The sequence below is a fragment of the Megalobrama amblycephala genome, linkage group LG16, assembly GCF_018812025.1.
Source record: "Megalobrama amblycephala isolate DHTTF-2021 linkage group LG16, ASM1881202v1, whole genome shotgun sequence".
Taxonomy (NCBI): Eukaryota; Metazoa; Chordata; class Actinopteri; order Cypriniformes; family Xenocyprididae; genus Megalobrama; species Megalobrama amblycephala.
Window position 1 is genome coordinate 31872378 of NC_063059.1, and position 144179 is coordinate 32016556.

The 144179-nt window shown below is 36.4% G+C and overlaps 5 protein-coding genes, 1 long non-coding RNA gene and 2 pseudogenes across 11 annotated transcripts; 3 read left to right on the top strand and 5 right to left on the bottom strand.

Annotated features, from left to right (window-relative positions):
• Positions 1–2773: 2773 nt before the first annotated feature.
• Positions 2774–9687, bottom strand: LOC125248396 (annotated as a pseudogene).
• Positions 9688–28247: 18560 nt separating this feature from the next.
• Positions 28248–42879, bottom strand: LOC125248418 (annotated as a pseudogene).
• A 4097-nt stretch (positions 42880–46976) lies between these two features.
• LOC125248422 lies at positions 46977–50055 on the bottom strand. 3 transcript variants are annotated; one of them, XR_007180299.1, is made up of 6 exons: positions 49662–50055; positions 49474–49529; positions 49129–49200; positions 48596–48685; positions 47782–47896; positions 46977–47691 (listed from the first exon to the last, which is right to left on the bottom strand). It is a non-coding gene; the product is annotated as an uncharacterized LOC125248422 (long non-coding RNA). The 3 variants fall into 3 exon arrangements; XR_007180298.1 differs by having other exon boundaries at positions 49474–49562; XR_007180297.1 differs by having other exon boundaries at positions 49474–50055.
• Positions 50056–56191: 6136 nt separating this feature from the next.
• Positions 56192–65833, bottom strand: LOC125248277 (calcium-activated chloride channel regulator 4-like). Its single transcript, XM_048159998.1, has 14 exons — positions 65274–65833; positions 64900–65037; positions 64663–64804; positions 64472–64577; positions 64218–64386; positions 63182–63415; positions 62854–63069; positions 62566–62746; positions 62358–62464; positions 62047–62262; positions 60316–60580; positions 60133–60216; positions 57493–57771; positions 56192–57352 (listed from the first exon to the last, which is right to left on the bottom strand). The coding sequence occupies exons 1-14, from the start codon at positions 65418–65420 to the stop codon at positions 56967–56969; spliced, it is 2670 nt and encodes an 889-aa protein (XP_048015955.1). The 5' UTR covers positions 65421–65833; the 3' UTR covers positions 56192–56966.
• A 3161-nt stretch (positions 65834–68994) lies between these two features.
• Positions 68995–75245, top strand: si:ch211-116o3.5 (uncharacterized protein LOC325902 homolog). Of its 4 annotated transcripts, XM_048161413.1 has the most exons (5): positions 68995–69370; positions 69448–69554; positions 71248–71698; positions 73874–74140; positions 74220–75245. In XM_048161413.1, the coding sequence occupies exons 3-5, from the start codon at positions 71287–71289 to the stop codon at positions 74687–74689; spliced, it is 1149 nt and encodes a 382-aa protein (XP_048017370.1). In that variant the 5' UTR covers positions 68995–69370; positions 69448–69554; positions 71248–71286; the 3' UTR covers positions 74690–75245. The 4 variants fall into 4 exon arrangements, with proteins under 4 accessions (XP_048017370.1, XP_048017369.1, XP_048017367.1 ...); XM_048161412.1 differs by having other exon boundaries at positions 68995–69554; XM_048161410.1 differs by lacking the exons at positions 68995–69370; positions 69448–69554 and adding an exon at positions 70009–70248.
• Positions 75246–77070: 1825 nt separating this feature from the next.
• Positions 77071–83147, top strand: trappc6bl (trafficking protein particle complex subunit 6B, like). Its single transcript, XM_048161716.1, has 7 exons — positions 77071–77228; positions 78224–78315; positions 79719–79786; positions 79911–80028; positions 81974–82057; positions 82148–82241; positions 82347–83147. Exons 1-7 carry the CDS (start codon positions 77225–77227, stop codon positions 82376–82378), a joined length of 492 nt encoding a protein of 163 aa, XP_048017673.1. The 5' UTR covers positions 77071–77224; the 3' UTR covers positions 82379–83147.
• A 24356-nt stretch (positions 83148–107503) lies between these two features.
• Positions 107504–110803, top strand: zgc:114130 (uncharacterized protein LOC570332 homolog). The gene is made up of 2 exons (XM_048161665.1): positions 107504–107738; positions 108658–110803. The coding sequence occupies exons 1-2, from the start codon at positions 107685–107687 to the stop codon at positions 109795–109797; spliced, it is 1194 nt and encodes a 397-aa protein (XP_048017622.1). The 5' UTR covers positions 107504–107684; the 3' UTR covers positions 109798–110803.
• A 21541-nt stretch (positions 110804–132344) lies between these two features.
• zgc:162730 (uncharacterized protein LOC564559 homolog) lies at positions 132345–134484 on the bottom strand. Its single transcript, XM_048160967.1, is given in 3 exon segments — positions 132345–133990; positions 133993–134218; positions 134325–134484. Coding segments are annotated over 3 exon segments (957 nt in total). The 5' UTR covers positions 134358–134484; the 3' UTR covers positions 132345–133292.
• Positions 134485–144179: the final 9695 nt, after the last annotated feature.

A 144179-nucleotide genomic window follows, 5' to 3' on the forward strand; every position in this document is an offset into this window, starting at 1 on the left:
CTTAAAAATAGTGATTTTCTCCTTTTGTTATTCTGCTTGTTATCATCAGATGTCTTCAATAATGGTCAATCATCACTCAATTAAACACTTATTTATCTCATTAATGCTTCAGTGGGTGAAATAAATATATGGCAGGACTTTTACTCTCTGACCCCTGGACTTCCCACCTCTGCTTATTATTAACCAGTTTGATTTTATTTCTGTAATAAATCATCAAAACTTCTTATTGAGAATTAACAGATGTTTAGATGTTAATGTTTTAATGAAAGTTTAGTTTGAAGTCACCATGATGGTGAAAAGCATTTCCTTTAGTTGGGCTCTTGACTCTATTTATTAACATTGAATTTATCTCTGGCTGCTCCAGCTTTGTGTTTGTAAAGCACATTTGTTATAGCCAGAGAAACTGTGATGTAAGCCAAAGGTTGTCAATTTAGGATTACAATGCGTTGGGAAGCACAGTAATGGTTTTGTTTGATAATACTCTCATTGTGAAATGGCCAGATTCATTGGTGACAACCAGTATTAACTAGTCATGTAGATGTTCATATTATTTCTTTACAGTAAATCTGTTACTGCTTGAGATCCAGTGCTTCCTGTTGCAGTGCATGATGGGAGCCACCAATTAAAACTCATCCATGGCTCCCATCATGCATTGCTGCATGAATAAATTATGCAGCTGAATTGTCCTGATAGATTGTTCATGTTTGCTTTTATTTTTCTGTTGTTTTGTTGTGACAGTAGCTTGTTTTGTGATGTTCAGAGTTGATCTGTTTGTCAGTATTTTGTATTTATTTATCGTCACTGTTCTTGAGAATCATATGCTGATTCTTGATGTCTGTGTGTGTTAAAACACAGAAGCTTCAGTTCATAATGTATTATTCTTAAAAAAAAAAAAAGTTAATACTGCTGTTGGATCTCAAGCTGTAAAATCACAGGACTACAACCATTAATACTAAAGCTACACATCAAGCACACAATCAGAGATTTAGACTCTAAAAGACATCAGGCCATGGCATGAGAATAATATCGTCATCATCATCAAATTATGATGTGACAAGATCATATTTTCTCTGACCATAACAAATGTGCTTTACAAACACAAAGTTGGAGCAATCAGAGAAAAAATAATAATAAAAGGTAAAGAGTCAAGAGCCCAACTAAAGCAAATGCTGACCTCTTTCATGGTGACTTGAAATGAATTAAAACATTAATTAACACCCTTTTTCTCTCTTTCCTTCAATGATTCTGCTTATTAACATCAGGTGTCACCACTAATTGTCAATCATCACTCAATCATCAATCAATTATCTCATTAACTTTAACACTCTAGAAAAGAGCTCTAAAAAATACTCCCTGGCGTTGGCGAGCAAAGTTGAAGCACCCCTAACGTTACATCATTCGCTCAAACTGTTTTGTGTTCAATTTAGTTGCAGGCCTTTGTTAAAAATTGGGTTTACATGGTCTCAATAAGAAATCCAAACTGGTGAAATAAATTAGAAAATCGCAGCATCCAACGTATATATATAATATATTCTAATGTTGTTCATCAACAAAGCTAACTGCACACGTTAGCCTATAAGTAGTTTTGTCTCATCAGCAGTCAATATTTAATGTCTTTCAAACTGCAAATGCTCTAAAAATACTATCTTGAGAGCAAATGCGAATAAAATGGTAATAAACTGCAGCATTCAACCATATTATCATTACATTCACTATGGTTTTACCGTAGTTCAGCTTCGTCTCTCCACTGTAGGCTAATGGGCGCTCCATCGCGATTTTCTGCCTCTCCTGAAACAATAAATTTAAAGTTAACAACACATTCCTGTTTCGGCAAAAATATTGGAATCAAACACTTTTATATCCCACTAAATGTGCTGATAACACGTAGTTAGTTAATTAAGTCGATACAATAATTATCTGACGTTAAGAATTCTGTTTAAAATATGAATCACTAAAATGCATTAAATGTAATACATCTGATTTTAATATTTATGGATGTAAATTTAAGTGAACTTACCAAAAGTTGTAGAATAATGCCTTTTATCTTCAACGGTTCATGCTCCAGTCCACTAGTTTTCAAATGTATTCAGCCTGTGCAGTCCCATAATGCCACATCACAGTAATTTGATGTAAAAACGTATGAGCTACAGCGAAAACACCTCTTAACTGTAAATTAATTTACAGTTGATCTGGAAAAATACCGTTAACAACTGTAATACTCTTTTTGACCCATAATGCATTGCAAAATACAGTAATAACTTGATGTAAAATGGTAAAACAGCAAGTTTCTGTAGAATTTTGCTGTAAAAACTACAGCAATTTGTTACAGTGTAGTCTTTAATCTCGTCTATCTATTACACTTAAAGTTACACACTACAAGTTGAGGATATTATAGTCATAGATAAGCTGTATTCTTTGTATGTCTCTAAACAACACTTTCAATAAATAAACACAGTTGAAAAGTAATTATTTTAAGTGAAAGGGTGGGTGATTCAGGCAATTTATATTCTGCCCACACCAGTACTTTGTGTTTTAGGTGTCTGCCTTTTAGGTTTGATCCAGAAAGCAGACATTGTGCTGTTTGTCTTAATAATTTGTAACAATAATTTCCCCTCATTCACTAAAATACCAAAACCTTGATTCAGTTTAATTTTTTGAAAACAATTCAAAGAATTGATTAATTAAAAATGTACTTTAAATCATCATAATGAAAGTTTAATACATGTCTTACTGTACAGAAATATTTTTATTCTTTTGTATTTAAAGTCGCTCACATTTCAGAGGAAGATAAATCGATTGAGAATCTGTTACAAATGAGAATTCTACATGAGATGGCAATACATGTACTTGAAAAAAATATTCAGAAAGTAAGAAATTCTGTTTGGTAGAGATGACTGTTTTAACAAATATTCTAAAGTTGTTGAATGTACATAGTTATCTTCAAATTAGACAAAAGGATTGATTTATTTGTTTGCATCAGATTGTTAATTCCAGTTGTTTCTTTAACCAAGGCGTTTTCTGCGTCTCACTGACCATGTGATTACAGCAACAACAAAGCATATGACCATAGTTACAACACACAAAGAAATGACTAGAACTGTCAAATTCAAGCCTGGGTTTGATATTCCGTGGAGGTTTGGATCAGGGAGGATCTTTGAAGCTTGAGCGATGTTAGAGGTTTCAGATTTCGCATTTTGTTTGTCCTCAGACTGAACTGCAAAAAATATTTTGGTGCCATTTTGGATTGTGAAACTGAGATTGAATGAATGCTGTTCAACTGATCCAGCCTCCAGCGGTGAGACGGCAGCTGCGTTGACTACATGACCATTGCTGAAGCTTTCACGAAGCATTTGAAGGTCATAGCTCCACCTGATCTCATAGGCTTTAGCTTAAAGGAAAAGAAACATGACATGCAAGACAATAAAAATGACATTATTTCATGATCTAAATTTGAAACTACTTTTATGTTGTCAGTGAAGATGAAAAACTTTGTATTTTAAATTCTGGAATAGTAACTGTATGCTTTACCTGTCCCTTGGTCGAGGTCTTCACCAGGAGCCGTCCAGCTGAGAAGCACAGAGTCCTCCTGGATCTCAGCACTCAGATCTGTGATTTTGTTAGGAGGGAAATTTGGTGGGGTTGTTCCTGTAAAATCCACCTCAAAACTCTCACCGATGGCTGTCCTGGTAAAGCTTCCAACCTCAAGTGGTTCCTCAGAAACTGGAGGCTTTGGAGGGTTCAGCTCCACCACACCTGAAATTAGAAGAACCACCTTGATTCTGTCTGAAGGTTTTCTCCAAGCAGCGGTGTAGCTAAATATAGTTCCAGTTTGTGCATGCATACATTGACTTTGTGCAGGTTACATAGATATAAGTGTCTTTATGAGGGAGTAACTGAATCATTATCTCAAACAATTCATTCAAAACAATCATTCATTCATTCAGTCACAAGCTGCATTCCAATTATCAGGGTCCCTACACAGTGTTCACATCTCTCTATTCACTGAGCAGGACCAAGATCACTTCACTTGACTGAATAAGACGTTTGGGTTACACTTTATTTTACAGTACATGTACTTACGTGTACTTACAGTGTATTTACTGTTATTATTATTATTATTATTATTATTATTATGTGTTTTGTACACTTTATACCTGCGAACAGCTGCATACAAACCAGACATTGTACTAATTAAATGCAATAAGAGCCTCAACTCCTTTTTAGTTTTATTTTATACAAACTTTAAAGGCAGGGTAGGTAAAAAATGTATAAAAAACTTTTTTTCAAAATTTGTTTAAACTTTATTTATATATCAATACATAATTAAAATGTAAGTACTCTGAAAAAGAAAGTATAAAAATCGAGTGTCTGTAGACCTCTCACGACTGTTTTAAAGACAGCTCATTATTTCCATTCACTCCACGCCCCCAAAACACATGAACGCGCGACTCCGACCACTGAGCTGGAAGACGCATTATTTACCTGAGACGAGCGGAGAGGAAGGAGCACAGTGCATGTAGTGACATCATGTCAGAATCACATGTAATAAAAATAACTTTATAATTATGAAGATAAACAAACAAGATGTATTTTAGTACTCACTATCAAGCTAGCATATTGATATTGGTAAAGTTTAAAATATATATTTTTTGATTCGCTAACGAGCTAGTTATCTATAAGGCAAAGCTAAAAACAGGTTGCATGATACACGTTTTTCCATTACCATCATTTACACTGTGATGAAGATGAATTTCGTGTAAGATTCATAACATATACGTTGTTCTGCATGTAAGAGTTTCCATGATGAAAGCATTGTTGACTCTGATGAGGACTACACTCCAGAGACAAGTACCGCATTGCAGACACAAAATAATAACACACACACATACAACAAAGTGTGTACGACACACACAGATACAAGATAAAGACATCAGTAAACATAGGTAGAGAATATAAAAACAAAACAAAGGCGAAAAAAAACGTGCAGGTAAACTTACAGGTGAATATGGTAAAAGAGTTAGACAGAGGGTAAATATAGTTCTAAGAAAAGTTCCTAGATGCGGAGTAACGTTAGGCCTACTATCTGTTAAACATGTATTTAGTTATCTAAAGCAAAATTATGCACAATTCAACACTATAGCTATCATCTTGAGCTAGGCCTATAGATTATTTATCGTCTCTACTACGGCTCGCTAAGTAATGTTATGTTAGCTATATTACGCAGCTACATGTGCTAATGACACATGCTTCATGAACAAATAAACAAAAAAATATGTATGATCAAAATACAAAAAGAAAGATTTACCTGTCCAGCAGAAATAAAGCCATCAAGGAGTCACTTTTCAGCCCCTTGAGTTCCCTCAGTTCTTGCCATCGCTGGAAAGCCACGCCGATATTAACTTGCGTTTTATTTCTTTGTTTATCCAAAGACTTTTTGTTCATTGCCTTTTCTTGTACTGTTACTGTCTTCCTTTTTTTGCCTGGTTTGCCTTCACTAACTGCATAGGCCGGTACTGTGAATTTTGCTTGCTGTTTCTCTGCCATTGTTTTGGTATTCCTAGGATCCGTGCCTCTTGAATTCCTCAAATCAAACGTGCGCGCGAAAGTGGGCAGGTCATGTGTGGCAAAAGGGTGGTTGCCATGGTTGCGAGAGAGTGACAGTCGCCTAAGCCAATCCTATGTTTCGTCCCGGATGGAAATAATAAGCTGTGTTTAATACAGATTAAACGGTCTAGAGTCACTCGATTTTTATACTCTTTTTATCAGAGTACTTACATTTTAATTATGCATTGATATATATAGGAAGTTTAAACAAATTTGGAAGAAAGTTGTTTGTTAATTTTTTACCTACACTGCCTTTAAAGTGCTGGAGTGATGCACAATAAATGGTGGGCACAATTCTGCTTTGGCTTTGTTTATAATGATTGCTTCTGGCAAAAATAGAATGTAACTAGCAATATTGTGTCTAAAACTCAAGTTACTGAATGTTAACTTATTGAACTGCTGTAAAACAACAATATCACACTCACAATTGTGCTGTTGGTCTGAATGCAAGTTTTTCTTTTCAGATGTGATCAAGTTTAAATGCATTTTCAAACAAAGAGAAGAGTTTACCGTTTACCACGTATCCAGGTACGTATGGGGCGCCACCCCTTTTTCGGACAGTAATTCTGGCTTGTCCATCTTGATTCTTCACTCTTACTTTCAAGCTGATTCTCCCTTTTTCAAGCTTTGTGAAATATCTGGAATAGATGCCATCATCTTTGAAAGCATCAGCTCCTGAAAAAGATGGATCCCTGAGATATATCATTTGGAAATCTACATTATTTATTTATATTTTAAGTTAAGTGCACACTTGGAACAAGAATTATGGGTAATTTACCTGCTCCATTGTCCAGGAGTTGTATTTTTTGTAGGGACCCAGATTGGGACTCCAGCGTAGCCCACACTTCAGTCTTTATTACAGGCCTGTAATTCTGACTGACCTCAGCAAACACTATCAAGGGTTTAGTGCCGTCACTGAACTGCTGGTTCATGCGGGTTTTGACTATGATAGGAGGAACATCAGCACTTGCCGCGTGACTCGTTACTGTTATAGTCAGAGACTGACTTATTGTAGTTCGGATACTGTACTTCCAGTCCCCAGGCTAGCAAAAATATGTAAGCAGAAAAATAAAAGTTTGCTGTAAGTGTAGCTGAATCATCAGTGATAACCTCTAAGATAAGTCTTAGTCTGAAGATACTGTCGAACACATTTTCATAAAAATGTATCTAAATCTCTGGGCCCAGATGCCTTTTATTGTGTTATAATAGTTTATGTTTAGCTTAGATGTTTATGGACTGAACTATAAAATGAATAACTGGTTCATAAAAGTTGTCATACCTCTGCAGTGCCTGGAACATTCAAGGTGAGTGTATTCAGAGATTTATCATGACTCATTTCTGCCTGACTGTAGATTGAGCCACTTGGTGACTGTATGGAAATGATAGGATCACTTTGTTGATAGATTATTACAAAGCTGGTTTTGTTACCAACAGTCTGATCCACGGATACTGTCCCATTGAACCAGTCTGATTTTGTTGCTCCAACACTTTCTAGCTAAAGAATGAAAAAGAAAAAGAAAAAGAAAAATTAAAATACTCAGTATCGATGAAAGTAATAATTGTATCATGCTGAGCGATCACTTGCCAAACCTGAACTGGGTCTTTTGTGTAATCTCCAGTTGATAATGTCAGTGAACCAAACGCATCCATTAACTGGTTGGAGGTGAACTCATCATTGGATGAGAGGAAAATCCCCCCTATTTTCATCATGAAACAGTTTTGCAATACATAAACTGGCGCTAATGCAATATGATTTACTCAGATATAGATACTCATTTTTTTTTTTTTTACTTACCAGTTTCTTTCGCCATTTCCTCCAGTAATTTATCTGCTTTGTCACCTAAAGCTAGTGTGTGTATAATGGCACCACTGTTTATTGCCTTCTGACTACATGCATTAATGTTGTCTGTCGCCTCACCATCTGTCAGAAAAATGATTTCATCTCCTAATGCATTCCCATTGTCTTTTGAAAGTTCCTGATGGTTAGAAAATAGAGAGCACTTACCTAGATTAAACTACATACACTTCACATATTACAAACATAAAATTAACAATTAAAATATCACCTGTAAGCCTAGATCGAGGCCTTTACACACGTATGTCCATCCATTTGCTACTTTTGGCAAAAAATCGATGAGTTTCTCTCGTGTGGATTCACTGTCAATAGTAGTCAAGCGGCTCAGAAGCGTAGCATCAGTACTGAAGCTTACAATTCCAACACTGGCTTGATCCTCAATGATGTTCCGCAGTAAATGTGTGGCAGCCTGCTGCTGTCGAAGGATTCTGGAGCCCTAGAAAATGGAACTCATTTAAGAACATTGATATTTAGTCTGTAAAGGCTAAAATTATGCAGGTAATCTTGTTTCAAATTAAGTTAAGGATTTTTAATATTTGCATACTGTTGCCATGCTTGTTGAGACATCAAGGATGAGACAAATAACCCGTTGCTCTCGTTGCACAACTTTAAAAATTGGCGCTGGTGGAGAGGACGACATTGGTTTTAGAGAAGGAAGTGTGTCTTTATCCACAGAATCCTCAAATATTACGTTCCACGTCGGCTTGTTGCCACATTTTTCATTTTGCAGGTTTGGGGCTTCATAATTGTGTTCGTGTGCTTGACAAAATGTGATCGCCTAAAAAAACAAAATTTCGTTTTAATGTCTCGTTTTAATTAACCAAGGAGTAAAAAAAAGAAAAGAAAAAAAAAAAAAAAAGAACTTGATTATCTTTAAGTCCATCATATCAATGAATTTCAACTTTATATCTCAAGTAATTTCTGACAAACTTAATAATTAATATTAGCTTCTTATAATTCATACTTTATATTTTGCAAATATAACTTGTCAAGCAGATGTTGCAAATTGAAATTGATGTAGATAATAATTGTGGAAACATGCAAAATCTGCACTTACAGATTCCAGGCTTGGCCTGAACATTATGGAGCTCTCTGTGTATTGATTTTTGTTTGGATAAAACGTGCAAGCCTTCAGTAGGTAGTAAAGTTGTGTGGATCAATGCGGCACAGTTGAAGAGATTCCATCAGCAGAAGGATGATAAAGCAGTCCATCAATGAAATTGCTACACCTAAAAATAAGCAAGAAATCAAAAGTGATTTTAATTTCCAAGGACACTTTAATAATATTCTTTCTTTTTATTAACAGTTTATGACCTTGTAGCTGCAATACGGCCATTAGAATGGTAGAAAGGTTTTGTTTCACTGTATTCATCATACACGCCCCATCTCAGATGAGCCCATTCATGAACCAAGACCTTTCCTGCAAACAAACATTTTTGGTAATTAAACAAACAGATTACTGCATTAACCTGGATAAATGTTGAAGGATAACAGATGACATTCACCTCTTGGTCCGTATTGCTGAATGACAGAGTCGTTTAGGAGATAGTTTGGGGTTAAATGAATGTATTGAGCCTCAGATCCACATTCATCATACTGGTGAGCGTATGGCTCATCTGATTGAGCTTTATCGATTCTTATTTTGGCCTGTGTTTGACAGAGATTGGGTCAGCAACATCATATGTGAATGAAATGACTGGAAATTAATATTTTAAACATACAATGCCATAATGCTCTGTACCTTTTCATAGGACTCTGTGCTTGCTCTGTCAAATTCCTTACCACTCCAGTTGGGTGGAACGAGTATCGTAGCTTCTTTGAAATAGACCCTTTTCTCCAATGCTTGATGAAGATAAATCGACCCTTCAGTGAACATGTCCTGTCAGAAGGAAAGTGAAAAGATAAAAAGAGAAAACTCAGTGTATTTATACAAAATTAATTATTAATTTGTTCATTCAGATACTATCAACAATATATATATATTTCTGTTATACAAATATATACAAAATTAATTGGATTAAAAACATGTTGGAACACATAACATATTTCAAAAACATTTAATGCACATAAAGTTTGTTAAATAGACAAAAAGAAAGAAAGAAAGAAAGAAAGAAAGAAAGAAAGATAGAAAGTATATTCACCTTGATTTTATCAATAAGCGTGTTATCCTGTTTTACATTTGAACTGATTGCAATGGTAATGTCAACATAACCATTTCCATCTAGTTTGCAGAGGTGGGTAATCCAGGGGTCAGAAAGTAAAAGTCCTGCCATATTTTTATTCCACCACTGAAGCATTAATGAGCTAAATAAGTGTTTAATTGAGTGATGATTGACCATTATTGAAGACACCTGATGATAACAAGCAGAATCACCAAAGGAGAAAATCACAATTTTTAAGTTACCATCGTCGAGGTCAGGGTTTGTTTTAGTTGAGCTCTTGACCCTTGACTTTTTAATATTAAATTTTGTTTGGGCAGTTTTAACTGCATTAAAACCAACCTGACAAGCAAAGTTTAAAGATGATCAGGTGGTGTTGACTATGTTTTCACATGATCATTATATGATCTGAATCACTGAACTCATTTAGAGCCCAATCTCTGAGTTAGATTTACATTATTGATTACAGCAGCACTGTGATTCTACAGAAGATCAGCTTTATCAATAAAATATGAAGGATTTCTAAAAAGTTGTTCTGATCAAAAGAAAAAAGTCATTCTTTTAGGCACACATAGACATCAAGAATCAGCCTGTGAATCTCAACGACGGTGACAAGCAACATATTCTGATCAACAGATCAACTGAACATTAGAAAACAAGCTACTAAAAAGTCACATAAAAACAGAAAAAAAATAAAATAGTGAGAATAAAGAAAATTACTAAGACAATTCAGCTCATAATTTATTCATGCAGCAATGCATGATGGGAGCCGTGGATGAATTTTGATTGGTGGCTCCCAGAATGCATTGCAACATTCTTTTTCACAGTCACTACTGTTGAGATTCACAGACTGATTCTTGTGTCTAAGTGAGGGCCATTTTTGCTTTAGAACAACTTTTGATAAAACCTTTGGATTGTTGTGAAAAACTGGATCTTGTGCTGTAGAATCACAGTGCTGCTGTAATCAATAATGCAAATCTAACTCAGAGATTAGGCTCTAAATGAGTTCAGTGATTCAGATCAAATAATGATTATGTTAAAACATCACCAACACCACCTGATCATCTTTTAACTTTGCTTGTTTGGTTGGTTTTAATGCAGCTAAAACTATCCAAACAAAATCTTATATTAAAATATCAAGGGTCAAGAGCTCAACTAAAACAAACCCTGACCTCGATGATGGTAACTTAAAAATAGTGATTTTCACCTTTGGTGATTCTGCTTGTTATCATCAGGTGTCTTCAATAATGCTCAATCATCACTCAATTAATCACTTATTTATCTCATTAATGCTTCAGTGGGTGGAATAAAAATATGGCAGGACTTTTACTTTCTGACCCCTGGACTTTCCACCTCTGCTAGTTTGATTCCAGTGGAGGACGACAGCAACATCCATAATAAGACAAACACTGTTCTTGAGTCCATAGCTGTAGAGTTCTGATGAACAGCAACTCCCGAAACCCAGTTTTGAACCATATAGTAAAAATTTAACTTTAAGGGCCTGATTACAGCTAGAATGTCATTTGAATGATAGAATGTCACATTTCATTTACTGGAATGGACTAAATTATATCAATATAACTGGACTGGGTCATACCAATAAAAAACACATTATTACAGTGTCATGGGGCAAAATGTTGGAGACAGCAATCTACAGCAAGCTGTTTAATTCACTTTTCCTTGACTTATTGCACAGGAAAGCACCTACAGTGCTGCTACTCTCACATGGACCTCAAAAGTAAGCCTCAAAATACAGTAAAAAACAAAACAATATTGTGAAATATTATTATAATTTAAAATAACTATTTTCTATTCTTGTGATGGTAAAGCTGTTTTTATTAAATAAATAAATAAATAACAGCACATGAATCTAGCAATTTGTCACTTCTATAATTCAAAGTGACATCAAAAACCACAAATCCTCTTTACATTAAACGATTAGTCCACTTTTAAATAAAATGTTCCTGATAATTTACTCACCCCCTTGTCATCCAAGATGTTCATGTCTTTCTTTCTTCAGTCGAAAAGAAATTGAAAGTTTTTGATGAAAACATTCCAGGATTTTTCTCCTTATAGTGGACTTCAATGGCCTCCAAATGGTTGAAGGTCAAAATTACAGTTTCAGTGCAGCTTCAAAGGGCTTTAAACGATACCAGACGAGGAATAAGGGTCTTATCTAGCGAAACGATCGGTCATTTTCGAAAAAAATACAACTGTATATGCTTTATAAACACAAATTAAGGGCTTGCACATGCTTCCGCTTTCCGTATTCTCCAAAACGCTTATGCTGTATGTCCTGTGCTTTCCCTATTCTACTTACCGAATGAATGTGGCACCAGTTTAGTTTTTTTCCGTAAGTAGGATAGGGAAGGCGTAGTACATACGGCGTAAGCATTTTGAGGAATACGGAAAGCTGAAGCACGTGCAAGCCATTAATTTGTGTTTATAAAGCATATACAGTTGTATTTTTTTCGAAAATGACCAATCGTTTCACTAGATAAGACCCTTATTCCTCATCTGGTATCGTTTGAAGCCCTTTGAAGCTGCACTGAAACTGTAATTTTGACCTTCAACCATCTGGAGGCCATTGAAGTCCACTATAAGGAGAATAATCCTGGAATGTTTTCATCAAAAACCTTCATTTGTTTTCGACTGACGAAAGAAAGACATGAACATCTTGGATGACATGGGGGTGAGTAAATTATCAGGAAATTTTTATTTAAAAGTGGACTAATCCTTTAATAAATGTTTGTTTCAATCAGCTGCTGGGTCCTTATTTAGTAGAACAAAATAACTCCACATGATGTTTCTTTATCGCTGTCATTCACTCTCATAAGCTGTTTATTTACTTTTTATTGGCTGGTTTATTGGCTGTTTATTTATCAAGTGTATTGACTGCATGCTGTCTGTCACTGCCCTGTAAAAAAAAAAAAGAAAAAGATTTATCATAACTGTGTTGAACAGCACATTCCAGGACAAAGGTTTGCATTTTAACGATCTAAGTGCATGGTCTAAAGCACATGGCGCAAGTGCACTTAGGTGTGTGTCCGAATCCACTTTTGCAAGTTTAACGACGGGAAAACTGGTCAGTGTGCCCAGTGCATGGTCTAAAAGGGTTGTTCCCTATTCTCTTAATGAGTAAATAGGTGTGTTTTGGGTGTAACGTGCAATAAACCAATTAGAGTCTCATCTCCCTTTCCCTTTAAAAGCCAGTTTCTCTTGTGCCATGCCAGAAACGCTATTTACATGGCGGGATTTGCAAGTGGAAAAATTGAACACTTCTCTAACGAGGAGATTGATCCCCAGCCAGCAGAGCCATGTGGGGCCCAAATGGGTTTGACCTGGGCTATCTAACTGGGACCCAGCCAGTTTTGCACCCAGTTTCCATGTAGGCCCCACATGGATTTGCCCAGATGAAATGAACACTGCTTAGTGTGCACACTACAGGCTGTTTAATGTAACACTTAATCAGTGTTGGAGGTAATGAGATAATTAAGTGATTGAATAATGATTTTGTATTAGTGAAGAACACCCACAAGCATAATCACTGAAGGAAAGAGAAACACAAGAACTACTTTCAGCCACAGCCTTGGATGAAATCAACTGAAGATAAAATACATTACATCTCTCAAGATCTGATTAAACAACTCCACAAACAACATTAGCTTCACTTATTACTAACCAGACTGACTTTATTTCTGTCAGACATCTACAGAAGTTCGTATTAAGAATTAAGAAGAGGCTTAGATGTTGATTACTTATTTGAAAGTAATAGTTTGATTTGATGTTACCATTGTGGCGATCAGTGTGTGCTTTAGTCAGGCTCTTGAATTTTTAACGTTAGTTTTTCTCTTGACAGCTGTGTCTGTTTGTTATGGCGAGAACAGCAAGAGAAAATATAATCAGATGCTGTAAGCTGATTGATGATAAGAATATAATCATCATATATTGGCTTAACTCGTTGATATTATGTGTAAGGTTTATACGGGTAGTGTGTTATTAATTCTGTTTTATTGTTGTGATTCTACAGCAAGGAGAATAATAGAAGTTTAATCAGAACATCAAATGATTTATAACACACCATTTACATATTTTGGGCTCCTGTGAGTTTTACTCGCACACAGACATCAAGAATCAGCATATGAATCTCAACAATGGTGACATGCTTCATGGTGCAATGCATTCTGAGTGCATCATACGAAACTTATCCATGGCTCCCAATGGATCACTGAAATTCACCGAAACAACTCGACTCCAGGCAGAGAAACATGGATTTGCAGTTATCAATTTGTGTCAAATTGTTAGATTTTGAGGTAAAATCATACTGTATATATTGTTAGGCCTATATATTGTGTTGACAACAGTGGTGTAGTCTTAAAAAAAATAAGTGGTGTACCCCCCCCCCCCCCCCCCAAAAAAAAAACAAACAAACAAAAAAACAACGTAAACATGACAGTAAATGTGTTTTATGTTGTTGTTGTTCGCTAGTAACATGTATCATTAAAAACAACTAAATACAGTGCATTCTAAAATTGGTTGACATTTTTCATGCTTTACAGTTTGACTATTATTTAAACATGATGCTTTGGAATTATATTTACTGTGTAAAGTGATATATCTGAAATTAAAGTTTTATTTTATTCAAAAGGGTGTTAAAGAAAGCCAATTATTCAAATCTAATTTATTAACATCAGTGATGGGAATAACAGCGTTATAAATAAACGTTACACCAGTTACTTTTTTCAGTAACGAGTAATTAAACGAATTACTTTTTCTCCCGTTACAACGCCGTTACCGTTACTGGCAAAATAAATAAAAAAAACGTTACTATAATTGAGTTCACTGAAGCGGTTTTCATCCGAGTAAGCTCTCATAGGACCTGCAAAGATTTTTCTCTGATGTGTGCTGCGGTTAGTCATACACAAATATAATTTTAAACTCATAATAATGTACGATGCTGTGTGTGTGTGTGTGTGTGTGTGTGTGTGTGTGTGTGTGTGTGTGTGTGTGTCAGAGCATGCGAGCTGAAAGCGAGCTCAAGCCGGAATACCCTTTGTGACATGCTGGATCGAAAATATGTGAAATAAGTTTTTCTAGTCGACTAGTAGTTGTTCATTTAAGCCATTAGTTGACTAATCACATTTATATTAATTTAATTTTTTAAATACTGGAGAGAATAAACTAATAATGAGCGTTTATGTAATATAGGCTATGCACTCAAGCGCACGAATAACGCTTGCCATAAAGAACTGGCAAAAGTAATGATTATGAATATGACAAAAAACAGCAAGGAGACATTTTAATTGTTTAGTAATGATTGACATTGCTGACTCTCATCTCCTCATACTAGACGCGCCTATAGAGAGAATGCACATTTCAGAGGCTTTCTATTAAACAAAACTTAATGAAGAGGTCAAAATCATGTCTGACCCACTCCATATTTTTATTCCACCCACTGAAGCATTAAAGGGGTGATGAACTGAGAAATCAAACTTTTGACACATAAGAGGTCATCCTACTATAAGAATATAAGTTTAAGAGCTGAAAACTTTCTTGTTAGTCCAACAAAAGCTTTAATTGACACCAGACCCAGAAAACGACAGGATTTACAAAGTGGGGATCTATGACGTCAAAGGGCAGCAAGCACCGCCTCTGCAGAAGAAGATCAACACCTACTTCATCATCTGCCTGTTTAGCCCCGCCCACCATTTCACGCATGACATGCAATAGAATAGGGCTGCGTTCCAGTTCGGTTTTTAAATGCCCTTCCCTCGCTAACTTCACTCGGTCTCGTTGACTCGGATGTACGTTATTGCTTACGTTGCACGAGTGTCCACTTCTGGCGGAACCTTTGTATGGGCTGAACTGGAACGTCCTAAGCCCTTGATCACTTGAAATCCGCAATGGAGCTGATTTATTATTTATTTTTTCCCCTTACAAAATTTTGTAATAGCCTACAGCATTCTATATGTATATATGTGTTTTTTAAATGTTTAAAAAGTAATTAATATATCATAGAGTTGTTTGTGGTGGGGTAAATTAAACGCGATATGCGGTGACGTCACAATCGTGTTGCATTGTGGGTTATGGAGCTACCTGAAGTGTACATATGAAGTAGACTCGCTCCCTCGGTCAAAATCGAGGGAGCGAGGGTCTGTCCATATAAACTTCCCTCGTCCACTTCACGAAGTGGAACGCACTTCAAAATGGCGGCAAGTGTTTAGGGAAGTTCGCGAGTGCGTGTCTAAAACCGAACTGGAACGCAGCCTAGGTAGCCTAAGCAAAGAGCTTAGAACCCAAGAGGCGACACTTTGATACTTTTTGGGTAATAACCACCAGAGTTGGGTATAACGCGTTACAACTGTAGTCTAATTACTTTTCCTGATAACGCAGTAGTGTAACGCATTACATTTTAAATTTATGTAATTTGATTACAGTTACTGATGTCAATAAAATTACGTTACTTGCGTTACAAGAAAAAAAAAATAGGTAAAGTGCATTTCTAAAGAAATCACGTTTGGCGCGGATGCGTCATTATGAATCACCGGAGAACGCGTGGAGGAGAATACCCGCTCCCAAGACGAGCGCGGTCCAACCTCCTAAACAAGCTAGACTGGATTTTTAGGCGATTTGTTCAGGATCGGAAGAGAAGGTAACTTCTGAACAATACTGTTTTCAAATGTTATTATAAATGTTTTCAGCATTTTTTTCCTGTCTTTAATGCAGTTACATACAAACATAAACACAGTTAAGATACCACACACATACATGCTACACACAGCAAGGAATGTTTAAGCTGTGTCCGAAACCGCTCACTCGTTCTCCGATTCACTAATCCCTATATAGTGTATGTCATCTGAGTGCACTATATCTGCAAAGAGTGAACGAAATGAAGTGAGTAAATTCGGAGGCTGATGTAAGTTAGACTATAACTGTGCGTCGGAGAGCTGGAGCTGTCACAGAAACTGCTCAACACGTGATAAAACTATAGGCCTACTTTTATCCTACATGTTATTTTATAAAATAATATTAATAATAATCTTGATGACTTTATTTTGTAATCATACATACCTGCCAGCTTTGTAGTTTAATCGATTGAATGGTTTGTCATGCTTATATGTGTTCATAATCATTAAATACTATTAAAAAAAACGGCAAACAAAAATAAACATTAACAAGTGTACAATATTTCATATATTTATACATTATAGGGTGAAAATACTAACTGGACCATAGAATCCTTCACATCTTCACAATTTCACTGCCAAATCAGAAGCGCAATAGAACAGTTTTTAAAATTAAGTCATCAGTAAATTGTATGGCTCCTACACTGTAAAAAATCCTAATTTTATGGAAAATAACTGATTTTTTTTTACGGTCATTTTCTTTTATTTTAAATTATACTTAAAACTCTGCAAAATTACAAACAATGTAAATTAACAACTTGGCTGTTATTTTATGTGTTATGACATTAATGAAAAATTACATTAATTCACATATTTTTTTTACAGAAAATTTACTGTATTTTTATAAAGTATTTTTTTTCTGTTTTCTTAAATTACAAACAAATGTAAAATTACAAAAATAATCAGTAATTAAACAGTAACAAAACAGTTAAATGGTAAAACAGTCAAATGAATGGCAGTCAGAAAACCCTGTAGAATTAAAGTAAAATATCCTATTTAAATAAACCGAAAAACGCTTACAAGTATTTCCTGAATTATTACGATTAAATACCTTCACTTTAAAAAGCGTAAATAAAATGGTCAATCAACAAAGCTGTTTTGTGATGTTGTGAGTTGATTTTGTTGAGATTCATACACTGATTCTTGATGTCTGTGTGAGCCTGCATGACCTTGACAATGATTTATAGTATTACAGCACTGCAGAAGTTTTGGCTTTTTAAATTACAACTGATATTAAACAATTTAGAGACTAGAATCACATTATAATGACAATCATCACTTAAAAAGTGACCAACATCATCTGATCTAAAAAATTTTCTTTTTCTCATTTGTTATAACAAATGTGTATCAGAAACACACAATTAAACCAGTCTGAGAAACACTAATGTTAAAGTGTCAAGGGTCAAGAAGAGCTCAACTAAAGCAAGCACTGACCACCAGAACGGTGACTTCAAATTTTATTATTTTATTCAATAAAACATCAACATCTAAACATCTGTTAATTCTCAATAATAACTTTAATATGAAATAAAGTGTGGATTGTAATAAGTGAAGATGCTGAGATCTTGAGAGATCTGTTAGTGTTTCATGTTCTGTTGGGATTTAGAGGGTTTCTATTGTGTGTTTTGTGGGTCACCATCGTGCTGGAGAGTAGAGCCTGTGCTTCAGTCCAGGATGAGCCGAAAAACATCAATGTTGTGCTCCATGTTGCTTTATTTCAGAGACAGTAACATATAGCTGCTTTCATTCATGTGTGTTCTTTCTGGTTAAATACAAGAGATTTACATTTCACAGTGAGTGTGTTTTGTTAGTAACAATTCAGGATGTGTATAAAACAACAGTGTTTTTTTTTTTTTTTGTAAAATTTTAAATTGCAATGTTTTACTTTTTTTTACAGGCTTAGCTGTTGCTGAAAGTCATTTGACTCTTTATTTATTTAATTATTTATTTTTTAAGATTATGTTTTGCAGTGAAGGTGTTTTATTGTAAAATCCAGGTAATACCTGTAAAATAACAGTGTTTTTCTGTAGAAATTTTTTGTTAAAATTTTTTACACTTTATTTAAATTAGAATATGTTACTATAAGGTTCTTGTTTGGCAGCGTAGCCGACAGTCACTGACCATTTGTTTACTTTTTTTTTTTTTTTTTTTTTTTTTTTTTTTACAGTGTATAATGTAATAATGTAGCCTACTTTCTTTTTTTTTCTTTTTTTTTAACAAAGCAGCTGATATTGCCAGAAACTAGTGGACTGACGACTCGCTTTCACCGCACAATGGCGGAAACGCAGGGCTGCTGCTGGGCGCCGGTGTTTCAATGGAAATTTCTATTGAGTGTCGCTTCTTGTTAGTGTATGTTATTTGGCCTAAGTAACAAAGGCCTACGTGGGGCTAAACCAGATCGAGCTACCAAGCAATAAACATGCCGTTGAGGATTACAAAATATTGTGCAGGACCTGGACTCAGCAGTAACGCAACAACATGTCAGTAACACTGTTAATTCTAATGCCTGATCTGATATTAATGATTCATGTACAGTCAGATGATCTTTGTCTGTGTGCCAGTAAATCAAACCCGTGACTAAACGTCAACTTGCCTTGTTTCTCTTAGTAGGATGAAAATAATCTGTTAATTATCGGTGATTATATTATATAAAGAAAGCGATCAAAGAAAGCTCCCTTTGCAATCGTTGGAGCAGCGCGAGCTGGAGCTGTCAATCAAACAGCGCGAGTTTATCAGTGACTGACGCGCAAAACTCCCATTTTATTCAGCGAATCTCTTAGTTATATGGTGTTTGTACTGTTAATTGAAGATGAAAGCATTTGTTAGTGTGCAGAAATTGAGTTGCAATGACGAGATCACTGCTTTCATTCACTCAACATGTCTGTAATCGGCTACAGTGTTCATTTCTGCAATTTTTCATGCCACAATCTAAATATAACGCTTCTCATATGCTATTTCATATGCAAAGATGTTAGCCAATCACAGCAGTGGGCGTTTCCACTGAAGTCTCACAGCAGACAGGCACTGGAGCCGGTGTTATGAAATATTCGGTGTCTGAGATTTTCGGTGACACTGGGAGGAGCTTAAATGAATATTCACGAGTTTCCTGTTTTGAGTTAAAGCGCCACTGAAAATGTTAGCACGCTCTTCTATGGAAGGCCGTTTCAGCATAAAAACGTTCCAGCGTTACTCGTCGTAATTATATTTTTACTAGTAACAATTAAATTAAAGAGCTCTATAATTTAATTTGTACTAGTAACAATTACAATTACAGAGCTCTATAATTCAATTTTTACTAGTAACAATTATAATTGTAGAGCTCTCTAATTCGGTTTTTACTAGTAACAATAACAATTATAGAGCTCTACAATTAAATTTTTACTAGTAACAATTACAATTACAGAGCTCTATAATTCAATTTTTACTAGTAACAATTATGATTATAGAGCTCTCTAATTCAATTGTTACTAGTAACAATTCCAATTAGAGAGCTCTACAATTCATTTATTACTAGTCATATGTCTCCATTGACTTCCATTCATTTTTAATTATAGAGCTCTGTAATTCAATTGTTACTAGTAACAACTGGGATTATAGAGCTCTCTAATTGAATTCTTACTAGTAACAATTACAATTATAGAGCTCTCTAATTCAATTTTTACTAGTAACAATTACAATTATAGAGCTCTGTAATTCAATTGTTACTAGTAACAATTACAATTATAGAGCTCTCTAATTGAATTCTTACTAGTAACAATTGAATTACAGAGCTCTTCAATTGATTTATTACTAGTAAAAATACACATTAATATGGAAGGCCGTTTCAGCATAAAAACGTTCCAGCGTTACTCGTCATAATTATATTTTTACTAGTAACAATTAAATTAAAGAGCTCTATAATTTAATTTATACTAGTAACAATTACAATTACAGAGCTCTATAATTCAATTTTTACTAGTAACAATTATAATTGTAGAGCTCTCTAATTCGGTTTTTACTAGTCACAATAACAATTATAGAGCTCTACAATTAAATTTTTACTAGTAACAATTACAATTACAGAGCTCTATAATTCAATTTTTACTAGTAACAATTATGATTATAGAGCTCTCTAATTCAATTGTTACTAGTAACAATTCCAATTAGAGAGCTCTACAATTCATTTATTACTAGTCATATGTCTCCATTGACTTCCATTCATTTTTAATTATAGAGCTCTGTAATTCAATTGTTACTAGTAACAATTGGGATTATAGAGCTCTCTAATTGAATTCTTACTAGTAACAATTACAATTATAGAGCTCTCTAATTCAATTTTTACTAGTAACAATTACAATTATAGAGCTCTCTAATTGAATTCTTACTAGTAACAATTACAATTATAGAGCTCTCTAATTTAATTCTTACTAGTAACAATTACAATTATAGAGCTCTCTAATTGAATTCTTACTAGTAACAATTACAATTATAGAGCTCTCTAACTATGGAAGGCCGTTTCAGCATAAAAACGTTCCAGCGTTACTCGTCATAATTATATTTTTACTAGTAACAATTAAATTAAAGAGCTCTATAATTTAATTTATACTAGTAACAATTACAATTACAGAGCTCTATAATTCAATTTTTACTAGTAACAATTATAATTGTAGAGCTCTCTAATTCGGTTTTTACTAGTCACAATAACAATTATAGAGCTCTACAATTAAATTTTTACTAGTAACAATTACAATTACAGAGCTCTATAATTCAATTTTTACTAGTAACAATTATGATTATAGAGCTCTCTAATTCAATTGTTACTAGTAACAATTCCAATTAGAGAGCTCTACAATTCATTTATTACTAGTCATATGTCTCCATTGACTTCCATTCATTTTTAATTATAGAGCTCTGTAATTCAATTGTTACTAGTAACAGTTGGGATTATAGAGCTCTCTAATTGAATTCTTACTAGTAACAATTACAATTATAGAGCTCTCTAATTCAATTTTTACTAGTAACAATTACAATTATAGAGCTCTCTAATTGAATTCTTACTAGTAACAATTACAATTATAGAGCTCTCTAATTTAATTCTTACTAGTAACAATTACAATTATAGAGCTCTCTAATTGAATTCTTACTAGTAACAATTACAATTATAGAGCTCTCTAACTGAATTCTTACTAGTAACAATTGAATTACAGAGCTCTTCAATTGATTTATTACTAGTAAAAATACACATTAAAGATATGTGTAATTGCAGAGCTCTATAATTCAATTACAGAGCTCTCTAATTCAATTGTTACTAGTAACAATTGAATTAGAGAGCTCTCTAATCGTAATTGTTACTAGTAACAATTGAATTACAGAGCTCTCTAATCATAATTGTTACTAGTAACAATTGAATTAGAGAGCTCTGTAATTCAATTAGAGAGCTCTATAATCAAATTGTTACTAGTAAGAATTCAGTTGTAGAGCTCTCTAATTGCAATTCTTACTAGTAATAATTAAATTATAGAGCTCTCTAATTCAATTGTTACTAGTAACAATTGAATTAGAGAGCTCTATAATTGAATTACAGAGCTCTCTAATTGAATTGTTACTAGTAAGAATTAAGTTACAGAGCTCTATAATTCAGTTCTTACTAGTAACAATTAGAATTAGAGAGCTCTGTAATTGCAATCTTACTAGTACAAATTGAATTACAGAGCTCTACAATAGCAATTCTTACTAGTAACAATTGCATTACAGAGCTCTGTATTCGGCGACATATCATTATGCTAATCGTGCCTTATGCATATTCAACTGGGGTCAGTGGCGTAACTTTGTTTTACAAAGTGGGTGGGACAAGAATGTGTATGGGTGGAGGGGGGGGGGGTAATGTTGTATTATTATTACAATAATAATGATATGATATTAAAATTATAAATGTGTTCAAATATGATAGTTTTCCTACATCTACTATAATACAATGTCGTTAGTCTCGAGAGTATGTACATTAGTTAATAAATACGACGATCCGCCTTTGATAATTGAATGTCCTGATGGACTAGTGGCAGTTTCTCCGATGAGGATGCAAGAGGTTCCCGGTTCTAATCCAACGAAGTGATTTTTTTTTTTTTCTCATTAAAACCAAAGATTTTCATCAGTGATTGTATATCAAGAGCAGTGACACGTTTATATGTATTTTGTTTTTTGTGATTTCAACGTATGGAATAGAGAGTCTCCGCAAAAGCGATAGATTGAAGTGCTAATCCGTGTGCACGAGCGCTGTGAACCCTGTTGCACGCGCCTCTGATAACAACGAGCACTCAACAACAACATAATTTCAAAAACAACATACCCCAGCGCCAAATCGCCTATTATTAACACAATTTGATAATCAATTCAATAGAGGTGTTTATTTTGTATTAGATATCCGCGATAATCATTCTATTATTGCATAACAATACTAAACACTGTAAATATTTAAAATGAATTTATACTCCTTAATATCAAGTTTGTCAAAACACTTTGGGTGGCTTAGGGCATTTCACCCTATATTATGTCCAGTGATATGGAGTGTTCTTGGCTCTTAGCTTTACCAATATACAAAGGTGAATGAATATAACGACTAAATATAGGCTTTCATCTCAGGCATCATCTTAATTTTGCTTTAATGTGAACATGATTAATATGTTACCTAAGTCTGTAAAATATTTCAGGATACTTTAGAACCACGCTACAGGACTTTTATTTTGAAACGCACTTTTGTAGGCGGGAAATCTGCAATCTGTTTTGCATCTCATGAATAGGAGTTTTTACTAGTAATAATACAATTATAGAGCTCTGTAATTAGAATTGTTACTAGTAAGAATTGAATTAAAGAGCTCTCTAATTCAGTTTTTACTAGTAACAATTACAATTAGAGAGCTCTATAATTCAGTTTTTACTAGTAACAATTGAATTAGAGAGCTCTCTAGTGGAATTGTAGAGCTCTGCAATTGGATTATTACTATAGTAACAACTGAATTACAGAGCTCTGCAATTGAATTCTTACTAGTAATAAATGAATTGTAGAGCTCTCTAATTGGAATTGTTACTAGTAAAAACTGAATTATAGAGCTCTACAATTCATTTATTACTAGTAAGAATACAATTGCAGAGCTCTGCGTTTATTTCACAACGAGACTATAAGTGTCTATTTATAGCTGTTAGTCGTGATGATGGTCTACTAGATCTCACTTTTCAGCTATAAAAAGTTATGTTTTGTAGCTCTTGTACCCGATTACTCTGGTATGAACACTTGGTTGTTTATGGCAAGTGAATAACATGAATATCATTTTATTAGGACGTTTTTTTGTGAGTAATTTGGTAGTATAGTTTTCTTTTTCATTGTTTTTAATGGGGAGTATCTAAACAATGAGAGGTAAATGTTTGACACTTAAACAGGGGTTTGTGCTCTTTAAAACAAAGTATATTTGTAATTGTAAATTATAGTTTTTCTGCTCTGTTTCATTGAAAAAAAAAAAAATCTTTATAGAATTATCAGTATTCTACATCCACGTTCTAAGGGTTAACTAGCTTTTATATCATGGAGCACATTGTCCATCTAGAAATCCTACTCTTACTACGTGTATTTTTAATAACTCTACCAATTAATTGTAATACTCTGGTGGGTGGTGTCCGACCGATTGTGGTGGGCCGGTCTGAGCAAAAATGCCAGGGCCATTTTTTTGTCCCAGTCCAGCCCTGCCCCCATGTCATCCAAGATGTTCATGTCTTCCTTTCTTCAGTCGAAAAGAAATGAAAATGAAAACATTCCAGGATTTTTCTCCATATAGTGGACTTCAATGGAGCCCAAATGGTTGAAGGTCAAAATGAGTTTCATTGCAGCTTCAGAGTATTCTACGCGATCCCAGGCGAGAAATAAGGGTTGAAGTACTGGAAGTTAACACATTAATTTACATTTTTAGTTAATAAAATATGTTATTAAGGAATTAATACATCATGACACATTTAATTAATAGCAATTCATGTATTACTTAATCTATTAGTCATATAGACTCTTTATTAGTTGCTGATGCAGTAATCATTAATTAATGGTTTAGTTCTTCATGAGTCATACATTAACTCATGATTATCTGTGCATTAGTTAAACACAAATTAATGCGTATTAGTGCACCCTTATTGTAAAGTGTTACCGAATTTATTGTGTTTTATCTGTGCGCTCTGAGGCACAAATAATTATATACACAAATTATTATATACAGTGGCTTCTACTGCAGCAACTTCCAATTTTCTTAGTGATATTTATCACCAGTTTATCAGGAAGTGACGATTTTGTTCTCTTCGGCTCACTGGATGGATACGCTGCTTTATTTGCAATTATAAAATGGTTAGTTCCTGTCCTTGATTCTGATTGGTCAATAGTAGTGTTTTATTCATGAAATAACACGGCTATGACCGCTTCACCCAACGGCTCTGTGTATCACTACACAACACCCTTAGCAACCACTCTTAAATGGTTCATCACTTCCATTGTCAGAGCGCGTTCAGACCTCACTAACCGGATGTGGGCACTCGGACATAGTGTGTTCACCATCACAGTTTAAACATTTGTTTTTTACATAAAAACTCAACAACGGATTTAAAAACAATTGTAAAATTAACTTTTTGCCTACTATTACAACTATTAGTCTGTAATCATGTCTATCTATTACACTTAAAGTTACACACTACAAGTTGAGGATATTATAGTGATAGATATGCTGTATTCTTTCTATGTCTCTAAACAACACTTTCAATAAATAAACCACAGTTGAAAAGTAATTATTTTAAGTAAAAGGGTGCGTGATTCAGGCAATTTATATTCTGCTCACACCAATACTTTGTGTTTTTGGTGTCTGCCTTTTACGTTTGATCCAGAAAGCAGACATTGTGCTGTTTGTCTTAATAATTTGTTTAATAATTTCCCCTCATCACTAAAATACCAAAACATTGATTCAGTTTCCAGTGAATAATCATTCTCAAGAATTTGAGAAAACTGAACCTCTTAGGCATGTCAAAAAACCGCTCCCTCCAATGACAGTTCTCTTCAATGACCTGAAACTTATGTTTCCAGACTCAAATTATGTATTTAATCTTTTCCAGCAGAATGTAAGACATAACCTCTTTTATTCAGCTGCTAGGTGTTGATGGTTCTGCCTTTTTCCACTGAAATAATATTTCACAATTTCACACATCATTATGACAAAAGTACCCCTCTCAACAATTATCAACAATTGTGGTCAATAAAACAAAAAAACATGTGAATTATAATATAACAATGTGTACAAAGCAGTAACGAATTGCTCAAAAGTCGGAAGAATCCTCCTTATTTTTCCGTATCTGCCGTCAGACAGTCTGAAACATCATTAGGCTTTTGTTCACATGTAAACATTCATCAACTCACACATCAGATATGGTAAATGGAAGTTCAAGCATGTTTGTGCGACTTTCGAGAACTAATGAGGATTATTCTTGTGTGTTGCGCACAGGGTTGGGCAAAAATACATCAAAAAGTATTTTAAAGGTGCTCTAAGTGATGTCACGCGTTTTTAGGCCAAAACATTTTTTGTCATATACAGCAAACATCTCCTCACTATCCGCTAGCTGCCTGTCCCCTGAACAAACTGTAAAAAAACACGGTCTCTATAGTCGCCACAAGCTCCGAAAACGGCAATAAAAACAAACTGGTGCAGCCTAGACCACAAAACATAATAAATACGCTCCAGCCAATAACCGACAAGAATGATTTTAAATGCGCGTTCATGACTGTTTCAGGAAGCACAGAGGGGAGGGGGAGGAGGAGGAGGAGGGAGGGTCTAGCTAGCCTCAGTTTTGTTTGACAACACTTCAAACGTCAACAGGAAGTTACATCCACCCAGGATCACTTAGAGCACCTTTAAAATAAAATACCAAATACCTTAATTTTAAGTGTATCAAAATAAACTACAGAATACAGCAGCCACACCATGTATCAAAATAAACTACTGTATTTTTGTATTTTAAAAATACTAAAAAATACTTTTTCAAGGGAGCATGAAATTTCTTCGCAAACCATCCATCAACTGGCCTATGTGATCGACCCCTTCACCACTACTATCTAATATGATAAAACAGTGCTGCTTTACGCCACATACGCTTGACTGGAAGAAGCAGAAGCAGTGACTGTGGCATAATAAAAGTCCCGCTGCTCTCGAGGTGTATGTCGCGCTCGTGTCTCATTAGCAATCACTCCAGCGTCCTCGTTCAGCTCTCACAGCACTCGCCATGCTGTGCTTCATATTACAGTAACGTTAATAATCTCATCCATGAACATGATTTCTGCCCGAGTCCTGTCCTGATTCTTTTCCACCAGCTGTTGAGGTGAAGACGACAGCTCCCATGATTCCGTGAAATCAAGGTGGAGCGAACTACGCCTTTGTTTTGAATAAGCGACTTCTAGGACAAAAATGTACATATTGTGCCTTTAACAGATCAAATATTAACATATCCCTGTGATCTCCCAGATGAAGGTTAGTTTTAAAGTAACCAACAGTTTACTAATTTAGTTACTTGGTGTTTGGTAATGAAGGGCCTACTTTGCATCAGCAACACTGACTCAATGACAAACAAGTCATTCATAAGAAGACAACTGACGGCACCTGTATTCATAGCAACTTTTTAAATAACTAATTAATCATTTGATTGTTAATCATAAATATAGGGGGCTGCTGCTCGGTATAATAGTTTTCAAGAACATTATGTAAATTGGTATACTATTTAGCCTAGGCTACTAAAATGAACACCAAAACTTAACATGAACTGTTAAAAATTATAATTTATGCAAAAAATTGATGGAAAGCTGGCAGCCTGCATGTTTCTTGACCACCTTCTTCGATATGGATCAATTTTCTGTTCTGACCGCAACAAGTCTCTGCAAACTATAGAGTAGGCACCAATCAGAGGCCGCAATTTTATGATGTCATCATGTAGACGTCTTACAAAGTATTTTACAGTATTTTAAAAATACAAAAATACAAAACACTAAAATACGTTGATACAAAATACGAAGCCATTTTCATCAAATACAAATTACAAAATACTATTTTGTATTTGAAATACGTATTTGAAATACATGTATCATAAATACTGCCCATCCCTGGTTGCGCAGCACGTTTGAGCTTCTACAAGAACCAAAGATGTTTGTTCTTGCAGGTCAAGCAGGTTCAGTTAAACTTGTGTTTTTGTTCGCTGACCAGTGTTTATAGGCTATGTGCATAAAAGCCTAAATTAAATCTGTTCATCATATAAAGCAATCGAGTCTCTTCAGAAAATTTGGAGTAAACCACCCAATTTATATGGATTACTTTTACAATCTCTTTATGAATTTTTCGAAGCGTCAGAGTGGTAGTTGTGTGGACTGTTAATGGAGGAACAGAAACCTCTCACATTTCATTAAAAATATCTTCATTTGTGTTCTGAAGATGAACAAAAGTCTTGGTTTGGAACAACAATAGAGTGAGTAAATGATGACAGATTTTGGGGGGGGGGGATTAACCCTTTAACGCATCGATTGTACTTTTGAGTTTTCTTTTTCCAGGAACATACACGTCACAATATTCCTCATTTAAATAATTCCTGCCCAGGGCTTATGCAAAAAAAAAAAAAAAAAAAAAAGAACATGGTTGAGTTGCATTAGGGGCCATTTACGTTAACTTTTTGTATGTTTTGGCCACTCATTTACACGACAACGCCATTTTGGGGGCCTGGCATACATAATATAGCATTTTTAGTCCTTTTTACAGATCCATGTGAATGGAGATCATTTTGACAACATTGTCAGCTGTTCAAAAAAAAAACCATCAGAGTGTTACTGACAGACTGGGAAGAAAGGTGCTGCAACAATGTCAAATAATGTGACAAATAAGGTATTTTTTTTTAGCATTCAAGCATGACAACTTAGTCTAGTCGAGCCCAAAAACAAATTCAAGACTTTGAAAAATGACATAATAGGTCCCCACTTAAAATTCAAAGAACTGATTAATTAAAAATGTGCTTTAAATCATCATAATGAAAGTTTAATACATGTCTTACTGTACAGAAATATTTTTATTCTTTTGTATTTAAAGTCGCTCACATTTCAGAGGAAGATAATTCGATTGAGAATCTATTACAAATGAGAATTCTACATGAGATAGCAATACATGTACTTGAAAAAATATTCAGAAAGTAAGAAATTCTGTTTGGTAGAGATGACTGTTTTAAGAAATATTCTAAAGTCGTTAATGTACATAGTTATGTTCAAATTAGACAAAAGAATTGATTTATTTGTTTGCATCAGATTGTTAATTCCAGTTGTTTCTTTAACCAAGGCGTTGTCTGCGTCTCACTGACCATGTGATTACAGCAACAACAAAGCATATGACCATAGCTACAACACATAAAGAAATGACTAGAACTGTCAAATTCAAGCCTGGGTTTGATATTCCATGGAGGTTTGGATCAGGGAGAATCTTTGAAGCTTGAGCGATGTTAGAGGTTTCAGATTTCGCATTTTGTTCATCTTCAGACTGAACTGCAAAAAATATTGTGGTGCCATTTTGGACTGTGAAACTGAGATTGAATGAATGCTGTTCAACTGATCCAGCCTCCAGCGGTGAGACGGCAGCTGCGTTGACTACATGACCATTGCTGAAGCTTTCACGAAGCATTTGAAGGTCATAGCTCCACCTGATCTCATAGGATTTAGCTTAAAGGAAAAGAAACATGCCATGCAAGACAATAAAATTTACATTATTTCATGATCTAAATTTAAAACTACTTCTATGTTGTCAGTGAAGATTAAAAGCTTTGTATTTTAAATTCTGGTATAGTAATTTTATGCTTTACCTGTCCCTTGGTCGAGGTCCTCACCAGGAGCCGTCCAGCTGAGAAGCACAGAGTCCTCCTGGATCTCAGCACTCAGATCTGTAATTTTGTTAGGAGGGAAATTTGGTGGGGTTGTTCCTGTAAAAGCCACCTCAAAACTCTCACCGATGGCTGTCCTGGTAAAGCTTCCAACCTCGAGTGGTTCCTCAGAAACTGGAGGCTTTGGAGGGTTCAGCTCCACCACACCTGAAATTAGAGGAACCACCTGAATCTGCTTGATTCTGTCTGAAGGTTTTCTCCAAGCAGCAGTGTAGCTAATTACAGTTCCAGTTTGTGCATGAATTCATTGACTTTCTGCAGGTTACATAGATACAAGTGTCTTTGTGAGGGAGTAAGTGAACCATTATCTCAAGCAATTCATTCAAAACAATCATTCATTCAGTCACAAGCTGCATTCCAATTATCAGGGTCCCTACACAGTCTCTCTATTCACTGAGCAGGATACCAAGATCACTTCACTTGACTAAAAAGAAGTTTGGGTTGCACTTTATTTTACAGTACATGAAATTACGTGTACTTACAGTGTATTTACTTAAGACAATACTGGTAAGGTGACTACAGGGGTTAAAGTTAGGTTTAGGGTTAGTACCTAGTTATTACCCAGCTATTGCAATTACTGTAATAAGTAAATTGTATGTACATGGGGAACAGGACTGTAAAACAAAGTGCTACCAGAGTTTGAGGTGGTCTAATAATGCTTCTAAAATAATTATAATATAAATTACCATATGTTATTTGGTGTAATATATATCCCTCTACCGCACGCATTATGATAAATCTATAGAAAAACATATTTGACTCTTTTTCTTTTCTTAGAATGCCTTAACTTGAAGTGCTGTAAAAAAAAAGAAAAGAAAAGAAAAATTCGAAAAAAATATTATTTGAAGGTACTTTATGATATGTTGCCATATGGCAACAACGTACAATAGTGAAAATAACTTAGAATAAGTCTAAGTGTATATAGTTAATATTTTTCCACAGAAATGTTGTTTGTATTGAATCAATTGGTGCTATTATAAGCTTTAGCAGTAAATATAAACAACACCTTATACTTATTTTCCAACATTTTGTGCTTTTATTTATTCCATTCTCTTTTGCTGAATAATGCTTTATATTCTTTGAATTTTGTTACGTTTTTCGTGAATATTATTTAAATTGCAAATGTATGTCGAATTCGGATTTGATCAACATGCCGCTTCAGGATTTGTCCACTTCCAACAGCCACTGTATAAGAAACTGAGGAATTCACAATGACAGCAGGTATCCACTTGGGACCATGACTGTAATTGCACACTAACACGTCATCTTCAGTTGTGAAAACTCTCAACTTCGCATTTTTGTCATGACACTCTTGTTGTTTTTGCTGTACTTTGGCTTTAATGTCTGGCAAGAGAAGATCGAAAGTAGATCTCAGCTTCCTTGCTATAAGCATCTCAGCAGGCAACACCCCTGTTGTAGCATGTAGGGTGATTCGATAGTTAAACAAGAATCGTGATAACCTAGTTTCCAAAGTGTCCCCCTTCACCTTCCTCAGGCCTTCTTTGAATGTTTAGACAGCTCGCTCTGCTAATCCATTTGAAGAAGGGTGGAATGGTGCAGATCTCACATGACAAATCCCATTGTTTTTCATGAATTTTTCAAATTCTGTGCTTGTGAAACAGGAGCCATTGTCAGAAACCAAGATCTGGGGTAATCCAAAAACACTGAAACTTTGACGAAGTTTCTCAATGGTAGCTTGCGATGTTGACGAGTTCATAGGGTAAATGTCCATCCACTTAGAATGTGCATCTACAATCACCAAAAACATCTTTTCCAAGAAAGGGCCTGCATAATATACATGAATACGGGACCAAGGGATCTCGGGCCATTCCCAGGGATGCAGTGGCGCTATCGGAGGCATTTTAGTGTGCTTCATACATTCTTCACAAAATTGGGACTCCTTCTCAACTTCCTTATCCATCCCTGGCCACCAAAAATAGGAACGAGCCAATCCTTTCATCTTGGCCATCCCTGCATGTGATTGGTGTAACAGTTTAAAAAGAATTGACCGACCCTGATTGTGCACAATTACTCTCGCTCCCCAGAGGACACAGCCATCACGCACACTCAATTCCAGTTTCCTCTTATGGTAGTGGTTGAATTGCGGCTCAACTTCATTTGGTCATCCCCTCAGTACATAATTGCGAACTTGAGAAAGTAACACATCCTTGTTTGTACAGTTTTTGAGTTGCGTGGAACTGATTGGTTTGAACTCCAGCATGTCCAACATCAAAACTTGACTTGACTTACTTCCGGAAGCGGTAGTCTGCTTAAGGCATCGGCATTTGCATGGTTGTCTTTGGATTTATACACCATCGTGTATTCACAGGCACTCATCAGCAGAGCCCATCTCTGAACCCGAGGGGAACCCATCTGAGGAATGGGTTTCTTTTCAGCAAAAAGGAAAAACAGGGGTTTATGGTCTGTGCAAATAGTAAATTTGTGACCATATAGATATTTATGATAATAAAATGATTGCCAAAGCTTCCTTATCCAACTGAGAATATCGTCGCTCTGTTGGCGTCAGAGTGCGGGATGCAAAACCTATGGGTTTCACAGTGTTATCTTCCATTCGATAGGAAAGCACAGCTTCCTCACCATAAGAAGAAGCATCACATGAAAGAATCAGGTCTTTTTCTGAAGAATAGTGTACCAACACATCTGTGGACTGTAGGAGTTCCTTTGATTTTTTGAAAGCTTTGGTTTGTGACTCATCCCAGGTCCATTTAGTATCTTTTCTTAACAGTATGTGGAGGGGAGCTAGGATACTGGACAAATTTGGTAGGAACTTGTTGTAGTAATTCAACAATCCTAAGTAGGCTTTCAATTCAGTGACATTAGTTGGACACAGAGCTTCAGTCAAGGCTTACACCTTGTCTTTTAGTGGGTGTAACCCCTGAGCATCTACTAGATGACCTAAATAACGCACTTCTTTTTGAAGAAATTCACATTTGTCCCTTTTTAAGCGCAATCCAGCATCTTGAAGCCGAGTGAGCACGGCATCCAGGGTTTGCAAGTGCTCTTCATCAGTTACTCCAGTAACCAGTATGTCATCAAGATAGACTGCAACATGAGTTAATCCTTGCAGCAACCCTTCTATGGTTCTTTGAAATATTAGGGGTGCTGAAGCCACTCCAAATGGAAGACGATTGTAGGTGAACATCCCCTTGTGGGTGTTAATGGTAAGATATTGCTTGGAATTTTCGTCCATTACAATCTGCAGGTAGGCATGACTCATATCCAGCTTTGAAAATGACGAGCCCCCAGACAAAGTTGTGAAGAGGTCTTCCACACGTGGAATGGGATATTGTTCCAAAGGCGATGCCTGATTTATAGTGATCTTATAATCTCCACATAATCTAATGGAACCATCAGGCTTGAGTATGGGTACGACCGGCGCTGCCCATTCTGAGAACACAGGAGTGATGATGTATTCATTCAGCAGTCTGTTAAATTCCGCATCAACCTTAGAACCCATAGCAAAAGGTACAGACCTGGGACGACAGAATTGTGGCACCAGCCCTGGTTTAACATGTATCGTAGCTGTCATCCCCTTGAGTGTTCCTAATTCCTCTTTAAAAACTTCCTCATGATGCTGAAGTATTTCTTGCAATTTCCTATAAGTATCCTTATGTCCCGTTATTGTCACATTTCGGATTTCTCCCCAACACAGCGTTATCTGTTCCAGCCAGCCTCTGCCCAGTAAATTAGGTCCTTCTCCCTCAACCACGATGAGAGGAAGCTTTTTTCTCTGTTGGTGATATATGACATCCACGTAAGCGGCTCCTATCACCTTAATAAGCTCACCTGTATATGTTTCCAGCTTTATCTGTACAGGTTTCAATTCCGGGCTCAATGGTTCTTTCCATGTGGCTTTGAAGCAGGCTTCGTTCATGACTGTCAGGCCACAACCTGTGTCCAATTCAAAATTCACATTTTGTCCATTTACATTCAGTTCAACTGTATACGGTTTCACTTTTTGTAACTCTGAACAGTCCATACTGCCAAGCTTGTATGTGAGGCAACACAAAGCAAAAATATCCAGGAAGCCATTTTCAGCATCATTTACAGGTGCTGGTCATATAATTAGAATATCATCAAAAAGTTGATTTATTTCACTAATTCCATTCAAAAAGTGAAACTTGTATATTATATTCATTCATTACACACAGACTGATATATTTCAAATGTTTATTTCTTTTAATTTTGATGTTTATAACTGACAACTAGGGAAAATCCCAAATTCAGTATCTCAGAAAATTAGAATATTACTTAAAACCAATATACAAAGAATGGATTTTTAGAAATCTTGGCCAACTGAAAAGTATGAGCATGTACAGCACTCAGTACTTAGTTTGGGCTCCTTTTGCCTGAATTACTGCAGCAATGCGGCGTGGCATGGAGTCGATCAGTCTGTGGCACTGCTCAGGTGTTATGAGAGCCCAGGTTGCTCTGAAGGCCACTATGCCTTCAGCTCTTCTGCATTGTTGGGTCTGGCATATCGCATCTTCCTCTTCACAATACCCCATAGATTTTCTATGGGGTTAAGGTGAGGCGAGTTTGCTAGCCAATTAAGAACAGGGATACCATGGTCCTTAAACCAGGTACTGGTAGCTTTGGCACTATGTGCAGGTGTCAAGTCCTGTTGGAAAATGAAATCTGCATCTCCATAAAGTTGGTCAGCAGCAGGAAGCATGAAGTGCTCTAAAACTTCCTGGTATATGGCTGCATTGACCTTGGACCTCAGAAAACACAGTGGACCAACACCAGCAGATGACATGGCACCCCAAACCATCACTGACTGTGGAAACTTTACACTGGACCTCAAGCAACGTGGATTGTGTGCCTCTCCTCTCTTCCTCCAGACTCTGGGACCCTGATTTCCAAAGGAAATGCAAAATTTACTTTCATCAGAGAACACAACTTTGGACCACTCAGCAGCAGTCCAGTCCTTTTTGTCTTTAGACACTTCTGACGTTGTCTGTTGTTCAAGAGTGGCTTGACACAAGGAATGCGACAGCTGAAACCCATTTCTTGCATACGTCTGTGCGTAGTGGTTCTTGAAGCACTGACTCCAGCTGCAGTCCACTCTTTGTGAATCTCCCCCACATTTTTGAATGGGTTTTGTTTCACAATCCTCTCCAGGGTGCGGTTATCCCTATTGCTTGTACACTTTTTTCTACCACATCTTTTCCTTCCCTTCGCCTCTCTATTAATGTGCTTGGACACAGAGCTCTGTGAGCAGCCAGCCTCTTTTGCAATGACCTTTTGTGTCTTGCCCTTCTTGTGCAAGGTGTCAATGGTCGTCTTTTGGACAACTGTCAAGTCAGCAGTCTTCCCCATGATTGTGTAGCCTACAGAACTAGACTGAGAGACCATTTAAAGGCCTTTGCAGGTGTGTTGAGTTAATTAGCTGATTAGAGTGTGGCACCAGGTGTCTTCAATATTGAACCTTTTCACAATATTCTAATTTTCTGAGATACTGAATTTTGGATTTTCCTTAGTTTTCAGTTATAATCATCAAAATTAAAAGAAATAAACATTTGAAATATATCAGTCTGTGTGTAATGAATGAATATAATATACAAGTTTCACTTTTTGAATGGAATTAGTGAAATAAATCAACTTTTTGATGATATTCTAATTATGTGACCAGGACCTGTACTTCCACCTTATTTGACTTGTGCCGTGAAGCTGCTTTGGCAGCATCTCCATTTGGATGAGACTTCCGATCTTTTATTCTGGCATTACGGCTAGGGCTGGGCGATATGTCGCATGCGATTGTCACGCGCATTTCGTCAGTAAAGCCGGTTCCCTGATTACCGCTAAATCACCATCACCTGCTTTCAAATGGAGCGGCATTTAATAAACAGAACCGTAGTTCACTGATAAGCTACGCAATATCGCGTTCATTATCGAAGGCGATTCATCTGCGATAATGAACGCGATATTGCGTAGCTTATCAGTGAACTACGGCTCTGTTTATTAAATGCCGCTCCATTTGAAAGCAGGTGATGGTGATTTAGCGGTAATCAGGGAACCGGCTTTACTGACGAAATGCGCGTGACAATTGCATGCGATATATCGCCCAGCCCTAATTACGGCAAGCTCGAGCAATGTGTCCTATTTTTCCCACAATTATGACACTTCTCACTTTTGTATCTGCATGTAGAAGCTGTATGATTTGTGCCTTTACAACGATAACACTGCCCACTGTTTGGATGGTAATCTTTCTTACTATGCACTGATGTAGGGGAACTTTTCACTTTGGACACCCAGCAGAGGAGGGCTTTTGCAAATCTTGAATATTTTTATTTGCAGCTTCAACAGACAGAGCAATTTTTAATGCGTCGTCAAATTTGCTTCTGCCAGCAGACATCTTTGAATTCTGTCGTCATTTATGCCGCACACAATCCGATCTCTCAACATCTCCTCTAGCGTAGCTCCATAATTGCAATTTTGTGCCAATCTTAGCAGCTCTGCAACATATTCGGTTACAGACTCTTCTGGCTTACGAGTGCGTGAGTCAAATTTGTACCTTTGTACAATTTCGCTTGGTTGTGGGTTAAAGTGATTCTTTAAAATCAACACAACTTGCTCATATGTTTTGTTTTTCGGTTTTTCAGGACTTATGAGATTGCGCAACAAGCTGTACGTTGGAGCACCAACGACGCTAATCAAAATGGCTCTCTGTCTGTCCCCATCATCTATTCCATTTGTCTCAAAAACTGCTTGAGAATCTCACAATATTCCTCCCAAGTTTGACTCTTTGCATCAAAAGCTGACAAAGTTCCAATGGTTGCAATTTGGTTGCAATCTTTTCCCCTCACCTCAAGTTTAGAAAAACATCCGCCGAAACTTTCACTTTAAATCACGTCTGTCATCCACGACTGTCCAGTCATCCATATCCATTGATCCTCGTCGCCAAAAATATGTGGTGTCGTGCCAATTAAACACTAAGACAAGAATTCCCGAGAAACTGAACTCTTTAATCTCCATGAGAAGCGACAGAAAAATGTACAACGTTAGCACTCCCTCGGAAAAGTTACCTAATATACATATACATAAACACAGTCCCCTCTTGTGGCCATGATGTGCACTGCACTCCAACATTAACTATTGCAACTATTGCAGTAAGGATACCACAAATTTCATAAAAACTTTTTCGAGTGGTGAATATGTCATCATAACATACCTGAGATGATGTTACCAATTTTTTTGTGAATGTGACATGGGCAGGTCCTTGTTTGTTACTGACGTTTTAGTTTGCTTTCAGCAACTACCGATAAGAGCCGGCAGTTTGTCAGAAATCGCACCACAGAAAAAAATTGCATGTCATGTGACTTAACCAAAGCACATCACTGGCTAAACTAAGGTCTAATCTTACCAACAACAACAACAACAAAAAACGAGAATGTTCTCAAAGAGACAGTGGCAAGGAAATGAACACAAAGTGTATGTTGCCATATAGCAACACTTTGCGTTAGAGGGATATAATACATCCATGTATAAATGTCTGTTGTAATGTTTAATAAGAATAGATGAATATATATATATATATATATACATATATATATATATATATATTTTTTTTTTTTTTTTTTTTTTCTTGGATATGTCTTTTATCTAATTTGATCATAATCAAGATAGTTGCATTGTAAATTATGTGTCTTGTACACTTTATACCTGCGAACAGCTGCATACAAACCAGACATTGGACTAATTAAACACAATAAGATCCTCAACTCCTTTTTAGTTTTATTTTATACAAACTTTAAAGTGCTGGAGTGATGCACAATAAATGGTGGGCACAATTCTGCTTTGGCTTTGTTTAGAATTATTGCTGCTGGCAAAAATAGAATGTAACTGGCAATATTGTGTCTAAAACTCAAGTTACTCAATATTAACTTATTAAACTGCTGTAAAACAACAATATCACACTCACAATTGTGCTGTTGGTCTGAATGCAAGTTTTTCTTTTCAGATGTGATCAAGTTTAATGCATTTTCAAAAAAAGAGAAGAGTTTACCGTTTACCACATATCCAGGTACGTATGGGGCACCACCCCTTTTTTGGACAGTAAATCTGGCTTGTCCATCTTGATTCTTCACTCTTACTTTCAAGCTGATTCTCCCTTTTACAAGCTTTGTGAAATATCTGGAATAGATGCCATCATCTTTGAAAGCATCAGCTCCTGAAAAAGATGGATCCGTAAGTTATATCATTTGGAAATTTGGAAACACACTTGGAACAAGAATTATGGATAATTTACCTGCTCCATTGTCCAGAAGTTGTAATTCTTTTGGGGACCCAGATTGGGACTCCAGCGTAGCCCACACTTCAGCCTTTATTACAGGCCTGTAATTCTGACTGACCTCAGCAAACACTATCAAGGGTTTAGTGCCGTCACTGAACTGCTGGTTCATGCGGGTTTTGACTATGATAGGAGGAACATCAGCACTCACCGCGTAACTCGTTACTGTTATAGTCAGAGCCTGACTTATTGTAGTTCGGATACTGTACTTCCAGTCCCCAGGCTAGCAAAAATATGCAAGCAGAAAAATAAAGGTTTGCTGTAAGTGTAGCTGAATCATCAGTGATAACCTCTAAGATAAGTCTTAGTCTGAAGATACTGTCGAACACATTTTCATAAAAATGTATCTGAAACTCTGGGCCCAGATGCCTTTTATTGTGTTATAATAGTTTATGTTTAGCTTAGATGTTTATGGACTGAACTTTAAAATTAATAACTGGTTCATAAAAGTTGTCATACTTCTGCAGTGCCTGGAACATTCAAGGTGAGTGTATTCAGAGATTCATCATGACTCATTTCTGCCTGACTGTAGATTAAGCCACTTGGTGACTGTATGGAAATGATCGGATCACTTTGTTGATAGATTATTACAAAGCTGGTTTTGTTACCAACAGTCTGATCCACTGATACTGTTCCATTGAACCAATCTGGTGTTGTTTTTCCAAGACTTTCTAGCTAAAGAATGAAAAAAAAAAAAAAAAAAAAAATTAAAATACTCATTATCGATGAAAGTAATAATTGTATCGTGCTGAGTGATCACTTGCCAAACCTGAACTGGGTCTTTTGTGTAATCTCCAGTGGATAATGTCAGTGAACCAAACGCATCCATTAACTGGTTGGAGGTGAATGCATCATTGGATGAGAGGAAAACCCCCCCTATTTTCACCATGAAACAATTTTGCAATACATAAACTGGCGCTAATGCAATATGATTTACTCAGATATAGATACTCATTTACTTTTTATACTTACCAGTTTCTTTTGCCATTTCCTCCAGTAATTTATCTGCATTGGGACCTAAAGCTAGTGTGTGTATAATGGCACCACTGTTTATTGCATTCTGACTACATGCATTAATGTCGTCTGTCGCCTCACCATCTGTCAGAAAAATGATTTCATCTCCTAATGCATTGTCTTTTGAAAGTTCCTGATGGTTAGAAAATAGAGAGCATTTAGATTAAACTACATATACGCCTCATATATTACAAACTGTCACACTAGCACAGAGACAAGAAAGTAAGATCCATGTGCAGCTTTAATTGGGCAATCCAAGAACATAATCCAGTAACAGGCAAGGGTCAGAGTCCACAGAACAGTCCACAATAAACAAAGAAAACAGAAACAAAAACCAGTGACCATAAACGTGAAACCTCGAAAACAAAAGCAGACACAAACTCAGTATAAATAGACAGACACTAATAACAATACAAAACAGCTGGGTGCAATGAAGTGCTAATGAGTCTGGGAAGTGGGTTATGGGCAATGTAGTCCAAGGGGTGATGAGGAACAGTCCGGGTTGGAGTGCCCTCTAGTGGCAGACAAGGGCACTCCCAGTAATGATCATGACACAAACATAAAATTAACAATTAAAATATCACCTGTAAGCCTAGATTGAGGCCTTTACACATGTTTGTTGATCCACTTGCTGTACTTGGCAACAAATTGATGAGTTTCTCTCGTGTGGATTCACTGTCAATAGTAGTCAAGGGGCTCAGAGTAGAAGCATCAGAACTGAATCTTACAATTCCAACAGTGGCTTGATCCTCAATGATGTTCCGCAGTAAATGTGTGGCAGCCTGCTGTAGTCGGAGGATTCTGGAGTCCTAGAAAATGGAACTCATTTAAGAGCATTGATATTCAGTGTGTAAAGGCTAAAATTATGCAGCCACACTTGTTTCAAATGAAGTTATGGATTTTTAATATTTGCATACTCTTGACATGCTTCCTGAGACATCAAGGATGAGACAAATAACCCGTTGCTTTCGTTGCACAACTTTGAAAGTTGGCGCTGGTGGAGAGGATGACATTGGTTTTAGAGAAGGAAGTGTGTCTTTATCCACAGAATCCTCAAATATTACGTTCCACGTCGGCTTGTTGCCACATTTTTCATTTTGCAGGTTTGGGGCTTCATAATTGTGTTCGTTTGCTTGACAAAATGTGATTGCCTAAAAAACAAAATTTGTCACTAAACAAAAGTATGTCCCCAAACACTCAGTTTCACTCAGCGTATCAGTTTAAGATGTATCATTTAAAAAAAAAACAACAAAAAAAAACTTGATTATCTTTAAGTCCTCATATCACTGAATTTCAACTTTATATTTCAAGTAATTTCTGACAAACTTAAAAATTAATATTAGCTTATTATAATTCAAACTTTATATTTTGCAAATGTAACTTGTCAAGTAGATGTTGCAAATTGAAATTGATGTAGATAATAATTGTGGAAACATGCAAAATCGGCACTTACAGAATCCAGGCTTGGCATGTACATTATGGAGCTGTCTTGATTTGTGTTTGGAAAATACGTGCAGCCTTTGGTAGGTAGTAAAGTTTGTGGATCAATGTTGCACAGTTGAAGAGATTTATCAGCATTAACATGATAAAGCAGTCCATCAATGAAATAGCTACACCTAAAAATAAGCAAGAAATCAATAGTGATTGTAATTTCCAAGGACACTTTAATAATATTTTTTCTTTTTATTTACAGTTTATGACCTTGTAGCTGCAATGCGGCCATTAGAATGGTAGAATGGTTTTGTGTCACTGTATTCATCATACACGCCCCATCTCAGATGAGCCCATTCATGAACCAAGACCTTTCCTGCAAACAAACATTTTTGGTAGGGGTGTGACGAGATCTCGTGGCACGAGATCTCGCGAGACTAAACCGTGACGAGATTTCTCGTCGAGGCGAAAAGTAGTCTCGTGATGTTGCCATGACAGAGTGTTAGGATGATTAGGAAAGAATATGCCACCGCTACGTTTACATTTTGCCTCCACTGTCGTTTTGCTTTGTATTTAAATAAAAAAAAAACATTTAATTCAGTTGGATAACGGTCGCCGCCGCTCCATATTTACAGAGTACGCGCGACCGTTTAAAAGTGAAAGTAAACGCGCGTGCGCATTCAAACGTGATTTCAATACCCCGCATTTTGAAAGCGGCTCACTGATGAATACAGATATCTCTCAATATGAAAGCTATTTTGGGCTGGGCAGTGTAGTTGTAACCATCTCTCAGCTCTGTATCAAAGAAAAATTTGGTCTTATTTGATCTTTGAATATTGAGAGAGTGCGATTATGGTTGCACTTATTGTAAAGTGTTACCATAAAAATGAATAACAGTTTTCTCTTCTTATTATTTACTAGTACAAACAATAAGGTTTCATTTGTTAACATTAGTTAAATGCACTGTGAACTATCATGAACTAACAATGAATGACTGTTTTTATTAACTAACAAAGATTAATAAATACTGTAGCAAATATATTGCTTGTTGTTAGTTGATGTTGGTTAATACATTAATGTTAATAAATGAGACCTTATTGTAAAGTGTTACCATTTTTATTTATACTGTTTTTATTTCTGTGATCAGATTGTGGAGAGGAGTTCAGTTAGGAGGTCAAAAGCTGTAGAAGCTCATAACTCATGTACAGTAAGATCTGAAGAGAAGCCAGTCAGTTGAGTTAGTGGCAAAACCTTTTACATTACTTGAGTATTGTTGTCTTTTACTGCATATGATAATTCAGTCTCAGAAAGTAGAACTGAAATGACATTCATTACAAAATGATTAGTTAAAACATTTCAAATACACCTGCAGAATATTTTTTCTAGTCATGTATTTCGCCATCTTGTCTCGTCTCGTGAACTCAATCTCGAGTCTCGTCTCGTCTCGTGAGATACTGGTCTCGTCACACCCCTAATTTTTGGTAATTAAACAAACAGATTACTGCATTAACCTGGATAAATGTTGAAGGATAACAGATGACATTCACCTCTTGGTCCGTAAAGCTGAATGACAGAGTCGTTTAGGAGATAGTTTGGGGTTAAATGAATGTATTGAGCCTCAGATCCACATTCAGCATACTGGTGAGCGTATGGCTCATCTGATTGAGCTTTATCGATTCTTATTTTGGCCTGTGTTTGACAGAGATTGGGTCAGCAACATCATATGTGAATGAAATGACTGGAAATTAATATTTTAAAAGATATAATGCCATAATGCTCTGTACCTTTTCATAGGACTCTGTGCTTGCTCTGTCAAATTCCTTACCACTCCAGTTGGGTGGAACGAGTATCGTAGCTTCTTTGAAATAGACCTTTTTTTTCCAATGCTTGATGAAGATAAATTGACCCTTCAGTGAACATGTCCTGTCAGAAGGAAAGTGAAAAGATAAAAAGAGAAAACTCAGTGTATTTATACAAAATTAATTATTAATTTGTTAATTCACAGATACTATCAACAATTATATATATATATATATATATATATATATATATTTCTGTTATACAAATATATACAAAATTAATTGGATTGAAAACATATTGGAACACATAACATCTTTGAAAAACATTTAATGCACATAAAGTTTGTTAAATAGACCAAAAAAAAAGAAAGAAAGAAAGAAAGAAAGCATATTCACCTTGATTTTATCAATAAGCGTGTTATCCTCTTTTACATTTGAACTGATTGCAATGGTAACATCAACATAACCATTTCCATTTAGTTTGATTCCAGTGGAGGACGACAGCAACATCCATAATAAGACAAACACTGTTCTTGAGTCCATAGCTGTAGAGTTCTGATGAACAGCAACTCACGAAACCCAGTTTTGAACCATATAGTAAAAATTTAACTTTAAGGGCCTGATTACATTTCATTTACTGGAATGGACTAAATTATATCAATATAACTGGACTGGGTCCATACCAATAAAAAACACATTATTACAGTGTCATGGGGCAAAATGTTGGAGACAGCAATCAACAGCAAGCTGTTTAATTCACTTTCCTTGACTGTTATTGCACAGGAAAGCACCTACAGTGCTGCTACTCTCACGCAAACCTCAAAATAAGCTTCAAAATACAGTAAAAAACAAAACAATATTGTGAAATATTATTATAATTTAAAATAACTGTTTTATATTGTTGCAATGGTAAAGCTGTTTTTTTTAAATAAATAAATAACAGCACATGAATCTATATAGTTGTTACTTCTATAAGTGACATCCCTTTACATTAAAGGATTACTCCACTTTTAAATAAACTTTTCCTGATAATTTACTCACCCCCTTGTCATCCAAGATGCTCATGTCTTTCTTTCTGTAGTTGAAAAGAAATGAAGGTTTTTAATGAAAACATTCCAGGATTATTCTCCTTATAGTGGACTTCAATGGCCTCCAAACAGTTGAAGGTCAAAATTACAGTTTCAGTGCAGCTTCAAAGGGCTTCAAACGATACCAGACGAGGAATAAGGGTCTTATCTAGCGAAACGATCGGTCATTTTTGAAAAAAAATGCATATGCTTTATAAACACAAATTAAGGGCTTGCACATGCTTCCGCTTTCCGTATTCTCCAAAACGCTTATGCTGTATGTACTATGCTTTCCCTATTCTACTCATGGAACAAACACGGTGCCAGTTTAGTTTTTTTCCGTAAGTTGAATAGGGAAGGTGTAGTACATACGGCGTAAGTGTTTTGAGGAATACGGAAAGCTGAAGCACGTGCAAGCCCTTAATTTGTGTTTATAAAGCATATACAGTTGTATTTTTTTTCGAAAATGACTGATTGTTTCGGCCCAAACTGTACAACACCATGAGATAAAGATGCTAGGACAACAGCCAGACACCACTTATAGAGGGCAATAAGAAGACCTCTGGTACCAAGCCTGGGAAGGACAGGACTTTTCATTAGTCCCCGTGCAGTTTCTGTCCTTGCCCCATCTAACTGCAAAGGTCTTGGTCTGTGACTTCCATAAAAAGTCCTCAGGACCTCTACTATGTAGCCACTTTGGTGGTGGTTTGGAAAGTGAGAAATGCATTGGTAAACTTTAAAGGCACTTTAAAGACTCCCAACTTTGCACTTTATACAAACATGTTCCACGGGGGAAAGAAGGGTGGGCCACACTGTGTGTGTCCCCTCTGATGCCAGCAGCCAATCACAGCACTGGAATGGAGAAGCGAAAATTGCAATCTCCTCCTCATTGGAAAGGGATAAAGGTACCCTTTCAACAGGACAGTCCTGGCCCAGGGTGAGACTATAACAGATACAAGCACATTCTGAGCCTGTGGTCCATTTAAAAAAAAACAAAAAAACGACTATGTTCTGAGCCTCCATTCTGTGAGGAAAGAGACATTAACAAACACTACGTTCAGAGACTTTGTTCAGCGAGACAGTAACAGATGCAGCATGTTCCAAGTCTCCATGCCAGAGAGACAAAAGCGGATTGACCAAGTCTGTAGCCCAGAGAGGCAGAAGACAAACAGACATTTGCAACAAGGTTAAGTTCAGGAGAGCAAACCTTCACTTCAAGGCACCCTCGTCTGTATGTCCCAGATTGTTAAGGAGCTTCTGCGCCTACACCAGGGCCTTATCTGTATGTTTCAGATTTTAGGACCTTTTGGTGCTCCAGGAGTTCAGCATCCCACAGAGCTTCATGTTCAAGTGTGTTCAAATAGATTCTGGCTCCTTTCCCTCAAAAAATCAAAAGTATTTCAGTTTTTTACAATATCACTTCAATACATTGTTTACTATAATTTAACAATTTTGCCTTATCAATATACAAAAAGATACATATATACCAATAACAACAACAGAATAATAACAATTACATAGAATATTTAATATATGATTCTAAAATTATTCTAGGAAAATTCCTATTCTAGGAATAATGTCCATTAATATATTTTCTGAATAAAAACTTCTATTAATATTACTTAAACATAGACATTCTATTAAAATAAGTTTTACACTCCAGAAATCCTTACATAAAGCGGTTTCTTTTCCCCTTTCAATAAATATGAATGAGTGAGTCTTGAGTGACCAATTCAACATCTCGTATATACAACCTTGTCATATTTATTTTCAAAATAATAACAATAATTAAATCCTTGAGTTAGTACTGGATTCACCTCTTATAGTTTGTTATATATGCATTAATTCCATTCCGTTTGCCATTTATTGTAAATGTGCAGATTCAATATAAGTTTAAAGCACCTGTGTGGTGGTGTTTTAAAATGAGGAGGCAACGTCCTTATTTATGTCCCTGTTACACAATTTTCCTGGTTAAGTTAACATTTCATAAAAAGACAGACCAAATACAATTCTATTTTGTATTTTTACACTAGTATGTAATGTTCTATTTATTAAAACCAAGTACAAATTTCTTCAAGTTTGTGTTGTTACACATTTTTACATTTATTCCAAAATAATAACTAAAGGCAGTAACAATTTAAACTATATATAATTTATAAACTAATATTCAGCTTTTCTTTTTAATAGTCAATTTATTTTCAGCAGTCATCAAGCTTGAACAAACTGGTCACTCACTCACAGACACAAAGATATACCTTTAATTTTACCACGCTGATTGCTCACCGTCACGATCTGGGTCTTTTGTTTTGTCTTGTTACAGGACTTTTATGTTGAAATGCATTCCAAGTTTCCTTTGTGTCTGTATTCCTTTCCTGTTTGGTTTCCATTTCTATCCTTGCATCCCAATAGAGTGCCCCAGGGATGATGCGTTTTTGTAGGCAAAATCCGGAAGCGAGTTAGCATTTTAGGACTTCCGGTTCCAACGCCGTCAAGTCTATGGGTTTTTTGAATGGGTTTTTGCTAAATCGCCTGAAATAAGGTCTGTGGTAAACAAAGCCTCTAAATACTTTCACGTTTTGATCTATGACATAAAACACACCAGTTATAACCCACTTGTGATTTTTTAAACTTTTACTGTGTCTTAAATTCGGCGGTTGCTAACAAATTGCTAAAAGGGACTACTTCCTTTGGCGGGGACTTTAGACGTCATCATGACAAACAGGACATTTGGACAGCATTTCTCATGAAAAAGTGGATAAGTATTCATACACAGCGCAGATCATAATCAGTGAGCATGTTTTTAAATAGAGTTGTTTTCTAAATAAAGTTTGAGGACGCTTGCTGGTGACGACGTTGATCCGCGACCATGGTGTGCTGTAGTCCGTTTATAGCCTACTGTTAGCCTTTTATATCTGACGACTTTATTTAGGCTTCAAAATCTATAAATGTTGTGTTAACTTGTAAAGATTATCTTGATAGACAAAACGTGTAAGTGTCATAACCCTTTGTTAAACACAGAGCTTATTTTCTGTGATTTTCCAAAAGTCTATGGGAAAAATGAATAGGCTTTCAGTCGAGGGAACCCATGCGCTGCTAACTTCCGGGTTGGCCTACAAAAACGCGTCATACCTGGGGCACTCTATGTGTAATAGAGGGTATGCATCGACGTCACTTTCCCGCCGAAAAAGCGCTCCCTCAGCTGGACTGAGTGGCAAAAGAACCTGCTGCGTAACTGGATTAATAGGAGAAACGGCGAAAACGCGAGTAAAACTAACGAATTACCCTAAAGGTTGGACTCGAAAGTGTTTCTTACAACTTGTCAAATAAACCTAATCCATGGATATTGACATGCAGCCAGGAGTTGTGTTTCCTGACATTTATATGTGCCTGATTTGACGCCGGGGAAATACATAAAGCAAATCTGGCTGTGAATATTTTATATAACTACAATATCGGTAGGTTTAAATCTGTTTAATCACTTATATCAATGTTATATCATCATATTGTCCAGCCCTAAAACATATATAGTTTTATAGTATAGTTTTTGACAGTGTTGTTTATTTAAAAACACCCAATTATGCATAATATACACTCTCAGAAATAAAGGTACAGAAAAGACCAAAAAAAGGTACAAATGCTCGTCGCTGGGGCAGTACCCCCAAGGGGAACAAACTTGTACCATATTAATGGGTACAAAGAAGTACCCCTACAGTTTGTGCCTTTTAGGTACAAATATGTACCTTTGAGGGTACAAATGGCTCATCGCTGGGGTGGTACTCCCGAGGTACAGCAATGGTACCCTTTTATATTGTACCTTTTGAGAGACAATTTGGTACCTTAGCAATACATTTGTACCTTAATCCACTGGTACAAAAATGTACCCCATTAGATGGTACCAATTTGTTCTCGTTAGGGTACCACCCCAGCGACGATGCCATTGTACCTATAAAGTGGCAAAAATGTCCTTGATAAATAGAAAAGAATGAGAGCAAAAGAAAACAATGTTTTGTTTTCCCACAATCAATGATTTAAAAGAAGTTAAACTGTACAAATTAAAATACTGGAAAGAGAATAACGACCGCACACCACAATCTTCGTTTGCAATAAACTTTAATAAACAAAGTTTTTCACATTTAAACAACTTTAATAGAGAATCACTTTATGAATGCATTACTTAATGCAGTGTAAGAACATAACATAACATAAGATAACATAACGCTTTATATTGACTAAAAGCTACTGTGAGTGTTCATTGTATGCTTAAAGGATTAGTTCACCCCAAAAAGAAAATTTCCTAATAATTTACTCACCCAATGCCATCCAAGATATCCATGTCTTTCTTTCCTCAGTGGGAGAGAAATTTTGTTTTTTGAGGAAAACATTTCTGGATTTTTCTTCTAACAATGGAGTTCATTGGTTACCATCGTTTTTAAGTCCAAATCAATGCAGTTTCAAAAGTCTTTGAAGTGTTTAAACGGGCTGTACGCGATCACAGCTGAAGAAGAGGTTGTTTTCTAGCGAAACAATGTCAGTTTTAAAAAGAAGAGAATGTGGTGTTTCAATATTAGATGCTCCAGTCTTAGAAAGAAAAGACCAAACTAATCTGTGGTGGACAGGACAAGTTTCACACCTAGAATATATTGTCCACAGCACATCAGGCCCTCATCCACAGGAATGGTTAGTCTGTCAATCCTCATAATGATGTACTGTCATGTTGTGCTCTTCAAACTTCCAATGTAGATCGGCTGTGGTCTGGTCTTTGATGCGGTCTCAAAACTGCTGCAGAGGGATGCAATAGTGGCTCCACGCTAAGAGATAAGGGAAAAAATAAATACATTTTAGGAGTTTATAATGCATCAAGACATCATTACAAAAATAACAGTCCATGTAAAACTTACCGGTACAAAATTAAATTGAAAGAAATTAAATTTCAGATTTAACATTGCATCGACTTCCAGGCAACGGTGGCAGAAGATATGCAAGAACAACCATCATTGTGTAGCACTTTTTAATCTGAAAATTAATGAAAACAGATTAGAGATGCAACAAATGTTTAAGTGTAGGATTAAGAGTAGGGCTGCACGATTAATCGCATGCGATTGTCACGCGCATTTCGTCAGTAAAGCCGGTTCCCTGATTACCGCTAAATCGCCATCACCTGCTTTCAAATGGAGCGGCATTTAATAGACAGAGCCGTCTATTAAATGCCGCTTCATTTGAAAGCAGGTGATGGCGATTTAGCGGTAACCAGGGAACCGGTTTTACTGACGAAATGCGCATGACAATCGCATGCAATTAATCGTGCAGCCCTAATTAAGAGCAGCCTATGGGCCTAGGGTTGTTGTGATAACCACAATATTACAATACTGACAAGCCAGCCACAGAGGATGGCAACCATTAAGTTTATTTTATTTATTTTTTTAAGACTAAACTGTCCACATTTTACACTCAATGCATGTGTTTTTAAGGTTAAATAAGTTAGTAAGAGTGAAGAGGTTTTTTTTTTTTTCATTAAGACTTGAATGTGTACCAATACCATTATTATGTATTTACAGCAGCTCCATAGATTTGCACTAAAGAAACCTAAACAGTCAGAGATCAACATGTGCAATTACCTGCATCTGTCCTCCTTCACGTCAAGTCATATTAATGAATATTTGTTATGATAAATTAAACAAGAGATGTGCGTGTAAGTAAAGACTTCACACTTACATAGTATCTGCTTGGTCTTCCATCCCCTCTAAAAGAGAAAATTACTCCTTTCCAGGGTAGAATCAGCTTTCAACTCCTCAGTCTTTCCATCTGTTATTTATCCAAAAGAGGAAACATTTTCAAAATATATCAGTATCAGCAAATATATCAACTTTTGCATTGTCTATTAAAATATCTTAAAGGGATATTACACCAAAAAATGAAAATGTTATTGTTACTCCCCCTCATGTTCCAAACCTGCATGAGTTTCTTTCTTCTGCTGAACATAAAATATATTTTTAAAGAATGCTGGTAACCAGACAGTTGACGGTAGCCTGTGACTTACATAGTTGGGAAAAAATATATAAAAATACTATAAGTCAATGGATAGCATCAAGTGTCCTGTTACCAACATTCTTCAGAACGTCTTCTTGTGTGTTCAACAGAAGAAACTCACACAGGTTTGTAACAGTATGAGGGTGAGTAGAATTATTTTTTTATAACTTTATGTAAAAGAAGAAAATAAGTAAAGACTGAAATGCAATGAGACCTACACACACAGCATATCTGAGCAGCATTAGTACTCAAGCCATTGTGGGAGTCCCCTTAGATGTTCATCTTCACTGCTGATTAAATCAAATAACAAAAAATTTAAGAACAAAGTATTGATCTCAACAAAATACATTCATTTCTAATATCTATCAAACAGTCAGATGATGTTGTAAGCTGCATGTTAATAAGTTATATCATGAGAAATTTAGAGGCCAGCTGACAACAACCAAGGCATAAGATAGATTGACAGACAGAACATAGATTGCAAATTATATTGCCTAAAAAAGTAATCTAAAATATCCTCACATTAAAAATACATTTACTATACAAAAAACAAAATACGTTACCTGGATTTGACGGCACTCTCCAGCATTTGTGGTAGGGCTCCTGTGCTCCTTCATCTCTGTCAACATCAAATCAAATTCTTGACAACGTCCTTGAAGAAAATTCATACCGTAGAAAGTAATGCGATGAGAACAGACAACATTTCACTCGGTCAACCGCAAAACACATCACAGGAGCACTGTGAACGTACCTGATGCAGCAAAGCAAACGCTCCACGTTAAATCCTTCACTTATAATGCACTCTTTTAGTTGTTTATAATGATCTGGTGTGCTGGGCAGCTTGTCGTGCGCTCTGCCTGGCTAACACTTCACTAACGCTACACTGCTCGACGCACGTCGCCACTCTCCAACTAATTAACAACATATTTGTTAGCTAACTATTTCTATGATCGTTTTTTTCAGCACTACGCATTTTAACAAGTATTATCTACCGTAACTTACGGAACGGTCCAAAGCATCGCGATTCCCCTCAAACCAGGCCGGAGTGAAAAGAGCGCGATCCGCCGCAGTTTGAAAAGACGAGAGGCGTGACGTGATTGGCCGACAAAAAACAGCCGTTAACATTTCGTGTAATAAATTGAAATATATATATATATATATATATATATATATATATATATATATATATATATATATATATAATGTATATTTATTTTTATAAATGATTATTCATTATTTATAGAGCTTTTTATGTGCTACCATATGAAATATATGTATTGTTTTTATTTTCATAAACACAAACTGCCCGCCCAGGAGATAACACATTTATTGTGTCAATCTGTCCAAGGCATACCACATTTACAAATTATGACAAAGGCTCTATCAGTCTTAGAAAAGGCACGCATAAGTAGCTGCTACCCCAGAGGATTGTGTACCCTGTAACTTGAAAAGTACTTCTTAGTACCCCACAGGAAGTGTACCCTTTGACTTGAATAAGGTACTTTTTTGTACCCTACAGGATGTGTACCCAAAAGGTACTTAAGTACCCCATGGGAACACGATAGGACCTTTAATGGTACATTTGTGAATGTTGTACCTTAACTATTACTTTATATGACAATGTACCTTTTCAAAGGGTACATATATGTACCTTTCACCATGCATATTTCATTGTGTACCCCTTTTCTTTGGAAAGGTACTTTTTGGTACTCAGCTGGATACATGTTTGTTCCTTTGCTGGCACATTTGTGAAATTTGTACCTTAAAGTACTTAATTGTACCCTCACTGTACCTTTATTTCTGAGAGTGTAAGATGGAAAATATTTAATTGATGAGTCGTCACATAATATATAACAATACAATATATAAGGTATGATTTTACCTCAAAATCCAACAATTCGATTTCAGTGATCCATTTGCTTCTTTTTCTGTTGCTTTCTCTAGTTTTTAAATATATACCTCAGGGTTTGTGTCAAATCTATTTGTACAGTCAGCCGCAAAGCTCTTTCCCGTTTTGAATGTGTTTTGTGTGTTTTTTGCAACATTCACGCTGAAAACCAATGCTGCTGCTCTTTTGCCACTCAGCGCGCGTAACCGCAGTCCTAACGGTCGACGGTGACGTCACGTGCATACCCTCTATACTCCCTGCGTTCCATTCGGAAGGGTTCATCCCTATGCCCTAATCCCTTCAAAGGGTTTACCCTCCGGAGTGAGAGCTTCGAAGGGATGAAGGGTGTAGGGTCAAAAAGGAGACAACCAAGGAGGATAGATTGTGCAAGCTGCGCCCTTTGTTTAACGTCAGTTTATATATTTATTTATTTTTGGTTTATCGCATTTTGTCTATGAACTTAAAACATTTGAATGGATTGATAAAGGGAGCTGTAAAGTATTTTTGTTGAAGTACAATGTCGTTTTGACCATAATAATGTGGCAAATCTAACTCGTATAAATATTACAGTAGTAGAAAAATACTATACATACATTTATAGGTAAATTCGAACTCCTAATCTCCTGTACCCATTCTGTGACGTCAAACAACTTCCATGTGCACAGGATCATGGGGGCCCGAAGTGTCCATCAGTTGTACCCTTCGAAATCCTTCATGCCGAAGGGCCCTTTGAAGTGGCCAGTTTTGAGCACTTCGGTTTGGAACGACCCTTCATTAAGGCGGCCATGATTGTTTTCACTCCGAAGTGCCCTTCGAAGGGTGATCTATCCCGTTTGGAACGCCCCATCTGTGTTGTCATATTAGCAAAGAATATACACTAACAAGAAGCGACACTTAATAGAACGTTCCATTGCAAAACCGGCACCCAGCAGCCGCCCTGCGTTCCCGGCAAGTCGGCAGTCCATTAGTTTCTATGGCAATATCAGCTGCTTTGTTAAAAAAAAAAAAAAAGTACATTAAAGCTGAAATACAACCTGAATGATGACAACACAGAATAAAATACTATCACTAGTGATCATCAAATCCATTTAACAGTTTATTTTACACACTTTGTGTTTAAGTCTTCCCCTTTTTTCACAAAACCTTTGCTCTCTAGAAACCCAATCAGTTTGGGTTAAAATTCTTTGAAGGTATAGTATTAGCATTATAAACACTGAATTACTACCAACATGGAATTAAATTAAGGACATACATCAGAAAAATTGGGAATGTTGGGCAATATATAAATATAACAGCTTGATTTAGCAGTGTTGTCTAATGTCCGTTAAAGCAAAAGTGTTCAAGAGGAATTATGCAATAATGGACACAGCAATGCATTATGTATTTTAAGATCATTACGTTTGTAGCGTGATTCATTACAATGTACAATATAGCCCATTTCAATTCAGACCTAGATATTATTACTATTACTCCACTAGGTCTGAAATATATTGTTCATTGCAAATATGATGATCTTAAATGTATTAATTAATAATTTACTATTAATAAATGTGTAAAGCTTGGGCGTACGAGACACCCCCGCAGCCCCTGTGGTGCGTGGGGGACCCCACCCTATGATGGGCCCCGTCGCAGATTTACTTATTTACTATGTGCCTTTGCTTTTTTTGTTTTAGAGCTGAACTCAATTGACTAAAGATGAAAATAAAACATCCAAGTGAAGCCTAAAAATGCAAGCAGAAGATCATAGAAAATAGTGCTAAATTACCACAAAAGGGGGGAATTATTTTCAACAAATCAACATCTAAACCTCTGGTAATTCTCAATAACAACTTCTGTAGATATATGTCAGAAATAAAGTCAGTCTGGTTAGTAATAAGTGAAGCTGGTAATGCTGTTTGTGGAGTTGTTTAATCAGAAAACTTGTTTAATTTATCTTCAGTTGATTTCATCGAAGGCTGTGGCTAAAGTCGTAGTTCTTGTTGTTTCTCTGTCCTTCAGTGATTCTGCTCGTTATCACCTAATTATCTCAGTAACTCCAGCATCTTTCTGTGTTACATTTAACAGCCTGTAGTGTGCACACTGAGCAGTGTTCATTTCATCTGGGCTAAAATGTGGGGCTTCCATAGAAATTGTGGACAAAACTGGCTGGGCCCCAGTTAGACAGCCCAGGTGACACCCAATTTCTATAATGTTGATTTTCTTTTTATTATTATTATTATTATTATTGATAGCCTAGCCTATATGTATTTTCAAGATCAATCTTACAGTCTGTTTTTTTTTTTTCTGTTGATGCGTGAACAAAACTTCACTAAAATTTGTAGCGCACCCATCCAATAATAACAATGAACTCTGCTTTAATATGAAACAAAGTCTTTTTCAAGTTTTAAATTCTGTTGAAAACAATTTAAAAAGATAATTGCAACTTTTAATCTCACAATTCTGACTTCTTTTCTCAGAATTGAGAGATATAAAGTCCAATTCTGAGGGTGAAAATACTGACTTTTTTCTCAGAATTGCAAGTTTATATCTCACAATAACTTTATGCATTCATTTGCAACTTTATTTCATGCAATTCTGAGGGGGGAAAAGTCAGAATTGAGAGATAAATTTGCAGTTACCTTTTTTATTGTTCAGTGACAGAAAACAATTGCTTCCATATAGCGCCTCAGGCTCAGCTCAGACATAGCACGGATCAAGCGTGAACTAATCATCTCTTCCTCTTTAGTCTTTACTACTATTACAGCAGCAAGTAAACATGAATGAACAGCAGAAAGAATGTTGAAAGATACAGAACAATTTCCCGAAATGTATCGTGTATCAAACTATTGCGTAATCGATCAATCAGTGTTTCAACCGTGGAAAGATGATGATAAAATAGCTTGAGAACAATTTCACATAATGACACATTTACCTCAGAAAAGCCATTCAATGACCATAAACTGGATAGTTAGCTAGAAATAACCCTAAAATAGCATTTATTATACAGCACTGTATATTCATTATATTTTGACTTAACCTGTTGTTGTCTTCATGAATGTACCCAGCCAGCACAGCTGTGGGGCCCAGATGGGTGTCACCTGGGCTGTCTAACTGGGGCCCAGCCAGTTTTGTCCACAGTTTCCATGAAGGCCCCACATGGGTTAGCCCAGATGAAATGAACACTGCTCAGTGTGCACACTACAGGCTGTTAAATGTAACACAGAAACATTCTGGAGTTAATGAGATAATTAGATGATAACGAGCAGAATCACTGAAGGACAGAGGAACAACAAGAACTACAACTTCAGCCACTGCTTTAGATGAAATCAACTGAAGAAATTTGTGCTGGACGTGGACGGGTTGTGACGAAAATTACGTCATGCGGACGTAACAGGATAAGTGTCAGAATCCATGGATTCGGTCTTAAAGGAGGACATGTGTTCAGTATCCATGGATTCGGTCTTAATGGGTCCGTAGCGTGTATTTGTCATTAATGTTAATAAAACAACAAAATATGTTAAATATGTTATAATGGTAAATAAACATACTGGGCCCTATAATACACCCGGCGCAATGCGACGCAAGGTGCAGCGCAAGTGTGTTTGCTAGTTTGCGTCCGGCGCCGTTCACGTTTTCCCGTTCAGCGCCACGTCCTTAAATTAGTAAATGCATTTGCGCCAGTTAGTGCGCCCATGGGTGTGCTGGTCTAAAAAAGAGGTGTGTTCAGGTGCATTGCCGGCGCATTGCTATTTTAAGGAGCTGAAAATAGACTGCGCCATAGACCAACTCAAACCTGGTCTAAAGTCTAAAGTCAATGGCGCAATATTTTTTTGTTAGAGCGCGTTGGTAGAAGAGGTGGCGCCCACAGTGCTTGTTGACTTTGCTTATTACACACAGGGATGCGCATCACACAAACATGCCAAATATTAAAAACAAAAGGATTACAGTGTAAAAGAATATTATTGTGTAGGCTACATAAATATAAAAACGTAATGATGAAGTCATTGCGTGTATTAGAATTAGGCTACCTATTTTCAATTCAGCCTATTACTACTTATAATGATGAACGAAATTGGCTAATTAGGCAAGGCAAGGCAATTTTATTTGTATAGCACATTTCATACACAGTGGTAATTCAAAGTGCTTTACATAAAAAAGAATAATAAAAATAGAACATAAGGAATAGAAATAACAGTATGCATTAAAAGTCAGAATAACAAGAGGATACATAAAAGATATAAAATACATTAAAAATGAAATAAAAACAGGAAAAGGAATTAAAAGAATAAAAAGATAATACGTATAAAATAAAGTGCAAACAGTTCGGACATAGCACAGTGCTCAATCAGCAAATGCATAAAAAGATGTGTTTTGAGTCTGGATTTGAATGTGGCTACTGTTGGAGCACACCTGATCTCTTCTGGAAGCTGGTTCCAGCTGCGGCTGGCGCAACAGCTAAAAGCAGACTCTCCTTGCTTTGAGTGAACCCTTGGTATTTCTAAATGACTTGATCCTGATGATCTGAGTGATCTGTTAGGTTTATATTCTATGAGCATATCTGCAATGTATTGAGGTCCTAGACCATTGAGTGATTTATAAACAAGTAACAGTACTTTAAAATCAATTCTAAATGCAACTGGAAGCCAGTGCAAGGACCTGAGGACTGGTGTGATGTGTTCATGTTTTCGGGTTCTGCTCAGAATCCTGGCAGCAGCGTTCTGTACGAGCTGCAGCTGTCTTATGGTCTTTTTGGGAAGACCAGTGAGGAGCCCATTACAATAATCCACCCGGCTGGTGATGAAAGCTTGAACAAGTTTCTCTAAGTCTTGAATTAATTGAACAATCGTGCCAATACACACACATATATATTAACTGACTCATCGCGCGGAGTTATTTGAAAGACTGCATCCAATGCAGACGACTGAAAGATTGACTGGCCACTTAACAGGTAATTTCAGCAAAACATCTGATGCCAGAAGGCGAGGACACAATCACTGCTAATTCATCCCACGCCTTCTTCACCTCGGGAAGCTTTGGTGGATTCCTGATTGTCCCATAGATGATCTGCTCGCGCGCTTTAACTTCGCGCACGAGCAGATCGGTTTCTTCGCTTGAAAAGCGTTCAGCTTTTCCGCCAACAAATTCCGCCATGTAAATAGCAATCCGCCATGGCGCGAGCGCATCTCGCTCTTAAAGGGAATGGGAGATGACACTCTGATTGGTTTATTGAACGTTACGCTCATTACTCATTAAGAGAATAGGGACAACCCATTTCAAAATGTGCCCCGGCGCACGGACCGTTTTTCCGTCGTTAAAATAGCAAAAGTGGATTTGGACACGCCCTGAGTGCACCTGCGCCGTGCGCTTTACACTTTGCGTTTAGATCGTTAAAATAGGGCCCAGTGTATCTGAAAAACAAGTTTATTTAATTTGTATCTCTATAGTATTTGTTGTATTGTTTGTTATTTGTTTGTAAATTTCTTTTTATATTACAACAATTATATATATTGGTAATTATGCCCTTTGAAGGTATTGGACACTCTGAAATTTTTGTTCTTGAAGTTTGTGACAAGCACACAGAAATTATTACTTTTTTCATTAGAGTAATAATAAAGATGCTCTCCTACATTCATTAGTCTCACTGTGTTGTGCTTGGAAAACTACAACAATCACCAAAAAAAAAAAAAAAAAAGAGAGAGAGAAATTAATAAATGTATAGGCATCGGTATCGGCGAGTACTAGAAAAAAAGTATCTGTACTCGTATTCGGTCCTTAAAAAATGGTATTGGTGCATCCCTGGTCCAGCCCAAAAACAAATTCAAGACTTTAATAAAAATAGCATAATAGGTCCACATTTAAAATTCAAAGAATTGATTAATTACAAATGTGCTTTAAATCATCATAATGAAAGTTTAATACATGTCTTACTTACAGAAATATTTTTATTCTTTTGTATTTAAAGTCGCTCACATTTCAGAGGAAGATAAATCGATTGAGAATCTATTACAAATGAGAATTCTACATGAGATGGCAATACATGTACTTGAAAAAATATTCAGAAAGTAAGAAATTCTGTTTGGTAGAGATGACTGTTTTAAGAAAAGTTGTTGGATATACATAGTTATGTTCAAATTAGACAAAAGAATTGATTTATTTGTTTGCATCAGATTGTTAATTCCAGTTGTTTCTTTAACCAAGGCGTTTTCTGCGTCTCACTGACCATGTGATTACAGCAACAACAAAGCATATGACCATAGTTACAACACACAAAGAAATTACAAGAACTGTCAAATTCAAGCCTGGGTTTGATATTCCGTGAAGGTTTGGATCAGGGAGGATCTTTGAAGCTTGAGCGATGTTAGAGGTTTCAGATTTCCCATTTTGTTCATCCTCAGACTGAACTGCAAAAAATATTGTGGTGCCATTTTGGACTGTGAAACTGAGATTGAATGAATGCTGTTCAACTGATCCAGCCTCCAGCGGTGAGACGGCAGCTGTGTTGACTACATGACCATTGCTGAAGCTTTCTCGAAGCATTTGAAGGTCATAGCTCCACCTGATCTCATAGGATTTAGCTTAAAGGAAAAGAAACATGTCATGCAAGACAATTAAATTTACATAATTTCATGATCTAAATTTAAAACTACTTCTATGTTGTCAGTGAAGATGAAAAACTTTGTATTTTAAATTCTGGTATAGTAATTTTATGCTTTACCTGTCCCTTGGTCGAGGTCCTCACCAGGAGCCGTCCAGCTGAGAAGCACAGAGTCCTCCTGGATCTCAGCACTCAGATCTGTGATTTTGTTAGGAGGGAAATTTGGTGGGGTTGTAAAATCCACCTCAAAACTCTCACCGATGGCTGTCCTGGTAAAGCTTCCAACCTCGAGTGGTTCCTCAGAAACTGGAGGCTTTGGAGGGTTCAGCTCCACCACACCTGAAATTAGAGGAACCACCTGAATCTGCTTGATTCTGTCTGAAGGTTTTCTCCAAGCAGCTGTGTAGCTAAATATATTTCCAGTTTGTGCATGAATTCATTGACTTTCTGCAGGTTACATAGATAGAAGTGTCTTTATGAGGGAGTAACTGAATCATTATCTCACAATCATTTATTCAGTCAAAAGCTGCATTCCAATTATCAGGGTCCCTACACAGTGTTCATCTCTCTATTCACTGGGCAGCATACCTTTTAAAGATCAGATTACTTGACTAAATAAGAATTTTGTGTTGCACTTTATTTTACATTATGTTTACTTACAGTGTATTTACTTGAGACAATACTGGTAAGGTGACTACAGGGGTTAAAGTTAGGTTTAGGGTTAGTACCTAGTTATTACCCAGCTATTGCAATTACTGTAATAAGTACATTGTATGTACATGGGGAACAGGACTGTTACCTTTTATTTTAATAAACATCAAAAATCTAAAAGGTTTGCATTATACCTGACACCTAGATGAACAATTTACAGTTGGTTTTGTGACTAAGTCATTCTCTTTAAATGCTATTGAAGGTAGAAACGTGAATACAGAATGTTGTAACTTGAGACAGTCCCTAAATTTGCGAATATCATAATCAAACGTTCAGCGTCAAATCAACTTAATGCCAGTATCTGCTTTCTTGGAGCCTATATAGTCTAACCTACATCACAAATGAGGTGCGAGTTTGGTCTTTTATATCACTGTACGAGTCCATTAAGCTGTGTTAAGAGTTTATATGTCCTGATGGCAGCTATGACGGATGAGGGAAGCATAGGCGCCGATCCCGTGGGTGCTCGGGGGCTGGAGCACCCACGGAAATGGTCGAGCACCCACGGAAATATACGAGATATTCTCCATTGATTTTAACCAATAGAAAATCAATTGGAGCTTTCAGACACTATCCAAACCCTTTTTTATAGTTTAATAAGACCGTTTATATGGGAATATTTTAATGGCAAAAGTCGAGAGCGCATCCAAGTGATGCGCGAGCACAAATGGCTCTTCTCTCGATCAGATACATGAGCGCGCTCAAACACTCCTTGCATCAGATATCAGCGAGAGCATGACTCGCGACAACGCTCGTGAAAAGAATGTGCTTTTTGGGTCGAAATTGTCATATTGCTGCACAGATATGATGCAAATAAAACATCAAGTTGACGTTGATTTGAGTTAAATAAGAAGCGAACTAGCGCTGAAACGTGTTGTTTTTGAAATCATGCGTGGCTCGCTCGTGTAAGTTAGTCTTCTGACATACGCGTCAATCTATCGCTTGACTCTTCTTTCCAGGGAAATCATTAACAAAATGCACACAGACATGTCCCTGCTCTTGATATACAAACGTTAATTAACTTCTTTGAACTTTATGAGAGAAAAAAAAAAACGATATGAGGGTAGATTCGAACCACTGATAATTAGAGCACGGCTGGACCTCTGACTGTATTAACAACATTCCTACCACTACACTATTAGGGAACACGAAAAGTAAGTGCGGATTTATCTGTAATATAATATGAATACTTTACTGGGCACTGGGCACCCACCGGCAGAAACATAAATTGGCGCCTATGGAGGGAAGCCCTAGTATTACAACACAGCGCTGCGATATAAAGTTAAGGAAACTAAACAACAGAGAGAAATATATGTCTATCTCAGATTTAACGTTTGATCTATACACCAGCATCGGGCAATAACGTTATCTTGTTCACTGGAGAGAAAGCTGTAGCTATACTGGGAAAGTAAGCGTAAATACACTGAATTAAACATAAATGCAGCTTTTGTGTCTTTATCAGCTTTTCTGCATTTATACTGGCCCTGATAATCATCACACATTCACTTACCGCTTGCTCTAATTCTGTAAATCCGTTTTTATGAATGAATGATGACTTACTAGCGTTGCTTTGGTCTTCCTAAACAGCCGCTAGCGGCACCTGCTGGTGAAGAAGACTAACAGCAGATAGAGATGATGCATCGGCACTCTACTGCTCTTCCTGCAGTTCCCGGATGTGAAATGTTGAATTTTCTGCCGAATTTGAGCCACTGAATTTGTGGAAGCGAATTTGTAAAGTGAAATAAAATGGACTGAAAATTGCTAGTCGAATTTTATAGGTTGTATTTTTAAACAGAATGAATATTTTGGAAGTGAAATCTAAAAGGTGAATATGAATTATTGAATTTTTAATAATGAAAATGTGTGTGAAATATTTTTCATTGAAATATTCACAGCCTAAATATACGACCATGTTGAATTTCAGCCCATAAAAATGCAAGCCTTAAAAATACAGTGCATCTAAATGCAAGTACAGCTAATGTAATGCATATTTTTTTCAAATAGTGCAATTCAACAAGCTTTTTATTTCAAAAACATTTGGCATTATTTTACTTCCATATTTCAAGCTGATTCTCCCTTTTTCAAACTTTGTGAAATATCTGGAATAGACACCATCATCTTTGAAAGCATCAGCTCCTGAAAAGATGTATCTCTGAGTTATATCATTTGGAAATTTACATTATTTATTTATATTTTAAGTTTGCACACTTGGAACAAGAATTATGGGTCATTTACCTGCTCCATTGTCCAGGAGTTGTAATTCTTGTGCGGACCCAGATTGGGACTCCAGCGTAGCCCACACTTCAGCCTTTATTACAGGCCTGTAATTCTGACTGACCTCAGCAAACACTATCAAGGGTTTAGTGCCGTCACTGAACTGCTGGTTCATGCGGGTTTTGACTATGATAGGGGGAACATCAGCACTCACCGCGTAACTCGTTACTGTTATAGTCAGAGCCTGAAGTGTTGTAGTTTGTATATTGTACTTCCAGTCCCCAGGCTAGAAAAAACATGCAAGCAGAAAAATAGAGGATTGCTATAAGTGTAGCTGAATCATCAGTGATAACCACTACACAGTAAAATCCCCAGTTAAATCAACTCTGCTCAGAGTACATTTAGTCCCTCTCTAAATAGTGCTAAAATAACACTGAAGCAGAGTTAAAGTTTATGAGATAATTAAGCAGTTAATTAAGTGATGATTGAACAGTAATGATGAACACCTAGTGTTAACAAGCAGAATCACTGAAGAAAACACAAGAACTACAACTGACTTCAGCCAAAACCATTTAATTTAAAACAACTGAAGGTAAAATACATTAAAACTCTCAACATTTGATTAAAAGATCTGATTTACCTATTACAAACCAGATTGACTTTATTTCTGTCACACGTCTAAAGATTTTCTTATTGAGAATTAACAGAGGTTTAGATGTTGGTGTTTTATTGGTCAAAATTATGCCACCATCATGGTGGTGAGGGTTTGTTTTAGTTGGGCTCTTGACCCTTTTATGTTTTTAAAATAATTTGTGTTTCAGAAATTGCAATAGTGTTTCACAGCAAACACTTGTGCATTGCTGAATCAAAAGACTAAAGGAGCAACTAAATGGTTTTAAAATTACTCAATATATCTGTTTGGTGCAGCACTTTCTTCCCATGCTGTAGTTTTACAGGGTTGGTAAAGCAAAACCAAAAAGTACAAATGACAAAACATATGATCAGTTGCTTTGACTGCAATTAGGCCATCTTACAATAACTATATCAGCATATAAAAACACAGATTTCACTGCTTTACAATAATATATGCATTATTGCAGAGAAAAATCTAACATAGAAAGTCAAGGGTCAAGAGCCCAGCTTAAGCAAATGCTGATATCCATGATGGTGGTGTCTTTTTTATTTTCTTTTTTCTTGACCAATAAACCTGGTCTATTTACCTCTGTTAATTCTCAATTCTGCAGATGTTTGAAAATAAAGTAAATGTGGTTAGTAATAAGTGAACTAGTAATGCTGATTGTGGAGTTGTTTAATTAGATCTTCAGAGATTTTAATGATTTTTATCTTCAGTTGATTTCATCTAAGGCTGTGACTGAAGTCAGTTGTAGTCCTTGTGTTTCTCTTTTCTTCAGTGATTCTGCTTGTTAACAGCAGGTGTTCATCATTAATGTTCAATCATCACTTAATGAATTGCTTAATTATCTCATTAACTCATGAACTCTGCTTCAGTGTTATTATAACACTATTTAGGAAGGGACCAAATGTACTCTGAGCAGAGTTGATTTAACTCTGTGGATTTTGCTGTGTAAGATAAGTCTTAGTCTGAAGATACTGTTGAACACATTTTCATAAATACTCTTATCTAAAACTCTTAGGCCAGATGCCTTTTATTTTGTTTTAATAGTTTGTTTAGTTTAGATGTTTATGGACTGAACTATAAAATGAATAACTGGTTCATAAAAGTTGTCATACCTCTGCAGTTCCTGGAACATTCAAGGTGAGTGTTTTCAGCAATATATCATGATTCATTTCTGTCTGATTGTAGATTGAGCCACTTGGTGACTGTATGAAAATGATAGGAACACTTTGTTGATAGATTATTACAAAGCTGGTTTTGTTACCAACAGTCTGATCCACGGATACTGTCCCATTGAACCACTCTGATGTTTTTACTCCAACACTTTCTAGCTAAAGAATGATTAAAAAAAGAAACATTAAAATACTCAATATCGATGACACTCTCAAAGTAATAATTGTATACAATGAGTGATCACTTGCCAAACCTGAACTGGGTCTTTTGTGTAATCTCCATTTGATAATGTAAGTGAAGCAAATGCATCCATTAACTGGTTGGAGGTGATCTGATCATTTGGTGTGAAGTAAATCCCCCCTATTTTCACCATGAAACAATTGTGCATTACATACTAAACTGGCACTAATGTAATATATGATTTACTCAGATATAGATACTTATTATTTATTTTTACTTACCAGTTTGTGTCGCCATATCCCTCAGTGCGTTAGCTGCATTGGGACCTAAAGCTATTGTGTGTATAATGGCGCCAGTCTTTATTGCATCACGACTACAACTGTCAATGTCGTCTGTCGCCTCACCATCTGTCAGAAAAATGATTTCATCTCCTAATTCAACCCCATTGTCTGTTCTAAGTACCTGGTGGTTAGAAAAAAGAGATCATTTGCCTAGATATTGCCTAGTGTATATAAACTATATATACACTTCACATATTACAAACATAAAATTAACAATTAAAATATCACCTGTAAGCCTAGATTAAGGCCTTTACACATGTTTGTTGATCCACTTGCTGTACTTGGCAACAATTTGATGAGTTTCTCTCGTGTGGATTCACTGTCAATAGTAGTCAAGGGGCTCAGAAGCGTAGCATCAGTACTGAATCTTACAATTCCAACAGTGGCTTGATCCTCAATGATGTTCCGCAGTAAATGTGTGGCAGCCTGCTGTAGTCGAGGATTCTGGAGTCCTAGAAAATGGAACTCATTTAAGAGCACTGATATTCAGTCTGTAAAGGCTAAAATTATGCATGTAATCTTGTTTCACATTAAGGTTTTTTTAATGTTTGCATACTGTTGTCATGCTTCCTGAGACATCAAGAATGAGACAAACAACCCGTTGCTTTCTTTGCACAACTTTGAAAGTTGGTGCTGGTGGAGAGGACGACATTGGTTTTAGAGAAGGAAGTGTGTCTTTATCCACAGAATCCTCAAATATTACGTTCCACGTTGGCTTGTTGCCACATCTTTCATTTTGCAGGTTTGGGGCTTCATAATTGTGTTCGTGTGCTTGACAAAATGTGATCACCTGAAAAGCAAAATTTGTCACTAAACAAAAGTATGTCCCCAAACACAGCATATCAGTTTAAGATGTCTTGTTTTAATTAACCAGGGAGTAAAAAAAAAAAGAACTTGATTATCTTTGAGTCCTCATATCACTGAATTTCAACTTTATTTCTCAAGTAATTCCTGACAAACTTAAAAATTAATATTAGCTTCTTATAATTCAAACTTTATATTTTGCAAATGTAACTTGTCAAGCAGATGTTGCAAATTGAAATTGATGTAGATAATAATTGTGGGATGTAACGTCCAAATGATTTGGCAAACAGAAGAAGAAAGGGAAAAAAAAACATGTACTGTATGCTGCAAGTTTAATTAGTTTTTGCTGGAATGTGTGGAAACATGCAGTAGCGTGTTTACCCACCACGCAAAGCATGCAATTGCGTGGGGCCCTGCGGGCTTGGGGGGGCCCCTGCGATTTCTCCAGTATATCTAGTATATTCTCCAGTATATACGGTATATCTAAAATAACTGATACTGAATCGAATTGCAAGCTTGTGAATCAAGATGCATAACTATGATGACAGACTGGCAGGAAATTATGCAAAACAGAAAACCAAACAGGTGATATTGTGACATACTGATAAGCCTCATCTTTTCATTATTGTTAATAATAGTTGCAACCTGCATGCTTAAATGTGCATTGAAAATTGCCAGCTGTAGCTGATAAACCTGATAAACTATCATGGGGCCCCCTCCTGGAAGATTTGCTTAGGGCCCCAAATAACCTAAACACACCACTGGAAACATGCAAAATCTGCACTTACAGAATCCAGGCTTGGCATGAACATTATGGAGCTGTCTGTGTATTGATTTTTGTTTGGAAAATACGTGCACCCCTTAGTAGGCAGAAAAGTTTGTTGATCAATGTTGCACAGTTGAAGAGATCCATCAGCAGAAGGATGATACAGCAGTCCATCAATGAAATTGCTACACCTAAAAATAAGCAAGAAATCAACAATGATTGTAATTTCCAAGGACACTTTAATAACATTCTTTCTTTTTATTCACAGTTTATGACCTTGTAGCTGCAATGCGGCCATTAGAATGGTAGAAAGGTTTTGTTTCACTGTATTCATCATACACGCCCCATCTCAGATGAGCCCATTCATGAACCAAGACTTTTCCTGCAAACAAAGATTTTTGGTAATTAAACAAACAGATTACTGCATTAACCTGGATAAATGTTGAAGGATAACAGATGACATTCACCTCTTGGTCCGTAAAGCTGAATGACAGAGTCGTTTAGGAGATAGTTTGGGGTGAAATGAATGAACTGAGCCTCATTTCCACATTCATCATACTGATGAGCGTATGGCTCATCTGATTGAGCTTTATCGATTCTTATTCTGGCCTGTGTTTGACAGAGATTGGGTCAGCAACATCATATGTGAATGAAATGACTGGAAATTAATATTTTAAAAGATATAATGCCATAATGCTCTGTACCTTTTCATAGGACTCTGTGCTTGCTCTGTCAAATTCCTTACCACTCCAGTTGGGTGGAACGAGTATCGTAGCTTCTTTGAAATAGACCTTTTTTCCCAATGCTTGATGAAGATAATTTGACCCTTCAGTGAACATGTCCTGTCAGAAGGAAAGTGAAAAGATAAAAAGAGAAAACTCAGTGTATTTATACAAAATGAATTATTAATTTGTTAATTCACAGATACAGTCAACAATTATATACTGTATTTCTAAGATTAAAAAAATATTAGAACACAAAATCTTCTATAACATCTTTAACAAAAGCCCTAAAACCATTAATGCACATAAAGTTTGTTAAATAGAGGAAAAAAAAGAAAAAAAGAAAGCATATTCACCTTGATTTTATCAATGAGTGTGTTATCCTGTGGTACTTTCGATCCGATTGCAATGGTAATGTCAACATAACCATTTCCATCTAGTTTGATTCCAGTGGAGGACGACAGCAACATCCATAATAAGACAAACACTGTTCTCGAGTCCATAGCTGTAGAGTTCTGATGAACAGCAACTCCCGAAACCCAGTTTTGAGACGTATATAGTAAAAAATTAACTTTAAGGGCCTGCTTACAGATGGAATGTCATTTACTGGAATGTACTAAATTATATCAATATAACTGGACTGAGTCATATCACTAAAAGTACATATTAAATTAACACATTATTACAGTGCCATAGGGCAAAATGTTGGAGCGATCAACAGCAAGCTGTTTAATTCACTTGACTGTTATTGCACAGGAAAGCACCTACAGTGCTGCTACTCTCACATGGACCTCAAAATAAGGCTCAAAAACACAGTAAAAAATAAAACAGTAATATTGTGAAATATTATTATAATTTAAAATAACTGTTTTCTATTTGAATATATTTTAAAATGTAATTTTCTGCAATGGTAAAGCTGATTTCTTTTTTAAAGCGTAATTCAGTGAGATTTGCGAAGCTCCCCTACAGGTTCCTTCAGTGAATCACACTGATGTAAATACTCCAAGCGCAGCTCTGGACTACAACGGCTACAACGCTCACCAGCGCAGTAGTTTTGCAAATACAGTACAAGAAATCTCAATGGAGGTGGGTAATTTTCGAAATTGTCTTATAAAGTCATAATATATACATTGTTTTTGAATTACCGTAAAGCATTTTGTCACTCTCGCGTGAACATGAGGCGAGATTGTGTCGGGTCGGCGCAGCTCAACTTGCAAGTGCTGTATTCTGGCGTAGACGTGCCAGAGGGGGTTAGTGCACGCCACAAACACACCACTACAAGTCAATTAACCATCGTAAGGACTTCAACTATTTATGAAGGTAAAAAAGTTACTTAGTTCTGCTTTAATAAATAAATAACAGAACATGAATATAGCAATTTGCCACTTTTATAATTCAAAGTGACATCAAAAACCACAAATCCCTTTACATTAATAAATGTTTGTCACAATCAGATGCTGGGTCATTATTAAGTAGAACGAAATAACTCCACATGATGTTCCTCTATCTCTGTCATTCACTCTCATAAGATGTTTAAATGAGTGCATTGACTGAGTGCTGTCTGTCACTCCACTGTAAAAAAATATTTTCATGATTTATCATAACTGTGGTGAACAGCACATTCCAGGACAAATGTTTGTTTTTCATTAGATCTTGATGGATTAAGACCTATTTTAACGATCTAAGCACATGATCTAAAGCGCATGGTGCAAGTGCATTTAGGGTATGTCCGAGTCCACTTTCACAGTTTAACGACGGGAAAAATGGTCGGCACACCCAGTGCATGGTCTAAAAGGTTTGTCCCTAGTCTCTTAACAAGTAATGGGTGTGTTTTGGGTGTAACATGTAAAAAAACAATCAGAGTCTCATCTCCCATTCCCTTTAAAAGCCAGTTGTGCTCGTGCCTGTCGCAGACCCGCCAGGCTCATCCATCAGCCAATCACAGTGCACTCCCTCACCAGAGTTCTAGCCACACACACCTGATCCTCATCATCACTCAGTCACCACCAGATACTTTAGCACAGCACTCACCTCAGTTCACTGTCTGGTCTCGTTGATACAAGGACTACTATCCCGATGCTCCAGTTCATTGAGAATACTTACCCATTCCATTCCAGCGTGCTTCCCAGTCTTTGTGCAAAGTATTTGTGTGTGTGTCTCCCCACTGTCTCCGTGAGTTCACCCCACCACTTCGCCTCCAGTTATCCACGAGTCATCCACCTGCAAGAGAAAGGACAGTATTACCACTTCTATTTCACCATCTCAAATACCCATTTAACTTACATTAAACAATTAACATTACTTACCTGCACATCTGTTATTCCTTGCTGTTTGAAAATAAACTCAGTTATATCTACAAACCTGTTGTCTCCTACCCTTCTGTCCGTGAAAGCGCCATGCCGGATTCACTATTTATATGCCGGAATTTGCAAGCGAATGCTTCTCTAGTGAGGAGACGTACGAGCAGACCATCTACGGGTCAAGCCGGATTCCACCAAAGCAGTTTTATCTTTATGCACACAATAATAATCTTTTACATTATGATTTTATTTTTAATATTTGGCATGTGTGTGCTGCTGCGTGTCCCTGTGTGTGTGTAATAAGCAAAGTGTACGCGCACCTGTAGATGCATATTACTAACACGCTCTTTAAATAACAAAACAAATGTTGCACCATTGACTTTAGACCAGGTTTTTGTTAGTCAATGTTTTGTTAGTCTATTTCAGTTGCCTCAAAATAGCAACGCGCCAACAATGCACCTGAACACACCTTGTTTTCAGACCAACATGCCGGCTATGTTGTAAGTAAGTTAAAGTAAATATGCTAGAAAAATGTTACTCATTCAATATGTGCACGGAAAAGGAACATAATTGTCTAAAATGTCATTTATCTGACACAGAGACGCACATCTTTGAAGCGAACATACATCAAGAAACACCACCCATTCACTGCGTCTTCATGTCAGTTTTTCTTTTCGAATTTGTTATTCATGTTGAAAACTTGGAGCTGTATTTTTAAGAAGTAAATTCAGAACAAAAAAATACACTGTTTGAAAATACAAATGTAGAAAATTATGCCATCATTTAAATTGTTAAATATCAAATGTCCAAGATTCAAGTTTAAAAAATTAAAATTCAAATCTATAAAAAAATAGCACTCAATATTCAATTATGTTAAATGACACTTGTCAATAATTCGAATTTACACTATTCAAATTCAGATCATTTTATTATATTTCTAGCTCTATGTTTATACACCACTGAAAACACAGTTATGTATATTATAATGCATTTCTGTCAATAGATCCTCCGAAATTGTACACATTGCATGAATTCATTTACAGATTAGGGAGCTAATCACAATTTTTTAGAAGGGCTGAGTAGAAATTTAGTGGGGCTGAAGCCCTCTTAAAAAGGGCCCCTCGTGCAAAGCTTATATACTCAAAAGTTTAGCTCACCCAAAAATGAAAATTTACTCACCATTTATGTTGAGTAAATGATTAGATCATCTTTGAAACACAAATAAAGATATGTTTAAAGATATGTCCACGCACATCATGAACAACATGAGTAAACGATGACAGAATTTAAAGATATAGGTGAACTAACCGTTTATGTGTGTATGATAGTATGCGTGTATGATAGTAACAGCTGGTGTAATTCTCCCACTGACTGTCATTGGAGAATGAATGTTTTGCAAATTGTACCTATTTTGATCTCTTTTAATATTCAACCTCTATTAAAATGTGAAGACTTTATTTACAATTCTTAAAGCACTATGAGAACATCAACACTGCTCCGATACACAAGGAGGCAGTAACGAGGTCACAGTATAATGTTATTCATCCACAAGCGGGAGCAGCAAAAATCGCACTGCAAAGCAAAGCAAAAGCTTACTGTTTCTATTAATGTAGTTTTCTTCCAGCAGGGGGCGCTTGACGGCCCAGAAAGCAGAATCGATCATTAAACCACATCCAAATCTCAGGGTTTGTTTTGTCTTACGGTGGACATCTAAATGAATAATCACGAAATTATATTCAGTACACAGATTCCTATATGACAGACAAAACAGAAATCCGCCATAATAATATGTGCACGAGTATTAAAAAAGTCCTTATTAAATCATCACAATCGACCGTCATTGGTTCATCCTATTCAGCGCTGTGAAAAGTAACACTTATCACGTGACAACGCCGGTTACATGACTAATGTAAATAACATGCTGGACAATAATTAACATTAGAAAAACGACTTGTAATTTTTAAATGCAGTTGAGTTGAAAATACACAGTGAATAGTAATAATAATTGTACACATATCGTATCTAATTAATTGGAAACATCATTCGGAGCGCTCATCTCTGCCTATGGCAGATTTGATGTTTCAGGCTAATGGCCGCTCTAGCCGCTCGCTCTATTTCTGTGAGAAACCAAGAGGGGAAAGGCACAGTATGAAGTAAACAGATGTTCTCAGTGTCTTGATATCATTCAAAATATTTCACAATCAACAACCATCTAAATGTTTTTACGCAGCCTGTCATTTCGCCAGTTTACCGCGTTTCGGTCGATGCGGAGGCGTTTTCGATGAATCCCTGCTGCATTACAGTATGTGCAGGAGGCCTAACGTTACAACTTAACAGGTCTGTGGAGAATGGCAATGCTTTATGCTGTTGAGGTTTATTATTAATTTCATGTGTTTAAATAATGACTAGACCTATTAATGTATAACGTACACTAATAATGAATTGCATTGGGGTCCAAATACCCGAGACCACTAGTCAGAATGAATTATTTGATTAGTGTTATGTTATTTTATCTCATTTTTTTTTAATAGTGAATGTTATGATTGACACAACAATTTTAATGATCAATTTTCAATATTTAAACGAATTTAATAATGTCTTAAAATCACCATGAAATAAAAATGGACAATGATTATTTGTTTATGGAATATTGCAGTGTTTATTATAATTGATTTATTTGTTGACATCATAGTTTTTTTTTGTTAATTCATGTGCCCTCCGTAATCTTTAATTCACCCCAAAATGAAAATTCTGTCATTACTTACTCACCCTCATGTCGTTCCAAACCCGTAAGACTTTCGTTCATCTTCGGAACACAAATTTTTTGATCTGTAACTCCATTGACAGGCTATGCAACTACCACTTTCAGGCCCCAGAAAGGTAGTAAAGACATCTTTAAAGTAATCCATGTGACTCCAGTGGTTTAACTTAAATTTTATGAAGCAATGCGCAACGAAACATAATTTTCCACTTTATTTACAAAATATTAATCTCCATCACGCGTTCATGTAACAACGTCAACGACATGAGGGTGAGTAAATTAAAGAATTTACATTTTTGGGTGAACTGTCCCTTTAATGTGCAATTCTGATGACATGTGCACCAGCATGAGGGCGGGGCAATAATAATCCCTCCCCTCCAGCAACCTGATTGTAGCAATTTTTTAAATGACAACAATCCAATCAATTTTCAATGGATAAAATGAACTCCCACTCTACTTTTTTTTTTCTTTTTTTTTCTTTTTTTTGTAGTCATTTCACTCAGATCAATAAAAACAAAAAACTCTATTTATTTATTTATTTTTACAAAAGCCTTTACGAGGTCAGTGTCAAAAATTTGACATAGTAAGGTTTCACAAGGTTTCTAGACAAGTTTTTTTTTTTAAATTGAGCTTGTTTAAAATTTGAAGTACCACATTTTCAGAACACCACGTCATGTGCGAGATGTCGCAAACACAAACACTTCCATCTAGCAATTTTTCCACCGGAAAAAAAAAACAAAAACAGCGCAGTGGAATGGCTCCTTATAGTGCAGAATCTGATTTTACATCATAGAGTCCTTGTTTTATATTTTGAAAATTCTAAATTAGATTTTGTATCCTAGATTTTAATTGTGGTCTCAGACCTGACAATATGAAAAAGTACTTACATTAAAGTCAGCATGAAGTGGAAGTTGCGATAATCTTTTCTTCCCTGTTGTGATGTATATCCAAGTGAAACGACTTCTCGAACTAATAAAACAAACAAAAAAATGTCGGGCTGGACTTGATTTTGTCCATAGGGAATTGATTGGATGGTTGTGGTTTGCTATTGGTGGATCTCATGTGAGTGACAGGTTGTCCCGCCCTTGCGCCAGTAAACATGTCATCAGAGAAGAGATGTAAGAGGGAGGGGAAGCTATTTTGATTAAAGATTATGAGGGCATATACATTTTTTTTTAAAATAATGATGTGCAAGGATAAATCATTTATAAGAAATACTGCAATATTCCATAAATAACAAGAGTTCTTTAATCTACCCTCTTTCCGAAGTGGGTTACATGTTTAGGGGCCTCAAACTGGGTGGAGACCATGAACCTGAACGAGAAGAAGCCCAACAAGTGGTGGACAGAACCGGACACGTTTGCCATGCTGGCCCTCATAGAGCAGATGGGTCTGGTCCACGAGCTGGACAAGAAGCGTCAGCGCAACGAATCCCTCTTCCGACGCCTCCGTCTGAGTCTGGCAAAGCGGGGCATCCACTTCACCGTCACCCAGATCCGTAACCGCTGGAAGAGCCTCAAACACAAGTACCGTAAGATCAAACTGGCCAGCTACCGAAGTCCAGCTGCACGTCTCTCTGCCATCGAGTCTTTCCGCTACTTCCATATGCTGGATCACATGTTGGTGCGCAGACCAAAGACGGGAAGCAGGGAGGACGACCTCACAGATGGTCACGCCCTTCTTGGACGGTCACTCGCAGACCTGGATGACCACACAGACAGTACTGATGCCCATTGCCTTTTTGCATGACTTGCAGTTTATTTGTTTATATGCAAATTAATAGTTAATCCAAAAATGAAGATTTGGTCATTTACTCACCTTCATGTCGTTCCAGACCCGTGTGTTTTGTGGAACACTGTATTTAATGTTAGAATGGGATGCTCTTCTCCTTACAATGGATGTGAGGACGGATGCCGTCAGGCTCAATGAAAACATCACAAAAGTGCCCCATATGATTTGTGCACTATATTCCAAAGTCATATTAATTTGTGTGAGGTGCAAGTTGTTATTCACTGATAATCTTCACCTCCACCACAGCTCTCAAATCCTATTCACATTCACATATATTTAAAAATGGTGCAATAAGACTTGTTGCACCAGGTTTGACATTAATGGTATCATATTAGCATATTTCCCAGTTTACATTTAATGCAAGTAAAAGAGCCTGTATGTGGAACACAAAAAGAGTTTCACTGAAGAAAGAAAGTCACATGGGTTTTTGTGTGTAAATGATGACAGAATTTTCATTTTTGGGTAAACTTATACATTTTTACATTAGAAATTGTGAAGACCCTGTTGTATTTTCTTACTTTATAAGAAAATACGGTCATATTGTCTTACTTTATTTATAGTTTTTATGAATGGCAGCATGTCACACAACCTCTCCAGGTTGGCAACTGTAAAATTTGGCCAGCCTTAACATGCATCTTTTGACTCCAAAAAAAGAAAAGAGATATGAGAACTGTTTTCTGCCCCCAATTATAAGTTGATAGGCTTCATCAATATTGGTGATTTTGCACAATTATTTGGTTAGTTATATTTTATTGTTTGCACTTCATTTTTTCCTGATGTCCATGACCTGCCAATTGAGAATCACGGTCTTATACAATATATTAAAGGGATAGTTCACCCAAAAAAAAAACAATTCTGTTATCATTCATTCATGCTTGTGTCATTACAAATCCATATAATTTTCTTTCTTACGTGGAACATAAAAGAAGATATTTTGAGAAATGTCTTTGTGTCCATATACCCTTAGAATATCTTCTTTTGTGTTCTGAAGATGAACAAAAGTCATACAGGTTTGGAACAACATGAGGGTGAGTAAATTATGACAATTTTAATTTTTGGGTGAACTAACCCTTTAATTTGATCACATTCTTGGTATTATTGACTTGTTTCAGGGCATTAGTTAGACAAGTGTTTTCCAACCCTGTTTCTGGAGGCACAACAATGGTATGTTTACACATCAACAATGTACTAAAAACTGAAATGTTTTGTCTTTGCGTTTTCCGCATACAGACGGCAATGTTGTCAAAATGATCCCTGTTCATACGGATCTGCGAAAATGACTAAAAACGCTGTATTATTCATGCCAGGCCAGTAGTTGGTGATGTCACTTTATAAAGAAACTCCAGTTCTGCAGAGTTCAGCTCCAACCCTGATAAAAACTCACCTGCCTGTAGCTTTCTAGTAACCCTTCAGAACTTGATTAGCTTGTTCAGGTGTGTTTGATTAGGGTTAAAGCAAAACTCTGCAGGACTGTGGCTCTTCAGGACCGACATTCGCCACACCTGCTATAGACTTAACACACAATACGCACGCGTATGACGTCACCGTTTTCACAAATTTGCAATTTTGCAATTTACACGGAGACAATAACAATAGTTTTCAAAAACGTGCACTTTGAAAGTTTGCGTTTTCAGGCCCCCAAAAAACTGTTGTTGTGTAAATGGACAACCAAAATGCATTAAAAGTTTGAGTTGAAAATGCTGTTGTGTAAACATCCCCCTGACACTACAAATTTTCGAACTAACGTGTTCTTAATCAAACACACCTGATTCAACTCAGCTCATTAGTAGAGACTCCAAAACCAGAAATAGATGTGTCAGATAAGGAAGACATCCAAAATATGCACTGTTGTTGTGCCACCAGGAACAGGGTTGGGAAACTTTGAGTTATAGTTTTCTTTTCTACACAGACTTTGATACAGGTTTTATACGCCAACCAAAAATGATAATTCTGGCATTATTTACTTTCCTTCATGTTGTTCCAAACCTGTATTCATTTTTGGGTGGAGTATCGCTTTAAATGTCTTCAGGGTCTCTCTAGAGTTGCTTCTTATAATTGTATAATACAAGTCTGTTTATACAAGTCTATTGATCTCCTCTTCCAGGTCCTTGGCCTGAAGGCATAATCCCGAAATGTGAGCCTGAGAGCATGTCTTCTACACTTGAACCCGATGTTGACGAGAGTCTGAATCCTGATGACGTGGCCGGTTCTGAGCCTCCAAGCTGGGCTGTAGGACCAGATGAAGTTATGACCCTGGGCTTGTCAGGAGAATACCTCTATGCAGTGAAGACCGAACCACCATCCCTGTGCACTCCCAACAGTACAGAAAGTACAAGAGACGCCGCCGACTGCAGCCACGACGATTTCCCAGGTGACCTATTGGTTCAATTCTGTTTGGTACAACAAACTAAATGACCTCACGAGTCACAGTTCTTCTTGTTTTATCCTAGCAGGAACTTCAGAGGAGACCAGCAGCCTCATCCTCCAGCAGCTGACCATCCTGAACCACCGGCTTGGAGAACAGCTGGCCGAGCAGAGAGCCTTCCACTGCAGCATGCTGGGAATGATGGATCGCCAGATCCAGGTCCTGGAGCAGCTCTCCAATTTCACCAGGAACCACCAACAGTTTGAATCTCCGAAGACGGACTCTACAGTTAGTCTGAACGTGCATGAAGCTCAAACGCAGACTCTTGAGCCATGTCCCATGTTCCTCATGCCCAAAATGGAACCAACAGCTACTCCTTGGAAGGTCTCTCTCGTGGAAGTACACAAAAAGTCACTTTCTGAATCGGGCAGTGACACTGAGACTTCTCAAACCACGGAGGGGTGCAAAGAAAGCACTTCTAGTCCACCTTCTTTAGAGATTTCATCCTCAACCAAGAACGTTGTTGTGCAGAATGGATTGTGGAAGCACGATTGAGTGATGTTCATTTATTGGGACATTATGCATTCACTAGGAACAACACCAACACCACCATAAATATTTTGTCCTGTACATGTTTCAGGAGGTTGCTTGTCTGATGCAATATCTGAAACATCAACACGTGCATATTTTTTTTTTTTTTTTTCAGTTTCATAGGAAAGTTTTCAGTGCTCTGATGTTTTAATCAGTAACACTTTGGAGAAATAGAACAATAGCCTTATTGCTATTATTTATTTACTTTGGTTTGTTTGCGAACTAACAGTTGATGTGAATCTTAGATGGTAAGTAATCGCAGTTCGGACCAAGGTAGCTTTATGTCTGTAATCATCTAACATTATCTGAGGAAAAAAAGGTAAGCTTAAAGATGTGTAAAAGTATGAATTTCTTCCAGTAATGTTTGGGACACACTTTAAGACTGATTTTAACAAAAGAGTGTGTGTTGTCATGAATTTCATCATCTAATGTCAACTCATATGTGGTTTAGTATGACCTTATAAGTCTGTTCATTTCAATAACTGCTTGCCTCTTATTATAAAGTAATATTTCACTGAAATGTGTCATATTTTTCACATGCAAAATGGATCAGGTTTGGGTTAGTTGTGATGGCACTGATTCCAGCAATCAGATCTTTCTCACTAGTGTATGCACAAGGTACTGAGAAATCATATTTATGTCTAGCTAAAAACATACTAGAGTGGAAATAATAATAATAATAAAAAAATCCACATTTAATTGTAATGAAGTAAAGCAACTTATTTTACGTAGCTTTTGAAATTGACTTGAAATTGAAAAAGACAACAGATGTTTTGTAATTAAATTGTAAAGCAACCTAATAATAAATTTATATAAAATTTATTATATAATTATTTTTCATTTTATTTAAAAAATAGATTTTATCTAAAATATCATTGTAAAGTATCCTTTTTAATCAGAATCTGCACAACTTTCTGAGATTTTCACATTCTCTCTCTCTCTGTATATATACACCGATCAGGCATAACATTATGACCACCTTCCTAAAATTGTGTTGGTCCCTCTTATTGCTGTCAAAACAGCCCTGACCCGTCGAGGCATGGACTCTACTAGACCCCTGAAGGTGTGCTGTAGTATCTGCACCAAGATGTTAGCAGCAGATCCTTTAAGTCCTATAAGTTGCGAGGTGGGGCCTACATGGATCGGACTTGTTTGTTCAGCACATCCCACAGATGCTCGATTGGATTGAGATCTGGGGAATTTGCAGGACAAGTCAACACCTCAAACTTGTGTCATATTTCCTGAACCATTTTTGCTTTGTAGCAGGGCACATTATCCTGCTGAAAGAGGCCACAGCCAGCAGGGAATACCGTTTCCATGAAAGGGTGTACATGGTCTGCAACAATACTTAGGTAGGTGGTACGTGTCAAAGTAACATCCACATGAATGGCAGGACCCAAGCTTTCCCAGCAGAACATTGCCCAAAGCATCACACTGTCTCCGCTGGTTTGCCTTCTTCCCATAGTGTATCCTGATGCCACGTGTTCCCCAGGTAAGCGACACACACGCACCTGGCCATCCACGAGATGTAAAAGAAAGCATGATTCATCAGACCAGACCACCTTCTTCCATTGCTCTGTGGTCCAGTTCTGATGCTCACATACCCACTGTTGGCACTTTCGACATTGGACAGGGGTCATCATGGGCATCCTGACTGGTCTGCAGCTATGCAGCCCCATACGCAACAAACTGTGATGCACTGTGTATTCTGACACCTTTCTATCAGAACCAGCATTAACTTCTCGAGCAATTTGAGCTACAGTAGCTCGTCTGTTGGATCGGACCACACGGGCCAGCTTTCGCTCCCCACGTGCATCATTGAGCCTTGGCCGCCCATGACCCTGTCGCCGGTTCACCACTCTTCCTTCCTTGGACCACTTTTGATAGATACTGAACACTGCAGACCGGGAACACCCCACAAGAGCTGCAGTTTTGGAGATGCTCTGACCCAGTCGTCTAGCCATCACAATTTGGCTCTTGTCAGACTCACTCAAATCCTTACACTTGCCCATTTTTCCTGCTTCTAACACATCAACCTTGAGAACAAAATGTTCACTTGCTGCCTAATATATCCCACCCACTAACAGGTGCCGTGATGAAGAGATTCACATCTGTCAGTGGTCATAATGCTATGCCTGAGCGGTGTATGCACGTTATAGTGTTCAAAAGTTACTGTTCAGTACGATGTTTTATTGTTTTTGAAAGAAGTCTCTTGTGCTCACCAAGGCTGCATATATTTAATGAAAAATACTTGGAAACAGTAATACTGATATATTATTATTATTACTACAATGAATTATATTATGAGGGACAATAAATTAACTTGTTTAAATGAGCGCAGATATCAGATTCAGTTGTGGGTATTTTCTCCATAGCAGCAGGTGGCAGTAATGGTTGTGTAAGAATCAGCGACACTACACTGAAGAAACAAAGACGGATTTTGTGCATCTGGGTGTTTTTCATAAATGTATTTTTATTTCATGACTGAAGATACGTGCAATGAGTAAGTAATTTAAAACGTGTGTTTATAATAATGCCACATCATATTTAACGTCAACAGACAGAGCACGTTAACAGAGTTAATAGCTGGAGGTGCAGTAACATTAGATGCCTTCACTTATGTACACTTGTATGTATGCTTATGATTTTTAGGTTCACGTATCAAATAAATATATTTAAAAAATCCCAATTGCAAGAAGACTCTTAACAGCAAGCTTGCAGTGATCTGTATTGACACTAATTCACATAAACACACTGAAGACACAATATAGTTGCTGCTTCTGTACGGTTTAATGTATAACATTAAAGATCTGAAACGTTATTCACATGAGAAAATTCATTACTGTATAGTGTTCATAGTGTAATTCATTGTTTATATTGTACATTACGGCTGGATTTTCAATATTTTAGATGCCACTCATCCTTGTCACACCCTAAAATTAAAATGCAGCTATATACATATAAATACATACATACATACACACATATATATATATATATATATATATATATATATATGGTTCAGTTTATATGGTTAAAAATCAATATAATAAAAAATGAAGTATACATGTTACAAATATTTTTATACTAGTTTGGTTTTCTACTCACAACAGTACTGTCCTGTTACTGTGTATATGTATTATTGGTTTATTTAATCTATCTATTTATTTAGTTTAATCTTTTATTAGTTTTTAAATATTTTACACTTTTTTTTTTCTCTAAACTTGTCCACTGAATTAAACATCAACACGTGAGGCATTATCCAGCTTGTCAAAGCTGTCAAAAATTATCCAAGTTGTCAAAAACTCTTTCTCAGATTGTGTACTTCTATGCCAGCTGTTTTTAAAGCATATCTAGTCCTTTGAAAAATATTCTCAGGTGGAAAAAAGAAGTGGTAGAGACATTTCTGGCTTTAATGTGTTAAACCCAGAAATGGCCATTTGTCCGTAGGAGTGTTTCCAGATGTTTGAGGAACTTTCCGTGGATGTTCTCTTTCAGATATGGCAGATGACGCTCTGTTTGAATTCCTCCACATGGAGATTGTTGCTCACGTGTACAAGGAGCAGGCGACCCGGGAGGACATTGATAAGGTACCATTGTGCAGTCTACAAAATGTCCATACTGCACATATCAGATTTTTTTCCCTTTGCTTTAAAGGGTTATTTCACCCAAAAATGAAAATTCTGTCATTAATTACTCACCCTCATGTCGTTCCACACTTGTAAGACCTTCGTTCATCTTCGGAACACAAATTAAGATATTTTTGATAAAATCCAATGGCTCAGTGAGGCCTGCATTGACAGCAATGGTACTTCCTCTCTCAAGATCCATAAAGGTACTAAAACATATTTAAATCAGTTCATGTAAGTACAGTGGTTCAAATTTAATATTATAAAGCAACGAGAATACTTTTTTTGTGCCGAAAAAAACCCAAAATAATGATTTTTTTAACAATATCTATTTCAAAACACTGCTTCATGAAGCTTCGGAGCTTTACGAATCTAATCAGTGATTCGGATAACGTATCAAACCACCAAACTGCTGAAATCACGTGACTTTGTAACTCCGAATCACTGTCTCGATTCGTAAAGCTCCGAAGCTTCCTGAAGCAGTGTTTTGAAATAGATATTGTCATTGTTTTATAATATTAAAGTTGAACCACTGTACTCGCATGAACTGATTTAAATATGTTTTTAGTACCTTTATGGGTCTTGAGAGAGGAAGTACCATTGCTGTCAATGGAGGCCTAACTGAGCCATCAGATTTCATCAAAATATCTTAATTTGTGTTCCGAAGATGAACGAAGTGTGGAAGTCTTACGGGTGTAGAACGACATGAGGGTGAGTAATTAATGATTTTATTTTCATTTTTGGGTGCCCCTTTTCAGTGCTGCACTTGTTGTGTTCTGTCTTCCGGTTTGTATTTCCACAGCATGAAGGTAAAATCTTACGGATTTATGAATAAACATTTGTTATGACATCAATGCTCATTATAACTTTTATGGTAACACTTTTCAATAAGGTACGTTAGTTAACTACATTACTTAACATGAACTAATAATGAACTGCACTTATACAGCATTTATTAATCTTTGTTCATCTTAATTTCAACATTTACTAATACATTATTAAAATCTTGTTAACATTAGTTAATGCACTGTGAACTAACATAAACAAACAATGAACAACTGTATTTTCATTTACTAACATTAACGAAGATTAGTAAATACAGAAACAAATGTATTGCTCATGGTTAGTTAATGCACTAACTATTGTTTAACTAATGAACCTTATTGTAAAGTGTTACCACTTTCGTTAATTACTCTTAAACAGTGATGCCATGGAAATATACAGATCTACCACAAAAACGGAAGTTCAAACACAACATTCTAAAGACGGTTGTGCGCTTGTTTCTCTGGCACATAAGGTCTATAGCATTTTGTATTATTTATATTCTTTTGTATTCGTATCATGCTCTGATTTGCTTTCTTAAGGAGAGAGTGACGTGTGTATCTACTCTAGAGGGAATGGGCTTCAGAGTTGGACAAGGACTGATTGAAAGGTATTCTGATGTACAGATTCAAAACGTTATGCATGTTGTTTTTATATGCACTACATTGTATTATTATTATTATTAGGTTGTAAACCTTATGATGGCTTGATTTTGCATATGTTTTTTTGAGAAGGCTTACAAAAGACTGCCCCACTTTCAAGGATGACCTGGACATAATGAAGTTCCTCTGTAAAGACTTCTGGAGCACTATCTTCAAAAAACAAATCGACAACTTGAGGACTAACCATCAGGTCTGAAAGTTCAAGTGTTTTTTTTGTTATATTACCTTTCATTAGCTGTTTGTGAATGTAAAAGGTCTGCAAAGTTTCAAAGTTCACAACAAATAAAGACATTGTCTCCTAAAAGAACTGACGCTAAACTGGTTTTGTAACAGATTTGCTTAATCCCAGCCTTTGGTCTTCATTGGCTGCACGTGCACAACATCTATTTTAACTCTTAAATGCATGACTGTTTCGCCAATCATTCTTACATATTCGGGTCTTTATCGACCCGGATCTATATCTAACACGGAAGGATCTCTACCTGTCGTGATAATATAAAATTCCTCTGATATTAGAGTAACAATTACAGAAGAATAAAATAAATTGTATTTTGTTACCTTTTGGAGCTTGAAAGGGCTCCGTTTGAGCAGATGTTTTATGCCATCATCACTGTCCTCGTCAGAGCTCATTTCCCAGTAAATTCAGCAAATAATGGGCTAGTTTTATGTTTGAGGTCACGGATATGAGCCCATTCGCGATCTCAAACATATTCTTAGAACTATATAATTTTCAACATCTTCAAAATCAATATTTCGATCGCTAACAGCTTCACCAGATCCATCCAGTGACAGTTACAGTCATATTTATATAGTAAATCGCTGAGCCATTTCATGTTTCTCTTATTATTTCGTTTTCTGTCTAAATGAGTCGTCACTTCAGCATTGTGTATCAGACATTGCCATCTTGTGGAATAAAGGTGAACTGCACTTATTCCGTCATCTAAGATTCAATTATTGTTGTGCAGAAAAAATATATGTACACTCATACACACCTCGGGTCGTTTGCGACCCTATACAATTTTTACAAAAAATGAATACAAAAATAGGCATTCTTTTACAATTTTATTATTTTTTTCTTGTTTTATTCTTTATAATGAATTGATTGAGGAATACCAAGAAGGTTGATGTCTAACTTTAAAAAATGAATGAGGAGGAGGGTAGTGAATGACGTCCCGGGTCACTAAAGACCCGAGGTGTGCATTTAAGGGTTAATTCATCCTCAAACACTGAGGTTGTAGCTGAGGCTTGGAAGAGTTTGGTTCGTGTTGTTGACATGTTGAGAAGATGCCATTTTCTGTACTGCGAAAGCAAATCCACTTTGCATGCACTTCTAAAGGATGAGGACTCAGGCTCAAATTAATACAGTAAAGGCAGGAACACACCAAGCGGATGCCAACGAACTAGTGGCGATGAAAGCAGACTGCGGGGTTGGCTCACGTCGGCAGCGTCTGGGTCCAAAGTTGCCCTGACACACCAAACCGACGCTCGACGACCAAGTAGCACGTCAGTTCTGTGCCTGCGTAAGAAGTAATGCCTTTCCGTACCAGCAGGTGGCAGTAGTTGAACAGCCAATCTGAATGATCAGATGGCCTGACGGACCGACAAGCTCCGACGCCGATTTAACATGTCGAATCGGCCGAAAAAAAGCCAACGAGGACCAACTTAATCTGCCGACGAACAAAAACTGCCCAACGGCCGACCGTCGGCTTGGTGTGTTCCGGGCTTAAAACCGACGCCATCGTTACTGTTTGCATCACTATGTATCCAAGTGCTGAGAAAGAGCTGAAATCCAGATACGGAAATGGAAGTTTCATTTCCGACATGCACTGTAAGACCGATCACAACAGACTGGGCCATCTGACCAATCGGAGCAGAGAAAGCTCTCAGAAAGGAGGGGTTTATAGAGAGACAACCCTTTATCGAACCATTCTGACTCTGTGAAAAAAGAAGTGATGTTGCAATGTATATTTTGAGAAAATTAAAGTGTTTTTTGACCTTGAATAGCTGTAAACGTGTTTTAGGTTAACATTAAAAACAAAATTAGGAACCTTTAAAATAATTCAAATATGGGCCGTTTAATATGTGGCAACACATTTAAGCATTATTGTAATTCCTTTTCTCTGGCTTTGTTCTAGGGCACATATGTCTTACAGGATAATAAATTTGCACTACTTACTCAACTCTCCAGTGGAAAGCAATACCTTGAGGAAGCCCCAAAAGTGAGAGTGATATTAGGCCCATCATATTCTGACATTATTTTGCATGAGAAATGAAATGTTAACAGATCTATATACGTGTCCTCTCTGCAGTACTTGGCCTTTTCCTGTGGGCTGATTCGGGGCGCCCTCTCCAACCTGGGCTTGGAGAGTGTAGTGACTGCAGAGGTTTCTTTAATGCCATCATGTAAGTTTATGCTAACCTTATAATCAACCTGATATATTTCTCACCCTGATTTTGACTGTTATTGAGACTGTACATGTCTTCACTGCCTTTTTCTGTTCTTTATAGGTAAATTTCAAGTTGTAATTCAGAAACTCTAGGATGGACTAAATGAGCAATGAACAGCAATGTTTCTTCAGTTAACTTTGTCAATGTGAATTAGATGGACCTAGATTCTAAATGTTTACATTTACAACATTATTTTTGATATAATGCTGTTTGCGGTTTCAAGTTATATTTCAGCGAGAGAGTTCCCACACATTTCTATGCATATTTTTCTCAGTTAAATACAAAGGGTTGACCTGTTTGGAAATATTCTGAATGTCATATTTTACCTCAACACTTCTTATTATAAACTAAATTACTGAAACGGATAATCATGGAAACATATTTTCATAAATGTGACATTTTGTATCTTCTGAATTGTTTATTATGCATTATCAGATTTGGGTCACTTAACATATTTTGGCCATTTTACTTTGTTTGGATAAGACCTTAAAAAAAAAAAAGTTAAAATGTTAGATGTATATTTGTTTTTCTACCATTTTATTGTAAATGTAAATTATTTCTTCATATTTGGGACAGTTAATTTGTTTGAGAAAATTGTATACATTATCTAAAGCTATTATTTAGTAATGACACATCTGATTAATTATTTGAAGAAAAACAGCTCTTTTTTTGTTTAGAAATATGTTTATAGTTTGGGAATGTTACTGTTATATCTCACTGGTGAAGTTTTTAAAAAAGAAAAAAATAGATACTTGATTTCACCAGAAGAGGGCAATCTTTGTCAGTCAGATGAATGCCATCTACTGTAGAGTGAAAACTCAAAAATATTTTATCATAAATGTTTCATTTGAATGATCTAGGTACAAGCTTCTTGCACATAAGTTAGTCAGAGAACTCTTTACAGCCGGTACTTCAGTTAACTGAAGCTTTGTTTTACTAGTCGGTACAGTTTTTCTGTGTACCATGCTTGTTTATTTACTGCACAATTCTGAATTTATAACCATTCAAATAAATTAAGGATTAAAAAAAAGTGTTTGCTTTTAAGTGTTTGAATCTGAAATGCTCAAAATGCAATATAACAATAAACATAAGTACATTTCTCTATAATATCTGATATGTATTTTGTTTCTTAGTACTATCCACCAATGTGGCATTTAAATAAAAATAAATGTTTTTTTTTTTTTCAGCCATTTGATTACTTCTATTACTACTATCACAGAAACTGTAGGAAACATACTAAAACATATTAGAAAACATTTCAAATGATCTTAGCTTAGATTAAAATGATTTTTAAAGGATTAGTCCACTTTTAAATACACTTTTCCTGATAAATTTACTCACCCCCATGTCGTCCTAGATGTTCATGTCTTTCTTTCGTCAGTCGAAAAGAAATTAAGGTTTTTGAGGAAAACATTCCAGGATTTTTCTCCTTACAGTGGATTTCAATGGCTACCAACAGATTGAAGGTCAAAATTACAGTTTCAGTGCAGCTTCAAGGGCTTTAAACGATACCAGATGAGTAATAAGGGTCTTATCTAGCGAATCGATCGGTCATTTTCGAAAAAAATACAACCGTTTATGCTTTATAAACAAAATATCGCCTTGAACGTACTTTCCGCTTCCGCATTCTTCATAACGCTTATGCTGCGTTCACACCGAACGCGTCTGGGGCGTCTGATTTACATGTTAAGTCAATGTAAACGCGCGTCTAGGTGTCCTGCGGCGCGAATCAAGCGTCTAGCGCGGCGCGAATCGGCCGTTGACGCGCGAATGGCGCGGCGCGAATTGAGCGTCACGCGGCTGACGCGCGAATTGAGCGTCTGACGCCCAAACGCCCGAGTTGAAAAATCTGAACTTTGGCGTAAATTCGCGGCGCGTTAACCAATCAGGGACTCTGCTTTGGTAGTAACGTGTTTATGTTGTGATCGGTGGAGACCAGAACAAAGATGTCGCTGTGTGTGGCCACTTTGAGCTCTATGATGTGTCATTATATTTTTATCGAGACAGGAATAAAAAGGACATTGCCTGGAAGAGAATAAGCGAAGAAACCGGACAATCTGGTTAGATGTAAAACTTTTTGCATGATTTTAGCCGTTGATACTAGCCCACCTTCTAGCTAGCAAAAGTCGGCCGGCATACGAGTTAAATTGCCGCTACAGGTTTCCAATGCGAGATTATGTGTTTATAAGGATCTGTGCAGAAAGAGATGAAAGCCCCTCCCATGACGCGAATTCGCGTCTGAACACACTTTGTTTAGACGCGCGAATTGAGCGAATTTTACGCGCGTCTGAAGCGTCTGACTTCAAAATGTTCAAGCGTCCAACTAGACGCGTCTGGCGCGAATTTGACGCCCCAGACGCGTTCGGTGTGAACGCAGCATTACGCTGAATGTTCTACGCCTTCCCTATTCTAACGAACGCGTCGCCAGTTTCGTTTTTTTCCATAACTTGAATAGGAAGGCGTAGGACATTCAGCGTAAGCGTTATGAAGAATGCGGAAGCGGAAAGTACGTTCAAGACGATATTTTGTTTATAAAGCATAAACGGTTGTATTTTTTTTCGAAAATGACCTATCGATTCGCTAGATAAGACCCTTATTACTCATCTGGTATCGTTTAAAGCCCTTGAAGCTGCACTGAAACTGTAATTTTGACCTTCAACTTGTTGGTAGCCATTGAAATCCACTGTAAGGAGAAAAATCCTGGAATGTTTTCATCAAAAACCTTCATTTCTTTTCGACTGACGAAAGAAAGACATGAACATCTTGGATGACATGGGGATGAGTAAATTTATCAGGAAAAGTGTATTTAAAAGTGGACTAATCCTTTAAATATCCTGAACAATTGTTTTGATATTTGAGAGAAAAAAGTTTCTACAGATGTAGGAAATCAAAGAATAAAAGCATAAAAACAAAGAATCTAGATGACACACGTTGCAGAATCATCGAAGAAAAACATGCCAGTCACAGACTTTGTTACGTTAATTATTATGTTGCATAATTATTGCATATGTCAATATCTCAGCAACACAAAACACAACTAATGCTCTTTTTCGGTTTATGAATGCCAGACTGTTATTTTGTAGCTTGTTTGCATTTTTCCCTCTCTTCCTATCAGACCTAGTGTGTAAGGTCATGCGCTCTTCTCCTCTCGATTATATGTCCCAAAAGCCTTCTTCTGCTGTTATAAGAAACAAACAAAAAGTGCTGTGCTTAAATGGAAGGCCCACATAAAGAAGTTTAGGAAGGCTTCCCCAGTGAGAGCCCATTCATGAGCCCTCTTTTGTGGAGCGGTTTTCCTTTGCTGCCAGTGGAGGTAAATAAACGCCCTCAGCCTGAGCGCCAGCTGTCTCACTTCTCCTGCCATGTCATGAAAGGGTTAGTGGAAGGGCTGAGACAAGGGAGTCTGCAGCAGAGTCCAACTAAGGCCAACTTCAAACACAACTTCTGTCCCACAGCACATTCAAGCAAACATCCAAACACATACGCATCTCTTCACTTTCACCCTTTACTTTTGGCCCAACAGACAGTTTGTTTGTCTTTTAGGATGGAGTTACTCTCTGCATCTCTAATATGTCAGCACGTTTTACTTATTCATTCCCTCCTTCTAATTAAATGTTTTACTAAATTGTGACCATGTTGCAACTTGCATTAATTTATTCCCTTGTTTACACGACAACAATGTACTTCAAACGGACAAGTTTTTCATTTGCTTTTTCCGCGTACAGATAGTACATTGTCAAAATGATCCTCGTTCACATGAATCCACGAAAATGTCTAAAACGTTGTATTATGCTGTCAGGCCAGTAGTTGGCGATGTCACTATGTAAAGAAACACTACGCGCCTAAAGACTTAACACGTAATACGCATGTACATGACGTCACTATTTTTACCAATTTGCGTTTTTGTAGTTTACACAGAGACAAAACTTGCACTTTGAAACCAGTTTTCAAAAGTTTGAATTTTCAGGCACCCAAAATGCTGTTGTCGTGTAAATTAACGGCCAAAACGTATAAAGTTTTACATGAAAATGGTGTCGTTTAAACGTCCCCTAAGTCAAAACGAAGGAAAGGGCCGTTTACAGGCACGTATTCTTTCTTTACAAAGTGACATCGCCAACTACTGGCCTGGCATGCATAATACAGCGTTTTAGTCTTTTCGCGGATCTGTGTGAACGTGGATCATTTTGATAATGTTGTCATCTGTACAAGTAAAAATGTTTCCATTTTTAGTACATTGTTGTCGTGTAAACGTACGCTTAGTTTAACGTGGCCATGAATTACTCAAACGAGGGAACGAATTAACAAACCGTGGGAGCAATTTCTTAATTTGTGGCCAGGGTTTAGCTAAATGAGTTAACGAATTCATAAGTCATGGTCACAATATATTTTATTTGTCTGTATGTCACATGCGGGGCTCCAGAACTTCATAAAATATTACCGAATTTGGCTGCGCAAATAATTTAACTTACATTCTTCATTCTTTTTCAGTTGTGGGTGATGGCGAATCTTAATTGTAAGATAAAAAGTAAAAAACTGTCAAAAAATATATGGGTCATTAAACTATTAAAGGACTAGTTAACTTTCAAATGAAAATTACCCCAAGCTTTATGCACCCTCAAGCCATCAGGTGACTTTCTTCTTTCTGATGAACACAGTCTGAGTTATATTAATAAATATCCTGATGCATCCCAGCTTTATAATGTAAGTTGAATACAGAAGGCGGTCTGGCGGAAGCTAGATATTTTACTTGATAACTTAAATATGGATATTTTTTTTACACAAATGCATGCATGTTTATGATGGATGGATGCATTTTCTTCAGCTCATACTCGTTGGTTTCGCTCACTGCCATTATAAAGCTTGGATGCGTCAGGATATTTATTAATATTTCTCCGATTGTGTTCATCAGAAAGAAGAAATTCATATACACCTAGGATGGCTTGAGGGCGAGTAAAGCTTGGGCTAATTTTCATTTGAAAGTGAACTAATCCTTTAAAACCATTCCTGTTCAAGCTGAAATAAAATATAAATATAAATATTAGTTGAAAAGCTTAAATTTAACAAAAATTAGAAATGTTACCTTTGCAATAAACTGAAACAAGTTTAAGTTGAAGCACTGAAATTATTAACTGGAAATAAATAAAAATAAAATAGCAATCTAAAAAAAACTAATAAAATGAACTGAACTATAATGTACGGAAGAGGATTAGGGCCAAGCAATAATAAAAAATTAAAACCATCTCGAGATGAAAGTTGTTAAATTTCGAGAAAAAAATCGTTAAATTTCGAGAAAAAAGTCAAGATAAAATGTTGAGAATAAAGTCATTAAATTACGAGAAAAAAGTCATTAAATTACGAGAACAAATTCATAATTTAATGACTTTTTTCTCATAATTTTAATGACTTTATTCTCATAATTTAATGAGTTTATTCTCAAAATTTTATCTCGACTTTTTTCTCGAAATTTAACGAGTTTATTCTCAACATTTTATCTTGACTTTTTTCTCAAAATTTAACGAGTTTTTTTCTCGTAATTTAACAAGTTTATTCTCAACATTTTATATAACTTTTTTCTCGAAATTTAACGACATTTTTCTCATAATTTAACGAATTTGTTCTCGTAATTTAACGACTTTTTCTCGTAATTCACTGACTTTATTCTCAACATTTTATCTCGACTTTTTTCTCAAAATTTAACGAGTTTATTCTCAACATTTTATCTCGACTTTTTTCTCGAAATTTAACGACATTTTTCTCATAATTTAACGAATTTGTTCTTGTAATTTAACGACTTTTTCTCGTAATTTAATGACTTTATTCTCAACATTTTAGCTCTACTTTTTTCTCAAAATTGAACAAGTTTTTTCTCGTAATTTAACGAGTTTATTCTCAACATTTTATCTCGACTTTTTTCTCAAAATTTAACGACGTTTAATCTCGAGATGGTTTTATGGTGGTCCTCTGGAGATGGTCCTCTTCCGTAAAAATGAACATGAAAACTAAAAAAAATAAATAAATAAAAGCTAATTCAAAATATTAATAAAACTAAAGTAACACTAATTTCACTCCTAATTTTAAAGCACAAATGATAAAAATATAAATTAAAAGATACAGGAAATTATTTTTGCATAAAGAAAATGTTTGCTTTAAGACCATTAACATGCTTTTGCATTGTTTTACATTATTTAATTCAAATAAGTAAATACATTTTAATTTATTCATACAAATAAATAAAGCATATATAATGCAGGCCAAAACATTGTTTATATCTGACTTGGTCATATATTTTAGGGTTGTTTGTATTGTCATTCCCTCATGGAAAGCAGATCCCCCTGTTAGCAATGAACCCATCTGTCAGATGCATGTGATACTGCTTTGAAATGCCTCCTCAAAAAGCTGTTCTGCATTTCTTTGGCTAACTTGCATTAATATCTCACAGAGGAGCATATAAATGATAAACTAGATTGGGACAATACAACCCACCCACTTTTCTCTGCCTCCTGTGTGTGTGTGTGTGTGTGTGTATATCCCTCCCTCTGCTCCTCAAGTGCTGCTGGGGGATTAATGGAACTATGGGAACTCGAGCCACTGAGACGAGCTGCAGCTGGTCCGTGAATGCATCGAGAGGAACACAAAATCCCACCATAACACTCCACTGGTTTAAGTGTATGACTTACTGTGATGCCTTAACAAGCCTGCTCATTAAACCTTATTACATGTACTGTGGTGGAATTGTGAAACTGATAGTAAGATCAGCGGTATTGTCAATCTGAAAACAGTGTGATCTTTAAGTTGTTGTTTTTTTCAGTGTGGTGATATAGTTTAAGATTTATTCAGTTCAAAAGCCATATTTTACTAGAGCATCTTTATATAAAGTCATGAAGTCAGACCATCAGAGCTCTGTTTTACATCTTGATTGACAGGAAAAATGGGTAACAACCTTTCCCCTTTTGTCTTCTACATAATTGCCGAGATGTTCAGCAGGACAAATCCCAGACGTGGACCAGGGGTTGAGGGGTGGGTGGGGGAAAAATGCTTTTAAAAGTGGCAAACAATAACTTTTAATTTGCCACTCTTATTTCAAAAGAGAACTGCTGCCTGCAGTCTCTTTGTAAAAGAGAGAGAAAGTGGGACACAATGCCAGGATATCTGTGGAGTCTTTCTTTTTACTATGCTGAAAGGATTATGCTTTTAAAAAGAAAGAGAAAAAACTAAAGACCTGTACCTAATCACTTCCCCTGGTAATTCCTCTGCTTGATTAAATGAGGGGGAGTCGAGCGTAGCGTAGAGGGATATCAAGAGGATTTGAGGCCTGCTCTGGGGCCTGAAAAGGCGCTTCTACCTGAAGTCTGTGCAAGTTCATTATGTACTTTGTGGGGATGGACATCTAATTTTTACTGCATTGGTTCAAGATTTGGATTTATGAATACATTTAATCTGCATGCATGCAATATAATGGATGTCAGAATTATTTTGATGCAAATCAGAACAATGCAACAGGTTTATAGTCTGCTCGATATGTACTGTTTTATGCAATGGTGGCCATCATTCAGCAGGCAAAGCATTGAAAATACATTTTCCAAACTTGTACATTTGTTCCTTGTTTAATTATTTTCGTCAGATCACATTAAATATGATGTCGACCCTGATTAAGGTCCATTGGTCCATGCAAATATATCTTAAATTTAAAGCATTAGTACGTTTTATTTTCTTTTTTTAATTATAAACCTAACAAACTTTATTGAGATTTATACTTAAAAATATAATATACATAAAAACAATTTAATATAAACTACTGTTGAAAAGTGTGGGGTCAGTAAGATTATTATTATTGTTTATCTTATTATTTATTTATTTATTTTATATTAAATTAATACTTTTTTTACAGCAGGTATGCATTAAATTGATCAAAATTGATGATAGTCACTTTTTTATAATATTATTATAGTCACATATGTATAATGTTACAAAAGATTTCTAAATAAATGCTGTTCTTTTAAAATTTATTTATCAAATAATCATATTTCACAGTTTCCACAAAAAATAAAATGAAGCAGTACAACTGTTTACAACACCGATGATAATAAAACGTTCAGAATAATTTCTGAAAGATCACGTGACACTGAAGACGGGAGTTAATGATGCTGAAAATTCAGCTTTTCATATCAAAAATATTACATTTTTAAATGTACTCAAATAGAAAACAGTTATTTTAAAGTGTAATAATATTTCACAATAGTGCTGCTTTAACTATTTTTGATCAAATGAATGCAGCCTTTTTAAACTTAAGAGACTTCTTTCAAAAACATTAAAACTGCTTACTGACCCCAAAATTTTCAGACACCCTTTATGTGTTAGGCTACATAAATTTTCTTTTCTCTCAAGAAACCTGTTTTATTCCATTAAAATTGCTGGATTGCCTTTGAAAAATTATACATCGTTCATGGAATGATTTTTTTTTTTTTTTAATATTTTATTTTATTATTTTATTACGTTTTTAAAAGGGGCAATATGTTTGAATTTTCATGTATTAATCACTTTTTGCATTGCCAACATGTGAACAGCTTTAACGAAACTTAAGTAACGAGACCCCGACTTCTTACATTGTCTATGAAAGCCTGTAGACTGATTTTTATGTGAAGGAATGGGGCCGGTGTGGTGACAAATCAGGTCCTTCGTGAAATCGGGTCTCTGTTAGGACCCCAGTCCATTTTTCACCACTGTAATTTTTGTTGTTTATTTTGTTATTGAGAGGAAAGTGCGCAGCACATATTCATTTTCATCTAAATGTCGCTCTCAGCAGCGTGGATGGCGTCAGGATATTCACTGCAAAGGTATTTCCAACTTTTTACTTCTAAATGAAAAACGAAAGAGAAGTTAAATAAATAAGTAGCTGGCTGCAGTTCACTTAACGGCCACTGGTGTCACTAATAAAAAGGGTTTCTGAAATCCAAATCCATTTGACCCTCATATCAGAAGTAGCTTGAGGGCTTTACATTAGAGAATTTGTCACCACATCCAGTGTAGACAACATCACTGATAATTAGGGGTCCTATTTGCTTCTGTCGCATCGGGCCACTCATGTCAGGTTCACATGGCCAAATAAAAAAATAAAAAAAAAAACTTAAAAAACTGGGTGTTTTTGATTGTTGAGAGAACATTCAGAAATAACATTTTCACATTTTTAAGGGCTAGTTCGCCCAAAAATGAAAATTATTTCATGATTTACTCACCCTCAAGCCATCCTAAGTATATATGACTGTCTTCTTTCAGACGAACACAATCAGAGATATATTTAAAAATATCCTTAGTCCTCCAAGGTTTATAATGGTTGTGAATGGCTGTCCAAATTCTGAAGACAAAAAAAAAAAAAATGCATCCATCCATCCATAAAAAAATAATTTTATTTAAAACTTTAAGTAAAATAATGAGCTTCCAGCGCGACAGCCATATGCTTTTCACATATGTCCAAAAAGCATTAACTTCTGTGACATATTACACACGTTCTACACTACGCCATGACATACTACGCTTTGTTCGTCGTGCCGGAAGCTCATTATTTTACTTTATAAGGTTTTAAGTAAGGATACTTGTCTTACACAAATGCATCGCTTCGCTTCAGAAGACCTTTATTAACCACCTGGAGTCGTATGGATTCATTTTTTTTTATGGATGGATGCATTTTTTTTTTTTTTTTTTTTCAGAATTTGGGCCCCCATTCACAACCTTGGAGGACTAAGGATATTTTTAAATATATCTCCGATTGTGTTCGTCTGAAAGAAGATACACCTATATGGTTTGAGGGTGTGTAAATCATGGGATAATTTTCATTTTTGGGTGAACTATCCCTTTAATGGGAATGTTGGTAAAACATTCTTAAAACATATTTTTGTTAGCTGGGAAGGCCTCTTTTGCTATTTTAAAGTACTTTTTATATAGACAACTTACACTTCATTGCATATGCGAAATGAGAAAATGAGTTAAATGGATATCATTTTGCTTAGACTACATAATTTAATCATGTTAATTAGAAGGTTTAAAGTATTTTCAGTGATGCACAGTATAGAAAATAGAAGCACACGACTCTCAGACTAAAGGGAAGCTATACTCTTGCGTATCCTTCACTGTTTACCTAATGTAATGCTGTGTCAGTGGAAATCCCTTCATTGGCAGTCACTCAACCTTCTCAGCTGATTCACTCTATGTCACAATGCTGGGGTCCGGTAGGATCCCTCAAGAAAAAAAGGGAAAAAAAGAAAAAAGAATGTCTCCTTTGTCCATCTTCACCCCACCTCTTCTGCCCCGTCATCCCATTTGGCTTCTCCATGGTGATTCAACATTTGTGCATTTGTGCAGTGATGGACGGTCTGATAGACGGTCCTTTTGCCTTGCTGGCTCTGACATGAACAGTCCGCATTGCGCTGAACCTTTTGTCCAGGGTCTCGCTGCGTTCCTCCGGTTCTAATTGAATCAACAGGATTGCTGTTATGAAGAGCATCGAGGCAAGGGGGTCTCTCGGAGGGCAAAGGACAGGTCAGGACCTCTGATCCCAGCGTAGAACCTGCTGGGCATGGCCAACTAGTGTCAAATCTTGGGCACTGGGATGAATTAGCACTGTGTTTGTAATGAGTCCCAGCTGGAGCTTTGGGAAGGAGACTTCTTATTTTGTCTTTTATAGGAAACCCTTCTTACAAGCTGTATACTCGCACATGACAGCTGTTGTTATGAAGAACTTCACTTTAATCTGACGCTTTAAAGTGAAGAAGAAAGTAACTTGTGACAACAACATGCAAGTCCAGCACTGCAAGTGTGTTGATCCTCTAAGAGGATCAAGCTGTATGATTAAGAATTTTATGCTCTGTTGCCAATATGACAGTTCATAAGAATAGAGATGGGAATCATAAAGAAATTGTGGTTTCAGTTCTGATTCCTTGTCATTTTGGTTCCATTAACTACTCTTTTAGAACTTTTAAAGAATAGATGTCTAGAGGAGGAAAAAATACATATAAATGGTGCTGACAAGTCAATTAATTGCATTTAATCGCATCTAACATAAAAGTTTGTGTGTGATATATATATATATATATATATATATAGTTGTTAAGACTTAGTTAGATTTGTTACCTAAATTCAAACTCAATGAATAAAATAAGCTTAAAATCTTTTTAGTTTACTCTAATGATTGACTAAGCCAACACTAAAATTGAATTTAACTCAATGAATATGAGTTTACAGTACTCATACTTACTGGTTTTAAAAATTAAATGGTTTACGGCAATCGGCAAACCTCAAATGGTTTGAGTTACCAAAACTTATCGGGTTTTACAGTGTGAGTGTATATATATATATATAGTCCATATAAATATATATAAAGTCCATAAACAAACCCAGAATTGTTTTATATGTATTGCTGTCAAATCGATTAATTGCGATTAATCGGATTGAACATAAAAGTTTGTTAACCATATGTGTGATTAATCACGATTAATCACATCTAGCATAAATGTTTGTATAGATGTTAGTTGTTAGATGTGATTAATCGATTTGACAGCAATACATATAAAACAATTCTGAGTGTTTTTACATATATTTTTTTTTGATTCACTAAAAAGAGCCAACTAATAAGAGGCTTTCATTCTATAATCAGACTACATTGACTGTACTTTTTTGATTGACTAAAAATAACGCAATTATAAGAATCATTCTTTTTGAGAATCAGACTAAACTGGTCACACTTTAACATGTTTTAGCGTGTTTTAATTCTATTTTAACTGTATACAAAACATAATTGGTGATTTAAATTATTAACATGATAAAATTAATCAAAATAAAATTTCACAGTTTCCAATTTAGCAAAGCCATTTATGAGAAGTAATGGAAAACTTAAGGTTTTAGTTGGAGATGCCTGTGGAATATGAGCCTTATTGTCTCCACAAGTATCAATCCTGAAGCTCCTATGTCCTACTTCTATAGGAGGGGCAAAGAAATTTCAGACCTTCGTCGAGAGTGTTGACGCCCTCCCTCAGTCGCCCCTCAGGAGTTGCAAATCAGACCGATATCTTGATTATTTGTCAAGTCCCTTCAAGAGGGAATAAACAACAGGCCTGGAGGACAGGCCTGGATAATGTAGGCCTGGTTTGGATTCAGGGGTCATTTAAATGCCGTCATGCAGGAGCAGTGGGGGTGGGGATGGGTCAGATTTTTTTTTTTAAAGTTGTTCCAGAGCAAATGTTCAAAACTAAAATGCTTCTAGAAACAAAAACACAGTGGACAATGATAAAGATCACAATGTGACATGATACTAACAATGCTTGAAAATTGTTTATATTTAATTTCTTCAAAGCGAAGGGTAAAAGATTTGCTCTCAGTCAGAGTACTGAATTTAATTATGAGCATAAAATTTTATGTTAAGCAGCAGAGTATAGTTCCAAAAGTGATGTCTGGTCTAGGAAAATGTTCAGCCTTTATTCAAATTATTAATTTTTTTTTTAAAGATTTTGTAAGCATATTACACAGTTGTGCTTGGATTCAGTTGTTTTATTTTTGATAAAGTAATAAAACATGACAAATTGTACAGTAATTAATTTTTGGCCAGGCTGTCACAAAGAAACAACAAATGAACACATGCAAAAACAAGAGAGAACCAACTAAATATTAATAACTTATTATATTGTAGTCAATGTATGCTTTTTCCTGTGGCTTTTGTTTTTCAATGCATTTTTTTGCATAGTAAAATAAAACTTGCTGCTGTAGTATACCCCTTTTTTGCTAAATAGTTTTATCAGATAAATTCCAAGTTTAGTGTTTTGTTCTTTCCACATTTAAAATATTTAAAAATACAAACTATTTTTTTTCTCATATTTTGATGTTTTAATCAAATCACTTCTGAAATCTGAAGTCACTTTTGGCCACTATTGTACAATACATACAGTCCAGACTACATTAAACAGGGGTTCACTTGCAGTGAAGATAAACAGGGTTTGTGACGACTACAACAAAAAACCATCCAAATTAATTTAGAAAACACTGTTCATACCTATTCAGCCTATTGTTCATTTGTTGGGCCTATAACAGTGTTTGATTTTGGTTGACATTTGTACAAAAAACAACTTGGGTATTGTATTGATGCCAAATGAAAATACTGAAGCAAAACCAAAAAGCAAAACTTTGTATAACTTTTAGATGAAAGCTATAGCAAGTTATTGCATGTGTAACCCCTCCAGTTCTACTCGCACCGTTCCCAGCAGGATTCGAACCGGCATTTGAGGAGGGCACGCTAAAAAGGACACAGCTTCTAGGTTCAGTTGCCACTAAACCTCACTCCCATCCGGGTCACGGCACCAATGTAACCCCTCTGGTTCAACTCGGACCACTCCAAGTGGGATTTGAACCAGTGTTTCCAGCACGTGAGACGGGCACGCTAACAAGGATGCTAAAAACTGCAGCCTGTAGCATCAGTCGCTAGTGCGCCTCTTGAGGCCCTGGGAGTGAGATTTACCCGCACAGCTTTTACTAGTTGGCCTCCATTACAATCACCCCCCTAAACCTCACTCCCATCTGGGTCATGGCACCAACGTAACCCCTCTGGTTCTACTCACACCGCTCCAAGTGGGATTTTAACCAGTGTTTCCGGCATGGGAGGTGGGCACACTAACAAGGACACTAAAGACCGCAGCCTCTAGCGTCAGTCTCCAGTGCGCCTCTTGAGGCCAGGGGAGTGAGGTTTACCCGCACAGCTCTTACTACCTGGCTTCTGTTACAATCACTCCCATACGGGTCACTACACCAATGTAACCCCTCCAGTTCTACTCACACCACTCTGAGCGGGATTCGAACTGACATTTCCGATATGGGAGGCAGGTGCACTAACAGGGACACTAAAGACCACAGCCTGTAGCATCATTCGCCAGTGCACCATTTTGAAGACAGGGGAGTGAAATTTACTCGCACAGCTCTTACTAGCTGGCCTCCATTTCCAAAACCTCACTCCCATCCAGGTCACGGCACCAATGTAACCACTCTGGTTCTACTTGCAGCACTCTAAGTGGGATTTGAACCAGCATTTCTGGCATGGGAGGCGGGCACGCTAACAAGGACGCTAAAGACGGGAGTGAGGTTTACTCGCAGAACTCTTACTAGCTGGCCTCCGTTACACATGCACCTGACCATAGAAGTACATTACACTTCTTTGAAAGAAAAAACATCTTTATGATGGTCTTGGCGGAAAAAGCCTTATTAATACACAGCACAGTGAACAAGTTCACCTTTTTTGATGAGTAGTATTGATGAACGCATTCACAACAGTGTCTCTGGCTCTCTTGAGGCTTGACCTGTGGGAGGCTCAGTAGTTAAAGCCTGTCCTTTCTGAGCAAGAGAGATCTCTTCTGGAAGAGTGCAATGTTCTCTTTGTTCCCCGTGTGGAAAAACACAATGTAGGTGCTCAGGCATGCACTGGGAGGCAGATCTCCAGGGCTGCCCTGAATCTCATTAGAGGACTTTCCAAAGTTTATTATGATTGGACGGCCTTGTGAAAAGAAAGCAAGGGCCCTAAGAGTGCAGGGTAAGCCCGAGGGTGTGTGTCTGTATGTGTGTGTGTGTGTGTGTGTGTGTGTGTAGGGGGACAGAATTAGTCCCATTCCCATACAGGAAGCAGATGTTATGCTGTGGCCAAGTAACTCTGGGAAATCCACTGAGACAGGTCTTAAATGTCGTAACTCTTCATTAACTCAATGCACCGTAAATGGGATTCTGTACACAGGGCCAATCTAGTTTCTCTTTCTCGTTCCAAATAAATTCATATAAGTGCACTTTTCCGTGCTTTTGAGTAGCCTTTAAATAGGCGGTCATAAAGGCGACCAGCAGGGGGAGGCTTTGAAAACAAGTCTCCTCATTGCGTAGCGAGATTGGGCCCTCGGCAGGGAGCGAGCCAGAGCTCTGGGCACAATACACAGCCTGAAGAGACTTCCTGTGGGGTGAGGGATGAAAAATAAGAAACTAACTTGAGAGATAAAGATGAAAAGCTAGCTTGTCTTAACTGTTTGCCAATGAGGAACTGCTTCTTTGTCCCACATGGGTTTTAGGTCATGGATTAACATCAACAAAAATTTGAGAGCAAGAAAGTGGTGATCATTTTTAAAAAAAAAAACTAATTATTATTTAAAAAATCATAACATATACTGTAATACAAACTTATTGTTCTATTGAGAACACTGCTAGATTCAGCATTACATCAAAATGAACCATATACCTGATAACCTGATATTTGGCCTCTGTAATCATAATTTGTGTGAAAAGGCATAAAAGTTGTTGGTGTTTTACATCTATCAGTGTTCATTTCAGCTGGAAACTGCAGTGAATTTCTTACATTTAGACATATAGCCAATGTTCTTACCCAGAATAATATTCAGTGACGCATACTTTCCTTCCTTCAATAAACACTGCAAGGTTTTTCATTCCTTAAGAATAGTTTTGCTTTGACAACAGTGATTATTCAATGGCTGTATTATGTATGCAACTCTGATCAGATAAATATAGATAAAATGCAGCAACTCATTTATAAGGGTATGACAGTTAAGAGTGGCTGCTATTATTTAACAACATCCTTGCTACCGTGATCACTGAATGTGTATGTTTGGTAAAGGTTTGCCTTTCTCTTAGGTTCACTTGTTTTCTTTAGCGTAACTGGACACCTTTTCCCTCCAGGACTGTTTTTCAGTAAACTAGCCGCTATCTGCTCCACAGATGCTCTCACTGTGATTATCACACTTTTTCACACAAACACGCATGTATTATGTAACTCTTCAACATATGGAAAGTATGGATATATTTGATGCTCACACATATGTTTGACACAATGTTTCTGATACAAAAGTGATTCTATTAATACATACATACATACACACACATACATACACACACTCTCTCTCTCTCTCACACAAACACACACACACATGCACACACACGACAGACGAGTGTGGATAGTTTACCTTGTAGATTGTCTTAAGTGCAGATTGTTTTGGCTTGTCTGCATCACCTGTTCTGGTTTTGTGTCAGGATGATGGAATGGTTCCACACTAAAAGGATAAACACGTTTAAACCTCAAGCTGAAGTGTGTACTTTTATGTGCCTCTAGTGGCACCAAATGGAACTGCAAATTTAATCATTGTTTTCAAACAGGTTTCCTGAACACTGCTCCTCTATTGGTTGGAAAAACAGGATAGCCCTGACCCAAACATCACACCATTGGTTTTTCAAGTAATAAAACTTGTTTTTTATGGTTTTAGGTTTTACTTAACAATAATAACCATGTTCAAAACCTGTACTTTCAGCTCATAATGAGTTAAATTCAGTCTGTTCCTCACATAAAACTATCATATGGGGCCCTATAATACACCCGGCGCAATGTGACGCAAGGCGCAGCGCAAGTGTGTTTGCTAGTTTGCGTCCAGCGCCGTCCGCGTTTTCCCGTTCAGCGCCACGTCCTTTAATTAGTAAATGCATTTGCGCCAGTTAGTGCGCCCATGGGCGTGCTGGTCTAAAAAAGAGGTGTGTTCAGGCGCATTGTCGGCGCATTGCTATTTTAAGGAGCTGAAAATAGACTGCGCCATAGACCAACTCAAACCTGGTCTAAAGTCTAAAGTCAATGGCGCAATATTTTTTTGTTAGAGCGCGTTGGTAGAAACTGCACAGTGCGCGTTGACTTTGCTTATTACACACAGGGATGCGCATCACACAAACATGCCAAATATTAAAAACAAAAGGATTACAGTGTAAAAGAATATTATTGTGTAGGCTACATAAATATAAAAATGTAACTTCGTTTAACTTCTAACTAAATGTTTAACTTCCCGCACGAGCAGATCGGTTTCTTCGCTTGAAAAGCGTTCAGCTTTTCCGCCAACAAATTCCGCCATGTAAATAGCAATCCGCCATGGCGCGAGCGCATCTCGCTCTTAAAGGGAATGGGAGATGACACTCTGATTGGTTTATTGAACGTTATGCCCATTACTCATTAAGAGAATAGGGACAACCCATTTCAAAAATGCGCCCCGGCGCACGGACCGTTTTTCCGTCGTTAAAATAGCAAAAGTGGATTTGGACACGCCCTGAGTGCACCTGCGCCGTGCGCTTTACAGTTTGCGTTTAGATCGTTAAAATAGGGCCCTAGGTTTCAAAAGACGGAATATAGTATGTAAATAAATTTTAAGGGCCATTTTAATGGTGACTTTTTGGAGTTTTATGTTATAAATCACTTTCCGCTTTCTGTATATGAAAGAGCAACTTGGACATTCTTCAAAATATCTCCTTTTGAGTTCAAAAAAGAAAAAAATATGCAGGTTTCTAACAACATGGGGTGAGTAAATGGCGACAGATTTTCTATTTTCAGGTAAATTATTTTTTAATTTGGACTGGTCAAGCTTTTTGCACAAATACTTACTTTGTATTGTCATTTGAACATGCAATTATGCTGTATGCATATGCACAATTATGTCATATGTTAAAGAGATATATTTCCCCCCCCATTTTTCAGTAAAATGCTTAAAATATAGTTAACATTGAAGATCTGCGATAAATATGTTTAAGGAGGTCAGAGTTAAAAACTAATAAAAAATTACAAAAAAACACACAAAATTACTAAAACTTCAACTAAAATTAAATTGAAAACATGCAGAAAATAAAATCTGACTCAAAATATTAACAAAAACTAAAATATTAAATAATTGATACTAAAATAACTGGTTTCGAGTTAACACAAAGGTAAGTTTATGACAGAATTTAAATGAAATATTATTAAAAGCTAGCTGAGTGTCTTTTTCAAGAAAGTCCATCATAAGTCACATTGATTTTCAGTAAAAATATGCAAAAATGGTACCTTTAGGGGTTGTCACTGGAGCAGTACCCTTAAAGGGACAACATTTTATCTTATACCCATAAAAGGTGCATATCAGAGTAGTAATTTGAACCCTTAAGGCTGTACTGCTGAAGGTAAAACTTTTTTTGAGAGAGAGTAGTTGCACTGGAGTGTGTAGTTTCATCCTCTGGTGCTTTTAAGTGACAGGGACATCTCAGATGGATGTCTGTCTGCTTTCACTCCAAAACCCCCATGGTGACCTCACACCGAGGGGTAATGCAGAGGGGTGTGTGCTTCAGCACCTGCAAATGAAATTAAAACAGATTAATAGTGCGCAGGACAAACAGCACACAAGCCCTCCGCAGGCAACATGCTAATGTGGAGCCGGTGTGAAGGATAATGGGATGTTTTAGACTGAAATGACAGATCTCCTGCTAATGCACGGTCCTTAACATTAATCTAAAGTTATTTATTTTGTATGGGAATGCAATTTTGAGGCATCAGAATGCTCGCAGTGGAGTTTAAACTTACAAATCAATAGAAGTCATAAAAGACATGGATCATATGTTCAGGCCTTTCATTTTAATCTACACATGAGTGTAGAAGAGCATTGAACGCTCTTTTGTCACTCATGCCCGTGTGTGTTTCCCATGCGTTCTCACCGCATTTGCATGAGAACAGCCCTGAGAGGCGGGTGTGAAATATTCTTTTCATGCTCTGCTAAAGGATGGAGATCCCTGTCAAGGCGAAGCTTGTTGTGGCTTTGGTTTGTTTCGAGACCGCTGGATTCCATGAGCTGAGGTTTTATGTCATGTAATGGTTTCCCATTTGCAAGGTTGGGCCTCTGCAGCTGCAGAGCCCATTACAAGTTGATTGACATCATTCTTGGGACGTTTACAGGTCATTTGCAATGGCATGTGGTGCATGGTAATGGATTGAGGTCATATGAAAGCACACTTGTTGAGATTCTGGACTTTGTTTGGGGAGATTTTGAAATGAAAGGTCATTTTTTTTAGTCGCATTGTTTTCGTGAAGTTATGCATGTGTCTACATAAAAAAAAGAACTTTTAAAAATCTAGTTTAAAACACACATCAAGTACTCCTTGTGTTCATGTTGGTTTCAAATGATTTTGAATTTTTAATATTTTCAAGAAAAGTTTTAGATTATTATCATGTAGTGTAACCATGAAGTAAAAAGTATTAACATATTTTAGTTACACTTTGAATACATATGTGTAAAAACATTTTTGAAGGGAAAGACTTTATTTATTATTTATTTTTACAAATAAAATGAATTATAAATTTCTAGGTATAAGTATCAGATTACAATCTGAAATGTACATTCATGAGAGTCTGCATGGTATAATTTCTAGTTTTATGTTTTATTTTCCTGTGTGTCAGTTACACCACAGGACTTTTTTTAAGGACAAATGTTTTTTGAATATTAACAATATTAAAAAAAGACAGAAAATTAAAATAACAAATACTATTACAATTTTCACAGAAGAGATGTATATGCTATATGTTTGTACACTCTAAAAAGTGCTAAATATGGACAAACCCAACCACTGGGTTAAAAATTTTATTTAAAAATGTAACCTAACGGTTGTGTTTGTCCATTTTTGACCCAAATTTGGGTTAAAACAACCCAGCTTTTTTAAAGTGTATCAATCGCATATTAATTTATCTTTACATTTATATAGTTTACCCAACGCTATATCTCCCGACCAATTCTTATATATTACAAGGTTGCTAATTCGTCCGAATTCATACGATCTCACTCTTACAAATTCGTACAATTTGTCTAAACCCCAGTAGGTTTAGGGCCGGGGTTAGGGTTAAGTCATTCATACGAATTAGGCAACTCGTAAAATATGTACGATTTTGCAAAAATCGAACGATTTGTACGAATTAGCCACCTCAGAAGATTGGGTTGAGTTTACTTTAACAGTAAACATTCTCAGAACTTTGGCTAATTTTCTGACGAGGTTCTCTCAAATTTATGAATAAACATTCTTCCAGTAACGTTAATAGAATGTTCGTTCAAAAACGTCTATATGTGTTTTGTTCTGAAATGTTTTAGTTGATTAGAAAGTTCAGAGAACATTCAAAAGTAGCTTTTCCCAATGTTTGCAGATTAATAAAATGGAATGTCTCCTTAACGTTTGTGTAATCAAGAACGTTTTTAAACATGGAGGTTTCAAACATTCAGAGAACATTCAGAGATAACTGCTGCATCCGAAATCGAAATACTTCTCTACTATATAGGTTTTTTTAAAACAGTATGCAGTATATTTCGTATCGTGTGATATATAAAACAATATATCACACGATACGAAAAATAACATTGAACTTGAACGTGATTATCGCTTAAACGCGATTCTTAGTGCAATTATGAAATCACAAAGGCTGCGATTGTTTTTTTTTTTTTTTATGCGCAGCTTGTCAATGAAGTATGGCTCCAAATGCTAATCCATCTGAAAGCACTGCGAGTTTGAGTCGCTTATAATGTACATTTGAAAAAGCAACGTAAAGCTCTGACAAGCTGCGCATTAAATAATCGCAGCCTTTGCCATATCGCGTGCGATTTTATCACGATAAATCGTGCAAAACAGTGTAGTATGTCCGAATTCATAGTATTCGAAAAATAGTAGGCAAAAAGTACCCAGATTCCGGCGAGATTCCAAAGCGCGCATACGATGGACACTTTAAGGCTCCGGTGTACTTCAAACGAAATCGAAGAACGAACTGATGTGAGGTCATTTTGAACAAAATCAGGCCAAAAAGAAGTTTGTTTTGTGTTCTTTTTGGAAGTTCGAATCGGCTTGCCAAAGCAACCTTTCAGGAAAAGGTAACGTAATAGGAGGTGTGCGCTGAGGCTCCGCCTTCACTCACGTGGAGCGCGTCTCTGACTCATTTGATCTGTAGAGTTTGTTGAGGTAAGATCTCCGCGGGTGAAAACATGAACACACTGGATAGCCGCTTTACAGTACAAAATGAATTTGTGCTTGTAAAAAAAATGAGGCACTAACACTGTTTTTCATGTTTGATACTGTAAAGCTTCTTGATTTTAAGCAATCTATTGAATAAAGTGCTGTATGACATGACGTGACTGGAATGCTACTTTGCAGAGCTCGTGCTAACATTCCCATGCTGTTATGATCAGACGTTTTTCTTATGCTTTCTATAATAAATGCTTGCAGTTTTCTCATTTTTGTTGTGTTTATTTTGTTACTGAGAAGAAAGTGCACGGCACATATTTACATATTCATATAAAAATCGATCGCAGCAGTGTGGGCGGCGTCAGATGTTCGTTTACAGTATATCGCTGGTCACGCATTTTGAACCTAGTTTTACCCCTAAACGAAGAACGAAAAAGAACTTCGTTTGAAGTATACCGGGGCCTTTACTATCCCATGAGGCCACAGGAGAGGATTTGTGAATGGAGTTGAAGGGACGTAACTGACGCTGGTAGGTCATGTGACAGTAACAACATGGCGGATGTAGTACGTCCTAATTCATTCATACTACACGCATTTGTACTATATAGAACGTACTTTTTCAATGGTCGTGAAGTAAATTCAAATTCAAATGTAGTACCTACTCAACAGTACGTGGCTAAAGTTTTTCGAAAACATTCTTCGAACATATTTTTGTTTGCTGGTAATTGTTCATGCACATTCCTGAACACAGTGGCTCTGTGGTTTGTTGAATAATTTCCTGGTCATCTGGGATGAGTGCCGCAAAAGGTGGGGGGTGTCTATTCGGGTGATGTTCCTTTTCGCCCCCTGACACTGTTGTGATTAAAGATTAGACCAAAGAGGGTCTTCAGCCATCTCTCCCCTTTGCCTAAACAATCACCCCCTCCCAGCCCCCACCTCCCCCTTTTACCACTCCTCCATTCCCCTGGGGGTGGGGGGAGGCTTTTTAGCCCAGGAACTTTTTACTCATTATGTTCTAAAGTCTTTTGCTCAATCAGTGGAGCAGGAGGGAAACACCCCACACCCACCCAAAAGCCTTCTCTTCCCTAACCACACACCCTGCCCTCACTCCCCTGCCTGCATCAAACACTGAAGTCCCTTAATGCTTCTTCCAAGTACCCAAAACAAATTGACCAGATGTCTGTTTATCACACTCTAATGAGCTGAAGACAACAGGTTTAGTGTTGTAGTTCACAAGGTATTTAGTTTTCAATCATTTGTGCCTTGCTAATGAACTTCTGAAGTTTGACTTTTCCTATTCTCTACAAGTCTCTACACAACTCCCACCGAACCATTACAGCACTGCCTGTCTAAAGCACTTGTTGTTTTGCCTTATTAGGACGATAATGGGGTCCCCGGTTCCTTGACCTCCTCATTAAAGTATGTTTCTAATTATAAGCTGTAGGAGCTTTAACAATAGGTATTAGACAGAGTAACTGTTTTGTTCAGTTGTGAGGTAAAGTTACAGCCACATGGATAGAAATTAGACTTAAGTCAGCTAGCTCACAAGAGCCCTTGTATCTCAACAAGCCCTTCATGGGATGACATATTGGTTTGTTGGAATCTCCTCCCTGGCCATTTTGGTCTTTTCTGCTTTTCATTAACAAAAGCGGAAATCTTATTAGTGAGGTTCTACATGTTAAGAGAATGAAATGACAGTCACTAACAAGCTATCTCAAAATCTAGAGAGGGTATTATTCAGAAATCATTCTAATATGCTGATTTGGTTCTCAAAAAACATTTCTTATTAGTATCAGTGTTGAAAACAATAGCATAATATTTGTGTGAACCATGATACACAATTAAATATACTCTTAAAAGCGATGCCATAGAAGAACCATTTTTCGTTCCCCAAAGAACATTATAGTGAACAGTTATTAAAAGAACCATTTTTTTTTTTCTTAGTATGAAAACATTTTAATAATCTAAAGAACTTTTTTCCACTATAAAGAAACTTTTGTGCAATGGAAAGGTTCTTCAATGCCAATAAAGAACCTTTATTAAAGTTTAACTTTCTATGCACTTCTTTTAAATAGAACTGATGGCTATTTAGCGTTGGTAACATTGATGAAGACCCTGAAATACAGACCTCCATAATCATGTCCTAAAAATAGGCTACTATAAATTGTAGGCTCAAGTCGCTATTTGGATTTATAATAAGAACTACAGAGAATCTACCTTAGTTGTTAAAAACATTCAGGTCTTCATGTAGCACACTGAGCCAGACACGTCTCCTCTCACAGTGGGATCAGCTGATCAGAATGTCTGTGGTCACCAGGAAAAGGGATATAAAATTACTTTAATGTCAACCTCTTCACCAGTGGGTGACACTTTCAACACCTTCTCTAGGTTGTATCAAAGCACCTCAGAGGGTCGTCGTCTCCAGTTCTGACAGCAACAGGGTGGCGTGATCGAACCTTGAGATGTTTTAACGCAGTCACATGAGTCACAATAGACTTAAACATTGTTTTCTTAAACTAATTGGGTATAGCTTGTAAAATAGAGTGATACTCAATGCATAGTTAAAATAAAGAGAATAGTGTATAAACTACCAGGCAAAAGTTTGGAATAATTAAGATTTTGTAATGTTTTTGAAATAAGTCTCTTATGCTGATTTGTATATATATATATATATATATATATATATATATATATATATATATATATATATATATATATATATATATATATATATATATATATATATATATATATATATATATATACAGTACAGTCCAAAGTTTGGAACCACTAAGATTTTTACTGTTTTTAAAAGAAGTTTCGTCTGCTCACCAAGGCTACATTTATTTAATTAAAAATACAGTAAAAACAGTAATATTGTGAAATATTATTACAATTTAAAATAACTGTTTTCTATTTGAATATATTTCACAAAGTAATTTATTCCTGTGATGGCAAAGCTGAATTTTCAGCATCATTACTCCAGTCTTCAGTGTCACATGATCCTTCAGAAATCATTCTAATATGCCGATCTGCTGCTCAAGAAACATTTAATGTGTACAATTGTACAAAATATTTGTGTACAATATTTTTTTTCAGGAATGTTTGATGAATAGAAAGTTCAAAAGAACAGTGTTTATCTGAAATCTAATCTTTTGTAACATTATAAATGTCTTTACTGCCACTTTTGATTGATTTAATGCATCCTTGCTGAATAAAAGCATTATTTCTTTAATTTCTTTTCAAAAAATAAAAATAAAAATTCTTACTGACCCCAAACTTTTGAACGGTAGTGTATAATGCTACAGAAGCTTTGTATTTCAGATAAATGCTGTTCTTTTGAACTTTCTATTCATCAAGGAATCTAAATAAATCATTGAAAATAATCAGCAAATCAGCATATTAGAATGATTTCTGAAGGATCATGTGACACTGAAGACTGGAGTAACGATGCTGAAAATTCAGCTTTGCATCACAGGAATAAATTGCTTTGTCAAATATATTTAAATAGTACACAGTTATTTTAAATTGTAATAATATTTCACAATATTACTGTTTTTTACTGTATTTTCAATTAAATAAATGTAGCCTTGGTGAGCAGACGAAACTTCTTTTAAAAACATTAAAAATCTTAGGGTTCCAAACTTTTGGACTGTACTGTATATATACACACACACACACACACATGTATTAGATATTATCAATGTTGAAAACAGTATGTATATACAGTCAAACTAAAAATTATTCAGACATTTTTCATATTTTTGATATATTTTTACTAGTGGGTGCAGGACACTATAGTTAATTTATGCAAGTGAGGATAGCAAAATAAAGTAAACAGTGACATATTATACACAAAAATTCTTCATACAGTGGACTACCAGTACAATATATATATATATATATATATATATATATATATATATATATATATATATATACTAATAATTCTAAGAAATGTTTTTTGAGTGCAAAATCATCAATAGTCATTTATTCCTGTGATGGTAACGCTATATTTCAAATGATCAGTGTCACATGATCCTTCAGAAATCATTCTAATATTCAGCTTTACCATCATAGCAACTAAAATAGAACAGCATTTAGGCTATTTCACAATATTACTGTTTACTGTATATAAAGACAGCCTTTGGGAGCATTAGAGACGTATTCAACGACATTAAAAAACTGTAATTATTCCAAATGTAAATATAATGGTGGCAAATATATTTCATGGTGCATGAGTTTACACAAGAGGAGTTTTTGACAATATGCCCCAATAGCTGCTTTACACGTTACTACTAACAACAGCTACTATATAAGAATGATGGCATTGGAATCTGATGATAAAGTTCACTATTCCAATTTATAAACTACAGAAAACAAGCATTATATGTTTCTAATATGTCATAAACAAACACAAACAACTCATCCGCGCGCTTTGTACAGTTCAGTGTTGGAGTGGGCGGAGCGAAGAAACGCGGAGGTGTGGTCGCCGTACAGCAGCCTTAAAAACACGTGCTGAGCTGGAAGCGTGAAGTTCATGAAAACTACGAGGGAGTTGTGTGGGATCACGGAGGAATCGCAAATAAAGTCTTCGTCAGGACTATGCCATCCTACGCGCTCAATCAGTTTATTGACCTGGATGATGTCCTGTGCAAGGTATATTTAGCGTTTATGAGTTACTAATAACAGTGTGACTGATCACGTAAGTTAGCTAGCAGGCTTGAATCATGTTTATAGTGCGGGTTTTTTAATGCATTTGAATGCATTTTGCAGGAAACGTATAAAGCCTAATGCAAAAGTTTTCTTTAAGGTTCAAGATAACAGATCGAATCAAATAAGTTGCTAGCAACTTCTCTATCAGAGAGGGAACGTGGGCCACGAGTGAGCGCCTTTTTATTGTAATCAGACAATATAGTCATGTTGTTTGGTTTTGCATGTATGAAGTTTGACCATGACGACATGAAAGCGAAATGCTTGTGGAATTGTTGAAATTTAGTGCGCAAATATTTAAACTTTGTTTTTTTTTAAACGTAAACAACTTGATTGGCCGGAGTTGGAGGAAAAAAAAACCCAACTTGCCGCTGAAAAGCTTTTTTTTCCTTGTTTCGCGTTTATCTGAACTTTAATTTAAATGCATGTGTGAATATAACGCAAACTGCGATTTTTAAAGTCTAAAAGCATAGCTTTTTCTTGCTGCAATTATTGAAACCGTGCATACGAATCGTTCTATTGAGTCGACTCAGTAGAACCTGTTGATTAAAACTGAATATTAGTTGCAACAGCTGAACTGGTGCGCATGGGAAAAAACAAACACATATTATTAATTTAAGACAAAAAATGTGCGTATGTTTGTTGGAGTGTTTGAAAGCACTCGACGCTACTAACGTTAATCGTTTTTGAACCGGATCTTTTGAAGGAACAAAAACGAATCGGACTCCTTATCACTTCCCATGTTTCCATTTAGTTAATGCATGTGCATTAAAAAGTCTTGCTGTTTTAAATTTAAAAAAAAAAAAACTACCAGAATTTGTCATCTGCTCCAAGATATGTAACCCTCTTGTTGTTCTCTTTGCAGCACCTTTTAAATCTTGATCTCCGAGAGCCGATGAAGACCTCCTCACAGGCAGCTGCTGTTGGATATAGGAAGCCTGACAGTCCCTGCACACTTTCCTCCACTGGTTCAGGACTTTCTATTGACAGCATTGAGAGTGGAACCATGAACACAAGCTACTGGGGCACCCAGAAAGTATCATCTCAGTCAAAGTGGGGCAAGATGCCCTTTTGGTCGGAGCGCTCCGTTAGCATGGTGGAGGGCAACACTGGAAGTCTGGGTTGGTCTTCATCCGAACCCGGCCATTTAAAGCAATCTTCAGTCACGTCAGGTGCCGTTTCCCTCTCCAACTCTACATCTTCGATCTCAGCCACCTCATCACGCTACAAGACAGAGTTGTGCCGCACGTTCGCCGAAAGAGGCGTGTGCAAGTATGGCGGCAAGTGTCAGTTCGCACACGGCCCTGAAGAGCTACGAGACCTTAACCGTCACCCGAAATATAAGACCGAACCCTGCCGCACTTTCCACTCAATTGGCTTCTGCCCCTACGGTATCCGCTGCCATTTCGTTCACAACGCCGAAGACGATCACGCACAATCCCGACCCCAGACCTCCAACCCGGCTGTCCAACGGCCTCCCCTGCTCAAGCAGAGCTTCAGCTTTGCTGGGTTTCCCACAACTCCCCAACATCTAGAAGCCCCTCTAGCGCCTTCCTCATTCCTGCGAGCACCTTCCGCTTCGACTCCGTCAACCGCGTTCTCTGACCTTCTCTCCTTGGCCTTCCCCGACGTAGACCCCAACACCCTTCTGGACCAGGCTCGAGAGTTGCACCCTCAGTTCCTTCCCTCTCCTGACTCGGGGTACTCTCACTCGGGACTGACGCCCACATTGTCGCCCACCCAGCTCGCTTCCCCACAGCCTGAAGCCTGCTTGCGACAGAGTCCTACCGGTGGCGCTTCTCTAGGCCCGCGGAGCCTATCCCACACCTCTCTCTCAGACCACGAGGGTGGCAGCTGCAGTTCATCCAGCAGTATGAGCGGGTCTGAATCCTCCTTCGGACCGGAAGCCAGCGGGCGCAGACTTCCCATCTTCAGCCAGCTTTCAGTTCCAGACGACGCCGTCTACAACGAACACAGCAACTCTAGCACAAGCTTCTTCCTGTAGACCGTCACTCCTGACGGGGACTGAACTGTATACTGTGGTATACCTAATGTACTACATGGCTGATACTTGACATTTTAGTTGAGCTCAGAGTGAAACATACTGTTTGCAGGTACTGAATGTTGAAATGATTCTTTAAGTGGGGTTTCATGTGCTTTTAAGTGGAGTGATTCACCATGTTTTATTTTTGATGACTGAAAAAGACAAGTGGGGAAAGATTTAACTCTACAACCTGCAAAGTTCTGGCATCAAAATGTTTAGTAACGTATGAAACGGTTAACTTTTATGATGCATTTAGCAATCAGCTATTTACGAAGTTATTATTGTACTGAAATAGCCAAAGAGGTTATGACCAGGTCTCAAAAAGGTCATTTTCAATATTTGAGAAATTCATTGTACTCTAACTAGAGGCCAAACAAATATTTTTTTTTTTTTTTTTTTTTTTTTTTTTTTTTTTTTTGGGTTACTCCACAGTTTGTGTACTATCGTAGAACCAACTGTTTCTGAAGTTAGAATTGATTTTATTAATTGACATATTAAATCGTTTTGAGTTCTTCCAGCTCCTATTTTTGAGATTTGGCATTTGGTTCGTTCCCAGACCTACTTGCCTTTTAAGTTTCTGAGGATCCATATTGAGCCTCTGAAAGTGCACAGTTGGAGCTTTACTTGGAATGAGTTGCCTGTGTCATAGTTTTTGGTTATGTAGCTGTTGATATTGTGAGTTTAGGCAAATCCATTTATTACAATGAGCCTTTAGTGGCCTTTTTTTGTTATTTTTATAGCTGGTTCTGATGGGTCCCTTTTTGCATCTGATTGTCTGTAATGCACCTGCTGGCTTTGTGTTACATGATGGAGAGTTTCAAGTAACTTAATTTCCTTTTTTATATTTATTTTATTGTATTTATAGAAAACATGTTTTTTGATGACGTTTGTATTAAGTTTAATATATTGATTTTCTTCTCCCTGCTGCCCCTCTTATTTTGTACTGAAAATAAACCCTGTTGATGAACATCGACTCTTGAGGTGTTTTTTACCGTATACACAGGTTGGGAATTTTTTTTTTTTTTTTTTTTATAAACTGATTTGTGGGAAATCTGAAATCTCACATTTAATGAGTAAGTTCCCAAAATGACTGACTTCAACAATGACGCAACAATCATGTAAAACGTAAAGAAAATGAAAATGCCAGATTTTTCTGTTTCGCAACATTTGGCATGTGAGGATTTTCGGAAGCAACATGTGAAAGTTCCTCCATGCATTATGATGTGATTTGCTAAATTGTTATAAACTGCAGGCTAGTACCTCCTTATCAGTGCTGTGAGTTTGTTCACTGCTTGTGGTTGGGGGAGGTGTGAGCAGATCACATCTAGTATGGAAATGAGAAGCCCTTTGTTTTATCTAGTTTACTCACCATTTGCCTATCCATCCATATGTTAAGTGGTTGGTGGTGACAAATAGTTATTTGGTGCAAAACGGTTTTTATCAAGTGTTTGATTTAAACTTTCTGAGAATAACCTGTGGCTCTACTCTGAAGTTACTTTTTCTTCATTTCTCCCACTATGTCCATTTAGCTTCAGTGTGAAGGTCCTGTTGGTGTTATGAAGAGTTGAAACTGAATCCCACGAAAGCTTTTGACAGTTAAGTAACAAGAAACTGATTCTGTTCACTATTCACTTGTCAGGGAGAACAATGGTACGGGGAGGCGTCCTTTGAGAGAGGCGAACCGGGGAAAGGGTTAAAACTGTCTTACTGTTCTCTATTGTGTGTGGGGAAGATTCTCCCACATCGCCTAGTGAGTTTTTACAAAGCCAGGCGCATTCTCACACAGGGCCCGGATCATATGGAATCCCGAGCAGATGGCCACATTCACTGGGACTGTGGGTCAAACATATGCTCTCCAGGCTCTTGTGTAGAATGGAATCCGTGAGCGGAAAGGAGTGCGCTGGGAGCTGGGGGTGGGGAACTCAACCTGGCTACTGTAAGACAATGAGGCAGGGGAAAAAAAAAAACACTTGGAATGAAACATTCTTGTGCAAAAGAATCATTTTGATTGATGAGAGTTTTATGTTTGGATGATGTCTGTGACTGTGATTTGAAGTACAAAGTCTTATCGCATACTATTAGTATACTGCTTCTGTTGGATTCAAATAACTACTTCAAAACCTTTTAAAATTTGTAAAACTTTAAAACTTTTTTTTTTTTTTTCATTTTAGTTATAGAAGTTGGTTAAATAAGGAGACACAAAACAACTAAACTCTAATAACCACTTAAACCACACTGGGATACATTAAAACAAGATTCAGCTACATTAAATGATAGAACCAAAATGTTGGGGCAAGTTGTCACACGTTTTATATGTTGTAGTTTTATAGTTTATCTGTCAAATGTGAAGTTCACTGTTCTCTGATGTCAGTTAATGGTCACATGACATGCAGGTAAAAAAAAAAAAAAAATATATATATATATATATATATATATATATATATATATATATATATATTAAAAAAATGTAGTAAATGTTTTATTTTGATTGTCTTCATTTTAAAATTATTTGTTTTAATTTTTAATTTTTTTAATTACTTAATACCTTTTCATTAAACTCACTAACTCCAATCTGGCAAACCCTGACGTAATGTAATATTTAATACACTTCATGTTGTTCATAACAAAGAATGGAATATACTTTCTTTCTCTTTGTATTTTATGTCAATATGGTACAAGATTATCCTATTCAAATCAATGATAAATGAGTTATCAAAATACTAAAAAAGTAGTCAGAAGTTCTTTCAGAACGCTCTAAAATTAGGAATTGTATTTTACAGTACATCCAAAAGTTTGGAACAACTAAGATTTTTAATGTTTTTAGTTTGTCTGCCTACAAGCTACATTTATTTAATAAAAATACATAAAAACAGTAAAATTGTGAAATATTATTACAATTTAAAATACTGTTTTCTATTTGAAAATTTGACAAAGTAATTTATTCCTGTGATGCAAAGTGATTTTCAGCATCAACTCCAGTCTTCAGTGTCACATGATCCTTCAGAAATCATTCTAATATGCTGATCTGCTGCTCAAGAAACATTTAATGTGTACAATTGTACAAAAATTTGTGTACAAATTTTTTTTCTAAAAAGTTCAAAAGAACAGTGTTTATCTGAAATCTAATCTTTTGTAACATTATAGTCAGAAGCATCCTTCTGAATAAAAGTATTAATTTCTTTAATTTCTTTTAAAAAAATAAAAATAAAAATTCTTACTGACCCCAAACTTTTGAACGGTAGTGTATAATGCTACAGAACTTTGTATTTCAGATAAATGCTGTTCTTTTGAAATTAGGAATCTAGATTACATTACTAACTACAATATATATATATATATATATATATATATATATATATACATACACACACACACACACACACACACACACACACACACACACACACCCACACAAATGGATTCTTTCTTTGTTGAATACAAAGTTCAATAGAACAGCATTTGTTTGAAGAAATCTTTTGTAACATTATTAATGCCTTTAATATCAGTTTTGATCAATTTAATATGTCCTTGCTAAAAAAAATCTTACTGACCCCAAACTTTTAAACAGTAGCATATAGATTAGATAAAAAGGATGGAAAACTTTACAGATATATACAACCAAGTAACCACCAGAGGTCAGTACAGTCATATTAAAGCACCCCATATGTGACAAACATCGTTCATTCTCTGTTGTTAAAGTGCTCACAGTGCTCATCATGGCATAGTTAATAGCTTGTAACAGAGTGTTCTATCATATAGGCTACTGTAGTACTTTATATTTTATCTTCTATTTTTAACCGTGATTTTACCAAGTAATATTTTCTTGATCCTGGAACAACATTACTGTCTGAAACTTTAGTCCTAACCATATCCCTACCCCTAAACCTAACCCTACCTATAACTTATCCCTAAAATCAGAGGAAAATGAACACTGATGTATAGAAGCACTTAACCCTGTTTGTAAGCATAAACTGTAAACCCTCAATTCTGATTGGTTGATTGTAATTTTGTTCCAGGAACATTCTGTACTTGGTGAAATCACGTTCCTCATGACAAACAATGGGCAGGACGCCGGCAGTCAGCTGAAGTAGCAAACATCATATTAAATAGAAAAGTCCATATTAAAAGAAAAGTAATTAGTATTGTATAAATTTAAATATTGTTTGGAATCATTTATGTTTATGGGCATTCCCTGTCATCAGATAACCCTTTACATTTATAAAGAGAGCTGATATCCTTTGGATATATTTTTACTAGATGTTTTATAATGTTTATAACTTTCCCCAGGAAGATCTGAACTGCAACAGTATAGATTTAGACCTTATGACAGCAAAAGACATAAAAAAAACATCTCAAGTTTTCATTAATGTCACAACTGGTCAGTTTCACTTCCCTTTTCTTCTTGCTTCATTTCCTACTTAAAGCAGTACCAGTGCCTTATAAAAGAGGAAGTGTATGTGGCCTGCATGACACACACACACACACACACACACACACACACACACACACACACACACACACACACACACACACACACACACCATCTTTGTTCCAAAGGCTGGAAGATAATAGAAGATCAGAGGAGTAGCTGTATTTTATTACACGTTTATATTGCAGTATATACATGTATAGGACCAAGAAATTGAGAGAATGTGTTAATCGCATGATTTCCAATTCAGATTTCAGAACAGACCATTCACATAACAAAAACTATTCTTTCCCATAAAACGTTTGGATATTCCATAATTCTTTATTATGGTGTTGTTTTAAATAACAACATTGTTCACTTTCTGATGTTTTTGGAAACTCACCAATTATTTCAGCTGCTGTTGTTTGAGAGCCAGGGGAAAGACATTTTTCATCATGCTACTTTAAAAGACAGCGATTTAAGAACACGTTCGAGGGCTTACAAAACAGTGGGTGAATTTGAAGAAAGAAAGAAAAAGAAAATCCTACTCCCTCTCAGAGGAACAAACTGATTGAGTAACTCTGAGTGAACAGGATATTTCCAAATGATGTTTCCAAGGTTCTTTAGAGGTCACTTTGAACATCCTCTCTGGAACTTAGAATGAAGAGAATGCACAAAGATTCCTTTAAGCACAGATCACAGTGACAAAAATTCACTGCATTAAAATATTTGAAAGGAATGTAAGATGACAAAAAAAAAAAAAAAAAAAAAAAAAACACAAAATAGGCGTGAAACTCTTAAAAAATCTTTTTCAGCAGATGGTCATTCAAAGGAAGTCTTCAGAAAATGCTGTTCAACATCCTCAGGAGGCCAAAATAATATATGAGCTGTTGTGTTTAATCAAGCCTGTGTTGGTGATTGGTGATTTTGTTGTTTTCCAATACATTCTTAGTAACTTCAGTGTAGTTCAAAAGTGGTAGTATTTGTAGTAAAAGCACAGTAACCGCAACACTTTTTTACCACAGTAACTTTAGTTTTACTGTAATAGGTGTAGTAAAATGATGGTAACCACAAAACTTACCATGCTTTTACCCCAGTATCGGTAGCTTGACCATGCTATGTGTAGTAAAAGCACATTTATTTTATTTTATTTTATTTTATTTTATTTTATTTTATTTTATTTTATTTTATTTATTTATTTTATTAATTTTCTAGCAACAAATATTCAAATACACAATTTAAATTAAAACAATAAATATTTATAAAATAAATAAATACATAAATAAATAAATTTATAAATAAAAATAAAAATAAATACATAAATAAAAAAAACTAAAATAATAATAAATTAACAAATAGATCAAATGACTAGTTAAAATTGACATTGTTGGAGTTATATTTTATAAAATATTATATGAGCTGTTGTATTTTCTATTCCAGCAAAATTAGCAAAATTTCAGACTGCATGGTGTATTGCATTAAATTTCCAGGTAAATACACAATTTGAATGAATGAATGAATAACAAACAAACAAAAACTTCAAAATACTACATTAATTGTTGACACTGTTGTATGATTTTAATTGTTGGATACAGTTGAGAAGGTCAAGACCTCTAATGTGACACATTAGAGACCAAAAATCATGAAACCACTTACTTTTCATGTAGGTCAATGTTATGTAACATAATAGTCTAAAATCTAACATATTTAAATGTTCTCACTACAAAAAACTAAACAAAAAGCAACTGTGTGCCAAAATCATGCAAAAGTGCCCCAGACGCCCTAAAAAAAAACTCCTCAACAAAACGTTTAGATCTTGATGCCTTTTCCTCATGAGAAACAAAGTCTGGTTTTGTAATCTTTGAGGTTTTATGTGAGGTGCAGTGCAGGGAGAGGAAATAAGGCCACAGATGGAGGCAGCAAAAGGGAGGAGAGCAAAGGGAGGCTGCTTCTGTTTTCAGAGCCTCTCTGGGCTGAATGGCACTCTTTGTGATCCTGTCACAGCTCCACATCCCACATGTGTTTCAGAAGCAGCAGCCCCCCCACTGCTGACGAAGGCTCTTTAGGAGAGAGAGAGAGAGAGAGAGAGAGAGAGAGAGAGAGAGCGGCCACCAGAGGACAGGTCTCCTAACCCCTGCGTGTGTTTTTAAAGCAACCCAGGCTTCCAATCACATTTCACTGCATGTGTGGATTTGTCCCAGTGCCCTAGGCTTCAGAAACTCGAAAGTTGCAAAATTTTGTTCCCGATCCACTGTATGAAAACTTGTTTACCGAAATGTGTAGGCTACTTGCTGCTTAAACAGAAAATTCCCTCACAGAAAAACTGTTAATGTGTCCATTATGTGCTAAGTTTTATAGTCAGATGGTGTATTAATGTATTGTAACTGTTTGGGTGTTTTTTGGGTGTTATGTCTCACTTTGAAATTCCCAGTACATACAGTCAAACCAAAATTTATAAAGCCTCCTTAAACATTTTATTCATTAATACAGTTTATTCACTATAGTTTAAAAAAACGGTAATAAAATATGACAAGATCTCAGAGTTAAACTGTGTCCGAAAAAAGTATGTAAGCAATAAGGTACGAGAGGCTGTGCTGTATCGTGAGGCACGATACGAAGTGGAGTGACTTATTCACAATACAGCACAGCCTTTCGTACCTTATTGCTTTTATAAAACGGTTACCACACAATACAAATATTAAAGCCAAAAATATGTATCAATGCAACTTTCGTGAATTAAACTTTCACCAAAAGCCTTCCTTCCGCCCGAAAAATAGTCGCTGACCGTGAACAGCAACAGAAGTTACATTATTACGCCATTAGATGGCGGCAAAGACTGTCTTTATTAGTGTGTCAGTCAGTAGCGAAGACTTTTATATTGAAAAGACTGAATTGTTGTGAACGCGGAACGAGACGCAACTGACAAATGCTTTGACTAGCACTGTCAGTCACGGGAAAACCCTTTAACTGTTAAAAGGACAAGATAATACATCGGACATTTAAACAGATTTTTTATTATGAACATAGGACTGACCTGAAGGAAAATGCTAAATCTGAATGCAGGTAATAAAAAAAGGTAATAAACTCGCTCACTCGATCTCTTTTTCATAACACTTTTCTACATAATACAGTGAGCTTCAATGAACAATATCAACTAAGAACATACAGTTTACGTTCCTAAGGGTGTTGTGTAGTGATACACAGAACCGTTGGGTGAAGTGGTCATAGTCGTGTTTTATCGTGAATAAAACACAGCTATTGAACAATCAGAATCAAGGACAGGAACTAAACGTTTTATAATCTTAATTATGTCAGATAACACTTAAAAAAACATGGTCAGGTCAAAGTATGTCTGAATAATTTTTGGTCCCAAATTTTTTATAAATTTTACTGGTAGTTCACTGTATGAAGAATTTTTGGGTATAATATGTCAGGGTTTACTTTAATTTTTGTAATATCTATTAGGATATATTCCCAGTGCTATAAATATGTAATTGTATTTATTTTTAATTTGATGTTTCAAATGACGAATGCAGTCAAACGACTGTGTATATATATATATATATATATATATATATATATATATATATATAACAACAAATTCAATAAAATAGCAAAACATAGTATAAACATTTTTATTTATTCATTTATTTCGATTAATCTAACAAAAGTTTGTGTGTGTGTGTATATATAATACTTCATATATAATACTTGTGTATATATAATACTTCATATATAATACTTGTGTATATAATACTTCATATGTTAAATATAGTCACACACACACATAAATGTCTACTAAAATATATCTGCTTATTCAGCCTGTACCCTTTTAACATGAAATGAACATAATAATGAGAGAAAAACCTTTCACTTAGCATTTGCGCAAGCCTTCCTCAAACATTACACACAATCAGGGTCACTAGAGCTTCGCTTGAGAAGTCAAAAAATAAACCCTGAAACAACTGGCCTGGTTCTTCTGAGAAATTGTGCAAGCCAGTGGTGCAAGAGCTAGCATGCTGCCTAGCAATGAGCGCTGTGTTTTGACTAGGGGGCTGTCTGTGTAAACAAAGTGAGAGTAAACAGAGTAAAGGAAGTGTAGTGTGACCTCACACCTGATGTGAACGCAGACGTACATACTGACATCAACCGAAGACACATTGCGGCAAGGGAAAGCACTCTTGGATACCAATTCACATGCACCGATACCACAATGCTGATCTTACTATGACTTTTTTCTCATGGGAACCTAAAGGTGTAACCTAATTTGGCAGATAATACAAGTCTTGTCTAGGCCAGTTTTGACGATATGAGTTTGCCAATAACCTGTGCTGATTCAGCAAAGGATCTAAAATTCCCTAGATATGTATGATCTCAGGTTTATATACACTCCCGTCGGCAGGCAAACTTCCTGTGTGAATGAGTGAGTGACTGGTCTATGCAACACTACGACAAAATATGTCTGAAAGTTTCCTTTGAGACCCTGTTATTGGTCTCTAAAGATTGTTTTTACCCTGTTTCCTCAGACGTTTCCTCTCTGATTGCAAAATACTGTTGTAGCTGTTAGAATGGAATAGCTTTGCACTTCTGAGGTGGAAAAAGGTAAAGCAGAGTCACGCAGCTGTTGCAGAAGTGGTTACAGTCACTCCACCGCCGAGCAGCAGAATGGAACCATATCAGGTGGTTTAAATCAGAGGTGCTTTTGTTTGAAAAGTGCTGAAGGCTTGACTGAATGAATGTTTCAGAAGTGTTTCAGAAATGGCCTTTTACCTCTATATTTCCAGTGGACTAACTTTTTTCTTTCTTTCTTTTTTCTTTTTTCTTTCTTTCTTTCTTTCTTTCTTTCTTTCTTTCTTTCTTTCTTTCTTTCTTTCTTTCAAGTTCTTTATTTAGAGTCAGTTCTTCAAACAGCCTCTTTTGCTCTCCATTTTCCCTTTTGTTATTGTCATTATTAATGGTGTTTTCTAAGGCAAGCATCATTATTCCTGCTGCCTATACTTAGGGTTAGGGGTTTTCAAAATTTTACCTTTTTTTTTTTTTTTTTTTTGACCCGGTGGATAATAAGACATGAGTGGTTTTGTCTTACTTGGACAAGTTAGTCTACGCAGAACACCTCCAACTGCATAGCAATGCATTCCGAACATCCTAGCAACATAGCAACACACTAATAAACACTTAGAACCCTTTAGTAACTGCATAGCAGCACACTAACAACCACTCTGAATATCCCAGCAATTACATAGCAACGCACTCTCTTGTGTTACCATCTAACAGCTACCCAGAACACCTTAGCAACTGCATAGCAACCCCTTAGCAGTGTACCAACAACCACTCAGATCGCCTTAGCAACACACTAACAACTCTTTTTACTTCGGCCAGAAAGTAATCATCTAGCAGCTACCCAGAACAACCTAGCAACCCCATGACAACACCTAAAACCACTTAGAACCCTTTAGTGACTGCATAGCAGCGCACTAACAACCACTCAGATTGCCTTAGCAACACACAAACAACTCTTTTTACTTTGGCCAGAAAATAACCTTCTACCCAGAACACCCTAGCAACCGCATAGCAACACACTAAAAACCACTTAGAACCCCTTACCAACTGCAGAGCAATGCACTAACAACCCACTCTGAACATCATAGAAAATACATAGCAACGCACTCTCTTGAGTAACCACCTAGCAGCTACCCAGAACACCCTAGCAAATACATAGCAACACTTAAAAAAACACTTACAACCCCTTAGCAGCCGCATAGCAGTGTACCAACAACCACTCAGATCACCCTAGCAACACACTAACAATTTTTATTACTCCTGCCAGTAAGTAACCATCTAGCAGCTACCCAGAACACCCTAGCAACCACATAGCAACACACTAATAAACACTTAGAACCCCTTAGCAACTGCATAGCAGCATACTAACAACCACTCAGAATATCCTAGCAACTACATAGCAACGCACTCTCTTGTGTAACCATCTAACAGCTACCCAGAACACCCTAGCGACTGCATAGCAACCCCTTAGCAGCTGCATAGCAGTGTAACCAACAACCACTTCAGATCGCCTTAGCAACACACTGACAACTCTTTTTACTTTGGCCAGAATGTAACCATCTAGCAGCTACCCAGAACAACCTAGCAACCCCATAACAACACCTAAAACCACTTAGAACCCCTTAGCGACTGCATAGCAGTCCATAACAACCACTCTGAATATCATAACAACTACATAGCAACTCACTCTCTTGAGTAACTATCTAGTGGCTACCCAGAACACCCTAGCAACTGCATAGCAACACATTAAAACCACTTAGAACCCTATAGCGACTACATAGCAGTGCACTAACAACCACTCAGATCGCCTTAGCAACACATAGCAACACACAAACAACTCTTTTTACTTTGGCCAGAAAATAACCAGAACACCCTAGAAACGCACTAATAAACACTTTGAACCCCTTAGCAACTGCATAGCAGCACACTAAAACCTCCCTGAATATCCCAGCAACTGCATAGCATTCGCAATAATAGCCACTCAGATTGCCTTAGCAACCACATAGCAACATACTAAAAAAACACTTACAACACATTAGCAACCACATAGTAATGTACTAACATCCACTCTGAATATCATAGCAACTACATAGCAATGCACTCTCTTGAGTAACTATCCATCTAACAGCTACCCAGAACACCTTAGCAACTGCATAGCAACCCCTTAGCAGTGTACCAACAACCACTCAGATCGCCTTAGCAACACACTAACAACTCTTTTTACTTCGGCCAGAAAGTAATCATCTAGCAGCTACCCAGAACAACCTAGCAACCCCATGACAACACCTAAAACCACTGAGAACCCTTTAGCGACTGCATAGCAGCGCACTAACAACCACTCAGATCGCCTTAGCAACCCCTTAGCAGTGTACCAACAACCACTCAGATCGCCTTAGCAACACACTAACAACTTTTTTACTTGTGCCAGTAAGTAACCATCTAGCAGCTACCCAGAACACCCTAGTAACCGCATAGCAACACCTAAAGCTATTAGAACCCGTTAGCGACTGCATAGCAGCACAGTAACAACCACTCAGCTCACCTTAGCAACACATAGCAACACACAAACAACTCTTCTTACTTTGGCCAGAAAATAACCATCTAGCAGCTACCCAGAACACCCTAGCAACCACATAGCAACACACTAAAGACCAATTATAACCCCTTAGCAACTGCATAGCAGCACACTAACAACCACTCATTTCGCCTTACCAACACTTAGCAACACACAAACAACTCTTCTTAATTCGGCCAGAAAATAACCATCTAGCAGCTACCCAGAACACCCTAGCAACTGCATAGCAACACACTTAAAAACCACTTAGAACCCCTTAGCAACTGCATAGCAACACACTAAAAAACACTTGACTATAAAATAAACTACTCTGAGAAACATTCAATAAAGTATAAGAAGCGTGACAACTTCAACCGTTCTTATGTTGTTGGGTGTTTGCTAATGCTTAGCTCTGCTGTTGACAGAACAGATGGTGAATAATTTGCACTGGTTTAAACATGCCTTTTAAAATTCTGAAATAATGGAGACTCTCTTAGCACTTAGTTTGCCATGTAGATCCCTTAGAGAAAGCAGTCAATGTCTTTTTCCTGGAAGAGGGCTGCTTTAGTGAGCAAAATCTAGAAGCAGAAAAATTCCCCATTGAAACAGTCTGTTCTACAGCTAATAATACTTAATCTCATCATTCCTTTTCTATCATCTGATGGCAGGTAATTTCCACGACGGATCATTTTCTGAGCAGTGGGAAGGAATTTGCCCTTGCCTGCAAAAACCGCCTCTGTGTGCGACAAGGAGAGCGTTTGCGGAAAGTGCCCCTTTCAAACTCCACTCACATTCATACTTCCCTCTCAAAATTCACACACCTGTTCAAATACCCAGCCTCAGTGGCCATAAAGAGGAATTGTTCACCACCATACACTTGCAATGTCATGTGCAGTATTTCAGAATACCCAAGAGGGAACTTATTTTAGACTCAACATAAACAAGATTGTAATTACTTGTTTGAAGTCTGACCATCTGGCCATATGCTGAGGCTGGTTTCATGTCTCATGCTGAAAAGCTGTTTCACATGCCTTGAAAAAAATCATGCCTCAGCAAAACAATCTGGAGCACATGTATGGGTTTATGGCTATATATGTATGATAAAATATAACAAAAATGATCAAAAATATATATTTTTTGTAAATACATATATATTTATATTAGGGCTGTCGATTTAACGCGTTAAAATTACAAACGCATTTACAAACGCTTTACATCCACGAGCTGGAGTGCTCTTGATTTCCACCAGGGGGCACTCCTCCCGTCTTGGTTATCTCACCATGGACCACTTTTCCCACAACCCATTGCCCGGATTCATTATTATGCCTGATTACATCCAGCTGTGCCTCATCATTTTGTCAACCCTGCCTATTTAAACAGAGGCTGTGTCCAAAATCGCCCCCATACCCTTAAATAGGGCACTATTTGAGGGACAGCCATTTGTAGCGGTGTCCGAAACCATAGTGGACGTCATTGAGCGCACTCATTCAATGCCACAATGCACTACAATAATGAGTGTACAACTGATGTACGCTCAATGGCTAGAGAATACCCATAACACACTGTCAGAGTCGCGCGTCGAATGAATTCCCACATCTGACCAGAAGATTTTCTGTTTTCCAAACGGCTGATCCAATGTGGCTACAGTGTAATATCATACAGGTATAAATTCCTTTTTATTTGAATATGGTAGAGTTCAAGATAAATCTTGATAAATCTTACTAGAGCTGCCAGTTTGCTAAGTTTCAAATGATTATTAAACAGCAAGCACTTACTATGCAAAAGCGGCAGCCCTTCCGACGCACTCAGTGTCCGAATTCACTCCCTCAAGTGGACTATATTAGTGGAGTAATGTAAGGAATAGTGAATGAGAGTATAGGGGGTGATATCGAACATAGCACATGTGTGTTAATTCCCCCATTGCGAAGTCTTGTTTAGTGTTGCGCTGCATTTCTGAGCGTTATCCTGGTTCCCTTGTCTTGGTTTGTCTCCCTGGATTTCCCTGTTGGCCTGTGTCTTGGACATTGTTTTATGTTTGGACTGTTTGCCCGTGGTTTTGACCTTATGCCTGTTTTATGGATTACGATTATGGATTTCCCTTAATAAAGCTGCAATATCACACGAGTGATGTTTTTGAATAGCACAAAGTGCAAATGTGATACTGATTTTATACGACATTTAAATAAATAGTAAGTTAATATTGTGTTATATTTTAGACATAATATTGTCTGTTTTTGCTTAATTTTGCCAATGAAATCATTATATATAAAGCCAGCGCAGAACGATTGTGTGTCTCAGAGCAGCACAGCAGTGTTTCCTTTCTGAATGAATCTGCGTCTTGAGCAAATCAGGTGAATGATTCAATGGCTCATTTACTTCATTCCTGAATGAATCAGCCATTTGAACAAATCGAATGAATGAATGAATGAATGACTCAATGATTTACTCATTTAGACATTTACCACCACCTACTGGCAGTATTAGGTTCTTATTTAGAGTATCATTTCACTTACATACAGTATCAAAAAAATAAAATAAATAAATAATAATAATATTTCCATGTTAATAAAAGGTATACTTCACCCCAAAATGAAAATATTTTCTTTTCTAAAGCCTCTTTTTGTAATGTCCATTTGATGCTTTTCTTATTTAACACAATAATGACTTTACATTTTCTTCTGGGGGTAATTTCTTGATATGCGATTCATTTGAGATTAATTAGATTAATCACAACATTGTGTAATAAAATTTTAATTGCTTGACAGCCCTAACATAAGATTAAGATAAATATATTTACAAAAATGTGTACATTTTTAGTTTTTTTTCCTCATTATTTACTCATATTGTTATATATAAAATATATGGGTGTAAGGACAATAATTTAATGGCGTGACTAGATTGACTAACTAATTGACTCATAAATCACACACCAGAAGATTCATACATAGTAATGTATACAATGTTCTATTTATCAAGCTATTTAGCAGTTCATCACTAATTAATCATTACTGAGACATATAGTCGTGTTTTGTAGCCAGTTCGAAACGTGAGAATTTGGTGCCAATACACTTTTGTTTAATCATTCACAGTTTTTGCTTTATATTGATTACTTGCACACTGATTAAATCCTAATATGGGAATAAAACAGTTCTGCAAGCAACAGTCTAGCATTATCTTTCACGAGGGAACCTGAAACAGGAAGAAACAGAACTTCTGCACATTTGAGACAGAGAACAATATGTTTTCTTTTATATTTAGACCTACTCATGCTGTTTCGTCCTTTTGTACAAAGAACATGACGTACACGTCCACGAGTCAAAAAGGCGAACTGTCAGGCAAACTTATGTAAAGAAGATAATGTTTCAATGTCTTTTTACCATCTTAGTTGGATTTTGTTCTCTTTTTCATTTACGCACATAAACTTTTCTTTGCTACAAATGTAGTGTATTTTTTTCTGGTCTAGTCACATAACAAGCAGTATTTTACAAGAAGTACATTCAAAGTTGTGTGAATTTGTTCACAAGATGTACAACATGTTTAACTTTATTATCTATAAAGATTCTTGTATACAGTGGCCCACCAAAAAGTATTTTAAAACTGAAGACACAGTTTAAATTAACTGCTTACATTAGACAGCAAAACACCAAAACCATTTGGCATCTGCAAACTGCAACTGGCATCTGCAACCCGTTCATCTGATGTTACTGTTAACCAACTAGTTGAAAGATAATTTTAGTGCATGAAGTCATTTCCTCAGGTTCACATAAATGTCTGAGCAGAGTAACCACAGATTAAGTTTAACATATTATGTTTGTCAGTTAGAAAGTGTCCAAACACATCTTGTCATTTTGAATAGTTCTGTTGTTTTATAATTGAAAACTTAAACTTCTTTTTGTGAAATACTTTTCTTTAAAAATGTGCTTCTATTTCAGTATAAATGTTGTATTTTTGTAAAACAAATCATGTTTTACATATCTTACAAACTTATTGTTGATGACATTGGTGGCTAATAGCAAATTACTACTTTAATCAAAGGAAACCATCACATTAGGATGGTACTTTTGGTAGAAATTATGATTTGATAATTTGATAAGTGAAGACACAAATAACCAGACTGATGATTTTATAAAGAGATGACACCACACAATACAAATATTAAAGCCAAAAATATGTATCAATGCAACTTTCATGAAGTAAACTTTCACTAAAGCCTTCCTTCCACCAGAAAAAATAGTCCCTGGCCGTGAACAGCAACAGAAGTTACATTATTACGCCATTAGATGGCAGCAAAGACTGTCTTTATGAGTGTGTCAGTGTGTAGTTAAGACTTTTACATTGAAAAGACTGAACTGTTGTGAACACAGAACAAGACGCAACTGACAAATGCTTTTGCTGTCAGTCACGGGAAAACCCCTTAACTGTTAAAAGGACAGGATAATACATTGGATATTTAAACAGATTTTTTATTATGAACATAGGACTGACCTGAAGGAAAATGCAGTTAATAAACTCGCTCATTCGATCTTTTTCTCACAATGCTCTTCTACATAATACAGTAAGCTTCAATGAACAATATCAATTGAGAACATAGAGTTTACATTCCTAAGTGTGGTTGCTAAGGGTGTTGTATAGTGATACGGTGATAGCCGTGTTTTATCGTGAAAAAAAACACGGCTATTGATCAATCAAAATCAAGGACAGGAACTAACCATATATATATATATATATATATATATATATATATATATATATATATATATAATTGAATATACTGAAATAAATTGTATCTAGACACTACTATAATTTATAAATAATTTCTGTGGTCCAAATATATTTTTGCAAAAAAAAAAAAAAAAAAAAAAAAGGTGGTCAACACTCCCATCTTCCATCAACTAATTAAAAAAAATGATTTACAGATTAAAAAACCTGTTAAAACAAAGTCAAGGTTTTCTGAACTTTGTGGTTCAATAATAATTTGTAACATTGCTTTCGTATCTTATCAATTTAGATAAGTATTATGATATATTTAAGTATAGGTCCAAATATATTTTTGCAAAAAAGAAAAAAAGGAACAGGAAGCAGAAGCGAAGAACGCTCCATACGGCCTTGATTTCAGGCCGAAAGCAGAGCAAAGGAAAAGGGGGAAATAGTTGCCGACTGACGTCAACACTGAGCGGTGGAAGTGCCTTCCTTTTATAGACATGCTCTCTTTGGTACATTCCTTACTCTAGCAGTGCTCGTCCCAGCAGCCCTAGGGAGGAGAGGTCCTGCTTGGTTGTGACGCAAAAGCGAAGACAGTGAAGGGAGAGATGAGGGAAAAACCCACTCTTAATACTAACTTTTACTTTTAGCCTCTGGCCATGTCAAGGTGTGGTATTATTACGAGAAGTCTTACAGATATTTTCGCATATAAGGGTCACAACTACGAGTATGGTAATATCCCATTTGAAACAACTCAAGTGCTTAATTCAGTTTTCCTAAAATAGGTGTGTTTTACAGGAAGTTTTCATAGGATTGTAACGTTCGAAATGGAAACACTCCCTCCAGTCAGCAGCGAGAATACTTTACCACAGATGCAAGACATTTGGCAGTGACCGACTGTGATTTAAGCAATCTCTCACTCGGCTCTCATATTTTCGGCCACATGTGTTCCTTCCACACTCATTGCTTGGGATCTGACCTCGTATTGTTCTTGGCAGGCAAATCCTTGACAGGCTTAGACAGCAACTAGCACAGGCAGAATAAAAGCCAGATGCGTTTCCATGACGCTGTGCACGTCTGCACCGAGCCGAGTTGTGCAATTCCCTTTATGCTACTTGAAGCAGAAAAGCAATTTCCACAATCTTAACCTTGCCCCAGCTGAGACTTTACAGCACACCTTGAAAAGCTGAAATCACGTGGATAATGTGAAACCCCTCTTAGGACTTCCTGCAAACAGAATATCACATACAACCTGATTACAGGAATATTCTGGTTTCAAGTCAAGTTTATTAGGCTGTACTTGTGACATAATGTTTAATAGCGTAATATTTATTACTCTTTAGCAACAGCCTGAGTTACAATGAAAGTGAATCGGTAAATGTTAAAATACCCATTGTTTCAAAAGTATAGCCACAAGACACAAGCTATATGTATGTTAACTATTGCTGTCAAATCGATTAATCGCAATTAATCGCATCTAACATAAAAATCTGTAAATAAAATATGTGTGTGTGTGTGTGTGTATATACACATACTGTATACACACACATACACACACACACACTTACAAACATTTGTTAGATGCAATTAATCACAATTAATCACGATTAATCGTTTTGACAGCACTAGTTTTAAAGGATTAGTTTCATTTTCAGCTTTATAATAGCAGTGAGCAATATCAACAAGTATGGGCTGCAGAAAGTGCTTCCATCCACATCCATCCATCATTCAACTTACGAAGAAAATGTAAACTGGTGTTACGGAAGGCGGTCTGGCGGAAGCTAGATATTTTACTTCATAACTTGTTAAATCAGTATTTTTTTTTAATGTGGATGGAAGCACTTTCTTCAGTTTATACTTGTTGTTATCGCTCACTGCCATTATGATGCTTGGATGCGTCAGGATATTTATTAATATATCTCTGATTGTGTTCATCAGAAAGAAGAAAGTCATATACACCTATAGGATGGCTTGAGGGTGAGTACAGCTCAGGGTCATTTTCATTTAAAAGTGAACTAGCCCTTTAACATAATTTTAGTGTGAAAAAAATCACATACTAACCTTTTCTGTGAAGTTCACTACATGACAATGCAGCACTGTAAACCCTAAAATGACCATACCAATTAGGAGATTGCTCCAATAAAATGCAAATTTTAAAATGCTTGTAAAATTATAAGCTTTAAACTTTTCAAAAATGGGCTCCATTTACTTCCTTTGTATAAGTGCCTTATGATTATTACTCTTTTTTTGTGTGGTAATCAATATTATGCCACAAATGCTGTTGATTGAGCTTCATTTTTATGTTGAACCCAGACTGGAATGTTCCTTTAAGGCCACTGTTGTTCTCAATCTCTTGCATTTGGCCATTTTCATGGTAATTTGATAAGGTTAGCTTATAAAATCTAACCGATGGAACATTAACAGAAGTCTGTGTTCACTTTTCTTTGACGTTTCTATTCATTATTTATTCATTGAACACAAACGTATTGCAACAAGTAGGTTAAACATTAGACATCTACGATCCAGGCAGTTACTAACACAGTGCATTGTAGTGTGTCTTGAAACAGGTGAAAGGTTAGAGTACTTTATAAAACACTATGGTCTGTTAAACATTGATAGAATGGGGTGGATGGGTACCTTAACCAGAAACAAATTCAATCATGGGTTTTGTTTTGAACAATGGCTTATGCATTTATAGTCCAACAGTTAAACAGTAAAAGTTATGAGTTCAGAAATGATGAATTTCACGTCACATCAGTCACATTTTAGACCAAAAGTGAGAGGTAACTAACAAAACATTATGACTTTAGGTTTGTTTAATTAACCCCATGGTAACTGTTTGTTGCTCTCTGCTTCCTTCTTTTGTTGTTTCTGCCCATGCGACTTCCTCATTTCTTTTCTGTTTTTTGCTGTTTAATTAAATGTCAATTTCATTGTTTTATATTCTCAGTATGGATCTTATTTGGTTTCTTTTCATCTAAATGTTACCAAATATTCAGGATTCAGGGTGCCCATGTGTAATAATCTCCAAATCAACCACTGAAAACACAGGTTGGTTAACAATTAATCTGAATTTTTGGGGGTGTACGTGTCCCACTCAATGTCTTAAATGGGTTCGTTCAAAGAAAACACCTAAAAAGATGTATAACGAACTGTAACATTTCAAACGTATAAAAGCGTGATAATAAAACCAGATATACAGCCTATATAATTGTTGGTGTAAGTGACAAAGGGCGTTTGAGAAGCTATTTAATGCATGGCCTTTTGTAACTATCTACTTCCTCATCGAAACCACTGACTCTATTTGGAGAACTGTGTTTTCTTTATATTCTTTAACAGTGACATGTCTAGAGGAGCTGAAAAATCTAGACAATATATTGAGTTTATAATCAACAGTAAGCATTTAGATCTGTTCTTTTACCTTTGAGAAGTTAGTCACAGATGACTAAAAACGATTACAAAGCAAACCTGTTGATCAAATGTGACTTTTTATGAAACACCCTTTTTAAAATTAGCAGGGTGTACATTCTGAGCTGGTTAAATAAGCTTCTTTTCTACCCAGGGAGAGCTGTCAAAGTACAGAAGCATTAGTAAACAGTGAGGTAATCACAAGCTACTCACTGTTATTGCAATTTTCAGGCCTGGCTTTACTGTGCGGTACAACAGCTGCCACTGTTTGCTGTGTCAAGCGCACCAATAGCGTCCTAAAGCACATTGAAAAGAAGAGAGAAGGAGAAGACAGGCCATTTGTGTGTTCGTCTGGTTATTTGCTTTTACTGGACTGCCACTGTTGTTATGGTTACACATCCTGTGTGTGTTCTGGCTTAGAAGACGAGAGTAGCGTAATAGACTATAAAGTTCATTTAACTCTTAAATGTGACAAAGGCTTTTACGCCACAAATATTAACCGTTTAGTAACTTACCCACAGAACTAGAAACTTTACTGGGTGGAATGACAGAGAACTTTTTTTTAATTTTTTGTCAATTTGATCAGATTTTCCTGTGGCATTTGGCAGGGCCCACGCTTCCTCATTTAGGGCCAAAATGTGACATGTGATATCTTAAAGTGCCATCTTCCCACACATTACACCGTTATGTTTATTTTGAGTTATAGTAGCCTTTATATATATTTAACCTTATCAGAAGATAGATACATTGAGAAGTGTGAGGAGGAGAAGATCTCATTCTGGTTTTAGCTCAGATGGATCACATTCTTTCACTATATGTATATTCGTTAGGCATGAAAGTAATATAAATATAAAATATAAACAATATAAAATAGCCTGTATAGAGAATGAAATAGGCTGTATACTATGTCTTGAAATGAAATGAGTTTTATAGGGACAGTTTTTTTTTTTTTTTCATTGTTTGCATTTTTATTTATTTTTAAATGGCCTAAACTTAACTTCCACTGAAACAGGAAGACATATGCAGGACATATTGAACAGCTCCTCCCCTTTTTTAAAATAGCCAATGGCGTTTTGTTTATATAACAGCTCAGCCAGAGCCGTTGAGCTTGGTAAAGCCTCAGTTTCCATCTAATCTCTAACTGTTTCTCCTCCTAATCTCCTCCATATTGCTTTAAAATAGCATTCTGTGCAGAATTCATATGGGTCCGATATGTTTTGTGGTCTGTGCCGACTCGCGCATATGATGCGCTCTGTGCTCTCGTGTCTCTGGACCGAAACAGACTGTGTGCGCACTGCGGCTGTTCGTGTGACTCTAATCTAAAACCAGACTTCATTCTCCACATTGGAATGCTTATTTACACCTGTCTGAATTGTTCCCAATCGCCTATTTAGTGCACAATGTGCCACTCACCATGTAGAAAGTAAATGTGTGAACAAGTGACCGATTTTAGCAGGGCTGGCAGGTTTTTCCACAACAAAATCCACCCAATTGCTATTCATTTCAAGGGGGGTCCCCTGGTAAAAATTGCGTTCCGGGATTGGGGGGATTTAACCCCCCTGGTAAAATTTGCATTCCAAGAGCTAAATATCATGTTATTCAGGGTCGCTTCAACCCGCGGACATGAAAAACAACCCGCGGCAACAGTGTTAAAGTAGCCCAATTCCGCGGGAAAACCGTGGACTTGGCAACATTGAATTTTAGCCACAGCTTCAGCGTCTAATTATAGATTAGTGGGCGGGACGCTTCAGATTCTAGAGAGCATTTGACTGGACAGAAAATCTGATGAGAAGCTGAAGTGCAGAGTGATGTCATCAAAACCGTTGATTTATATAGGCGGAAGCGAGAGACTAAGTTTTGAATGCTTATATCTTCTAAATTATAATTTTGTCATTGTTTTGGAGCACGCTAGCTTGCTAACCTATTCATACCAAAAACGATTTCAATCTTAAGTTTGATAATATGACAGACGTAACAAAATGACATATGTGTCATAGATTGATGATATGGGCCTGGTTTCACACACCAAACAAACAAAAATCTGTCATCATTTACTCTCCCTCAAAGTTTGGACCCCATTGACTTGCATTATATGAAAAACTCCATTTGATACATCTTCTTGTATCTTCTACATAAAAAAAAATCAAAAAATCATAGTTTATAGTTGGGGAAAGGTGGGTGGGTTGTTGTATGATGTTATACTTTGTAAACCTGCTCCGAAACAATATGTACCAAAAGCACTATGCAAATGATTTGAGGTCATTTCGATTCTGGTTTCACAATAAACTGATGTTTGCATATTGGGATGTCTTGTAGTATGTTTACATGGGTTTATGAACATGATAGTGAGGCTGTGGTTAGTTAAACAAACATCAAGCGGTTCTCAAGGGGAAAGGTTGAGTAACGTGAGGTTAAGTAGCACAAATGTAGCAAACAGTTCAAAAGTATGGGTTCCTAATTCTTTAGTAACGTTCAACGTAAGAAGGAGCAATGCGTAGGCTTATGTAATGCATGACAATGTCATAGGCCTGTGATAAGATCTTACTGCACAATTAAACTGGCCAACTCACTGATCTAGAAGCTGACGGCCTCATTTGCAACACAGGACAGATTTTAATCTCTAAAGACAGCTATCAATTGCTTCAGACATTGTTTTGTGATATGCATAGTTGTCTGGGAGATGCAGGTCAGATGTGTTGTTGTGTGAAATACCTCTGTTTATGCCAAATATGGTCTTAATCCTACTCCTAGTATTTACAAAACAGCATTTTTCTTAGGAAAATGAACTGATTTTGAAATGTAAGCAGTTGTGAGGGACACTTATGTGATTTTGTGGTATGGTGCAACTGACATGGAGTTCAATACAATACAATACAATTGTTTTTCACAATTTGCATTTATTACATTATTTTGGTCAATTGAAATCGTTTCCATCGTTTTATGTCAATGCTTCTTGAATTTCTTTCAAAGGCCATGACACGTTGATAAATAAGTAAAAAATACATTGCTATAACTTCAATAAATACTTAATAAATATATTAGTTAGGTCTATACAATTACAAAAACATTGCAAATGAAGCATACTACTCTACAGAAATACTGTATTGTTACAGTCCCTGATAAAAGACAAGTTTCCTTGAGTAAGGACCCAACCAGGGTTGTCAAACATTAACTTGACAGCTCTTGTCCAATATAAATATATTGGGTTTTTTTTTTTTAGGTTTGTTTCTTAGTCTTCTTGTACAAAACAGGTACCTAACATCATAATGCTTTGGTTAAAATGCTACATGGAAACATTCTCCCAGTATAGATTTGTAAAGTGCATTCTTTGTGAGTGAATGTATGGTCATTTTTTTTCTCAAGTTTGTCACATTGTTGGTTGATATACAGGGTGCAAATTACTTGGGGGATCAGACCCCTCTCAAAAACGTCAGAAATTCTTTTAAAAAGCCAATCCCCCTAATTCACACACTGGATATATGATATATACACATACATAAATATATATATATATTTGACACAAGCTCTGCTTATGTCACTAGCATAGGTTATGATATTTTAAGGCACTTGTCTGCAATGCTTACTGCTAAACAACGATGAAAAGCAAGAAAAGCAAAAGCAAATGGAAGACAATATCACAGACAATAATAATACACCATTATAAAAAACAATGCCTGGGCTACTTAGGCTTTGGAGGGCAGCTTGGTATCAAAATAATCTCCTTTAGCAAGTATATAATAATAATAATAAATTAACAGTATTAAGACTCGTTGCACATGATTTTTTGACTGATTGAATGATTGGGAAGGAATCGCTGTAAAGTCCTTAGTCAGACACAGACATCCGCGCGAAAACAGAGAGGCGCTTCCCGGTCGCGGCGTCGAAGGTGGGAGACTCGGAGCCGCTCGAGCTACCGGTGCTGCTGTAACTTTCACGGTCTGACAGCGAGTCTTCTGAGGAAAAGCGCTGCAGGTTGGCTTTGTTTCGGTCTTCCTTCATGTATAGCTCGTTGCTGGAGCCCTGGAAGTTATTTCCGTGTCCGCAGACACATCGTGACCGAGTCTCTGGTGTGAAGGGCGCGTTGTTGTGGATATCTCCGCTACTGTGACGGCTGAAGGGGAACATGTCGCGGGAAGAGTCGCTGAAGACGGGGGACAAGATATCGGCTGGAGGAGGCGAGACCGAGGGCGCGCGGGTGAAGCTCAGGGGCTCGTATAAAGTCGGGGGAGAGTTGCTTCGAGTGAAACCGGCGAAGCTGACGCTTTGGCGCAGTTGACGCGGGTTCTGGTCAAGCAAAGAGCTTTTCTCCTCGTGGATGAAGTGACAGCGGCTTCCGTATGGACAGTATCCAAACTGGTAGAAAGTGCGACAGGCTTGAGTTTTGTATTTGGGGTGGCGGTAAAGACCTCTCAGCTCGCTCTCGCCGTGGGCGAACTGACATTTGGTGCCGTATTTGCAGCTGCCGTGCTCCTGAAAGCTTCTGCACAGCTCGGTCTTGTACCGGTTCGAAGGCAGGGTTACCAGGGAGGAAATCCGGGCGGTGGGGGGACGTCGTGGGGCTTCATTCTGTTAAAGGTGTCGGTCAGACTCATGGATCGGTCTGCTTTGAACTGTGGTTTACTGGGCGCTCTGTCGTTCCAGGCGTCCGCCTGCCAGACGTCGTCGTTGAGCCGCTCGGAACTGATGCTCTTCGATGCGAACGAGCGGGATAGCTGTGGAAACGACTCATCTAAACCCAGGTTGATGAGATTCTGTAAAATAATAACAACGTGAATTAGGAGGATAAAACACAATTTGGCAGTTCTGCCGCTGTCCCCAAAGATAAACAAAACACACGTAAACTCAATTTTAACTTACCCGTATGAGACTTTCGCCAAGCGTATCGGACATAGTTAAGTGTTGTTGCAAAGGAATGATGCTGTCAGAAGTTGCTGTCAGAAGGCTGGTAGAGTTGTGCTGTTTTCGAGGCGTTTTATAGCACTCGAGATGGGGGCGTGGACGATATTCCCGTACGCCGCTCTCACAGGCTGTCGGCGTTGCTTCGTAAAGCACAGCTTGAGTATTTTTAGCCACTGGCAAAAAAAATGTTTCAGTTTCACCGTCAGGCAAAACAAGAGAGTAGTGATTAATTTACAGTAACCTGTCGCGATAACTGCCCCGACAGATAGTTTCCCATGGCCTATAGAACACCGCTTAGGTTGAGAACGATACTGTTTATTGTTTTTTTTCAGCATGTTTTTCTTGTCACTGTGAGAGAAAATCAAATTTATATAGGCCCTAAGTTTGAAATAATCAAGAACACTTTACATTTAAGTAATATTAAGTTCATTTTCATGGCTTTCTTGAATACTTGATTCGTAAAATGACAACATTCGTTGATCAAATGTTTCTGAAAAATGGAACATTGCAACTCACTTATCTATCTATCTATCTATCTATCTATCTATCTATCTATCTATCTATCTATCTATCTATCTATCTATCTATCTATCTATCTATCTATCTATCTATCTATCTATCTATCTATCTATCTATCTATCTATCTATCTGTTAAGTAGCTGCATAATAAGATGGGGAAAAAATCATATCACAAAATAAGCCCTTTTTGAAAAGATCACCCTAGCTGACTTATTTTATGCCATATAGTTTCAAGATTTTATGAATTTAATTTTATATGGTTTGGTCTGTTTAATCAACAACAAAAGTGTCTATCACAGCAGTGTTTGACAGTCCATCCTTTTTTCATTTTTGTGGTATCAATCTGACTCATGTTACTAAAGCTTCACTTCAGCCACTTGTGGCCATCATGAGAACTGAAAAATACATCATCTGTATTGAAAAGGGGTGAAAAAAAAACATTAGGGCTTGGCTAAATTGGATTAAATATGGGAGGGTGGGACTAGACATCACATGTTTTACTGTAGTGATTTTTTTTTTTTTAAATAAATAAATAAATATAGAAAATAGAATTTATTAATTTGATCTATTTCTGTATATGCACAAATCTTGTCTTCAAAAAAAAAAAAAAAAAAAAGCATTTCCACCACTAAAAGATAGTGTTCATTGAACTTATGTGACAACATGCCCCAATAGCAAAGAATGTTGTTATAATATATGGGGTAAGTCGTCACAATGGGAAGTTGCCATTACTCAGCATATAAACAAAATGTAAAATATTACATACAAAGATATCCACCCACTGTTTTGGAAAATTTGACTGTGACGCTGTGAAATTTACACTATTTATAAATAGAATTATAGATTTTTTTAACCTTATCTGAATGTATGCTAGTTTTTATAAGAACATTTATTATAATATATATATATATATATATATATATATATATATATATATATATACACACACACACACACACACACACACACACACACACACATACAGTATAATAAATAAATGATGACTAAATGAATAGCATAATTTCAGAGAAGCACAAATGTGAATCACTTGAGCACATTAATTGCTGATTCCTCTGGAAATTTTAGCAAATGTTGCCTTCAGTCATGTTGCCTCATTTTCTTTTGTTGCATGGTCAACTACATCTGTAGTTGCTGCACTGACTAAAACAGGCAAGCCATCTCATGTTCACTTAAAAATAGCTGCCTCTCTCCATGACTTTGTCCAATTTGGCTGGGCATGGATGTTAAAAATGGTGCATGAGACATGGAAATTCTCACTTGTGTCATCAGACACATTTCTTTAGGGATCTTGGCTCTGTTTTCCTCATTGGCAGCATTCCCACAAGCACGGAAACTCTCCCTCATCAACCATCAGCGGTTTGCTTTGCTTGCTCATGCTCACATGCTCGCCACGGCATGTATTCAAACAAACATATAGACGACTGCACAGATGGCTTGAGCTTTTCTTTCTTGTGAGCAATGGTATGTCACCTTTGCCAATGTGAGGGGATTTCCTAAACTGAGCTATTACACATTTCTTTAATTCATCCTAAATTAGCACCACGACCAATTCGGATCATTATTTTCAAAACTTACTAGTGTGTGTGTGTGGTATATATATATATATATATATATAAAAGGCCTAATTTAATATACATTGCTAAATTTTTTGGCATGTAATGTCAAGTTATAATGAAGTTATAAAGCCGGGCACACATTTAACGACTAGCTAAAACATTCTAAGACTGTGCTGAACATACAAGCGATTGTTTCCTGCGACTGAAGCCAATTTAAATACTTACACATGGAATTTGAACACCGACTGTAATCGCAGACTGAACGCGACTGGATGCGTTTGAGCGCGATCAGTCATAAGTATCAATTTACATTCATAATCGGCCTTACAATCGTTAAGTGTGTGCGTGGCTTAAAGCAAAATGAGACATACTGCCTTGTCAGAACATGACATCACATAATTGGGCTGTTGAAGTCTTACTAATGTTTAAATCAAAACATTAGTAATACGTAAATGTTTGGTGCTTCTGTCTAGATTCATTTGCACTTCTACAGTGGCATCTTTAGTTGTCTTTCTGTATATTATGACTCAGCAGGTCCAGGGCAGTGTCTTTGGGTCAAAGCTCATATTTAGATAGCTTCTATGGGAAAGTACCTTACTTTCTTGTTCTGCATTCAGAACAAATGATTAGTCAAATCTCTGTCAACTGAGGCGAATTTACTAGTGTTATTCCCTCTATTAACAGATTATTCCTTTTCTGGTATTTATTTAGTTTTAGTTAGTTTTATTAATTGAACAGGTCTCTTATTCCACTTTTACTTTCATATGGGAAAATGCTGACTGTATTATTCAAGGGGGAAGTTTATATTTAGAATACACGGCATAATTAATCATGTTCCCTAATGTACACCTGGTGCATTTCCTTTTTTGATTAACCCTTGCATTACACCACCAGGACAAAATTTGCTATAAAGCACATAAGAAAAATACATTTATGCACACAAATAGTATGTTTGTATTATTTTATTAATTACATGGCTCATGGGATAATTGATTCAGGTCGGTCAGTTGCAGAATACAGCAGTCAAATATTTCTAACAAATTTCCCCATTCCTTTCTCATTTCATTCTACTCTTTCTTCTCATGTGATAAAGATATTTAATTATTTATAATATAATATAATATAATATAATATAATATAATATAATATAATATAATATAATATAATATAATATAATATAATATAATATAATATAATATAATATATAGTACAGTCAAATCGATAATTCGTGATTAATCGCTTCTAACATAAAAGTTTGTGTTTACATAATATATGTCGAATAAGGTTTTTAAAAGTATAAAAAACATAATGGAGATATAATTCATTTTGAAGTTTTATTAAGTGTTAACAATGAGATTATGTAGTTTTTATAATCAATCAGCACTGCTTTTGTCATTTTTTACAAGATAGACAAAATTTGTCACCAAAAAAGTCATTTGGTTTAACCAAAATTTTGGTTTTACCAAACAACACTCTTGGTTATACCGAATGACGATATTTTCAAACAATGCTAACAGGCTGATATCTAGCTAACTAGCAAGCAAAAGGACAATCAAACATTTTATATTTAGTACAAGTTTTTAAAATATTACATTTTCCGTGTTTTATAGCGGTTGTACCGAATGCCCTGATGTTTCGGGACATGCGTATGATCAAGTGAAAACATGAATTTTTCAAATAGTTAAAAGAGAGTTAGTTACTTTGCTTCACAACCATGTGGTCTTTCGCAGGTGTCTAAATGATGTCACATCCTGTCAAATGATATTGACCGCATGACTTGATCCAAAATGGTCCCTTTATATTGGTTACTCCGAATGACATCAATGAAATTAATTTTTTCCGGACATTCTTTCTCAAAGCAACGACTTCTACACATAATACCATTTTACTTTGTTGATATATGATGTTATAAAATCATGCCAGAATAAAAAATATATACATTTATTACATTTTAAGACATTTTAATCACAAAGGAAGTGGCTGTATTGGCCTTTGGATGGTTAAACCGAATGACCTTTTGACACTTCAAAATCTTTAAAATACTTTTATTTGTAGCAAAATGTTATTAAAACCTTTTGGATCCAATAAAAAAGATCTAGTTGTACCGTCTTACATACTTATTATTACCAAGGACTTGGGACAAAAAAATTACCCGTCATGTCATTGACCCATGTGTGTGTATATATATATATATATATATATATATATATATATATATATATATATATATGTGTGTGTCTGTGTGTGTGTGTGTATGTGTATGTATGTGTGCGTCTTTGTGTATATGTATATATATATATATACATATATTCACACGACACGCGTAAACAAACTTTTATGTTAGATGCAATTAATCAATTAATCGATTTGACAGCTATATTATATTATATTATATTATATTATATTATATTATATTATATTATATTATATTATATTATATTATATTATATTATATTATGTGTTTCATTTGTGAAAATTACTGGCTGACTGAACATTATCCATTGTGTTTTTTCCTGCCTGTGATATATGTGACAGCTATGTCCCATAAGGAAATGTAGTAAAGCTTTCTGTCAGTTTTCAAACCACTATAATATGTCAGTAGAATCATAGCAAGTTAAAGGATAACTTAGCTACTGTAAAGTTCATATGTTTGCACTTCTCTCCTCTGCTCTGTTTTCACTTAAGGTCTTTAGATTTTACACATCCCTCTGAAACACATTTCCACAGTGTGAAATATTCACTGAGGAACAAACTCAGCCTTATCCACCAAATACCGCCCTTCTCTCTGTGCAATAACTCTGTTTATGCAGTCCATGTGTTTACACACACAAACACACTCCCAGAGCAATCATAGTCGGCTAGTACAGTACTACAGAGTACAGACTCACTACTATGAGTCTTCTGATAGAAATCTCTCACCTCTTTCAAACGTCTTTCAGATCCTCTACATGAACAACTAAGTCCACCATCTGCCATTTGAGCAACTTTATTGCAGTCCTAACCAAAACAAATGAACCAATGATTTCCTGCTGTTCTGGATATGTTTTGCAGAGCCCTGTTTGGCACTGACACACTTATATTCTTACAGCTCTAAGATTCCCACAATAGTAGGTTCTGACGAATTTCTGATGAAAATATGCATGTAGAAACCCATTCAGGATTGTATGATGATGATGATGTATGATGTTCACCACTAAAAAAAGGATGTAATGAACTGAAATGCGTTACTCACTCCTGTGAAAAAGTAGTGTTTAATGTGCAATCTGTAAAAATCTGTAAAAGTCTCAAAATCTGTACTTGCAGAGAATATAATGTTAAGGAAATAAAAGACAACTTAAGTGTACTTAAAGATGGTAAACTTTCATGACTACTACACACTTAAGTACACTTTAAATAAGTGCACTTTGTAATCATGCCAAATTAAAAGTTTTACTTTAAAGTACACTTTAAATCATTGTTTTAATGTTATTGTGCTTTAAAGAAGCACTTATTTTGATGTGTCAGCCAACAAACTAAAGCAGATGTGAAGTATTTGATTATAATTTTAACTGTAGTATACAGTTCAATATTACATTTAATATATTTTAAATATACTAAATTGCAAATATTAATACAAATTTAAAATACATGACATACAAGTTTCAATAGAAATGTCATTGAAGTTTACCATAAATATTTGTCAGTGCATTTGGCATTACGCTTATTTCAATAGTCATATTTCAAAGACAACTGAAGTAATGATCAAATTACATATAAAGATGTACATAAATCCTACTTAAGTGGGCCAAAAAAGCACTCTAAAGTTAAGCTAATTGCATTTAATTTAAATTTAAACTATAAAACATTTTAATTCAATTGCAATTTACATGCAATTAAGTTCAAAATATTAAAAAAGTGTGCTAAAGTGTAGCATAAAAAATCTGTGGATTTCATGGTTTCATCTCAATGAAACCTTTGGTTAAGACCATTAATATACAAGTCATTTTGTTATGAATCACTACTAAATTCACAGTAGCTCATTATAAAATTGTTGTGGCCATATTGCATCTCTTCTGTGGGAATATTTGGGCCCAGAGCTCACAGACGAGCGCGGTATGGTCCTCAAGACTGGGTGCAGAATCTCTCATTCTAGAGTGAGGTCCTACATTTAACCAGCAGTAGCGCTCCATCTGTCAGCCCTCTCTTTTACTTCTTTTGCTCTCAAAGTTGGAAGTCGTACAACCACAAACATTTTATTGAGGTTTATTGTATAAAACCCACACAAAACAGTTCTTAATGGAAGAAGAGGTTGTTTGTAATGCTCACGCTAGGAAGGTTTTTTTTTTTCTTGGTGTATAAATATTGGTCTTTTTGAAGCATTAGTGTGCGAATACCCACACTTTGTAAGCATGTGTCCCTCGGAGTGATTTTACAGCAATCCCCATTGAAGAATGAGGATTGAAGTCCCAATGAAGTCCCAATTCGTAGTATGTTGAAATTAGTATTCCAAAGATACACGGATAGTCTACTTTTTCTGGTTCCGGAATCCAAAGTGTGGATCCGTGCATACTTTAACGGCTAATATTACCCACAACCCATTGTGCGTCGGACAAGGATTCGATTAGAACTACAAACACGAATAAAACCTGCTGTTAACTAGAGAGGTTTAGATAAAGGGGTTTGAGTGATTAATAATCAGTATGTAACCTGACGAAAAGATATTTATTCAGTGTTATCCACATTATATTTCATCTGCAACAGCATTGTGAACTTGATGATTAATCGGTGACAGGATGCACGTAACTAAGTGACAGAGCTGTCCGTTAAAGACAGTTATGGCAAAGTAGTATGTCCCAAAGGTTGTGTATTATTCTGCTACACACTCAAAAGTATGTACTTTTCTTCACAAAAACAGGCATAGTATAAGTAGGTGAACTGGAACGCAGCAACATTTATATGAGGGATCCAACTCATAATAGAAACAAAGCTAATGGCCTCAGAGGACTTCCTGTTTTGAACATGAAGAAAAGGGCGTAAGAAGCGGATGTATACTGAAGTCTAGCCTATTCTGCAATCACAAAATTTTCCTCAGTCTAGCTCTAAGAATTTCGAGCAGAAGAAAAACCCAAATGTTGTAAAACTCGCAGAGAGATTCCAGTGATAATGTCAAAATAAACCCATAAATTCAGTCAAACCTACTCCTGTCCCTCAGGGCTAAAGATTATTGATGGTCAGATTCGAGGAAAAAAAAAAAAAAGAATTAGGAAACTACTCTGTGGCTTACAATATTCATATTTGAAGAGATGAAAAAGCCAAAAGAAATAACCCTGAGAGTAAAAAAAAAAAGATGGATAATGAAGATACGGATTGGGATAAGGGAGGAAAACTGTAGGCGTGAGAGTCTTGTGTGCGTCACTCATGGCCTCTTGCTCTCAGGGATGTGCGAGTGTTATCTCTGCACCATCCTGCCTGTCAACATTCCCCACTCTCTGATAACACAGCGACCCTTCCAGCCAACTCCTTTAAAGGAAAAGTATGCACCTAATGAAGGAAACATACCTAACTATTATGGCCCAGATGTTAAACGTGCTTGAACATGATTCCATGAAGTTTCCACGGAGGTGCTGGTGAAATCTACAGTTTAAAAGTATAAATGTGAGCATAATTTCATACTGATTATAACTTGCATTATTAGCCTCAGTAGTGTACTGTAAGGGCATTTGTTTGTACTCAAATCATGTACTCGTGCAGTTCTTTGTTTTGGCATTTGTCTTAATGATTAAGCGTAGAGCCAAAGGATTTATTTTATTACTGGGCATTTTTGAGCACACAATAGAATTAAGACATGAAAAATCACTCCAACTGGCTGCTGCGTCCTTTTCGGAGTGTAATCATACTTATGCCAGGACATTTCTTGAGCTTTGGTTGTTTTCTAAAAATGTTTGTGAACTAGTGTATCCACCCACATTTTCTTTGTTTGCCTTTCATGTTGAGCAATCTTAGCAGTAAAAGCAACTCTACATAAGCTTGCAGAAATCCATCACTGAGAAGTGACAATTTGATGAGCTGAATAAGCTTTCTTACGAAAGACCTGGAGGTTCATTTCCCGAAAGTTTTGTCATCTTCCTCTTTCACAGATAGGACGTAGTGAAAGACGTCTAGTCTGCGGTTTTCCCTAATTTTCTCTCTGTACTTAGCAACCAAATACATTTGATATCTATGACCCAAATTGCAACTTCTCATCATGACTTTATATATCACTGTATGTGACTATTTCTTTCATTCTTGTATGTGTGACTTGTTTCAAAATTACTACTTTATTGCTTGTAATTGCAGATTTATTTTCAGTAACTGCGTTGTCATAACTAATTCTGTAAATGTGACTTTATATTTCACAATTGCTACTTTATTTTTTCAAAATTGCAACTTCATTTCTCATATTGTAAGTATATCTCAGTTGCAACATTATTTCCCATAATTGTGACTATATCTCACAATGTGACTTTATTTCTAACAATGTTACTTAATATCTCAGTGTTGTTTATTTGTCAAAATTGTTCTCATTGCAACTTTGTTTCTCGTATTTTGACTTAATATCTCAAAATGTGTTTTTTTCTAACAATATTACTTAATATGTCATAGTTTTCCGACCTTATTTCACATAATTGCGACTTATATTTCACAATTGCAACTTTATTCCTTAAAAATGGGTAATTATGACTTTATATGTCACAATATGACTATATTTCTCTTAAAGTTTAAGTAAATTAAATGTAATTTAAACTGTACCTGTTTTTTTTTTTTTACTCTGTAGCGAGAAACAGGTTTCCATACAAAACTTATATAAAGTCAAAACATTCAGTTCATTCAACTCATGTTGTTAAAGTCTACCTAGAAACTTGCAGACTTTCAAAACCATTTAGACTTTCAGTGAAACTTTGCTCTGTGTGCTCAGGAACACACGATAGCTTATCGCATTCACAGCGTAATCACGCATGTGACTGTTTGCCTGTGACGGCGGAGAGTAAATACATCTCTCTGAGAGAAAGCACACCGGCCTACCCCTGTGCAAACGCTAAGCTAAGTGTCAGATTTAGCGTTGGAGTTGCGTGCTGTGCTAAGCCCAAGAGTGCTGCTGTGCAGTCCAAAGGATCACACTTCAAACGGCCCGTGTGGTTTGAGTTTTCACCAGAACATCCCTGGCTCCATGAATGAGACCCTTTCTCAAGGCCGGACTTGACTCGTCGGCTCGAGCAGGACGCAGGTGGTGTGTGAACTCTGTGCTTATACCTGAGGAAATCCTCCATAAACCTGCCTTCATCTGACTCTGCTTTAAAAGCCACCAGAATTACCACACCATCTCAGTGACAGAGTTTTCGTGAGAGCGAAGGCCCTCGGGTCAACACATAAGTGTGGGTTTCTTTTTTGCTGGACTCTCAGTAACTTGTCAGGCCTGAAATGAATCACTCCCTAGTGGATAAGTGTGTATGGGGATATGTTTAAATGGCTCCATGTGGAAATGCCCTTTTTCATCTGTGATTTATGCACGTCTGAGTCATTCCTTATGAACAAAACGAAGGAATTGCCTTCCCTAGATTTCAAAGGGGCCTTTGAGTGTCAAGGTTTGATCTGAATTTGTTTAAAACACAACAATGGTTTTCACCCTGCTTAAAAACAAAAAACAAAAACAGATGGCTTAAAAATGGTTTAAACCAGTCTAAGCCGGTTTGCTGATCTC

Coding starts and splice junctions, on each gene's coding strand:
- LOC125248277 (XM_048159998.1), bottom strand. CDS start 65,420: ATGGACTCGAGAACAGTGTTTGTCTTATTATGGATGTTGCTGTCGTCC. Junction 62,747..62,853: donor GCCTTAATCTAGGCTTACAG/GTGATATTTTAA, acceptor TCTAACCACCAG/GTACTTAGAACAGACAATGG. Junction 62,465..62,565: donor GGATATGGCGACACAAACTG/GTAAGTAAAAAT, acceptor TGGTGAAAATAG/GGGGGATTTACTTCACACCA.
- si:ch211-116o3.5 (XM_048161410.1), top strand. Junction 71,699..73,873: donor CCTGGATGACCACACAGACA/GTACTGATGCCC, acceptor CTCCTCTTCCAG/GTCCTTGGCCTGAAGGCATA. Junction 74,141..74,219: donor CAGCCACGACGATTTCCCAG/GTGACCTATTGG, acceptor GTTTTATCCTAG/CAGGAACTTCAGAGGAGACC.
- trappc6bl (XM_048161716.1), top strand. Junction 78,316..79,718: donor CCCGGGAGGACATTGATAAG/GTACCATTGTGC, acceptor TGCTTTCTTAAG/GAGAGAGTGACGTGTGTATC. Junction 79,787..79,910: donor GGACAAGGACTGATTGAAAG/GTATTCTGATGT, acceptor TTTTTTGAGAAG/GCTTACAAAAGACTGCCCCA.
- zgc:114130 (XM_048161665.1), top strand. CDS start 107,685: ATGCCATCCTACGCGCTCAATCAGTTTATTGACCTGGATGATGTCCTG. Junction 107,739..108,657: donor TGGATGATGTCCTGTGCAAG/GTATATTTAGCG, acceptor TTCTCTTTGCAG/CACCTTTTAAATCTTGATCT.